The following is a 128708-nucleotide window of genomic DNA, read 5'->3' as shown; positions in this document are numbered from 1 at the left end:
TGAAGCAGCTGCTGTTATCACACCCCCATTTTACAGATGGGGAAGGTGTGGCACAGGGAAGTTAGATCTCTCTCTGGTAAAAAGGCCCGGCCAGGATTTAAACCCGGGCAACCTGAGTCCTCAACCAGTGCTCTTTCAACTCTGTAGCTTTAGATCCACATGATGGGGTTTAGGGAAGGATAAAATTAGGCAACGCATAAAGAGAGCTGTACCCAGAGTCTGTAACATAGGTTATGCCCTGTCAAGGGAGTTGCTGGGTACTTTTTTTTGCTATTTTATTCCATCTTGTACAAGCAAAGTATTTTTTCATTCATACATATTTTAGAAAGGTCATACATCCCCCTAATGCTGCCATCAGATACACAGAAGAGGTGGCTAGGACACAGAGGGGACTGGTGAACATTTGAGGGTCCCCCGGTGAATGGTAGGGTCTCGAAGAGTTTACATCCTCTAGCTTGTTGTGTGGGTGTCCACCCCATGCACCAGGCTAGACAGATCTCTCCAGAGCTTCTGAGCAGCTGATTACAGGTCTTCCATGCTAATGAGGCCAAGGGCATGGCCCAGCTCTCCCAGCAGACCACTGAGCTGACCCAGTGAACACAGTTGTCACCCTGCCAGCTGTCTTATCAATAATTGGCCCTATAGGAATTCCCTGGCAGTCCAGAGGTTAGGATTTCAAACTTTTGCTGCTGAGGGCCTGGGTTCCATCCCTGGTCAGGGAACTAAAATCCCATAAGCCACACGGTGTGGCCAAAGAAAAAAAAAGTTGGTCCTGCATCAGGGGGCCAGAGATGTCAGAAGGTGCCTCACTGTATGGTGTAGGGGAAAGAAACTGTGTGTTGGCTCCATGACCTCAGGCAAGCCTCTCTGAGCCTCAATTTCTTTGTCTGGAAAGTGGGAGGATGAGGGCTATGTATCAGTTACCTACTGCTGTATAACAAACCATCCCAAAATGTTAGTGGCTTAAAACAATATGTATTATTTAGGTGACCATTCTGGGGGCTGGATGGCTGTAGGTTTGTGCTTACATCTGTGGTCAGCTGGAAGGTTGGCTCATGGCTAGATGGTCTAGGATGTCCTCACTCATACGTCTGGTGGTTGGCAGCTTCTGGCTGGGATGTCTGGGCCTTGGGACTCTCACCGTCAAGCAGGCTAGCTGCTTCTTCCTGGGTGGCTGGGATCCAAGACAACAAGACAAGGCAAGCTCCACACAGTTTTCAAGCATCTCCATGTGTTGTGTTTGCTCATGTCCCATTGGCCAAGGCCAGTCACATGGTTAAAGCCAGAGCCAGAGTGGAGAGCAGCTCGCTCCACAGGGCATGGCTAGATGGAGGAGAATAATTTGCATTTTTACAATCTACCACAGTGGCCCTGACAGAGATATTGGAAAGAACAAATGAAAAATGATGGGATTTTGAACAGTAATTAAGATCATAGAAATCATTTATTGGCACATCTGGGCTCAAAGCATGTTGAGTGAACAATGCTCACTTTCCAGACGAGGGAACTGTGGTTCAGAGAGGTTGATAACTTACCTAGAGCCACACAGCTAATTAGAGTGAAAGAGCTGGACTCTGAGCCCAGGGCTGATTCCAAAGCTCACGTTCATAGCTTTCCCTTCTGCTGCTTTTCCCAACACAGAAGAAAATGTAGTTCAGTACAGACATGAATAGGGACTCATAGAAGCCTCTATGTGGGTTACAAACCCCATTTCTCCTGTCCCACCTTGGAGTTCTGGCCTCCTTTCAAAGAAGCGCTCGTCATCTGAAGTCCTAGACTGAACACAGTCGAGCCTGGCACAGAGTAGAAACCAGAAAGCATTTGCTTGAATAAAAGCTATTGCCACCCATTCCCTTAAGAATTTCAGCATCATGCAGACGCGGAGGAAGAGCTGCCTAGACTCCCATGTCGCACGGTTCCTTCCTGCTACTCGCAATTTTGGTGGCAAGAGTGTCTGTGTTTTGTTTCACAGCGTTCGTTCTCCCATCTCAGCCATTTATTCTCGCCTCTCAGAAAAGGAGGTGCGCTTCCTTGGGGAGAGAGATGATCTTACACCCAATTTTTCTGCTGGGAAAGGCAGCAGCTGATGGGGGCTACGATCAAAACCTGTAAATGGAAAGGGAACAAAATCCAAACCACTTGACAGAGGGGGTCCCGTGGCCCTGAGGACCCCAATCTGGTGTGATTTCTCTCTGTGTGTTCAGGGATTCCTGATTCTGTAGGAGAGCACGGTGTCCTTGAAATTCCAAGTGCAGCCCTGATGCTGGAGAGTGGGAGCATGGGGCCTTCCTGCAATTGGTTTCTTTTGTTTCCATCAAGTCAGAAACTCAACTTGATTCTTTTTTTTATTTTTGACCACGCTGTGCAGCTTGCGGGATCTTAGGATCTTGATTCTGCAAGATGGAGTCATAATCTCAAGTTCCCTCCTTTCCTGGAGCCTCAGTTTCCTCTTCTGTAAGATTGGCATGTAATAGGCCCTATCTCCTAGGATTGCTGTGAGGATTACACGAGATCTTTCCTATAAAGCCCCTAGCCCAGCTAGACTTAATAAGGCTCCATATATCTGAGCCCTGGGTTTCTCAGTCTCACCACTACCAACTCCTGGGACCTAAGATTTCTTTCTTGTGGGCTGGGATGGAGGCTGTCCTGTGCATTGCAGGATATCAAGCACTATTCCTGGCCTATACACACTAGACGCCAGTAGCACCCTCCTAGTTGTGACAACCAAAAATGTCTCCAGACATTGCCAAATGTCCCTGTGGAGGGATATTTGGAGGGGGAGGTGGGGAGCAAAACTGCCCCAGGTTGAGAACCTCTGGTCTAAGCCTTTATTGTTGTTACTAATGAACACTAATTCCCTTTTCGTGTGAGTCTGAGGCATCTGGTTTGGGAGGGGCAGCCAGGTTGAGCTTTGGCAGCTGCAGCTTATGCCGCTGCAGACAGTTGCAAGGTTTACTACCTCAATAATGAGATTTACGCGGATGAGTGAGCACTTTTTGTGCCAAGATTCATGTTTAAATTTTGAAAAATCTTCACAGGAGCATTGTCTGGAAATTCTTCCAGCTAGGTTCTGCTGAGGTTGTCAAAAGGTGACATTGGGCTTGGGGTCTTGATAGAACACCTTGAATTGATAGAATTCCTCCTCCCCCTTCAAAAAAGAGAACTTTTTTCCAATTTTATGCCGTTGAATGCAGTTTGCAAAAGAAGTAGGAAACACAGGACAGGAAATGGAAAAAGGAGACTCACCCATAACTGGAATCCTGTCACTCAGAGATAATTTCTGTTACAATCTGTGTAAAGAAAATTACAGGCCAATATCATTGATGAACAGACGCAAAAATACTATTTTTTTAAATTAAATTTATTTTTGGCTGCGTTGGGTCTTCGTTGCTGCACGCGGGCTTTCTCTAGTTGTGACGAGCGGGGGCTACTCTTCGTTGTGGTGCATGGGCTTCTCATTGTGGTGGCTTCATTGTTGCAGAGCACAGGCTCTAGTCATGCGGGCTTCAGTAGTTGTGGCACGTGGGCTCAGTAGTTGTGACACGTGGGCTTAGTTGCTCCATGGCATGTGGGATCTTCCCGGACCAGGGCTCGAACCTGTGTCCCCTGCATTGGCAGGCAGATTCTTAACCACTGCGCCACCAGGGAAGTCCTCCAAAATACTATTACAATACGTGTGTGTGTGTGTGTATGTGTGTGTGTGTTTTATAAAAATGGGACATACTGTTTTCCGGCCTGCCTTTTTCATCTAACAGCATCTGGAACATTTTTACATATCATTAAGCAACAAATATTCTTCCATGAAATTCTTTTATTTTTCCTGCTTAAGAACTTCCTGTGACTCCTGGAGGCCTGGAAATAGTCAGGATTCATAGGGGGAAAAGGATGAGGCCACACTCCCTGATTTGTGCTGTACAGGAGTTACGTGGAGACATGGAGGCAGAGACCATAGATCCCATGAAAGGAGAGGGCAGTGCTTGGGTTCTGGGAAGTCATTTTTGCCTCCGGGGAGAGGTACTGACGTTTTTGGCTGCTGTGCGTTCTCTCCTGTGCCTAGCCCCATCTGTCTTTTTGATTATATCCTTCATTTATAGCATCCTCTCCAGTCCCTGCCCTGGAATGCATCTCCTCTGGTTGTTTGTGTCAAGGGCTGTTTCCCTAGCAGACAGTGGTGTGATAAACATTCTTCCACATATACAGTTGATCCTCATTATTTGCAAATTCAACAACTCCTCATTAAAATTTGTGACCCCAAAAGCCATACTCGTGGTCCTTTTGTAGTCATTTGTGGGCATGTGCATGCACAGAGTGGAGGAAAATTTGTCACCCAGTGCACACATTGCCAGCTGAGGTTGAATGAGGCAAAGCTCTGTCTTGTTTCAGCTTGTACTGTAAACAAGTATCCTTTCCTGGTATATTTAGTGCCACATTTTTAGCCTTTGTGTGTTTTGGCATGATTTTGCTACTTAAAATGGCCCCTAAGCATAGTGATAAAGTGCTGTCTAGGGTTCCTAAGGACAAGAAGGCTGTGATGTGCCTTATGGAGGAAGTATATGTGTTAGATTAGCTTCATTCAGACGTGAGTTATGGTGCTATTGGCTGTGAGTTCAGTGTTAACAAACCAAATACATATATGTGTAAAATTCAGCAATGTACAGTACATATTAAATAAGGTGTCTTTAAACCAAAGCACACATAAAACCAGGTTATATATTGATTGGTTGGCAAAAATGTGGCCAGAAGCCTGTAGGAACCTAACCTTTTATTTCCCCTAGGAGCAATGATTCAATATTCACTTGCTCAGTGTTTCTGTTGACTTTATAGAATATAACTACATAGAATAATGAGAATTGATTGTATCTTTGCATGTCACCATGATTATTGCCTTAGGATAAATTTCTGACAGTGGAATTACTGAGCCCAAGTAGAATACCTGTTCTGAGGTCAAGTTTGTATCAGTTAGTTCCTGCTGTGTAACAAACCTCTGTTTCCACCTCTGTAAAATGCTGATTTAAAAAAGCCATATTAGGGCTTCCCTGGTGGCACAGCGGTTAAGAATCTGCCTGCCAATGCAATGGGTTCGAGGTTTGGTCCAGGAATATCCCACATGCCACGGAGCAACTAAGCCCATGCACCACAACTACTGAGCCCGCGCTCTAGAGCCTGCAAGCCACAACTACTGAAGCCTGTGCACCTAAAGCCCGTGCCCTGCAGCAAAAGAAGCTACCGCAAGCCCACGCACTGCAATGAACAGTAGCCCCTGCTCACTGCAACTAGAGAAAACCTGCACATAGCAACGAAGACCCAACACAGACAAAAGTAAATAAAATAAATAAAAAATTTAAAAAGCCATATTATTTCTCATCAGCTTAGTATGAGGATTCAAAGAGTTAGTGCCTAGCAAGTTAGTAACACTGGGCCTGGTGAGGACTAAGTGCTTAATAAATACAAGCTCCATCATAGTGTTTATTTGTATTAAAGATCTGTGGCAGGTATTCTCACAAACACAATCACAGGTTAGTATTATTTCTCCCCATTAAAGAGATGAGGAAACTGAAGCCCAGGGAGGTAACATAACTTGTCCAAGATGTCCGAGCCAGGAAGTGGCAGGGCCAGTCATTACATCAGGGCTTCTACCAGCAACTCAATTCAGCAGGGCTATTGTGCATGGACTTAGCCTCCAGCACATGCCAGGCCCTAAGCCACATGCAAGTTGCATTTTCTTCATAGATACATTTTCTCATGGATGCTCCCACAACACCAGTAGGACAAAAATTAATCCAACATGGATCACAGACTTAGATGTGAAATGTAAAATGATAAAACTTTTAGTGAAAGCATAAGAGAGGGACATCCCTAGTGGTCCAGTGCTTAAGACTCTGTGCTTCCACTGCAGGGAGCACTGGCTCAGTTCCTGGTCAGGGAAGTAAGATCCCACATGCCGTGTGGTGTGGCCAAAAAAAAAAAAAAAAGCCTTGGAGAAAATCTTTGGGATACATGCAAAGCATTCTTAGATCTAACACCGAAGCATGATTCCTAAAAGGAAAAATTGATAAATTGGTCTTCATCAAAATTGAAAACATTTTTTTCTGTGAAAGACTCCATTAAGAGGATGAAAAAACATAAAGCAAACTACAGACTGGGAGAAAATATTTGCAAACCACATATCCAGCAAAGGACTAGCATGTAGAATATATACATATATATAATGCTCAAAACTCAACAGTAAAAAACCAAACAGTCCCATTTAAAAATGGCAGAAGAGGGCTTCCCTGGTGTCACAGTGGTTAAGAATCCACGTGCCAATGCAGGAGACATGGGTTCAAGCCCTGGCCCAGGAAGATCCCACATGCTGCGGAGCAACTAAGTCTGTGTGCCACAACTACTGAGCCAGTGCTCTAGAGCCCACGAGCCACAACTACTGAGCCCACATGCCGCACCTACTGAAGCCTGCGCACCTAGAGCCTGTGCTTCTCAACAAGAGAAGCCACAGCAATAAGCCTGCGCACCGCAACGAAGAGTAGCCCCAGCTCGCCGCAACTAGAGAAAAGCCCGCATGCGGCAACAAAGACGCAATGCAGCCAAAAATAAATCAAATAAATAAATAAATTTATTTTAAAAAAATAAATAAAAAGTAAAAATGGCAGAAGACATGAAGAGATATACAGATGGCAATAGTACATGAAAAGATTTTCAACAGCATTAGCCATTAGGGAAATGCAAATTAAAACCACAACGAGGTATCACTATATACCTATCAGAAAGGCTAAAATAAAAAACAGCGACTACACCAAAGGCTGGTGAAGATGTGGAGAAACTGGATGCCTCGTAGATTGCAGGTGGGTGGGACTGTAATATGATACGGTCACTCTGGAGAAGAGTTTGGCAGCTTCTTAGAATACTAAACATACAATTACACCCATACCTCATTTTATTGTGCTTCACTTTATTGCATTTTTTACAAATTGAAGGTGCGTGGCAACCCTGCGATGAGCAAGTCTATAGTGCCATTTTGCCAATAGCATTTGTTCACTTCATGTCTCTGTGTCACATTTTGGTAATTCTTGCAATATTTCAAACTTCATTATTATTACTATATTTGTTACGGTGATCTGTGGTCAGTGATCTTTGATGTGACTATTGCAAAACGATTATAACTCGCTGAAGGCTCAGATGATGGTTAGCATATTTTAGCAATAAAGTGTTTTTAAATTAAGGTATGTACATTGTTTTTTAGACATAATGCTATTGCACACTTAATAGACTATAGTACAGTGTAAACATAACTTTTATATGTTCTGGGAAACCAAAAAGTTTGTGTGACTGGCTTTATTGTGATATTTTCTTCATTGTGGTGGTCTGGAACCAAACCCGCAATATCTCTGAGGTCTGCCTGTACCATACGACCCAGCAATAGTACTAGTACAAAGAAATGAAGACTTACGTTCACACAAAAACCTGTACATAAATGTGTATAATGTTCATAGCAGCTTTGTTCATAATAAACCGCCCCAAACTGGAAATGACCCAGATGTCCTTCAATGGGAGAAGGGTTAAACAAACTCTGCTCTATCTGTGGAATACTTCTCAGCAATAATAAGGAACAAAAGGGACTTCCCCTGTGGCTCAGTGGTTAAGAATCTGCCTGCCAATGCAGTGGGGATCCCTGGTACAGGAAGATCCCACATGCCGCAATTAAGCCCATGTGCCACAATTACTGAGCCTGCGCTCTAGAGCCTGTGAGCCACAACTATTGAAGCCCGTGCGCCTAGAGCCCCTGCTCTGCAACAAAAGAAGCCACCACAATGAGAAGCCCATGCACTGCAACAAAGAGTAGCCCCTGCTCGCTGCAACTAGAGAAAGCAGCAACGAAGACCCAACGCAGCCAAAAATAAATAAATAAATTTATTTAAAAAAAAAAGAACGAAAGAAAAATGAAAAGATAACAGCAACAAAAAATAATAAGGAACAAACATGTAACAACCTTGATGCATCTCCAGAGATTTACACTGAGAAAAACCAGTCCCCAAAGGTTGCACACTATATGACTTCATTTGTCATTCTTGAAATGACAAAATTATAGAAACTGAGAACAGATGAGCAGTTGCCAGAAGCTAAGGAGGGGATGGGGGCAGGAAGAAAGTGGGTGTGGCTATGGGTGTGGGTGTGAGAGGTCCTCCTGTTGATGGAAATGTTCTGTATATTGTATCAAGATATCAATATCCAGAGTGTGATATTATATACTATAGTGTTTTTTTAACCTCTTTATTGAAGTATAATTGCTTTACAATGGTGTGTTAGTTTCTGCTGTATAACAAAGTAAATCAGCTATACATATACATATATCCCCATATCTCCTCCCTCTTGCGTCTCCCTATACTATAGTTTTGCAAGATGTTAACCACTGGGGGAAACTCGTAAAGGGTACATGTGATCTCTTTGTATTATTTCTTATACTTGCATGTGAACCTACAATTATCTCAAAATCTAACATTTACTTAAAAAAAGGCATCCCAGGGAATTCCCTGGTGGTCCAGTGGTTAGGGCGCTGCACTTTCACCGCAGGGGGCCCAGGTTCGATCCCTGGTCAGGGAACTAAGATCCCACATGCCTCACCTTGTGGCATGGCCAAGAAAAAAAAAAAAAAAGGCATCCCATACTATTATATACAGAATGGATAAACAACAGGGTCCTACTGTATAGCACAGGGAACGATATTCAATATCCTGTGATAAACTCTAATGCAAAAGAATATGAAAAAGTATGTATATATATGTATAACTGAATCACTTTGCTGTACAGTAGAAATTAACACAATATATTTTTTTGAATTTTTGAATTTTATTTTATTTATTTTTTATACAGCAGGTTCTTATTAGTTATCCATTTTATACACATCAGATTACTCTAGTAATCTGAGATTACTTCCAGTCACTCATTTAATTAATAGTATTATTATTTGTAAATGCTTCCACAGGGCTAATCCACTCAGCTTCCATGTTGCCCTGGCAACCTAAGGCTAAGGTCTCCATTTGCTACTAAGAGAAACTAGAAAAATGATTTGCTTAGGAGCTTCCAAATGCAGGTCCCACAGTTCTTTCTTCTTCATATAAGACCTGGCCTGTGTATCATGTGGGGTATGGAATCATTCTTCTTTTTCCTGATCATTAAATTCATCTTCATCTAGCATCAATCTTTTAAGGCTACTTCAGAAATCAGGTTTTGAGAGCAGGAAAAGACTCTCAAATCCAGAGACCTGAATCTCTCCATTTAGGGCCAGTTTGGACAGAACCAAGGTTTCCTTTCGGGCCCACGAAGGAAAGGAATTCAAGAACAATGGGATGATGGGGGAGGAGGGGTTTGCAAAGAGTTATGCAATTTTCCAGCTGCTTCTGGGAGTAGCAGCTCTCCACTGACCACATTTGGGTCAGGTGTGGTGAGGTGGCATTGCTTCTGGCTTTAGATGCTTTCTGTGCAAGAATCACCTCCCCCACCTTAAGGATAAAACTGAAAGGCAAAGGCCTTGGGATCTTTCTCAGCGTATTCTATGGTTGCAGTATGGTGGTGTCATCCTGGGGGAATTGATGTCCTGGGAAGTTTTACTTCTAATTTTATCATTTATAGAACTGGAAGATGGGAATCCACATGTTTTAAATACCTACTGTATGCCAGGCACTATGCTGGATACTTCTCCATGATTTAATTCATTGAATCTAAACTCCTGAATCTTCAAAACCACTCTCTGAAGTAAGCATTTAGACGAATCCCACTATATAGACGAGGCGAGCAGGGCACGGAGAGGGGAAGTGATTTGCCTGAGGTCACACAACTGGTAAGAAGTGGAGCCTAGATTTAAAGCCGAGTCTGTCAGAATCTACAGTCCATGTTTTTCTCTTCTGTCATGCTGCCAGAGAGGCATCTTTAGTGTAATGACTAACTGACGGCTTATGCCGAGTCAGGCACCCTGCTAAGTGTATTACTAACCAGGAGCTCATGGAATCCTTCCCAAGGTGCATCTGCTATTATCCCTATTTTACTGATGAAGAAACTGAGGCTTAGAGAGGAGAAGTAATTTGCTGTGATAGCTGTTTTGGTGCAGGTGGGCCCTGATTTACATAACACATATTTCTGTGGCTGCTGCTTAACATGAAAAATTCCCCCGCTGTGAACTGCAAAAAGGCCTTGGTTTGGGAAGTAAACAGCCTACCCCATCAGCAGGTCTGCTTTGTTAATTCAGTTCATCCGTCCCAGTTTCCCCAAACCTTGGCATTTCAGAGCTCGGTATGTGAGAAAGGAACTCTGGCTATAAAGAGGACAACTTCACGCTACAGGTCAGGAGATTCAGGCCCACAGAGATGAAGGGAACTGCCTCAGGACACACAGTCTGACAGCAACAGAGATGGACTGGAATCCCGGTGCTCTGACTTTCACGCCTGGGCCGCCCAGTTATTAAGAGAGGGTCTTTGGCCAGGAAAAAGAAGGGAGGGACCCTGTATCCTTCATTTCCTCACCTGCGAAATTGGGTCAAGATAGGCCCTTCTGTGTAGTGGCGGGGGGATATGTGGGTGTGGTCCAGCCTAAGGGCCGCCACCTTGTGCTAGCAAAGTGACAAGGTCTAGTGGAAGGAGGATCATAGCGTCGCGAATCCCCAGAAGTGGTGGTGGGAGGGTGTGAGGGCAGCAGAAGCGGAACTTCGGGAGCCAGAGGCGGGGATTCGAGAATTCTGGGCGGGGCTTGGAGAATTAACGCTATTAGATGGGCAGTGGGCGGGACTTGCGATGCTGCGAATAGGGTTACCAGCCCGTGGGCGGGGCTTCTAGAAATTGGGGCGGGGTTTGTGACGCAGAAGGGCCAGTTCTGAAGGAATGAGAGGGGAGCTGGGCTTAGGGAGCCAGGAGGCTGGCAAGGGGTTTGGATGGGGCAATGGGCGGGGTTCAGAGGAGCTGATGTTACGGTTTTAAGGGACTCTGGGGGAATTTTTGAGGAGCTGGGGGATGTGGCCCTGCCGAGCCGAACAGGTCAGTGGGCGGGGCTCTAAGGTAACCGCTCCTGGTTCTTTGGGGTCAGTGGGCCTGGCCCTCCGGCCACTCAGAGGACTAGCGGGCGGTGCTTGCACTTGGGCACCGCCTTCCTCCGCGGCACTCCTGCATCCCTCGGCGCGACCAGAGGGGGCGCTAGAAAGAGTGAGGCGTGGAACGCCGGGTGGGAAGCGGGCTTCCCCTCCCGGAAGTGGGCGTGGTGCTCCGCAACCTGGCGGCCCTGGTTGGGCGCGGTGCGGCGCGGGGGCGGGGCCTGCGTGCAGCGGCGGGGGCGGGGACGGCTGTCCGCGCCCCTCCCCCGCGCGGCGCTCAGTGCCAGGCGGGAGGCGGTAGCGGTTGGAGGTTTCTCCGGGCTTTGCAGCGGGGACTTCGGCAGCGGCGCCTCAGGCACCTCAGCCCTGGTGAGCTGCGCGCGCCCGGCGGGGCGGATTGGGAGCGAGCCGGACGGGCGGACGGACCTGTCCTTTAAGCGTGTGCCGGCGCCGGCTGACAGGAGCGGGCGGGGCGTGGGACAGGGCCCGGTGGAGCGGACAGGGCTGGGTGGGCGCGCGCGGCGCGGATCCTTGGGCCGGGGGTCCGCCCTGGCCGGTGTACATGGGATAGGGGTAGGGGCTGCCGCGGGAGACTTGGGATCCGGTGGGGGAGGGAGTTGGGGACCGAACCGGTCGGCCTGGGGAGAGTGAGCCCAGGTTCCTGTGGGGAGGAGGCTGCCCTGAGGAGACTTTTAGGGATCCGGAACCCTGGCCGGGCGAGGAGCTGAGGGGGGACGAGGCTGCCCCGGGAAGAATTTTAGGGGTCAGGGCTCCGCCAGCTTGGGTGGGGTCTTGGGTGGGGAGGGGCTGCTAGAGGCTAGGGCGCAGAGCCCGGGGGGCGCCAGGCCTGGGAGGCGGGACTTGAGCCGCCCTGGGGAGCGAGTGGGTGGGGGGTGGCTAGGGGCCGGGCTCACGTGGCGCCGGGGGGAGCTGGTCCCTGCGTGGGAGGGGCGAGGGCGGTGGTCCGGCCTGGGGGTTGCCAGCTTTGGGGTGCGAGGCCGGCTCTGGGCCCTGAAGAGCTGGGTTGGGGGTCGGGAAGGGTGGGGCAGGGCTGAAGCTGGGGTGATGTGGGTGGGGGCGACTCGGGAGGAGGATGAGCCGGGCGTTGGGAGCGGAGGGCTGGGAGTGGCGGGGGAGGGGCGGGGGGGCGGGTTGGGAGAGGAAGAATGGGGCAGGAAGGCTGCAGGGTCGGGGGCCTGGAGCGTCCGCGTGAACTGGGTGATTCAGAGATACGCTCGCCTAAGAGCGGAGCAGCTGGCGAGGGACGCAGTAAGAAGGAGCGAGGTGCAGGTGGGGCTCCGCTGCGCCTAAATGACTGAGGATGAACTCAGACGTAGAGGTTGGAAATGCAGGGACCGAGCCCTCTCCCGCCTGTACACACAGGCGCGCGCACACAGCTCTGTGTCTCTCAAATGACTTGAATGTGTTGGGAAGTGGCAGGCTGCGGGGAGAGCCGAGAAGAAAGGGGCTTCCTCTTGCAGGGAGGCGCTGGCCCTGCCGTCCTTTTTTGGGAGTGTTCAAAGGGTTTTTGATTGCTGGAAAAGGAAACGTACGCTTTACTGCATCGCGGTTTAGAATCACATCCTATATTTGGCCTTAATGTAGGCTGTCCTTGTTTTGTGGTGTCTGAAGTCCTTGCTCTACATGTTGCAAACGTGGGATTCAGTGTGAGAAGCAAATTGCAAGTCGCTCATCTCCCCCAGGAGAGCAAGAGGCCTTTCTTTCCTATAATACATTAAAACAGAATTGAATATAGTGCGTGTTTTTAAACTGGTACTCGGTGGCGAATGTGTTTACTTTTGCAAATAGTTATCACAAAATATAATATTAGGCCGTCTCACTGCAGCCTTCCTGCCCGGGATTACATCCTCAAACAGTACTTGTAGGGCTCGTAGTCACTCTGTGTAATAATGCATTTCATTGTCCTTATCTGGCAGAGCTTTCCTGACACCAGGGCCTGCTAGAATAGACAGAAACATGATTAAGTATAAGCAGTTGCTTTGCACCGTCTGTTCAGTTGTGAAGGCAAATAGATATCTGTTTATATGACTGCACTCTCTTCATTCCCTATAAAACTGAAGAAATGGGAAAAATCTGTTTTGGACTTGATTCTGTATATTTCAGAAAACTAAGGAAACTAATTTTTTTTTTTTTTGGCTTGGAGGTACATTTCAGAGTCACAATGTTTGGATATGAAGCCTAATAGTAACTCTTGGGTCTGAGAGGTTGCATAAATAAATAGGGGGGGAAGTGAAATAAAAGTGGGAATTGTATATTAGGCCTTGAGCTGCCATGTTTTGTGGTAAATGTCGTGTGTACTGGGTATAAAGGTTGGGTACACACCTTTTTGACAAATCTGGAATGTGCCCTGTCCGTATTTGTTTTTCATTATTTGCGGAAGGTACATGAAAGCTTGATGGATTCTAATAGACGCATACCAATGAGAGATCACTGCACAAAGTATTGAATTTTTCATGATCATTTGTTACTTTACCTGTAGATTGTGCTAATCAGAAGTTATGTCTATTACTTTATATATAATTGGGGATTAGATTCAGGGTTGACAGGACTTACGGTGTGTGTGCTACTTCATTATTTTTTTTAAAAATTGAGGTATAATTGACATGTAACATTATGTTAGTTTCAGGTGTACAACATAATGATCTGATATTTGTATACACTGAAATGGTCACCACAATAAGCCTAGTTACGGTGTGTCACCATACAGAGTTACTTTTATTTATTTTGTGATGAGAACTTTTAAGATATATTCTCTTGGCAACTTTCAAATACGCACTGCATTATTATTGACTATAGTCACCGTGTTGTCCATTACATCCCATGACTTAATTCATTTTATAACTGGAAGTTTGTACTTCTTGACTTCCTTCACCCATGACATACAACACTTTTTAAATACTTGGATTTTTTTGATGTAAGTTTTATGCTTAACGCAGCTGTCACTTTTGAGATTCACTCCAACCATGAGGAGAGTCACTCAGATGCCTATGAAACAGAACGTTCAAAAGGATAAGTGATCAGTTCTTTGTTATGTCACTGGGGGTGTGGAAATTCTGTATGATGGCGAATTATTTCTTAATACTTTGATTTGTCACAAACGGTGCTTTAGAAACATTATATTAACCAGGTTGTTTTACCTTTGACTTCTTTTTTCAGAGGTGGAACAATAATAAATTTGAGTGCCACTTTCAGATTCAGGGTACAAATCCTGTTGTTTCCTTTTGGTGACTTCCCAGTGTCACCTTATTCCTGTCAGAGCTCTTTTCTGACACTTGTATGTCTTTTTAAACTTAAGATGCCTTTTCTTTATTAAAACATGGAAATACTCATGAATATTTCAGTATGACCTAGTACCTAGAATGTTAAGTAATAGAATCTCTCTGGGTTTTCATTGCCCTAGTTCAGATGCTTTAAAATGAGTGAACAAGATTCTACACTGCTTTTGAGAGCTTATTTTGTATTTCAGTGGCACATAATGGAATCTTCTTTGTTTTATAACCACTTTATTGAGATATAATTTACATACCATACAGTTCACCCATTTAAAGTGTACAATTCAGTGGTTTTTAGTATATTCACAGAGTTGTGCAGTCATCACCACAATTTTATTTTTTTTTATTTTTTAATTTTTAAAAATAAATTTATTTATTTTTGGCTACGTTGGGTCTTCATTGCTGTGTGCACGCTTTCTCTAGCTGCGGAGAGAGGGGGCTACTCTTCTTTGTAGTGCACGGGCTTCTCATTGTGGTGGCTTCTCTTGCTGCGGAGCACGGGCTCTAGGTGCGGGCTTCAGTAGTTGCGGCTCGCGGGCTCTAGAGTGCAGGTTCAATACTTGCGGCACACGGCTTAGTTGCTCCGTGGCATGTGGGATCTTCCCAGACCAGGCCTCGAATCTGTGTCCCATGTATTGGCAGGCAGATTCTTAACCACTGTGCCCCATGGGATGTCCCACACCACAATTTTAGAACATTTTCATTGCCTCCAAAAGAAACCCCATACCCATTAACGGTCCCCCGCCCCCCTCCCCCCAATTCTTCTCCCTCACCTGCCCTAGGCAACCACTTATCTATTTTCTGTCTCTATGGATTTCCCTTGTTTTGGACATTTCATATAAATGGAATCATGCAACATGTGGTCTTTTGTGTCTTTTATTAAGCATAGTGTATTCAAGGTTTATCTATGTTGTAGCATGTATAAGTACTTCATTCTTTTTCTAATGGTTGAAAAATATTCCATTGTATGGATATATACCACATTTTGTTTTTCCATTCATCAGTTGGTGGATGTTTGGGTGTTTCTCCATTTTGGCGATTATGAATAATGCTGCTGTGAACATTTGTGTCCAAGTTTATGCGTGGATATATGTTTTGCTTTCTCTTGGGACTTACTGGGTCATATTGGTTACTCTGTGTTTAACTGTTAGAGGCGCTGCCAGACTTTTCCAAAGCAGTTGCACCATTTTACAATCCCACTAGCAGTGTATGAAGGTTTCCGTTTCTCTACATCCTTGCCAACACTTGTTATTCCCTGACTCTTTGATGCTAGCCATCCTAGTGGGTGTGAAGTGGTATCTCATTGTGGTTTTGCTTTGCATTTCCCTAATGGCTAATGATGTCCAGCATCTTCTCAAGTCATTAGTGGACAATTGTATATTTTCTTTGGAGAAACCTCTGTTTAGATGCTTTTGCTCTTTTTAAAATTGGGTTATCTTTTTGTTGTTAAGTTATGAGTTATTTATATATTCTAGATACAAGTACCTTATCAGATATATGACTTGCAAACATTTTCTACAGTTTGTGAGTTATCTTTTTTTTTAAAATAAATTTATTTGTTTGTTTGTTTTTGGCTGTGCTGGGTCTTTGCTGCTGTGCACGGGCTTTCTCTAGTTGTGGAGAGCGGGGGCCACTCCTCGTTACGGTGTGTGGGCCTCTCATTGCGGTGGCTTGTCTTTGTTGCAGAGCACGGGCTCTAGGCGCGTGGGCTTCAGTAGTTGTGGCACATGGGCTCAGTAGTTGTGGCTCGCAGGGTCTAGAGCGCAGGCTCAGTAATTGTGGCGCACGGGCTTAGTGCTCCGTAGCGTGTGGGATCTTCCTGGATCAGGGCTCAAACCTGTGTCCCCTGCATTGACAGGCAGATTCTTAACCACTGCACCACCAGGGAAGTCCTGAGTTGTCTTTTCACTTTCTTTTCTTTTTTAATTTAATTTAATTTATTTTTGGCTGCACTGGGTCTTTGTTGCTGCGCGTGGGCTTTCTCTAGTTGCAGCGAGCGGGGGCTACTCTGCCTTGCGGTGCACGTGCTTCTCATTGCAATGGCTTCTCTTGTTGCAGAGCACGGGCTCAAGGTACCTGGGCTTTCAGTAGTTGTGGCTCGAGCGCTCTAGAGTGCAGGCTCAGTAGTTGTGGCGCATGGGCTTAGTTGCTTCGTGGCATGTGGGATCTTCCTGGACCAGGGATCAAACTCGTGTCCCCTGAATTGGCAGGCGGACACTTAACCACTGCACCACCAGGGAAGTGCCTCCTTTCACTTTCTTGATGGTGTCCTTTGAAGTAGAAAAGTTTTTAATTTTGGTGAAGTTTAATTTATGCATAATGGAGTCCAAACTGATAATGAGTTAGAAATTATTTAGACCTTAAATCACATCCTCACTGGTAGTTTGGTTATATAAATTAAAATCCAAATGTGAAAGGATTAGGGAAAGATTTGAGTTAGTTCTACATCAAAAAGGGTTCATCAGGGAACATATCATTACCTGTTTAAATCCTCTTGTGGTCTCCCACCCCATTGTCTGTGGTTAAAGTTCAGACTTAATGTGGTGGTGGATGAGAACAGCTCTGATTTCAGCCTGTCTCATCTCTCACTGCTCCCCTTCCTGTGTTTTCATCTCCATTGCCACTCCCTGAACTGTCCAGCCTTAAGATCTTGTGATGCGCTTACTACTCGGCTCCCCTTACACCTGGTGAATCCCTCTTGTCCTTTGGGCTTCTCCATGAAACCTTCCTTAGTCCTCACAGGCAGACATTGTCCCTGCTCTCATGCATCAGACATTCATCACTCCTGTCTGCTACGAGGAACTGGATTTGAACTTGAACCTACCATCTGAAAGGCGCCTTCCCATAGAAGGCAGAATGTGGGAGAGAAATTCACATGGAAAGCAGACCGAGAGTGGTCTCTAGTGCCTACTGGATATTTGCTGAATGAAAGATTATTTTTATTGAAGTTAACTGGAAAGATCCTGAGGTCAGTGGGTTTCTCTGGTTGTTATTTACACCTTTGTTGCCTATGTTAAAATAACGTGAAGTACAGGGGTAATTCCTCTCTGCCTTTCGGGCACCCAATTCCAGCTCTTACCAAAAAATTGCTCAGATGTAAACCGAGTGTTTGAAACATTTTCCTGAGGGCAGAATATTCTTGTCCAGGTTCTTTCCCCCTAATAAACAGTGATGACTGGCGCACAGCCTTCTCAGCAGGGCAGATGGCCAGGGAGCACATTTGGTTTGGGATGATTTACCAAGACCAAATGCAGCAGGCTTAGCCTGGTGGTGTTGAGGCAGTCAGTGCTGGAACTACCCCAGTGCACGCCTGATGGTGGGTGTAAATTGGGTTTTAGAGGTGCATACTTCCTTCCTTTTCAGTCTTTTGTTCGTGCTCTTGCTTCTCTCAGAGCATCTGGTTAATACTTTAATTAAAAATACTGCACTTAGTATCTTCTTGAGAATTAGGAGAAACCAGTTGGCCATTTGGGGTATGTTTTCTGTGTGTTCACTGAAGTGATTGGATTGTGGCAAGGCAGTAAAAAGAAAAATAAATTTCAAATTTGTTCTTTGTCTCCTTAGGCTCAATGAGCTATCTGTACTTACATAGTTTCTTGCTCTAAGAGTTCTGTCTAGAGAAATTGAGGCAATGAAGTGTGCAGACCTTCAGAGCCAGACTGAGGTGGGTTTCACTCTCTGCTATGATTTTGTCAATTAACCTACCTCCCTGAGCCTCTTCTGTAATATGGAGATGCTAACGGTACCTTGCTGGGTTTTGAGTAGACACCCAATAAATTTGTGTTCCCTTTGTCTTCACTCTTAAATGCCTGTTTTGGTTTTTTTTCTTAATTAATTTATTTTTGGCTGTGTTGGGTCTTCCTTGCTGCGCGTGGGCTTTTCTCTAGTTGCAGTGAGTGGGGGTTACTCTTTCTTGCAGTGTGTAGGCTTCTCATTGCGGTGGCTTCTCTTATTGTGGAGCACGGGCTCTAGACCCGCGGGCTTCAGTAGTTGTGGCATGCAGGCTCAGTAGTTGTGGCTCGCGGGTTCTAGAGCGCAGACTCAGTAGTTGTGGCGCACGGGCCTAGTTGTGTGTGGGATCTTCCCAGACCAGGGCTCGAACCCATGTCCTCTGCATTGGCAGGCAGATTCTTAACCACTGCGCCACCAGGGAAGTCCTTAAATGTCTGTTAATGAATGGAACTCGGGAGAATCAAGTAGGGTAAGTTTAATATATTTTATTTCTGATATTAAGCTATTGTTGTGTGGATTCCCCCTCCTGCCTCAGCATTTTAGACTTCAAATCAAACTTGAATCATTGGAGAGGAAAAAAGTGTCTAATTTTAGGATAGGAAGGTAGTGTTAAAAATGAGGCAGTTTTTGGCCATCTATCTGAATTGGAAATGTCTATTCAGACAGACTTCTCTTATTCAGGCCTTTTGCTTCTATTCAGTCTGTCTGTCTATTTTAAGGGAAAAGGTTTAGTTCCTGGCAAAAGATTGATCTTTTTAGGGTTTGGAAGGAGATTGCACTGCAGGGTGTGAGATGCTCATGGGGTTGAGTATGATGTGAATGGCAGCATTGTGATACAATGTAACATTCTGTGTGGGAAAAGAGCCTCCATAGTCTCATGGGATGTTAAATTAGGCCTGTAACTTGAATCTTACATTAATGACAAAAATTGTTCCTCCTGTTTGCCATGGTCAAGAAAAATCAAATTAATGCAAAGATCGGAGTGAGAGAAACTACTATAAATGGGAGTAGGAGGGCTTGTATTTTGTATGACTGAAGGTGGGTATTTCACAATACATATTTTTCCCCCTTCGGTCATGCAGTTATCTACATTAAAAAAAATTATGAATAATGGATCATATTTTTAGCCCCAGTATCTCACCACCTTTTGAAAAATATATCATATTGGGGGGTTGGGAGATTATTTCTCACGCCCAGAGGTCCTCAACTTGATGCCCGTGAGGATCAGCTCTAGACCTTGGTCAGTCCAGCTGCCTGGGCTCCAGCTCCCTGGTGACTCTGAATCACAGCCAGAGCGGAAGGTACCTTGCTGCCTTGTTCCTCATCTGATGGACGAGTGGACTGTGGTCACAGGTGCTTGAAAGACTTGCCCAAGATCAGGAACTTGACTGTTTCTCCCTTCTGCCCCCACCTCCTTCCATGGGTAGTGTGAATTCATTTTTGTAGTAGGTGGTGTGGATTTATACTATGGTGTGTATTTTTTTTTTTTAAACAGTGTGAACCCAGTGTTCTTACCCTGAGTTTTAGTCCTTGACCCAATGCAACAATTCCCTCTTAAGCTTCTGCCACAGTCTTTTGCCAGATTTACAAACTGAGCCTACTCACTGTTTATCGCTTCAGTTCATCATCACAATTGGTAATTAGTACCAATGGGTTCCCCCCCCCACCTCACATCTTCAGATCGTACATGTATTAAACTATGAAGCTTGGTCCAGATTTTCAGGGTTTCTTTTTAGATGCAGTTTGGGGAAACTTGAAAATACGTGGAATCTCTTGGAAAAGCCTTTGGTAGACTTCATTTCCTAGTTTACATGTAAAGTTCCTTGACAGTATTTTATTGATCCCTTTTTGTGTCCTCAATCATGCAATCTGACCATTAGTATGCAGTATGCCGTCTTGGTAAGGATTTATCTAGGGTGTTTCAAAGACCAATTAATATCACAAAGGTCATCCCCATTAAGCCATCCATATATGAAAAGGCTGATTTTGACAGGAACAACATCCAGCCAGTACTGGAACTACAGACAGGCATAATGAAAACCCCGTGGCATTGGCAGAAGTTGATCATTACTTCACAGCGTGGTCATTCTATCTCTGGGGAACCAAGGCAGCCTGGTAATCTGGGCACATGGCAGTTCGGTGTAAGAGCCTTTTTTGCCCCATTGTGGACTCATATGTGTGTCCCCACGTCCTGACAGTTGCTGAGGCCTTCATTCTGGATGAACAAAGCTGTAGTTTTTCAGTTTCGTGAACGGCCATAAACACACATGGGAAGGGAAGTGTTGGGAGTGTGAAGCCTTTGGGGGTGTATTTCCACTCTTGACATTGTCAGGGTTCTTGACAAAATTCACAAGCTCCCCCTCTGTAGGACGAATGTTTACTCACCATTATTTGCTTACTTCACATGAAAGATACTTAAATTCCTTTTCATAATGGTCAAGCATTCTTTTCTAGTTAAAGACTCTAATTCCTTTCATTCTTAGGAACTTAAAGAATTGAGGCTGGTTTATTAATGTAAGAACTCAAATGCTGCCTGAGCGGTGACTGAGAAACACACATAAACTTGAGCTATCATCTCTGTTAAGCAGAAGGATTTATTAGGAGACTGACTAGTCACTTTACAAGCTAGATGGTGAATTAATTTTGCGGTTAGTAGTGTCTTTAGCTTAACAATGTCATCCGAGTTTTTCTTGGCAAGCAAGAGAAAGGCCAGAGCCAACAAGTGCTGGCCACAGCTCTTTGGGGTGATATTTAATAAGATGCATGTTGTCTGTTTTAGAAATAGCGTAACCATCCCTTAGGCTCTCTCTCTTATGGGAACCGCTGTTGCTTTACAGTGTTACATAGGAAAAAGGAAATTGGAAGTATTTATTTATTTATTCATTCATTCATTCATACATACATACATACATACATACCCTGAAACGTCCCTGGTCTTCTTATGCAGTATAGAGCTATCGTACATGCACTGGGCTGAATTATTATACATCGTCAAGTGGAACAAATGATACATCTTACCTGCGAAGGATAGTTGTGAGTCATGTGGTTCTCCAACCATGAAAGGTTGAGAGCCCAGAGGCAGCTTCTGTTTTGGAGGCAACGTGTACATTCAGTCCCCAACCCAGGACTGGGTTGTGTTCCAAAGTCTAACTCAGTTATTTGGAACTGAGAAGGCATTTTTGGGTACAGATTCAGTGTTACAGTGGTGGGTAGGTTCCCAGCCTAGACTGAAGAAATCTGTTTAATTCACAGCACAGCTTTTTAAACTGTTAATGATGATAGCTGAATTCTGGATCTTGGAAGCTGGGAGTCATGTGACAAAGAAGTAAGGAACCCTGCTCCACCCCAGATGCCTGTCTGTGTAGGCTGTGTGGCATCCATGCCACAGCAGCCCTCCAAGTTCATCTTCCTTCTCTCTTAACTTGAAGCTTCCACTCCCCTGGTTAAGCTGATCTCCTTTAAATAGTAGTCGCCAGGCAGATGGTTCAAATTCATTTCTGCTAATGTGCTCCTGGATGGCTACAGTTCCTACTAGGCTAGCACTGTTATTCAGTGCTAGAAGGACTACGGGCTTTGTCTTATTTCACTCATATCTCAACCCTTTTAGAGCTACAGTGTTAATATTTTTACAAAGGAAGCTCCTTATTGATAAACATCATCTCTCTGAAATGTTGGCATGTAGTCAGTATAACAATGTTTCAAGGGGAAAATTGAAGGAAGGCGAGTGGGGTCAGACAGAGCCCATATAGAAGGCTAGCCCTGGTTGCTGGAATCGGGAAGAAGCCTTGCCTGCTTTAGAAAGGTTCCTCCTGTAACCTCAAAAACAGTGAATCTGCTCAGCTTTTTTCAAAATACACAGGATCCCTTTTTTTTTTTCTCTCTTTTCATTTGGGAAACACAGCTTGAAAGGGTCTTATGTTTTAGCAGTGACTGGTTTCCAGGACCTTTGAGAAGTAGATCAGGGCAGGGTAATGGTTGTGAGTTGGGGCAACTTGTGCTACCAGAGCTGTGTGCTGGTCCCCGACTATATCTCTGTCCCTTTATAAACTCTTACCACAAAGCCCCTTCTTTCCTCAGAGGGAAATAATTGATCTTTCCTTTTTGTTATTGCCTCTTTGAAGGGTTTGGATTGTCTGGTTTTTAAGAACGTCTTATTCAAGCATTTTATGATGCTAAGTGTGATAAGGATCAGGGACTTGATTTTTCTGGTGCAGTTAGAAAAAGTCTTGTTCACAAAGTGTTAATGGCAGGCTTAATAATTTGATTTACTTTTAAAAGATATAATAGTTTTAAAAATACATTACAAGCTTCTTCTAGCCCCCAAGTATGTAATTCTTGACGCTGAATTCTCTGTGTGGAGCCTGAGCTCTGCGGGGGGTTGAGAGGACAGGGTGGTGGGGAGTCAGTGTCTCTGGGACACTGGGTCGAGGCCCTGCCCGAGGGTTTGTGAAATAGCGCTGGGCTGACTCAGAGGAGGTGTAATTGGGGAAGAGTAGTGTCAAATGGATAAGGGAGATGGCCCAGATTGTCCAGGGTCATGAGAACAGAATACACATTTATACAGGTGTGTTTGTGTAAAAGGTAAGCATAGTTTAGATATAGAGCTATAAAGGTAGCTGGAAGTGTAATTTGTGGGTGTCCCTAACGTTATTGATTTCTGTGCTATTCCTAATTACATTTTGGGTTAAATGAGTAGAAATTTTAAGTAAACATAAGTGTGGAATTACTATTTTCCACTTCGTGAAAGTGAACACTAGCCACGTTCTGTGAAGGCAGAGAATGTCACAATGTTTTTGTGCCTCTGTTTCCAAGTGGGCTGTGTGACACATGGTAGGTGCTCAGTAAATGTTAGTCGAATAATTGAATTTCAGTTTTACATGGTACACTTGTGGTAGTGATTGTTAGTCTTCCCATTTTCCTAGAAGATGAAAGGAAAAGAGGAAATTTTCTGTGGTGTAGAAGGACTACTGATTGTAAACATTTGCCTAGTAAATTATCTTATGATAAGCTAGTCATGATTTTCATTTAAATAAGTGTGTTAGCATATACACACATTTATTTACTGAAACGTTTTATCTGTAAAGCAAATTTTGGAGTTCTGGTTATTTAAAGTGTGAATTCTGATGAAAAATAGGGTGGCATCACATATTGGTACTTTATTGCAAATTTACCTAACTAACTTCTTGAATAAATTGAAAGTACTGGTGGCATGGAGTTCTTAGGGCTTTGATTTGTGGTTTGGTTAGCAACTTCGACTTCAGAAAGAATCCATGAAGGAACGTCCTAGTGGAAGTGTGCCTTCAGCTGGAGAGTTTTGTCAAAACAGATATGGGAAGAACCCTAATTTGTATCAAGATGAGGATTTAAAGTTAAGGTAGCCCTCGAAAAAACTGAGTTTCCCTTTCTTGTCTTTCTCCTTTCCTCGAGTTTCTTATCTTTTAATTGACTGCCTGTAAAGTGTCTGCATTGGACGCTGAGGGGCCCCTAGGCCCAGCCCCAGGGGAATCACAGGGCAGGTCTCAGCTCATTTCAGTGGCTCCTGGATCTCCAAGGATTTAATGTGCTTGGGTTCATTTAACTTGAGAAATTGACAAGAACCAAGTACGTTAAGAAAGGGTGAATTGGGCACCCTTTCAGCTGTTGAATCATTTGGGAGTTCATTTGTGCAATATTAAAATTTGAAAATCTGTAGGCTTTGGTTTATATCTTTTTTTTTTTTTTTTCTTTTTTACGGTACGCGGGCCTCTCACTGCTGTGGCCTCTCCCGTTGCGGAGCACAGGCTCCGGACGCGCAGGCTCAGCGGCCATGGCTCACGGGCCCAGCCGCTCCACGGCATGTGGGATCTTCCCGGACCGGGGCACGAACCCGTGTCCCCTGCATTGGCAGGTGGACTCTCAACCACTGCGTCACCAGGGAAGCCCTGGTTATATCTTATTAGAACATGTGATCACAAAAAAAGAATCATTCTGTAGCTGCGTTTTTGTGTGTGTTATTTCTGGCCGTTTTTAGAGGTTACTACAAACCATACATGTAGTTTGTTTGTTGTAAATGTAGTTTTTTAGAAGAGTACTGTTAGGGGTGGGAAGCCCCTGATCTTTCTGCTAACCTTCTACTCAAAATGCTTAGAAAAGGATTCTTCCTGCTTTCATTTGAGGCGTATGGAATTTCTCTTTTAGTAGTTACTATTATGCAGTCCAATTAATTTAACATAAAGGATTAAGGACTATGATTTTCTTTTCAAATCTTTATCCAGTTTGGAGGGAAATTGGGATGGTTAAGGTTACAGTTTTACCAGCTAAGGCTGGTAAAAGCTTCTAGTAATAGAGAATTCACTCCCCACATACTTAGCCCAAGTGTTTCCTCCTTAAAGTGAGTTTTGTTTGTCTCCACTTCCCCGGAGGTATTTTCATTTTATTGGTAAAAGGAGATGTGTGGCGTTTTCCCCCTAAAGAACTGAGACCTTCGGAAGGTGTTGGGTGGTGGTAAAGTATTTATTTGGTAGTAACTACATTTCCCCCAGTTTCTTGTACTCTGTTGTAGACACTGATATTCTGAGTTTTTTGTTTTTCCCCTCTTTAGAAGAGAGGTGTGCTGATAAGGAAATAGTTTGTAATTTTACCAAAAAGGATCAGACAAAACAATTCGTCTGAAGGTGCAGTAAGATTTCAAGAGGTACAGGCACACCTCATTTTATTGCACTTCACAGATACTGTGTTTTTTACAAATGGAAAGTTTGTTAGCAACCCTGCATCCAGCAAGTCTATCAGTGTCATTTTTTCCAACGGCATGTGCTCACCTCATGTCTCTGTGTCACATTTTGGTAATTCTCGCAATATTTCAGACTTTTTCATTGTTATACTTGGTATGGTGCTCTGTGATCAGTGATCGTTGATGTTACCATTATAATGGTTTGGGGGCATCACAAATCACGCCCATAATAAGATGGTGAACTCAATAAATGTGTTTTCTAACTGCTCCGCTCTCTGGCCATTCCCCTGTCTCTCTCCCTCTCCTCAGGCCTCCATATTCCCTGAGACACAACAATGTTGAAATTAGGCCAGTTAATAACCCTACACTGGCTTCTAAGTGTTAAAGTGAAAGGAAGAGTATTATGTCTCTCACTTTAAATCAAAAGCTAGAAATTATTAAGCTTAGTGAGTGAGGCACGTCGAAAGCCAAGATAGGCTTACAGTTAAGCTTCTTGGGCCAGTTAGCCAAGTTGTGAATGCAGAGGAAAAGTTCTTGAAGGTCTCCAGTGAACCTGGAATGATAAGAAGCACAGCAGCCTTATTGCTGATATGGAGAAAGTTTTAGCGGTCTGGAGAGAAAATCAAACCAGCCACAACATTCCTTTAAGCCAAAGCCTAATCCAGATCAAGGCCCTAACTCTTTTCAATTCTGTGAAGGCTGAGAGAAGTGAAGAAGCTCCAGAAGAAAAGTTTGGAGCTAGCAGAGGTTAGTTCATGAGGTTTAAGGAAAGAAGCTGTCTCCATAACATCAAAGTGCAAGGTGAGGCAGCAAGTGCTGATGTAGAACCTGGAGCAAGTTATCCAGAAGATCTAGCTCAGATCATTAATGAAGGTGCTCACTAAATAACAGATTTTCCACATAGATGAAACAGTCTTCTACTGGAAGAAGATGCCACCTAGGGCTTTCATAGCTAGAGAGGAAAAGTCAATGCCTGGTTTCAAAGCTTCAAAGGACAGGCTGACTCTCTTGTTAGGGGCTCATGCAGCTGGTGACTTAAGTTAAAGCCAGTGCTCATTTACCATTCTGAAAATCCTAGGGCCCTTGAGAATTATGCTAAATCTACTCTGCCTGTGCTCTATAAATGGAACAACAAAGCCTGAATGACAGTACATCTGTTTACAACATGGTTTCCTGAATATTTTAAGCCTACTATTGAGACCGACTGCTCAGAAAAAGATTCCTTTCAAAATATTGCTGCTTGTTAACAACTCACCTGGTCACTCCAGAGCTCCGGTGGAGAGGTACCACGAGATGAATGTTGTTTTCATGCCTGCTAACACAGTATCCACTCTGCAGTCCATGGATCAAGAAGGAGTTTCGACTTTCAAGTCTTACTATTTAAGAAATACATTTTGTAAGGTTGTAGCTGACACAGATGGTGATTCCTCTGATGGATCTTAGCAAAGTCAATTGAAAACCTTCTGGAAAGGATTCACCTTTCTAGATGTCATTAAGATCATTCATGATTCATGGGAAGAGGTCAAAATACCAACATTAATAGGAGTTTGGAAGAAGTTAATTCTAGTCGTCATGGGTGACTTCAGTGGAGGAAGTAACTGCAGATGGGATGGAAATAGCAAGAGAAGTAGAATTAGAAGTGGGGCCTGAAGATGGGACTGGATTGCTGCCATCTCATGATAAAACTTGAACAGATGCGGAGTTGCTTCTCATGGATGAGCAAGGAAAGTGGTTTTTGAGGTGGACTCTACTGGTGAAAATGCTGTGAAGATTGTTGAAATGATAACAAAGGCTTTAGAATATGACATAAACTTAGTTGATAAAGCAGCAGCAGAGGATCGACCCCAATTTTGAAAAAAAGTTCTAGTGTGGGTAAAATGCTATCAAACAGCTTTTCATGCTACAGAGAAATCTTTCGTGAAAGGAAGAATCAATTGATGTGGCATACGTCATTGTTGTCTTATTTTAAGAAATTGCCGGGAATTTCCTGGTGGTCCAGTGGTTAGGACCCTGTGCTTTCACTGCCGAGGGCGCAGGTTCAATCCCTGGTCGGGGAACTAAGGTCCAGCAAGCCGCGCAGCGTGGCAAAAAACTAAGAAAAGAAAAGAAAAAAAAAAGGAAATTGCCACAGCTACCCAACCTTCAGTAACCACCACCCTGATCAGTCAGCAGCTATCAACAGAGAGGCAGGACCCCCAACCAGAAAAAAGATTATAACTCTCTGAAGGCTCAGATTAGATAGTTGGCTTTCAACAATAAAGTATTTTTAAATTAAGGTGTGTACATTTCTTGTAGGCATAATGCTATTGTATGCTTAATAGTGTATAGCTACAGTATAGTGTAAACATAACTTTTATATGCACTGGGGAACCAAAAACTTCTTGTGACTCGCTTTATTTTGAGATTTGCTTTATTGCGGTGGTCTGGAACCAAACCTGCAATATCGTTGAGCTGTGTATGCCTGTATACTGCTGCTTTTTCTATAGGATGGCTGAAAATTCATTTTTATTTTAAACAGTGTTAGTTTCATTTTCAAATAGCCTGTTCAATATGTTTTTTGTTTTATGGTTATTTTTTGGCTGCGTTGGGTCTTCATTGCTGCGTGCGGGCTTTTTCTAGTTGCGGCGAGCGGGGGCTACTCTTGGTTGCGGTGTGCGGGCTTCTCATTGCGGTGGCTTCTCTTGTTGCAGAGCAGGAGCTCTAGGCGCGCAGGCTTCAGTAGCTGTGGCAAGTGGGCTCAGTAGTTGTGGCTCACGGGCTCTAGAGCGCAGGCTCAGTAGTTGTGGCGCACAGGCTTAGTTGCTCTGCAGCATGTGGGATCTTCCCGGACCAGGGCTCAAACCCATGTCCCCTGCATTGGCAGGTGGATTCTTAACCACTGTGCCACCAGGGAAGCCCCTGTTAAATATGTTTATCTTTGAGCTCTGGGCACCTCTGTGGGCAAACTACCTTAATTTTGAAGCCACAGATCCAGTTATTAATCTGAAAAGGCACAATAAGTAATTTAAATATTTTCGCTATGTTTTTGCTCTTTTCAGACACCCTACTTGTAAAGAGAAGGCTCTTGGGAGCTGCTCCTAAGAAGTGGTTCTTTGTCCTGTATTGACTCCCTGCCCCCGTGAACTTCTGTGTCCCAGTGTTTGTCGCAGCAGCACAGTGACGTTGGTGTGAATAATTGATTGTGGTGTCTCCTCCTGGAGACTGTCAACTTCGTGAGAGCCGGGCCCATCTCCTTGCTCACCATTGCATCTGCAGCGTCTAGCATCACGCCAGGCGCACGGTCAGAGTTCAGTAAATAGTTGTTGAATAAATGCGTGATGAGTGACTGGGATTAAAGACCTCTTCAGCATTCACAGTCGATTGTATGTGTTTTGTGTAGAACCCTGTGGGTGCTGCTAACTCCGTTCTCCTTGAATTGTGTGTGTTTTGTTAGGGGATGTGAACTGGATCCCAGTGAAAGAAGCGTTCTCTATAGATTTGTAGGCTTTAGATTATAATAATTATATTAATAATAGGACCCTAGAAATAATTTATTTTAGTTCTCCTATTTTATAGATGAAGAAACAACCAACAATAGGACTAAAATGATTTAGTGGTTAGGTGACTGTGTCAGGATAAGCTAGTCTTGCATCCAGGCCAGAGTTATTCCTACTCTTACCTCCCCTTGAAATATGGTCAAGAGTATGTTTATTTAATCACTGCTTGCCGAGGGTATAGGGTATTAAAAAGGGAAGACAGGGCTTCCCTGGTGGCGCAGTGGTTGAGAATCCGCCTGCTGATGCAGGGGACACGGGTTCGTGCCCCAGTCCGGGAGGATCCCACATGCCGCGGAGCTGCTGGCCCCGTGAGTCATGGCCGCTGAGCCTGTGCTCCGCAACGGGAGAGGCCACAACAGTGAGACACCCACGTACCGGGAAAAAAAAAAAAAAAAAAAAAAAAAAGGGAAGACAGAAATTCTTCAGTTGAATGAGATTACTCTGTTTTTTTTGACATTGCTACTTTTGCTATGGCTAGCCTTATGAGGGTCTTCATAAAAATGCCTTAAAAAAAACCCACAAAAAGATCTTGGAGTCCAGTAATTTCATTTCCTGGTATAGGTATATTGCCAAAGAATTATGAAAATTTTATTCCAAGAGAAACTCCATCTGACTAAGTAGTGGAAACAGACTTAGCAAGTTTGAACAGTCGTACACAGTGTGCTTTCCCCCAGTTGTTGATAAGAAAAGTAGGTCATCAGTATAGAAAGAGTATTTTGAAACACATTCGTCATTAATTTTTAAGTGAGAGTGCTGGGCCAGTCATGGCGGTAAAAGTTCTTCAGTTGGGATGAGAGCTCTTGGGATTAATTTGGCTCTTTGAAGAGAGAGGCAGAGTCGAGCTTCCGAGCCTGATCTCCTGTGGGGCACTTTAGTGAGATGCTAGCAGCTCAGAGGATTCTACTCAGTTCCACCGCATTGTCTGGGCAGGCAACGCCTGCTGCTGTCTCTGATGGGGTTTCTTCAGCAGTCCTTTCTCAAAGCTCCAGGGAGGGGTATAGTGGGTGTGTTTATAAAGATGCTGGTGATAAGCAGAAAACTGGGAGATAGAGGGATTGTAAACATGTCATCCTGACACATTATGTTCTGAAAAATCTGCTCTTCCTTTGATAATGTAGTAAAAAAAAAAACTCTGTCACTGAAGAGCTAGAGATGACCCCTACAACCTTGTAATCTCATGTGTTAGTAACTGTAAAATTCATGTCGTGTCATTCTTCTTTATTTTAAGGGAGTTCCAGGCCCTTTTTGGGCATCTTTTAGTTGTAAAGGGTCTCTCTTTAATACAAGTGTGAGAGAGTGGATTTGAGGATTTGGGGTTTCTGTATTTAGGATCTTTCTCTGTTGTTATTTTGCTGTCCATGTCACGCTCATTTCTTTTTTTTTTAAATTTCAGCCTTACTGAGTGTAGTTGACACACCGAATTGTAAGATATTTAAAGTGGGCCTCGCGGTGATTTGATGTACGTACATAGCTCGTTTGGTCTCTTGTCAGACTGCGTTTTCAGCAGTCACTCTCAGAGCTGCACGTCTTACTCTGTCATCGGGGAGCGGGGAGTGCCTGTGTTGATGGCAGGCAGCCCCCACTTCTTTTTGTAACCAGTTCCTAAAATGAGTATAAAATTGTAAAGTGTGAAAGTCGAGTCCTTTTCTTAGAAAGCTTTAAAAAGAGTAAAAGCCTGTCCGTTGCACCTCACCTTTTAGAACTTGTTCTTGATGTGTTGATTCCAGCCTTTTAGGCATGTCGGTTCAGGCTCTTGGACAGTTGAGCACAGAGCCCTCTGGCCTAAGCCTGAGGGTTTTCAGTCAGAAGCAAAGATTGGTTTCCTTTGGCACAGCTAATGCTCTCTCTCGTTGGTCTCAGCATATTTGAATGCGAACAGCCAGTTTGTGTATTGTATAAAGTGTGAGCCAAGCGCAGTTTCCTATTTAAAAACGGCACCAACAGGCCAGGTGGAACTGTGAGCTGTGGAGGCAGCACCCCATGGAGCGGTTCTGAGAGGCATCACTGGCTGACGTGAGAAAGCCAAACTGTATGTGAGTGTGGAGTTTATCACTGAAAAAGTATGAAAGTTCAGGGGGTGAAAAGTTGAATTGCTCCATACTTTGTGGTTCGAGGTCATCGTGTCTCTCTCCAAAGTCCTTTATCTTTGGGCAAGTCACACAGTGTCTCTGGGCTGAAAATGAAAGTCCGGAACTGGTGACCCTTTTTACTCCAGGCTTCTGTGAGGACCCAGCCTGGATGTTTCTTGGTAAATCCGACTTGCATTTCTTTGTCTTTTCATTCCAAGAAACGTTTAAAAACCAAAATGATAATAGGTTCTTGAGTCGAAACAAAGTGCACTTAGAGTCGGTATGCCTCCTTCTTGGCATTTTAACCTAGTACCTGGGTGGATAATGGGATGAAAGCGTTTGGAAGGCTATAATGAGCGTGAATTTTCACCCTTTACTTTCGCCATTCTTGGTGTCATGATAAACTGAACCAACATAAGGGCTGTTCCATACTTGCAGTCAGTTGTCTTAAGTGGAGTGCAAACCTTTCAGCCTTAGCTGCTGTGTATGAGGAATGTTGTGTATCTATCTGACTTTCTGCTGTGCTTTATATAAAGCAAATTGTTGCATGCGGTCTTTTTTCTTCGTTCGTAAAACAACTTCTATTAAAGTAGGTAAATTAGGCGTATTTTTCTTGAGTATCTCATATATGAATCTGTTAACTAAGGAATTGGATGCAGTACAAATGATTTGTTAGGTGAACTCTTCAAGTGTCACTGATGAATTTTGTTTAAGGACATTCAAAAAAAAGCACAGCCGTCTCATATCCAGAAATGATGAACGTTGAATTTTTGTATTTAATCAGAGCACCTCCCGTATTTCCTTTCGGTGTCTGCTTTCTTGTGAATGTGTCTTCTACATAGGCTTACATATTACCTTTCTAACTTCTTACAAAGAATTTTTAACTGTTGGCATTGCCATTTAAATAGCTGATTTCGGGACATTTGTTTCCTCCTCTGCTGTCCTGCTTGCCACTTTCTATTAAATAACGTGTCCGATCTCTCCCACATTAAAAAGGGCCAGAAAAGCATCAACTTAGAGGGAATGTGTTCTTTCCCTATTGGGACATTCTGGAGTCTCCTGTGGTTGCTGCTGGCTAGGGGACGTGCTCAGCCTTCTGAGTCCTTGAGTAATTGACGCTCTGGAATGGTCTCAGCTAATGTGCCGAGCAGGATTTTGCTGCTAGTAGGGGTTTTCCTGTATGTGTTCCTAGCAGGATGTGTTTCCTTTCATACAAACCATAGAAGTGCATCTGCTGGAATCTTTAAACAGGAAAATGTCAAAATTGTCGTCATTTTTTACGAGATTGATGGAAGTAGACAGAGAGAATAGAGAAAAGGTAGTAACATTTATTCAGGTGTTTTGAGTATATTTTATTTGGTGCCATTACGGTATTGTAAACACCCTGTCTTGTCTACATTTTTCCCTCCCAACACCCAACACATTTCTTGTATGGCCTGTGCAATAAATTTTCTCTGTAACTTGACTAGGCAGTACCATAAGAAGCATGCCTTCACACTCCCCTGGAGGTTGAGGATGATCAACTGACTGTAAGATGGAAATTTTCTTCTGAGAATGATTTTTATCAAACTTTACTGTGATGCTTATAAAATAAGTCCTTAAACCATGGACCTTATTTTTACAGCTTGTTCTTGGTTAAGATGTTTACCCAACATGTAAAGAAAATTTTAATAATTTTTGTTTCCTTAGATGAGCTGCTAAGTATTGTGGATCTTGGTAGTCAGCTTTTAGATTTTCTTTATTTGGAGCAGAAAACAAGAATATATTATCTACTCATTAGAAATTTATGTGGGAATGTAAAATTGGTGCAGCCATGGAAAATGGTATGGAGGTTCCTCAAAAAATTAAAAATAGAGCTACCATATGATCCAGCAATTCCACTTCTGGGTATTTATCCAAAGGAAACTAAATCACTGTCTTGAAAAGATATCTGCACCCCTGTGTTCACTGCAGTATTATTTACAATAGCCAAGATAGTGGAAACAACCTAAGTGTCCATTAACAGATAAATGGATGGGAAAATGTGGTATGATGGAATATTATTCAGCCATTAAAAAGAAGGAAATCCCGCCATTTGTGACAACATGGGTGGATATTGAGGGCATTATCCTACGTGAAGTAAGTCAGATAGAGAAAGACAAATAACATTTCAATATATCAGGGGTCCACAGCCTGTTAGGAATCAGGCCACACAGCAGGAGGTGAGTGGTGGACGAGCGAGTGAAGCTTCATCTGCTGCTCCCCATGGCTCGCATTACCGCCTGAACCATCCCCGCCACGCCATCTCACCTCGGTCCATGGAAAAATTGTATTCCATGAAACCGGTTCCTGGTGCCAAAAAAGGTTGGGGACTGCTGCTCTATATCACTTAACATGTTGAATCTTAAAAATGAAAACAAAAACAAAACAAAACCCAAACTCATGGAGACAGCACATTTTGGTGGTTGCCAGAGGTGGTGGATTAGGGGGGTGGATGAAATGGGTGAAGGGGTCTAAAGGTACAAAATTCCAGTTATAAGATGTAATGTACAGCATGGTGACTATAAAAAAGATAGATAAACTAAAAAGAGGTTTACTACGATGGCTGCTGGACAATCAAGACTTAACTCTTGCTTGGCCTTCAGTATCATCTAGAAACTTGGGCAGAGGAGACATGTGTCTTTGTTTCTAAAACTGAGGTTTCAACCACATCTTAGAGCATTTCAGAGTTGGGCCTGTGCTCTCAACCTGCTCTCACATTGTCTTTCAAAGACACCTCAGTTTTTATTATAATGAAAACCATTCTAGAATAGTCCCAGTCTTATTGGAAATTTGGGCAGGCCTATTATAAGGCCTTGGGTAAGGTTTGTAATTCCCAACATTTTGTGGAAATTAAAAACCACGTTGCATTTTTTCTAAAATCAGTTTATTTTGAAATTTGTAAACATTTCTTTCATTTGCTTAATGAATGACTTATTGCTACATTGTCTCCCTCCTTATTACTACGAGGATCCTTTATTACTGTGATAATTGCTAAGAAAAGGCCCTATGCAGTTTGAAGAATTTGTACTTGAAAGACCTAATGAGCAGGCAACCTCTCCAAGGTTGAACTCTGACAAGACATTTAAAATTGAGAACTTCCCTGGTGGTCCAGTGGTTAAGACTCCGGGTTTCCACTGCAGGGGGCGTGAGTTCTATCCCTGGTGGGGGAAGTTATGCATGCCTTGGGGTGTGCCACCCCCCACCCCCACAAAATTGAATGTACTCTATCCTTGGACTTTGTGTCTATGTATTAGTTCAGGATTCTTTCACTTACTCCTTTTAATATAACTGAAAATTAGATTTCTTTATAAAATGCTTTAGTTTTGGGGACACTCTAGTTGTATAATTTGGAACAAGATATTTAATAAAAGAACGCCTAAGTTTGATGATATGACGTTTGGAAATTTATAGCCAAGCGTTTAAAAAATTGGTGAAACACTAATACCATTTGATAATGCAGACCTCTTTCTCGAGAAGAGGGTTTTTTTTTTTTGTAGTAAACAGCATACTGAGGTGGGAGAACATAAAATTTTGTAAAGGTTCCTTGATAACTGATACTAGTTCATTAACGTGAAAATCATACTTTTGGCTCATAATCAGTAGGAAATTGATTTGGGTTTTCTCCCTTTGGGTAGGGAAACCTATTAGCAGTCTCTTAAATAACAATTGTTGACATTTATGGGACAGTGCCTATTACTATGCTTCAGATTCTATGCTAGGTACTTTGCAGATTTTTAAAGAACAGCTTTATTGAGGTATAATTCACATATCATACAACTCACCCTACTTGAAGTGTACATCAGTGCTTTTTAATTTGTTCACAAATATGTGCAACTGTCACCACAAATTACAGAATATTTCCATCACTTCGGAAAGAAACCCTGTGCTCTTTAGCTGTAACCTGCTATTCCGCAGTACCGCTTCCTCCCCTCCAAGCAACTGCTAATTTACTTTCTGTGTCTCTAGGTTTGCCTATTCTGGGCTTTCGTGTGAATAGAAATCATAATATGTAGACTTTTGTAATTGGCTTCTTAGCGTAATATTTTCAAGGTTTATCCAAGTTGTAGCATGTATTAGTAAGTACTTTATTTTATTTTATTTTTTAAATATTTACTTATTTATTTAGGCTGCGCTGGGTCTTAGTTGCATCATGCAGTTTCTTTAGTTGCGGCATGCAGAATCTTTAGTTGTGGCGTGCGAACTCTTAGTTGCAGCATGCATGTGGGATCTAGTTCCCTGACCAGGGATCGAACCCGGGCCCCCTGCACTGGGAGCTCAGAGTCTTAGCCACTGGACCTCCAGGGAAGTCCCCAACTTTTTTTTTTTTTTTTAATTGCCAAATAACATCCCATTGTGTGCATATATCACATTTTGTCTTTCCGTTCATCCAGTGGATATCCAACATATGGGTTGTTTTCACCCTTTGGCTGTTGTGAATACGCTGCTATGAAAATTCCTGTACAAGTATTTGTGTGAATACCTGTTTTCATTTCTTTTGGGTATATTCTTAGTTGTGGAATTTCAGGGTCACATCATAACTCTGTTTAATCGTTTCAGAACTACCAGACTGCTTTCCAAAGCAGCTGCACCATTTTACATTCCCGCTACCAGTGTATGAGGGTTCTGATTTCTCTGCATCCTCATCCGTACTTGTTATTCTCTGGCCTGATATTAGCCATCCTAGTGGGTGTGAAGTGGTATTTCATTGTGGTTTTGATTTACCTTTCCCCAATGGCTAAAGATGTCCAGCACCTTTTCATGTGCTTATTGGATGTTTGTGTATCTTTTTTGGAAAGATACCTATTCAAGTACTTTGCTCATTTTTAAATTGGATTATTTGTCTTTTTATTATCGAGTTGTAGGAATTTTTTATATATTCTAGATACAAGTGCCTTATCAGATATATGATTTACAAAAATTTTCTCCCATTCTGTGGGTTGTCTTTTCACTTTCTTGATGGTGACTTTGAAGCACAGAGGTTTTTAATTTTGATGAGGTCCATTTTGTACACTTTTTATTTTGTTGCTTGTGCTTTTGCTGTCATATCTAAGAATCCTTTGCCAGATCCAAGGTCATGAAGATTTATTCCTATGTTTTCTCCCAAGAGTTTTAAAGTTTTAAGCCCTTATAGTTATATCTTTGATCAATTTTGAGTTAATTATTTTATATGATGTGAGGTCAGGGTCCAGCTTCTTCTGTATGTGGCTATTCAATGGTCCCAGCACCATTTGTTGAAAAGACTTATTTTTCCCCTCATTGAATGGTTTTGGTACCCTTGTCGAAATCGCTTGACCAAAGATGTATGAATTTATTTCTGCGCTTTCAGTTCTATTCCATTGGCCTATATGTCTGTCCTTGTTCTGATTTTGTCAGATTTCTGTGAGATGATCATGTGATTTTTGGTTTTTATCTGATTGATACATGTTACATTAATTGATTTTCAGATGTCACACCAACCTTGCATTGTGGGATAAGTCCCACTTGGTCATGGTGTATAATCCTTTTCATATGTTGCTAGATTTGGTCTGCTAGTATTTTGTTGGGGATTTTTGTGTCTATATTTATAAAAGATATTAGTCTAGTTTTCTTGTGATGTCTTTGTCTGATTTTGGTATCAGAGTAATACTGGCCTCATAAAATTTGTTTGGAAATTTGTTCCTGTCTATTCTTTGTAAAAATTGGTGAAGAACCGGTATTAATTCTTTAAATATTTGATAGACTTCAGCAGTGAAGCCATCTGGACCTGGGTTGTCAGATGTTGTTTTTAATTCTTATGATGGGTATCATCCCCTTCATTTTATAGATGAGGAAACGGAGGCTCGTAAAGGTTAGTGGCAGAGCTGGGATTTGAATCTGGATTACCTTATGTTAAGTACTAGGATGATAACAATAGCTGACATTTATTGTGTATTTAGTTATGTGTTTTTAACCAGACAGGGTACTTTAACGAAATCATCTCCTGCTATAGTCCCATTAGCAAGTGCTCATTTAATGATCACTTTAACTTTATATGTAATGTACCCATTTCCAGATAGAGAATCTGACACTTAAGGAGATTATGACTTTGCCCTACTGAACCACGGCCAGGAAGTAAATGGTACAGCTGTGCTTCTCACTCACAAGGTTGCCTGACTCTGGAGCCTGCCCTCTTAATTGCCTTTCTCTATTGTGCGCAGCAAAAGCAGCTGTGCCACATGTGGGCAGCTGAGCCCAGATCAGATTCGACCTTGGATGTGAATGGCCTGGCCCAGACAGCACAGCACTCCGGGAGCCCCGGCTTTTCTCACTCTCTCTGCTCTATAGCTAACTGTCCTCCATGGTTGTAGCAAAAGAACCTGTCTATCATTCTGACTTCGTGTAGTTAGATGAAAATTTGTGTAACATACGTCACTCTGTGTAATACAGAAATGACTTTTAAAGGTGTGTCAGCCAGCCGGCAGATTTGTGTGATGTCTTTCAGTGAAGACATTCAAAGCACTTTCCATATTTATGTTAATATTCATATTGTTGGTGAGATTAGATGGTATCTTGGCCTATTTGAGTGAAGAGGAAAGATTGTCTCCATTTTTCAGGTTGAAGGGCTTCCTCAAATGTCCGTTCACATTGATTAGTGGGCCCCAAAAAACTGACCCCAGTGCCTGTGTGGGTAGGGGGGCTGGGTGGGTGGTGGACCTCACAGAGGGTGGTGAGGGCTGACTTCCTGTGGGGCAGGGCGGGTGCTATCTCAGCCAGGCAGCCAGCCTTCTGGGAGCTTCCAGAACACAGAGCTGGAGGCTCCCCTGTACAGGACCAGGTCGTCTGTGTGGTACCTGCTGGTACCCGTGCTCACCTGTGCTGGTGTTGTTCTGTCCAGGGCCTGCCCTGTGGCTTCTGGGACGGGTGAGGGGTGGCCCCTGATGGTGCAGCACTCAGGAGCAGAGCTGGGTGTCTAGCTGCTCCTAATTAGGTTTTTGGTCAGTTTTCCCTGCAGCCCCTCTCCCACGTCTGTTTCCCTTCTGAGTGCTCGGCGGTTTCACAGTGGGCCTGGTGTCCTTCTGTGAGCCGCTCCTCCTGAGACCTCAGCTGAGTGGAGAACACTCACTTCTGTCAGTTACACTTGCCTGACAGCTTTCCTCTTCCACGGTTTTGTGGTCACATTTGCTCTCTTGTAGGCTCCTTTCCAGTGTCCTTTCGCTTTTCCTTTGGTGTTTATACCAGCTTTTATTCCTTTCCTGTCATTTTGTTAGGATTTCAGGAAGGAGTGGAGGTAAAATGCCATTTGTGTTTCTTTTGTAAATTACCTCTTCATGTACTTTGTGTAATTTCCTACTGGGATTTTCATGTTTGGAATCTATAAAAACTTTATATATGAAGGATATCAACTCTTTGGTATATGGTGTAATTCCCCCTTCTTCTTTGTTAACTTTACTTTTGAAACACTTGCTGGAAGGTAATGGCAGGGATTCCGGCTTCTGCTCACTTGTGCAGATGGTCGGGTAGGGAAATGGATCCTGAGACCAGCTGGCTGTACGTTGGCTTTTGTGTGGATGTGCTTTTCTTTTGGTTTTCACCACCTCATGGAAGCTGTCTTATCTCCTCCAGTTTGAGAAGTATTCATACTGTTTCACACATGGAGGACCCCGGCCAAGCGGAAGCAAGTCATTTGCCGTCTCCTCCACCAGGTGCTCTCAGCCTCTGGTCCTGGTGGTCAGCTGGGAAGGTCTGGCAGCAGCTGGGCTGAGGAACACGCCTGCTCACCAGCCTGCCAAGGCTTTGTCACCTCAGCCCAGGCACACGCCCTAGGCTTGGAGAGAGGCCGTTTCTGCACATGCCTTGAAAGGGTAGAAGGAGACTGGCAAAACTAACTTCTCTCCTTTTGTGCTTAGCAGTGGGCCCAGAGCCACGAGGAAGGGAATTCAAGGGGAGGAATTAGCAGCAGCCCCACATGTGTCCCATTTGGCATGAGTGGACAGGTGTTAGTTAGCCCTCCTGTCCTTGGGGATCAGGGGCACTTGTTTTCAGCTGAGCTGTGAAGGTTTGACTGTGTTCCATCTCCACTTGTGTTTTCTCGTGGCTCCTTCCTCCCTAGCCTGCGTGAACAGAATGTGCTGGCATTAGCAGACGGGAAAAGGACACTGTGGTGCAGCCCAGGAGACCTCAGGCAGGTGGGGCTGCTGATCCTAAAGCCTGAACGCTGTCAGTGCACGTGTCAGTTGGACAACCCAGTGGAAGTTGGGGTCCGAAATGACCCATGAGGAAGCCTGGGAATACCAGCTTGGTGTCACTTCCTGTCCCCTAGGCCCTCTGGTTTACTTGGGAAGTGGCTGTGGTGAGTGATCAGCTCTGACATCCTGGTTTCCGTTACGCTCCCTGAGTTTTTCTGTTCCTCTGTCTCACTGCCGCTGCCGGGATCACTACAGGCCTTTCTCAGGCCCAGTTCACCGTCACAGCCTCTTAGCCCATCCCCTTGCTTTTCGCTTCTTGCTGTCTTAAGAGGTCCAGTGTGCTAGCGTCAGACCACTTGTCATCCTCGTCTCTACTTTCCATTAAAATTTTTGCTACTCTTTTCCAAGACCTGGCTTTTGCCCCATGGTAGCAGTCAGACTTCTGGTAGCAGTCAGCACCAGGAGTTTGGTTCCGAGTTGCTCTGATTGTCCTGCCTGTGTTGGAAGCCTCTTGAAGGCAAGGGTGGTTTGCTTGTGCTGAATTCTCCACTGCATGTAGTTGGTCTTGTGGAAACACTCGTGAGCAGTCTCCGCTCTCAGACCAGAGTGCTGATGTCTGGAGAAAAAGCTGAAAAATGGAAAAATTGCCTTGGCAGACTGAGGAAAAAGCCACAATATCATAATTTGGGGGAGGAAGGATTCCTCAGTTTCAGATCTATCAGATAACTTCACTTTGGAGTTTCCTTATCTGTAAAAGGGGAGGGCGGGTTAGAGTGGATTGTCTTTCCATTCCCACCCAACTCTGAAAGGCTAATTTCCCTTCATTCTTTTTTTTTTTTTTTACATCTTTATTGGAGTATAATTGCTTTACAATGGTGTGTTAGTTTCTGCTTTATAACAAAGTGAATCAGTTATACATATACATATGTTCCCATATCTCTTCCCTCTTGCATCTCCCTCCCTCCCACTCTCCCCATCCCACCCCTCCAGGCGGTCACAAAGCACCGAGCTGATATCCCTGTGCTATGTGGCTGCTTCCCACTAGCTATCTACCCCAAGCTTGGCAGTGTATATATGTCCATGCCTCTCCCTCGCTTTGTCACAGCTCACCCCTCCCCCTCCCCATATCCTCAAGTCCGTTCTCCAGTAGGTCTGTGTCCTTATTCCTGTCTTACCCCTAGGTTCTTCATGACATTTTTTTCCCTTAAATTCCATATATATGTGTTAGCATACGGTATTTGTCTTTCTCCTTCTGCCTTACTTCACTCTGTATGACAGACTCTAGGTCTATCCACCTCATTACAAATAGCTCAATTTCATTTCTTTTTATGGCTGAGTAATATTCCATTGTATATATGTGCCACATCTTCTTTATCCATTCATCTGATGATGGGCACTTAGGTTGTCTCCATCTCCGGGCTATTGTAAATAGAGCTTCAGTGAACATTTTGGTACACTCTTTTTGAATTATGTTTTTCTCAGGGTATATGCCCAGTAGTGGGATTGCTGGGTCATATGGTAGTTCTATTTGTAGTTTTTTAAGGAACCTCCATACTGTTCTCCATAGTAGCTGTACCAATTCACATTCCCACCAGCAGTGCAGGAGTGTTCCCTTTTCTCCACACCCTCTCCAGCATTTATTGTTTGTAGATTTTTTGATGATGGCCATTCTGACTGGTGTGAGATGATATCTCATTGTAGTTTTGATTTGCATTTCTCTAATGATTAATGATGTTGAGCATTCTTTCATGTGTTTGTTGACAGTCTGTATGTCTTCTTTGGAGAAATGTCTATTTAGGTCTTCTGCCCATTTTTGGTTTGGGTTGTTTGTTTTTTTGTTATTGAGCTGCATGAGCTGCTTATAAATTTTGGAGATTAATCCTTCGTCAGTTGATTCATTTGCAAATATTTTCTCCCAGTCTGAGGGTTGTCTTTTGGTGGTGTTTATGGTTTCCTTTGCTGTGCAAAAGCTTTGAAGTTTCATTAGGTCCCATTTGTTTATTTTTGTTTTTATTTCCATTTCTCTAGGAGGTGGGTCAAAAAGGATCTTGCTGTGATTTATGTCATAGAGTGTTCTGCCTATGTTTTCCTCTAAGAGTTTGATAGTTTCTGGCCTTACATTTAGGTCTTTAATCCATTTTGAGCTTATTTTTGTGTATGGTGTTAGGGAGTGATCTAATCTCATACTTTTACATGTACCTGTCCAATTTTCCCAGCACCACTTATTGAAGAGGCTATCCTTTCTCCACTGTACATTCCTACCTCCTTTGTCAAAGATAAGGTGACCATATGTGCGTGGGTTTATCTCTGGGCTTTCTATCTTGTTCCATTGATCTATCTTTCTGTTTTTGTGCCAGTACCATACTGTCTTGATTACTGTAGCTTTGTAGTATAGTCTGAAGTCAGGGAGCCTGATTCCTCCAGCTCCGTTTTTCGTTCTCAAGATTGCTTTGGCTATTCGGGGTCTTTTGTGTTTCCATACAAATTGTGAAATTTTTTTGTTCTAGTTCTGTGAAAAATGCCAGTGGTAGTTTGATAGGGATTGCATTGAATCTGTAGATTGCTTTGGGTAGTACAGTCATTTTCACAATGTTGATTCTTCCAATCCAAGAACATGGTATATCTCTCCATCTATTTGTATCATCTTTAATTTCTTTCATCAGTGTCTTATAATTTTCTGCATACAGGTCTTTTGTCTCCTTAGGTAGGTTTATTCCTAGATATTTTATTCTTTTTGTTGCAATGGTAAATGGGAGTGTTTTCTTGATTTCACTTTCAGATTTTTCATCATTAGTGTATAGGAATGCCAGAGATTTCTGTGCATTAATTTTGTGTCCTGCTACTTCCCTTCATTCTTTACCTTGATCTTTCTCTTGAAATTAAAACTGTTGAGCTGTTTCTGGATCTTGAGTTAGGAATTTTTCATTTCTTTGTCATTCTTGCCCTGACACATTTTGCAGTTTTCTCTGGCTACGTGCTGCTAAAGGAAATTTGGATTTGCCATTTGGCTACATATTAGAAGAGCAGACAAAATGCCATACCATTCTGTTATTTTTCAGCTTTTCATTTGTAAAAGTAAAACTTTCACTCAGGGGCATGATTTTAATATACTTTTTGTTCTCCCACAGACACGATGAGGCGAGTGGTACGACAGAGCAAGTTTCGCCATGTATTTGGACAGGCGGTGAAAAATGACCAGTGTTACGATGATATCCGGGTTTCTCGAGTGACCTGGGATAGTTCCTTTTGTGCTGTCAATCCCAGATTCGTTGCCATAATCATAGAAGCGAGTGGGGGAGGAGCGTTCCTTGTACTCCCTTTGCACAAGGTAAGTCATCTGACTTTCCATCCTGTGAGACACCCTCCGGTAATCTCTGTTTAGTCTGTAATAGATTGATTTTGGAGATTGATAGTCACTAAGCATTGTGTGATTTCTAGGAACATTAGACTTGGATGTAATTGAGCTTAAGTTCCACACGCTTTACTAACCACATCAGTTTTTCTCTGACAGAGAATCATTAAACAGAATGGCAAATTCTGTTCCGGGTGTGCTCTCTGCGGATGAAAAAGATTCTTATAATGATGCTGTGAGCATGGACAGGCACAGGAATTTTATGATTTGGTTCATAATCGTCCACTTTTCATAAAAGTTTTTCCCAAAAGTGCAATTTTAGAAACAGTTATGTTTTTAAATGGGCAGAAATTGATAAGATTATAAGAGAATCTTTTTTGTGTGTGAGGTCATGAGGACTGAGACTTTTTGGTTTTGCTTTGTTTTTGGTTTTGAATGGTAAATGGGTTGAGGGCTCAAGAAAATGTCTGCAAACAATGCAGATTTCAAGTCTGGACAGTAGTAGGTTTCAGCATAGGATCTAAACAGCGTTAACAAGCGGTGGAAATAAAGGCTCTGTATTGAAAGTGGTTCTGTGTGAGTTTGAACCCGCTGGGCTTCCTAGTTCTCCCTTCTTCTGACTTTATCCTTCCAGAGAGCCCTCTCCAGTATAGGGGAGAAGATAGGAGATTTGTAATTTTCTGCCTGTTCTTGAAAATTGTAGATGAAAGTCTGTACTAGCTTTAACAGGAAATCCCAGAATTGCAAATAATGGGGGGTGGGAAACACCGTGGAGAGCTTGGAAAGAGTCATTTTCTGATTAGCTTTTAGGAGGAAAATAAGTTTGGTGAGTCCTGAGCCCTAATGATAAGGATGCAGATGTTGGGTCATGTTACAGCTGTTTCCACTCTGCTGGGAACAGTGGGTCTCCCTGAGTCTGAGCCATGCCTAGTAGAGGCATGTCTCATCATAATGGACCATGTGATTCTGAAAGTGGTTACAGTAACATGAGTTTCTGTCAAAGTATTGTATTTTGGTGTTTTTTCCTTAGGAAAACTCTTGCTGGGAAAACTTCCAATTCTCTTGTACTTTTCATTCTCTCAGATGCTCATGACTAACTTGTTTTATTTTAACATCTGATTTGTATCTCAGTGGCTGGATTGATGTGATATTACACAATAGAACCATCTCACTACAGAGGAGATGGATGCCTTTGGGGAAAAAATCTGACATATGTTTCCAAACGTACTTTCTTATTGGCGAAGTTGTTAATCATGTTTTGAAGGAGAATCTTTTCATTAAATTGAAATTAAATTTTCTACTCAGATACTTTTGCTTTTGTGGAGGAGATTGTTGTTTCAGTGATGAACAATACATTACACTATTGTAGCTGTACTTACCTGATTTGGGAGTGGGGGTTGGAGTTTAATGCCAGTCGCGTTTGATCTCCACGACTTTCTAGTCGATTTGTTCACCAAGAGCAAGGAGCATTTGGAAACTTGACTTTTCAGTTGTGGGTCTTATGGCAGCCAGCTGAGAAGACACCTCAGCTTGTCAAGCAAGGTCAGGCACTGAAGTACCATGATCTCTTTTGAGTTCAAGAGGGATAAATTTACGACTTTTTGCTTCAAAGAAGGAGAATAAGCCAATTAAGAAGCCCCAAATAAACTTTTGAACGGCTAATCTTCCTCCAAGTTCAGACAGTTCTCTTCAAGTCCCACATTCACAAAAGGCTCTGTGAGTCCACCTTTGCTTTCACAAACACATGCTTTAGAGTTACATTTATACTGTTTAAGGGGGCCCTGTGTGCAGGTCCTAAGCTAACTGGATCTTATGCTTTGGTTTTCAGTTGCATTAAGTGACCAATACCTAATAAATAGGTTTTATTATTTTGTTCTTCAACCAGCTGTTTAGGAATTGGGACAGAATAAGTTGCTTCAGAAATTATCATGTTTGAACGAAACATTGGTTTTTGGAGGAGCCTCGAGGGTCTGTCTTTTTCCCAGGCTTATAATACATTCTGTGTGGCTCTACTCCTTAAATATTAATTTGTGTTGGAAGAGGTGACATTGGCATAAACTAAGCACAGTGACACCCATTGGAAATAAGGTCAATACTTGGGGTTATCGACTTTTATAATCGACAGGTTCACACGTACTCTGGGATTTTTGTGTATTAAAGTGTGTGTATTGAGCCTTTAGGGTCAGTGTGGCATCGAGGAAGGAACATGGGTCTGGAGCCAGGGGTTCAATCCTGTCTTGGTCACCGACTTGTGGTGAGACATGGATATGTCACTCTGTCCTTATGCTCTCCCATATCTCTACCTGTAACGTGAGGTGCTCTATATAAAAGTGATTTTCTAAATGGTTCTGAAGAACTTAGGGGCAGGATAAAGATACAGACGTAGAGAATGGACTTGAGGACACGGGGAGGGGGAAGGGTAAGCTGGGACAAAGTGAGAGAGTGGCATGGACTTATATATACTACCAGATGTAAAATAGATAGCTAGTGGGAAGCAGCCGCATAGCACAGGGAGATCAGCTCAGTGCTTTGTGTCCACCTAGAGGGATGGGATAGGGAGGGTGGGAGGGAGACGCAAGAGGGCGGGGATATGGGGATATATGTATATGTATAGCTGATTCACTTTGTTATACAGCAGAAACTAACACACCATTGTAAAGCAATTATACTCCAATAAAGATGTTAAAAAAAAAAAAAAGTGGTTTGCTACCCAAAATTCAGCAAAGGAAACACTGTTGTTCCTTTTCTTTCCCTCCTTAGTGTCAACACGTAACTTTGGGAAGTAGATGCCTTTTTACTCGTGGCTGCTTTTCCTCCAAGGGCAAGGCTGAGCCCAGCAAAGAAAAGTGGTCTGTGGCTCCTGTAGACAGTTCTGTGTCTTGGGAGCTCTTAGAAGGATCCGCTGTGATGGCGGGGCCTAGCCCGGAGCCCCGAAGTGTCAGGTGACACCCACCTTTCTTTTCTTCCCAAGACCCTGTCCCTTGACTACTTACTACCTAGGCTTTTAGAAAATAGAACTATGCTCCACGTTGTCAGAAAACTTGCATTTCTGCCTGCGTTAAAGGGCTGATTGCCCTCTGGATATCTATTTCCTTATAATTTTAGTATAATAATGAAGATTTGAATACGGATCGTAAGTTTTACATTTTTACAGATATTTCGTTGTTCATATAGTACGAGGTCTTCACTGTTCTTTGACTATGCACGTGTAGTTTGCTTGTCTATAGACTGAGTGTCTGCTGGGTGCCATCTTTGCTCTCCAGGAGCACTGCATCTGCTTTTCATTGTGGTCAGTTTCCTGACCACCCCCCGGCCCCCAGGAGATTGCTGGTACTGCGGTGTTTGTCTCACCTTTAGAAGTGCAACCTTGAAGGACGAAAACATTGGGGACCTGAGTACATGGTGAACCCACTGATCCTAGTACAGGACTCTGCCCTGGAAAAGAGATCCTACAACTTCAGTGTCTTGGCAACTTTGAAATAGTTTTACAATGAGGTGCTGCTTTTGTTTAAAGGCAAAGAAAAACCAAATTCCCACATATAATAAGAAGTGATGCTTGAAATGAAGATTGTGGGAAATGATGCTCTGGGTGTGTATTGGGCTCCTGTACGTGTTGATGGCAGTCTAGGATTTCTCTAAACATGAACTTAAGGAGGTGGGTATGGTTTTTAATCACTATCTCAAGAGACTTCTGGCAGTGTGTATGTGTGTGTGAGTGTGTATGTGTGTGTGTGTGTCTGTCTGTCTGTCTGTCTGTGTCCCCCCGCTGCTTTTTTTTTTCCTGGTTACAGTCAGCCAGGTTGGTTTTAGTGATGCTTTGGGGGCTTTCTGTCCATGTTAATATTGAATATGTGTGTACTGATCTTAAGATGTATTGTGACTCTTTCTGAAAGGCTCCCATTTTAAAACATGGCCTTCCATGAATTCTTCTTCAAAGTTAGTTAGCGTCAGCAGTAAGTAGGACTTATTGCAACCTCATGAGGCTTATGATTAGATTCCAGGAGAATCATGGTCTCTGTCTTCCAGGACTTAAAATTAAAAATGGAGAGAGTGGTAGAGACAAATACATTGACACATACGCAACAAGAGGTAAGCTTAGGAATGCATATATGTTTATTTAAGTGTATGGTTTATGAGGTTTTTGTTCGAAAGGTTTTATTAGAGAAAGTAGGATTTTAAGAGATCACTGCTGGGGGAATACGGAAAGTGCTCAGCCCTGAGGTGGGGCGATTTAGATTAGCACACATGATTCAGGGTTTCTTTTGTCATGCTTCCCTCAAGCTGTGGCATGCTGTTCAGTCATGACTTCTCAAGGTGTGGCTTAGTACATTTTCTTATTCTTTGGTCTTTCATAGGATGAATAATATCAGTCTTGTTGAACAGAAGTTGGCTTTGTGGTTTTGGCCGTTGCGTTCTCCCCACAACTACACAAGCTGCCTTGTCAGGAGCACACAGGTTCCAGCCCCCTGTGCACTACCACGTGGGCACGAAGGGCGCGAACGAGCCTCTCCTTGTGCAGGAGCCACGCTCGTGATGTGAGACCAAGGCATTCCCATCCGTGTTGTGAGCCACGGTGGCTCCTACAAACAGCAATGTTAGATGTGTGTGGGCACAGGCGTGCACATACACACTAAAACTTCAGATCACAGTGAACCTGGAGCAAGGGTTGAGGGAGTTGGTTAGAATTCTATGCTCTTGATGTCTTGACATCCTCTTGGAGGGAGGATGCAAATTGGAGGGCTCCTGTCTTCCCTAATCGCTTTCTCCCTTCCTCCCTTGACTGTTCTTACTTTGGAGGATTGGAGTGATGGCTAATTTCATCTTCCCAGTAATTGCCTAGGAGAGCAGCTCTGCTCTGGGCCATGATGGGATGGGTGTGGCCAAGTCTTTGTCAGCCTTTTGGGTCACTGTCTCCTCTCTCTTCTTGCTCCTCTGGTGTAGCTGTGAGGTGCCTTCTTATACACAGTTATGTTTCTCCCATATATTTTAAGAACTGTGTGTGGGAATATTTGGGATCTTGCTTTATTTATGTCTGTGAACTATCTTTTCAACTCATTTTGTAGTCTTTCTCAACTAGAGTTTTGTGAAAGAATTCAGCCCCTACAGAAAATCATTTCAGTGAATATTTTCTTAGTTTTCTCAAGAAAGGGACATAGCTAAGCCTTATAGATGGATAGGAGAGAAATTAATCCATTACATAAAGTAGCTGCCTTAGGGCATTAGGACTTAATTCCTTCACAGAACCCAGGTTGACAAGGGCTGCTTTAGAGTATTTTTCTGTCATATTTATTGAAGAAGAAATTTATTGAGGAAGAAATCTTGATTCATTTCAGTCAGTATTCTAAGTGCTCCTTCTTAATGTTTAGTATCCAACTCAAATTTTATCTCCAATTTGCTGAGACAGTGGAAATCATCCTCTGGGATTCCTTAGCTGCTTGTCTCATGCCACTAGTACCACAGGCTGCATTATCACATTGTAATGTAATTATTTTCTTAGCCACATAACAGATAACGGGAGGGTGGTTGGAATTATATGCTCTTGATCTCTTGACCTTTGCTTGGATGGAGGATACAAAATGGATGGGTGTATGGTAGGGTTCTCCAGCATCTCACCTTACTCTCTTGTGGTAGCAGCCTCCAAGATGGGCTCCAATGGTTCTTGCCTCCTTGTGTCTTGCCGTTGTGTGGTTCCCTCCCACATTAAATAGGGCTGACCTGTGTAGCCACTAGGATATGGAAGAGTTGATGGAGTGTGACTTCTGAGACTCGGTCATAAAAGCATATTGGCTTCTTTATTTCTTTTGGAGCTTTCATGCTGTAAGGACACTCAAGCAGCTCTGTGGAGAGGTCCATAGGACCGCCCGCCAATAGCCAGCACTGACTTACCAACCACGTGAGTGTGTCATCTTGAAGGTGGATCCTGCAAACCTAGCTGACACCTTGACTCAGGAGAACCCTCAGCCAGAACCACCCAGATAAGCTGCTTTTGAACTCCTGACCCACAGAAACTGTGTGAGATGAGAAATGCTTATTGTTTTAAGTAGCTAAATCTTAGGGTAACTCATTAAGCAGCAGTGATAACTAAAACATGTACAGTTGACCCTTGAAAAACCTGCCACGGGGGTTAGGGGTACAGACCCCTTGGCAGTTGAAAATCTATATATAAGTTTACAGTTGGCCCTCTGTATCCATGGTTCTGCATCTGTGGATTCAACCAACCATGGATCTTGTAGTACGTATTTTTTGGAAAAAATTTGCATATAAGTGGACCTGCATAGTTTAAACCTGTGTTTAAAGGGTCAGCTGTATTGTCAGGATGTGGCACTTGACTCAATAATGTTAAGTCACACAATGCACAAATAAATGAGTAATTCAAAGCGGCCTAAAAGGCCTTTGGATAATTTTAAACACTCTTTCCACCTCTACTTTTTTTTTTTTTTTTTTTTTGCGGTACGCGGGCCTCTCACTGTTGTGGCCTCTCCCGCCGCGGAGCACAGGCTCCGGACGCGCAGACTCAGCGGCCATGGCTCACGGACCCAGCCGCTCCGCGGCATGTGGGATCTTCCCAGACCGGGGCACGAACCCGTGTGCCCTGAATTGGCAGGCGGACTCTCAACCACTGCGCCACCGGGGAAGCCCTCCACCTCTACTTTTAAAAAAAAATCTGTATAGATAGATACATACATATAGATATACAGCATTCTATAATAAATCTTAAATGAATAATTGAGGGATTCTGTAGTAGTAATATCAGAAATATTACCAAAGCTCTATGAAGAGCAAATTGTTGTTTAAGCTTAAGTGAAATCTAAAACAGTACTTTAAAAAAATTACATTAATTCATTCACATACTTATTTCTCAGACATTTGAGCACCTGCTCTGTGCCAGGACCTGTTTCGAATCTTGCTCTTAAAAAAGATTTGCTAACAGTTGACCTCGATCTCTCCAATGGGGAGGTTTGTCTGTGTCTAAAGGGCTCTGACACAGCGATGGGAGATGAGTTCTAAATTAGGCTCAAGGAAGATGTCACAGAGAAGGTTCTTTTGGAAGTTGGGTTTCTCCTGAGTGTAGGAGCCAGGGATGAAACAGAAGAGGAGCCCAACCAACTCACTAAACTGATGTGTTAGAAGAGGGGCTCTGTTCCCAGGAGGGCGAAGAACGGGGAGGGGGGCCCACATTCCTTCTTTCTGCGTTGGGATGGCCTTTTCTCGTATTGGAGAAATGGAATGCTTGATTGGAGGGGGATTGGGAGGAGCTGTAGGACAGCTTTTTGGTAGAAAAATTACACACTTCTTGGCTCTTTTTTTCCTTCACTTCCAGTGTAAATAGTACAAAACTAGTGTTTTCCTTCACTGTTATATGGAGAAGAACCAGGGTAAGCACTGGATCTACGTGGCATCTTTCCATTGTTGCAGCTTCAGGAAAAGGCAGTGACTTCATGTTATCTTCATAAAAATAAGGCTCCAGAGTGACATCAGAATGTGCTTGGAGGGCCCCCTGCATATATGATGTCTTAGTTTTTGCACACGGTGGGGTTGCTGTCACACCTCTGTTCTACAGTTGCAGAAATTGAAACTCAGGCTGAGTGACTGCCTGGAGCTGTGGGGTCTTCCGTGGATTAGAACCTAGGTCTCTGAATCTTTATTTGGTTTGTACATGTATATATATATATATATTTGTTTGTTTGTTTGTTTGTTTTGTTTTGTTTTGTTTTTTTGAGGTACGCGGACCTCTCACTGTTGTGGCCTCTCCCGTTGCGGAGCGCAGGCTCCGGACACGCAGGCTCAGCGGCCATGGCTCACGGGCCCAGCCGCTCCGCGGCACGTGGGATCTTCCCAGACCGGGGCACGAACCCGTGTTCCCTGCACTGGCAGGCGGACTCTCAACCACTGCGCCACCAGGGAAGTCCTGTACATGTATATTTTTGATTAACATTTTTTTCCCACTGAGTGTGAAAGATTTTTTAATAGAAACCGTGGTCTAATTGACACTTAATCCTTTGCATTCTTTCTCTGGGATTAGAAGACTTAATAACAAAAACACTAGCCTGTCAGGGCTCTGATTCTGGCAGCTCGGAGAATTGTCTCAAGGTTTGGAAAGTGCTTGGTCTCTACCATGCCTTGCGAGTAGACAGTGGCAGTGATGGAGTCACAGCAGCTCACATCATTGAGGGCTTCCTTTAAGTGCCAGGCACCGTGCTGATAAGTGCCTTCTTTCATGGACTAGTTCAAAAGAAATGGCAGTCTCCCGATGGTGCTTTTCTCTGTGACCCCCAGTTACTGCCAGCACCTGCTGGATTTGCATTGGCTGCGCCTCCCCCTTACTGTACGCTGCTGACAGGCAATTTCCATTCCCACAAATAGCGGTGCCCCATTTTGGACAAGGGTGGCGATGCTAGTAGCCCTTTGTACAGATGTGGACATCTGGCACAGGGTAGCTTTGGTGTGATGGGCAGGGGCTTTTATTCAGTGCCAGTGTCCTGATGTGTCCTGGGATGCCCATTCACCGCTTCCTGAAATAGATGCTGTCTGTCTGCTACCCTGAGCACCTTAACTGTCAATTGTGTGGGCTGTGAAAGGCTGGGAGGCAGGGCAGGGCCAGCAGTGGAGGATGCGGGGTGGAGGGCACCAGGTGCAGAACAATGACTTCCAAATTACTTCCGAGCTGCCAGCCCCACGAGCATTGCACGGCCTCATTACCACATGAAGTGCCACAGAAGGACCTTTTCATCTGCTCCCAGTGACTGTTTTCCACAGTCTTGTTGGGTGGGGGGGGGATGGGAGGGGGACACCCTACTCACCCCCAGTTAACAATGGAGCACAAAGTCCTGGCAGAAGGAATCTGACCATGTACCCTGGGGCTATTTTTGATTACAGTGAGTGGCTGTGACTCAGAGTGTGCCCTGGCAGATGACGGCTCCCCCCCCCCCTTCCTCCTACCCCCTCCCCTGGAGATGAGCAAGCAGCCTGTCCTTTGTGCGTTTCCTTGGCCGGCCTCTCACGCTGCTGCAGTTCACTGATATGTCCACAGCAGCCGGCCTGCAGGCCTGACAGGGCTCTGACAGTGGTTTTTACCATATATGGCCATCAGAGCGCTGGGGCTGTCAGCCGGCCAGGATCATTTCCTTCCTTTGCTTTGATTGGCTGCCTGGCTCGGAGAATGGTGGGATCTGGGAGTGTGTGGTGAGGGGAAGCCACTGAGTCAAGTGCAAAGAACATTTAACTCTTTCCTGGTTTTCTGGAGCGTGAGTCTGGGCTGAGCACATGGGCAAGTGCTGCTGCCAGAAGCCGCCTTGTATAAACGTGATGATGACCCAAGTCAGGGAAGCAGCGAAGAGCAGGTTTCTGAATACTGATTACTCTACTAAAATAGACTCCAGGTGCAATGGACAGATTTCTGCTGTCCCCGTTTGTCCAGAAGCCTCTTTATAACCATATGTAGTAAACGTTCTGCTCTCACCAAGTTGAATTCCATGCTAGTTGGGGGTGGGACCTGAGCTGAGTCCAGGGAAGGCTGAGCCTGGAGGGCAAGTGATGAGCACAGCACGTGTTGGCTTTCTCAGAGGAACGGGGACTTGGGTTTCCTTTCTGGCTGAGCTTTAAGTCGGGAGTAAATGATACAGGCTACTGAATTGGGTCTCTGCTCCAGTCCTCCTGCTGTTTACAACCACTGCAAGATGTGAGCTGCCTCGGCCATGCAGCCCAAGGCATTTGCCTAAAGAAAAAGAAAAAAGAGAGCTGTGATATTTTTCTGTTTTTCATCCCCTCTTCAAGAAGGGTGGGTTTTTGTTCTGAGGCTTGTGGGTAAACCAGTGCAGAGCTGGGATTGGAAGGGGTAGCTCTGGGGCTTTTCCTCATTCACCAAGGGTCCCATGGGAGGAATCTCCAGTGTCATTGGAGATGACACTCAGTACCAAGGGTTAGGCAACAAGTTACTCTCCTTTCTGCTTGGATATTAAATGCTTTGTTTTAATTTCCTATATTTACACTTAGTTCGATAGTTCTTTTGCTTTCCAGTTTTTCCTTTCGAGCTGAATTGTATTTTGACTAGGTTCTACCTCATCTTGGGCTCCTAGTTTTTCTTTGTTCTCAGACCAGAGGGATCGTATGGAATTACTTGTCTGCATTGATGAGGATTTTGCTTTATAAATTTTCTGCTAAGTCAGGAAGTTAAGAAATAGAGCTTCTCCATTTGCTGTTGTGTATTTAGGTGTGGTTGAGTAAGGAAATGCCAACTCTTCCACCTTTTTGCTTTGTGATAATAAAATATCCATAGTTTTATAGTAACTGCCCTCAAGTTCTTAATGGACTTTTAAAATGGTCTGTTCACTATTCAACGCAGTTTTTAAAGAGGACCTGTGATGCCAAAATGGTTTGCTTGGCATTTTCACTTGTGCCCGTAGAGACTGTTCCTTTTCACTCACAGGCAGGGGAGGGCTCTCAGCACCATGCTGCCTCTCCCTGGCAGCTGTGGCGGCTGGCTTACTTTCCAGGACCCGGTAACCCAATCTCTATGTGCTATTCCAGAGCACCTCCTCTCACCCTCAGGGTTGGCGTTTCTGGTTCCCTTAAAGTAAAACCTCCCCAGAATGTTTTATTCCTGGGCCACGAGCTGTCACTCTTGGTGACCAGCCTGTCAGCAGGCCCTGTATTGTGTGCATCGGTCTTCCTGGTAAGCTGCAGGGGTCCCTGTCTTGCTCTTCTGGCCAGTCTCTCCCCTGTGCCACGACCACTGTCACTGTAGCTCCTCCCTGTGAGGGAGCAGGGCCTGAAGAGATTGCAGTGGAACATGTATCCACATAAATAATACTGTTCCAAGAAAAAGGAAGTTGAAAAAAAAGGAAAACCCACTTCAATAGATATCCTTTTTTGACTCCTTTGAACTCTGCACAATATGAATGGAGGCCTTATGCCCAGGCTGCAAACTTTTCCTTTGCTTCCGAGCACATGTTTGACTTAACCGTTCTCCTTGTGGAGGGTTCAAGAATTCTCAGGGTATTACTCCAAGGCCAGTAATGAGGTATTATCTCTGCCTTTGAAAAGATCTTTTAATGTATGGACAATATGATAAAGTTACTGAACTTTGGACACATCAAGTGATTTTGATGAGCATTTTTTCCTAAAATGAAAACCTGTATGAATATAAAGTAGGGAATGAACAGTTTGAAAATCTCTGTTCCTTGAGTCAGGGTGGGGGGTGGAGTGGGGCCTGTTTGGGCCTTACATCTGAGGGTGGTGTAACCAGTTTGGATAAATAATAAGCTCAGATTATAGTAATGGATTATAAAGTGGCTGGATTATAAGAAGAATGCAGATGAGAAGTTTGGAGGGAGGTCCTGGGAGGGAGCTTCCTGCTCTGGACTAGCTGAGGGAGATGGCCTAGGAAGCGGTCACAACCCACCGCCCCAGACCAGCTTGCGTTTCTAGAACTGAATCCAGAGTGTAAACTAGAAGGACATTGTATGTCGAATACCCTGAGCATCTGAAAGGGGAATATTTGATTTGAGTGATAAAAGTAATGGGTGTCACTTTTTGGCACCATAGGAGTTTTTTTTTTTAACTTTGTGGAAATGTATGTTAGTTGTGAGAAAGAGTAAGCCTGCTGGGTAAAGTGTTATGTGGCTTTAACCAATGTTACTTTTGGAAGGAACCAGTAATTATTAGATTGAGCCTCGTTGGCACCAGTTTGGTAGTATCTTCAGTCTAATATTGAGTGAGCTAATGTGTGGATCGAAAACGATTACCATGTGAGGGGTCTGTCTTACACTAAGAAACAGTCATTCTGAATGATTAATGCAAAGGTCATATGGGAAGCATCCCAATGTTGTATTTTGAGACTTTGGGAGGGTGAAAATGTCTGCACCTGTAAAATACGCCATTAGCTTCCTTGAAAATACATCCTAGGGTGGAACTCCTTTATAGAAACATCTATGAGAAGATTTCTGTACGTGTCTGTTTGTATATATTAGAATTCTTTTGATTGAACGGTAGTGTCTTCGGCGTGTGGGATGAGTGCACTTCCTAAATATGGATGCCTTTTTGAAAGGAGATATGACAAATAAGTAAGATAGGACCTCCCTGGTGGTGCAGTGGTTAAGAATTTGCCTGCCAACGCAGGGGACACGGGTTCGAGCCCTGGTCTGGGAAGATCTCACATGCTGCAGAGCAACTAAGCCCATGTGCCACAACTACTGAGCCTGTGCTCTAGAACCCGCAGGCTACAACTACTGAGCCCACACGCCGCAACTACTGGAGCTGTGTGCCTAGAGCCTGTGCTCGGCAACCAGAGAAGCCACTGCAATGAGAAGGCTGCGCACTGCAACGAAGAGTAGCCCCCGCTCGCTGCAACTAGAGAAAGCCTGTGTGCAGGAGTGAAGACCCAACACAGCCAAAAATAAATAAGTAAAATAAAATTACTAAAAAAAAAAATAAGGTACACTATTTGATATAAATGGAAGCAGTTGTGGTTTCCTATTCAAACTAATGGGAAATACCTTTACAACTAGAAGTATCGTTTCATAAGAGTTACATTGAATTTTGTATGCCTAAGGAGGAAATGTTTTTGCCAACTTATTTAAAATTATAAACATTCCTTCTTAGAGCAGTTTTACAAAGATATGTATTTACTGATGCTTCAATTTTGATTTTTCACCCCTCCCCCCCCCAGAAAGAAAGAAAGCGAGCCTGTAGGAGGAGAGTATTGCCTAACTCTGTGAGCTTAGTTGAAGCATCAGTCCCCAGGAGCTCTGCTGAGGCTTTTGGCTGCTTTGAAATTTTTGAGGGCCTTCCCCATACCCAAAGTGAATGATAGTGCCGGTGTCTAGGTGGTTTTCTGCCACTGTAAGGGTTGCTAGCCAGAACATGTCAAAGCCATCAACCTCAGCTTGGGCCGCCACATGGAAATTGTGCTGTCACACCTCTCCCTCGTGCCAGCTGTACGCACACTTTGGAGGCTGCATTTTCCCTGGGGCTCATATTGCTGGGCCTCCTGCAGGCCACCGGATCTTTTAGATAATAATAGTCCTTAAGCCAGTGCCCTGACCTATTTCACCAGTGTCCCACAAGTGTATGAACTGGGGTCTGGGCCAGAGCCTTTGGGAACCTTGGTGTTGGTCATTTTCGCCACTTGAGTTGACTTGCTGGTAATTCTCATCACTTGGAGTTTTAGCTAGAGAGGTACAATAAAAGCTCTATGGCATGTGATCGGGATAACTAGTAAGTAATCAATACATTTGAATAATTATTTAAAGCAAGAAATCTGAATCTCCAACTGGCTAGTCTCAGCTAAACTTTCAATTCCATGCTAGCAAAGTAGTAATATTCTAGATGATGTAACTGAGGTGATGCATCCTTAATGAAACAGTGGACTGATTTGTTAGTAAATGAAATTATTCTATATGTAACCCTTGGGAAATTGATGAGTAGTTATTAAATCACTGTTCAGCCAAAAAAGATACTTTAAAAGGTGTTATTAAGTTCTTGTCAGTCTTTCTCCCAGCCTCAGCATTCATTTAAACTTGCTGCTTAGACGTGCAGGTAAGCCGTGTTGTCACCATGACTTGCAATGATGTCTTTCTGAATGGTCCTTCACAGTCTAGAATTAGACATGGATTCCTTGGTTTATTCACGGGATGATAAATGAGGATGTGTCATGATTATGAATGAGAAATGCATTCTCATTAGATCCCAGGGCAAAATGACTTTCAGAAGTGATGTGCCCTCATCTTTACCATATAAGGCCGTTACTGTATGGTTTCCTTCAGTTTCCATGGACTTGAGCTCTCAGCAGTTTATAATTGCCCAGCTCCGCCCTTTTAAAGATACATACTTATGGGTGAAATATGGTGTTATGCTTTAGGTTTGATTTTGTTATGGGTAAGAAGCTATTTGGAGGTGCAAGCCCTTGGAATCACAGCAGCTGATAACCTGACTGTGTGTGGAGCACACCCTGTGTGTAAAACCATCATTGCACATTTAAAACGGCATTTTTTTCTCATACTTCTTTTTGTTCCTCTATCACTGTCAGACATTTAGTCGATTCCCTTTCTGTTGTGCTGCAGGATGATGCTACTTTCCCTGTTTTATTTGTTGTAAGGATTTATGATGATGTTATAACCAGAGGAAGCAGCTGTTTGCAGGGTATCATTTTTTATTAACTTGTGTTTCTGATGACCAGCTGCCACTAATTTCAACATTACTCTTGTGCCTTTTTCACAAGCCCATGGCATGGTGGAAATTTTCTTTCTCTGTAGAAACCTAGTAGGATTGTCAGTGATATTTTAGATGTCTGCTTCTTGGTTTTCTCTGTTCCTATTTCTGTACTTAGAAAGTGGGAATAATAGGGTTGCTGTTTCATGAAGGTAGTTGTGATAATGCACATAAAAGATTGTCATACAGTTCTTAGCATGTAACGTAAGCACTCTGAAAGTGCTAGCGATTTTTATTACTAATTATTTGTTTTTGATAGAAAAGGGGGAAATAAGTGGCAGTTGTCTTTTGAATTACATTCAAGTTCCCGTGAAACTGTTGGGCTCTTTATTACTTTTATGCTATAGACTTGTCGGGGCTGAGTTGAGAATGGCAGAAATGCTTCTTACTATTCTCAGATATCTTACTTGATTGAAGAATACTGGTGAGTAGCTATTTACTTTTGGCCAGGGTTGTATAATTTTAACCTTAAAAAGAAAAGTCATTTAGTAAGCTTCTGAGTATAATTAAGAGCAACTAGTATTAATGTACTACCAGATTCCCCTCAAAATTGCTGTCTCTCTGAGCAAAAGCTCTTCCTAGCCCAGATTGAAAAAAATTGTTTGGTGTCCTTGGATGTTTAGAGTTCAGTGACTATACTCTGCCATCAAGGATGCCAGATGGGGTGTGCTGGGGTGAGCCTCCGAATGCAAAGACGCTGGGATACAGTAAAACATTTCAGGTAGAAAAACTCTTTTCCTTGGGATTAAAGGTTTTTTTTTTAGATTTTTAAAATAATTAATTAACTAATTAATTTATGGCTGCGTTGGGTCTTAGTTGCAGCACGTGGGATCTTTGTTGAGGCATGCAGGATCTTCACTGTGGTGCGTGGGCTTCTCTCTAGTTGTGGCTTGTGGGTTTTCTCTTCTCTAGTTGTGGCGCACAGGCTCCAGGGTGCGTGGGCTCTGCAGTTGCGGCACGTGGGTTCCAGAGCACGTGGGCTCTGTAGTTTGCGGCTCACGGGCTCTAGTTGAGGTGTGTGAGCTCAGTAGTTGTGGCATGCGGGCTTAGTTGCCCCACAGCATGTGGGATCTTAGTTCCCTGACCAGGAATCAAACCCACGTCCCCTGCATTGCAAGGCGGATTCTTTACCACTGGGCCACCAGGGAAGTCCCATAGATTTTTTTTTTAATGTAAATTAATAACAATATATTGGTGTGTTTCTCAACTTTATTATATTTTAATTATTTTTTAAAAATAGGAAACAAAATAATAGGACACTCATGTACTCACCTACAAGGTTAAACAGATGTTAATATTTTGCCATGTTTGTTTCATATCTCTCTTTTTTGAAAACAGTAAAGCATAACAGATGTAGCTAAACTACCATTCTGCTTTCCATCTTTTCTCCTTCCCCAGAGGTAATTGTCTCCTCAAAATTGGTATGTATCATATGTTTGTACTTTATTACATGTGTATGTACCTATAACATAGACTATTATTTGGTATGTTTTAAACTTTTATATAAGTGATATTTATTCTCATACCAAAGGACAGTTACATTGCTTCTGCTTTTTTCACTGTTTCCAACAGTGCTTCCATGAATACCCTTGTGCAAAATATGGGAGCGTTTCTCTCGCACAGACCATCGAGAAGTGGTATTGCTGAGGGGCGGGCAACTTCAGCTCCAGTTGTTTCCAAATTGCTCTCAAAAGGAATCGTAGCAGGATACTCTCCTGTGCGTAGTTTTTATGAGTTCCTCTTTCCAAACATGTTTGCCAGCACTTGTATTTAGACTTCTAAATTCTTGCCAATTTTAATAGGTGTCAAATATTACCTTATTGTTTTAATTTGCAGTTCCCTGATTACCAGTGAGATGGAGTACTTTCCATACATCTGTTGGCTTTTCAGGCTTCCTTCCCTGTGGATCCCTGTTCATATCATTTGCCCCTTATTCTATTAAGTTGTTTATTGATTTTGTCAGGTATATATTTTATGTATACATACATGTATATATGTATGTATATACACACACACATGTAGATACAAAATCTTCTCCCAATCTTCAACTTGTCTTTTCACTTTACTTGTGTTTTTTGAGAACAACCCACACTGCTGAATATGCATTACTTTTTTTCCCCCTCCTTTTTTGAGGGGAGTTTACATCAATATTTATAAGTCACATAAGCCTAAGTTTCTCTTCCTTACACTGTCCTTCATATCAAGGTGGTACATTCCTTATGTAGTGAGTTCAGCAGTGCGCCTTTATTTTTTATTCTCTGGGAACACTGGTTTGAGATGATTTCTTCCTTGAATGTTTGGGAAAACTCATCTGTAAAACCATCTGGGCCTATTATTTTTGGTATTTACTGATTGATTTTGGGTGGGCAGTGATGTATGGAGTTACAGTACTGGTTCTTTTTTTTTATTATTATTTTTGGCTGCGTTGGGTCTTCATTGCTGCATGCGGGCTTTCTCTAGTTGTGGCGAGCGGGGGCTACTCTTCGTTGCGGTGCGCAGGCTTCTCATTGCGGTGGCTTCTCTTGTTGCAGAGCATGGGCTCTAGGTGCGCGGGCTTCAGTAGTTGCAGTGTGTGGGCTTCAGTAGTTGTGGCTTGCGGGCTCTAGAGCGCAGGCTCAGTAGTTGTGGCACATGGGCTTAGTTGCTCCGCGGCATGTGGGATCTTGCTGGACCAGGGCTTGAACCCGTGTCCCCTGCGTTGGCAGGCGGATTCTTAACCACTGCACTGTGGGAAGCCCACAGTACTGGTTCTTTTATGATTCTGGGTCTCTTTAGGTTTTCTGTTTATTGAAGGAGTTTTGATACATCACACATTTTCTAGGAGCTTACTTATTTCATCTGGAATTTTAAGATTTGTTTTAGCTATATCCCACAAGTTTTGATATGGCATGTATTTACTGACCGATTTTAACCTTTTTCTGTTGGCTATTATGACTTTCTATGTGAATTATTTAGTAAATTAGAAATTTTTGGGGGACTTCCCTGGTGGTGCAGTGGTTAAGAATCCGCCTGCCAATGCAGGGGACACGGGTTCGAGGCCTGGTCCGGGAAGATCCCACATGCCGTGGAGCAACTAAGCCGGTGAGCCACAACTACTGAGCCTGTGCTGTAGAGCCTGCGAGCCACAACTACTGAGCCCGCATGCCACAACTACTGAAGCCTGTGCACCTAGAGCCCGTGCTCTGCAACAAGAAAAGCCACCGCAACGAAGAAGCCCCTGCTCACCACAACTAGAGAAAGCCCGCGCTCAGCAACGAAGACGCAACGCAGCCAAAAATAAATAAATAAATTCATTTTTTAAAAAAAGAAAAGAAGAAGAAGAAGCCTGATACCGTTTATGTTCCTGGTACGGTAGGAAGGGTAGGAGTGATGTCGAGGACTTGGATAGGTTGGCAAACACTTTAAAAAAAAAACAAACTTTTCAGATGCTTTGGAGATTTTTGGCTTGTACTTTTCTGTTAATTTTAATTGTATTGCGTTGTACTCAGAACATGTTCTGTACAATATTGATTCCTTGGTAGTTTTTGAGATTTGCTTTGTGATATTCTATTTGGTGATTTTTAAAAAAATGTTTATTAGTGTGCTTGCAAACAAAAAAAAAATGTGTGTTTTAAAATGTTGGCTATGGGCTTCCCTGGTGGCGCAGTGGTTGAGAGTCCGCCTGCCGATGCAGGGGTTGCGGGTTCGTGCCCCGGTCCGGGAAGGTCCCATGTGCTGCGGAGCGGCTGGGCCTGTGAGCCATGGCCGCTGAGCCTGCGCGTCCGAAGCCTGTGCTCCACAACGGGAGAGGCCACAGCAGTGAGAGGCCCGCGTACTGCAAAATAAATAAATAAAAATTAAAAATAAAATAAAATGTTGGCTACAAGTTGTATATATCCGTTAGATCAAGCTTGTTACTTTTGTTAAAGCCGTTTATATTCATACTGATTTTTGTCTGTTTGATCTCTTAAGTCTTTATTACAATCTCTTAAGATTATGGTTTTGTCATTTTCTCCTTGTACTTCTGTCAATTTCTGCTTTAATTATTTTGAAGCTTATGTAGTTAGATGAGTTAAAGTCCATAGTGACTATAGCTTTTCTCTGATTTGTTTCTTTAAATGTTAAAATGTAATCTTAAATAATGCATTTCACCTTAAAATCTATTTGTTCTAGTATAACCACCTGGTACATATTTTTATATCCCTTCCCCTCCTTTAGTTGCCTTTTTGTGTTATTATTTTGTAAATGTGTCTTATAGCTGGTTTTAATCTGATCTGAAACACCTCGTCTTTTAGCGGGTGAGTTTAAGTCATTCATATTTACCGCAGTTTGTGATTTATGGTTGGTTTTATTTCCACCATCTTATTTTGTGCTTTCTAGCTTTCATGCTTTTTCTTGCCTTTTTTTCTTTTTATTTCCTCTTTCTCTTATATTGAATGAGTTTTTAAAATTCCACTAACCTTCCTACCACTCCATACACTTTTTGGAAGTTATATATTCTCTTTTAGTGTTTACCCTTAATTTTAACGTACTTACATGACTTAAAGTCTAAAACTAGTCAAATTTTCTGCCTTTTTCTAGGGAAGGGCCCTGAAACCTTTGAATTCTGATCATATCTTTCTATCTTACATGTTATTGTTGTTTAGTGTTTTAGTTCTGCCTTGTCTTACCTGTACTACAGTTAGTCATAATTACTACTGTTCTATACAGTCAATGCCTATTTACATTGACCACATTTACCAATTTGTTTGCTCACTTCTTGTTTTGGTATCCCAGTTCTTTCTTCTGGTTCACTTTCTTTTCCTGAAATAAGTCCTTGAACTTAGTTCTTTGAAATTAATTTTGAAATTCTTTGAGATAAGTCCAAGAACTTAATTCTTTGAATAAGAGTCTTTAAATGGTAAATTTTCTGTATCTTTTTGTTTAAAAATGTTGGGGTTTTTGTTTGTTTGTTTGGTCATCACTTTTGAATGATAGCTTATCTGGGCATAGAATGCACAGGTGCTTGTTTTTCTTCCCATTTCTGAGATAGTTTCTGATGTCTTTGTTTCTGTACTTGCTTTTGAGAAGTCTGCTCACAGCTCGTCTAGTTATTCTCTCTGTAGGTAATCTGTCTTTTCTCTATGGCTGCTTTGGTTTGAGATTTTATCTTTGTTTTAGGTGTTCTGAATTGCACTAGGGTATTCTACTTGGGACCTGTGCTTCTTCAATCTGAAGACTTATGCCCTCAGTTAAACTTGGAAAATCCTCAGCCCTCATCTCTTCAGTTTTTTGTTTCTCTTGCATTCTCTCCTTCTGGAATGTCTGTTGCAATGCGTGTCAGACCTCAACCTGGCCTTTGTGTCTCAGAATGTTTTAAATTACTAAATATCACACATTCAAGAGAGTAACTATATCTACAGCTTAAATAATAATAATACATAATAAAACAGTAATAATATTAGAAAATAAAACACCTGTGAGTTCACCTCCAGCACCTTGAGTAGTAGACCATGACATGGGGTAGGAACTCCAGGGGAGGAGCACTCACAGGGGGAATTAGGTGAAACTACCTGGCTTGGGTGCTTAGTAGCAGCTCCTTCTTTAAGGAAGGATACGGTCAGGGGTGTTGGTAGAATGGATTCCGGCAGTTGTTAAATTTTGGGTAACGTTTTTTGAGCACTAGAGGTGCTGGGGCGGTACCAAGTGCTTTACCTTGATTGTCTCAGTTAATTCTCACATCAGCTCTTGAAGAAAGAATTCTAGCGTTCTCATTTTACAGGTGAGAAACTGAGGTCATTTGGCCAGAGCCTCGGGAGAAAATGGCAGCGCCACACCCCAGCCCTGGCAGCCTGGTCCCTGACCCTCACTGCTTCTCGGCCTATCAGTGAACCACGTGGCTTCTCATACAAGACCCAGGTTCTCTGTAATATTGTGTTTCTTCCTTGGCATTTTCGTTTATGAATTCCTGTTTTTGGTGATGCAATTCAGGAGACGGAAACTCTGGGTTGAATTAGTTTTGCAAGAGAAAGGGGGAGCGTGTGAAAAAACCCAGGCCTCAGGTCCGTAGGCTGGTGCACCTTCACACCTCAACTCAGAACTCACCTTTCTGCGCAGAAAACCTTCCCAAAGGCTGGAGCCCCCGCACAGCTGCTTGAATGTCCTTCTTCTGTGTTCCTGCCGCCTTGGGCCTGTCCTGGTGCTGCACGTCTTGTGCTGCGCTGTAACTGGAGCTTTAGATGGACTCCACGCTCGGCCAGGACGTGGAGGGCGCCCTGCTCACCTCTGTGTCAGCTCAGCTCAGTGTCTGGCCCGGAGTTCACGGATAACACACGCTTGTAATTCTTTAATGATTGAGTAAGTTAACATTATACAGGAAGAACTAATAGTAAGCGCCAGCTTTTTATTGAGTAGTTACTGTGCTCTGGGTACTCTAATTAATTTAGTTACTGTGCTCTGGGTACTCTAATTTTTTACACACCTTATACAGATGGTTGTAATGCTAGGTTATGATTTACCTCATTTCTCATTTACTCCTCACGGTAATCCTGGGAGGTAAGTATTACTGTTACTCATTTTACAGATGACAAGCTGAAGCTTAGAGAGATTACCTGTCTGAGATCACACACTGTTTAACCAAGAGAGCCTGGACTTCAATCCATATCTGTCTGACTCTGGAGCCTGTGGTCTTTGTGCTTTAGCACACTGCTTCTCTGGAGATTTCCACAGTCAAGTCAAAGTGGAGAAATCCAAATTTACTGATCTTGAAAATTTTCCAAGAAGCCTGCCCCCGTGTTGTGACAGCTGGCCATAACAGGAGAGTAGCACCAACCAAAAAATAGGTTCACTTTTGCATTGTGGTGATTCCTTTCTGTTCACCTGCGTTTAGCATATGTAGAAGAACGTCAGCAAGGACTGGCATTAACCTTTTTAAAAAGAAGCAGCCTTTGTACAGCTGTTGTTGTAATAGCATTTGTCTTGGTTAACACCAGACGAAATTGGTCCGATAAGCCAGATTGGCTGGTTAGGTTCAAGTGTGTAACATGAGCACGTTGTGATGGTTGCTATGACCAACATTAGAAGTTGTGTTCTTAATGAGATGTGGATCTGGGTAATGGCTGAGAGCTAAGCTGGTTAATTAGAAGGCCCAGCTGGCGTTTCTGTTGACGGAAGAGACCGAGACATTGAAACGTACTGTGTCCTTCGGTCGCTGAGCAGTGGTTAAAGCTTTTCTTTTCATTACCTTCACTTTGCTTGCTCACTGGAAGTGCCATCCACTTGCAGAACTGTTAATTTGTATATTCAAGGGCATTAGCTTATCATATTAAAGGTTATATTTTACATTTTGAATAATACCAGGTTTGGTTTTTTTTTTTAACAGTAAAAACACACCTATAATTTACAATAGGCTATTGTTAGAATTGTATTGTGATGAAAAGACTCTTGTATTCTCTTTTGCTGTGTCTATTAATGCCATTGATTAAATAAAATCTCTGTGGTTCTGGAAATGTAGATCCTTAATTTGATGGAGTATCCTTGGTAGTAACTGTTTTTAGAAATGCAAGTTGACATTTCTTAACAGTTGACGTTGGCTGATATGAACGTCATAATTTGTAGATTCTTGAGAGTTTGGGGTAGAAGTAATAAAGGAGAAGTGGGTCTGACAAAACATAAGAACTCTGTGGCATTGATGTTACATAATAGGTCTGTTTCTCTCTCCTTTCAGACTGGTCGAATTGACAAATCCTACCCCACAGTGTGTGGTCACACAGGACCAGTGCTGGACATAGACTGGTGCCCACATAACGATCAGGTCATTGCCAGCGGCTCAGAGGACTGCACGGTTATGGTAAGTTCCCTCGGTGTGGCGGGCACACAGGCCAGCGAGACTCACCTACTGCCTTCAAAGAGTGTGTGTGTGTAGGCTTGAAATGCAGAAAATCATAGAGCTTTGATTGTCCATTGGACTATACAAGAATTTAGTGACACTGAAGTTTAACTGCAGATAAGCCGTTTTACAAGTTTATATCAAGGAGTTGTACACTCTTGTCTTTTTTCTTCTTTTGCTTCTGTGTGTGCGCATACTTGTTAACAGTTGACACATCTGCTTGATGGGAAGATTTTAGGGAAAGTAAAATGACTTTCAAATAATTCTGTGAATGCCGTTACACCACATGACCTTCCTCCCCTCTAAAAAAGGAGAGATAAAATTGCTACCATGAATTGCATATTACAGTGAAATACGATGCCAAAGGTTATATAGATAGATGGAATGTGAAACAGATATTGAAAGATAATAAAGAGTTTTTGTAGGTGCTTATTTCCAAGCTAATGTCTAGTGGACCCTGGTTAACGAAGTCCTTTTTATGCAGATATGCAAATAACCAATTTGAAAGGTTGTTAAAGTAAGTTCTGTATGTTCCCCGGTTTAGATTCCAAAGGTAGGTTATGTATGAAACCAGGCTTTGGAGTACTTGTGAATGAAACCACGCTTTGGAGTACTTGTGAATGTGAAGCTTCTTGTTCTTAATTATGTTCTTCTTAGCCTTCAAATGTAATTATGAGTTTGGATCCATTTTTAATCCTAGCGCAACATCTGCTGCAAAGACTGGGCAAGAGCGCAGACAGGGAGCCCTGAAGTCATGCCTGGAGTGGATGCAGGTCGTCCCTCAGGCAGCCTCACACCTGGCAGGTGGAGAGCTGCAAGAGCTGCACTCTGGTTATCCCCCTCTTGGTTTTCTGTGCACTGAACCAGACTTAGAAACATTGTTTGGAAGGCTTTGTTAATTACAGTTATTTTACATAAAAGGAAATTAATTCCTGAACTGTGCCATTTAAACATTTACCCATTTTTCCTCATGGACTTTTGGCTAAGGATAACTCCTCCTGTGATCTCATGATTTTGGCAGCCAAAGTGTATTAAAGAAATATGCTGCTATTAAAAGGAGTTGTTCCATTTAACATGCCTTGCTAAATTGATCATTTGAATGGCTACAGACACATTTTGCTAAGGGGAAGGAACAGTATTTAGACCTGATGCCCAAATCTTAAACTGAGAGTCTTAACCTTTCTTGGAGAAGCGGGTTTGATCCATCCCTCCCCATCTCCAGCATTATTGGTCACATTGCCCTTTAAAAAAAAACCTTTGTATTATAAAACACACTAAACGAGCAGTTACGTGAGTTCAATTAAGTGAAAAAGTGAATTGAGGGACTTCCCTGGTGGCGCAGTGGTTGGGAATCTGCCTGCCAATGCAGGGGACATGGGTTTGATCCCTGGTCCAGGAAGATCCCACATGCTGCGGAGCAACTAAGCCTGTGCACCACAACTACTAAGCCTGCGCTCTAGAGCCCGCGAACCACAACTCCTGAGCCCACGCACCTAGAGCCCATGCTCCGCAACAAGAGAAGCCACTGCAATGAGAAGCCCGCACACCACAACAAAGAGTAGCCCCCGCTCGCCACAACTAGAGAAAGCCCACCCACAGCAACAAAGACCCAATGCAGCCAAAAATAAATAAATAAAAAATAAATAAATTCATTAAAAAAAAAAAGTGAACTGAGTTAGGAGGTTTATTACTGAGTGAACACCCTGTGACTGCCACCCAGGTCAAGAAATGGAACTTTCCCAGGCTTCTCAGTCTCTTCCCTGTGCCCCATCCCAGTCCCCATCCACCCCTCCCTCTCCAAGTAACCAGTAAAACTCACTTCCTTGCCTTTCTTTGTGGTTTTAATCACTCAAGTGTGCGTCTCTGGACGCTAGAGCTTAGTCTTCCAAGTTCTAAAAACTTGATATGCTTTTTAAGTCTTTCCTAATCTACAGGTTCCTCCTCCATCCTTTTCTTGTTGAAGAAGCCTGATCTTTGACCTGTTGCTTCCAGAAGTCCAGAGTTTGCTGATTGCACCCTCGTGGTCCAGTTCAACCTGCTACTCTGTCTTTCAGATTCCCTGCAAGTTGGCAGCTGGATGCTAGAGCATGATTAGATTCAGATTCCATCCCTTTGACAAGCCTAGAGCTCGTGCTCTGGTCTCCCCTCAGGAGGCACGAGGTGTCAAGATGCCTGGTTTTTTGCTGTTTTTTGATTTGTGCAGTTATTGATGCCCAGCACCTAGATCCAGCAACTCATTAGGGGGTCTCAAAATGGTGATATTAAATGCTGTGATTTTGTTTTCAGTTTTCAGCTGGTAAAATTTTTAAGGTGATGCTCTCTCTTATCTACTATTTAGTTACCCAGGAGTATAGTTCATATAGGAAAGCAGGATAAATGCTTGATTCTTTCCTTTTATTTACCCAGTTTTCAAAATAATGAATTGGTTCTTTATCTTCCTCAGAAGGTGACCAATTAGTTTTTCATTTGGAGGTTTTTTTCCCCCTTTCATTTCATTTTGAACTGAATGGGTTTCAATCTGTTACAATTCTTTTCTCAAAGCTCAGGGGATTCAGTCTATGTTAATGGGAACCTCTTCACAGTTCCTGAGTCCTTCTGAAGTGACCCTACTTGTTTCTGTTGCTTCCTTGCTCTTCTGTATGTCCAGGTGTCCCAGGCCCATCCCTGACCCCACACCTCAAATCCGCCACTTCTCTCAGAAGCTCTGGTTTGTTTTAATGGAAAATGGAGTTTCTAGATCACTCTCTGAGTGCTTAGGGATGCTCATTGTTACCGTAGCGATCATTGTTTTTAAGACTTTGCAGTAAATTTGGCTAGAATATACATATATATTTAAAGATATAATACCTTGTGACTTCATCTTAATCTTTCCAGTTCAAATTCAGGACTGTATAGTTTTTACCTAACTTCTTTAATAATACATCTCTGCTCCTTTCTTTCACACCAAGAATCCTGGTTCTCAGGAGTTCAGGATGAATTAGAATATCCTAATCTATCTCATTTGCTTTTTCACAGTATACATACAATAGTCTCACACTAAAAATACTAAGAGTATCACCACCATTATGATTACTGAAAGCAGTTTAAAAAAAAAAAGGCACTTGGATCATCTGAAGCTCCTTCTCTAGTAGATTCTAGACCCCAGTACTCTGGAAACCAACCAGAGAGGGCTCCCTTCCAGGACAGGCCCCACCCTGAGGAGCAGTTCCAAGGGATGGAATCAAATAGGAAAGGCTCGTGGGAACTGTATTCTCTAAGTTCTTCTATATTGACAATAGCTTGTTGTGACCTTTATACTTAAAGGTGAATTTTTCTGGATATAAAATTCTTGGCTTGCAGTATTTCCTTGAGTATCTAAATATTTCATTTTCTTTTGGCATAAAGTGTTGCTGTAAAAAGTCAGATGATCAGAAAAAATCTGATTTTCTTTTCCTTATAGACTATATGTTCTTTTTGCCTAGATGTTCATAAGATTTTTTTTTTCTTAAAATGTAGTAATTTTACTAGACTATTGTTGGTTATTCTGAGTTGGTATTTCTGTGTGTGATGTGCTCTTTCAATATATGGTTTCAGGTCTTCCCCGCGCCCCCCCCCCCCCCCCCCCCCCCCCCCCCCGCAGGGAAGTTTTATTGACTTAGAGTCTTCAGTATTTGTTCTGTTCCTTTGCTTTGGTTTTTCCCTTCAGGGACTCCTGTTATCCAAATGCTTTATCTTATTTACCTATCTTCGATATTTGTCAGTTTCTCTCCAAACCTTTTTTCTTACTCATTTCTTTTAGGCTAAAATTTTTCTGCTTTTTACCTTTTATTTCTTTGGGGACATTATTTATGTTTATTTGCTCTTAGCTTCTTTGTTAGTCTTCGTTTCTAAAGTACTTTTCCTTTTATTTCTATTTTTTTCTTGATTTCCGCCACCTTACTTTTGAGTTTTTCAAGTTCTGATTTATGTTTCCTGTCTTGTATTGTTTTCTTAATAATGTCTTTCGAAATGTGTGTGATAGTTTTTATCTTTCTTTGGAGCTGGACTTACTAGCATTCTTGTACTGTCTGCAGGGATGTATTCTCTTTTTTTCTCATAGTAATTTTGGAACCTTGATTTTTTTTTTTTTTTTCTCCCTCTCTTATTTTTATGTGAATTTAGTTTTCCCGAGCTTTCAGAAGCTGGCTTCCTTCATAAAGCTGTTCTGACTTCACAGAGCTCCCTCTTCTGTCCTTTTCAGGTAGTGTTCAGAAACATGGTGGCTTGCTGTCAGATTTCCTGACCTGCTTTTTTTTGGTCTTTCTGATTCCTTTGTCCATCTTATTTCTGTCCTGCTCAGATTTGATTCCATTTCTTGGAATTTCCACTCAGTGTGGGCCTGTCTCAGAAGGGAGTCCTCTCTGGTTGGTGTCTAGGGTATTGGGGTTGGGATTTCTCCAGCCCCTTCATACCTTTTTCGTTTCAGGTCCCTGTTCTCACCTGCTGTTGGAGAAGGCAAAGCCCCTTCCCGTTTCCGTTGTGGCCTCATATTGGCCTGCTCTTCTCAGATCTGTGGGGCACCCCATTGCTGCCCCATGATTTTTTTCGCACAGAGGCCGACAACACACGGATTGTGTGGCTGTTGGTGGTTTTCCTCCACACACTTGCATTTGGGTTATCACCTAGTTTTGTGTATATATTGTCCCTGTGTTTTTGTTTTGTTATCTGCCTGCTCTGTGTTTTTCTTGAGGGACTTGGGAAGATCCCAAAACTGTGCTGCCACTGACACCACCATTGTCCCAGAATCCTCTGACGTTGCCCCTTTATTGGTATTGCCAGAGTGAACATTTTGTAAATTAAATAATGCTTTGGGATAAATCTTCCTCCTAGCTTTTTTTCACTCCCTTAACTGTGGTGCTGATATTTTAATCACTTAATGTCTCCCAAATCATTTGTTATTATTATTGGGGTAATTACAAAATGCTTTAACAACTCAGCAGTTGAAATAAAATTTTAAGGAAGTATTTGATCTTCTACCCCACCTGCTTCTTTTTTTTATTTTTGAATTTTATTTTATTTATTTTTTATATAGCAGGTTCTTATTAGTTATCTATTTTATGCATATAAGTGTATATATGTCAATCCCAATCTCCCAATTCATATCACTACCACCCCCATCCCTGCCACTTTCCCCACTTGGTGTCCATACATTTGTTCTCTACATCTGTGTCTCTATTTCTGCCCTGCAAACCAGTTCATCTGTACCATTTTTCTAGGTTCCACATATATGCGTTAATATACGATATTTGTTTTTCTCTTTCTGACTTACTTCACTCTGCATGACAGTCTCTAGGTCCATCCACGTCTCTACAAATGACCCAATTTTCTTCCTTTTTATGGGTGAGTAATATTCTGTTGTATATACGTACCACATCTTCTTTATCCATTCATCTGTCGATGGGCATTTAGGTTGCTTCCATGTCCTGGCTATTGTAAATAGTGCTGCAATGAACATTGGGGTGCATGTGTCTTTTTGAATTATGGTTTTCTCTGGGTATATGCCCAGTAGTGGGATTGCTGGGTCATATGGTAGTTCTATTTTTAGTTTTTTAAGCAACCTCCATACTGTTCTCCATAGTGGCTATATCTATTTACATTCCCACCAATAGTGCAAGAGGGTTCCCTTTTCTCCACACCCTCTCCAGCATTTGTTGTTTGTAGATTTTCTGATGATGCCCATTCTAACTGGTGTGAGGTGATACCTCATTGTAGTTTTGATTTGCATTTCTCTAATAATTTGTGATGTTGACCAGCTTTTCATGTGCTTCTTGGCTATCTGTATGTCTTCTTTGGAGAAATGTCTATTTAGGTCTTCTGCCCATTTTCTGATTGGGTTGTTTCTTTTTTTAGTGTTGAGCTGCATGAGCTGTTTATATATTTTGGAGATTAATCCTTTGTCCGTTGATTCATTTGCAAATATTTTCTCCCATTCTGAGGGTTGTCTTTTTGTCTTGTTTGTAGTTTCCTTTGCTTTGCAAAAACTTTTAAGTTTTATTAGGTCCCATTTGTTTATTTTTATTTCCATTACTCTAGGAGGTGGATCAAAAAAGATCTTTCTGTGATTTATGTTAAAGAGTGTTCTTCCTATGTTTGCCTCTAACAGTTTTATAGTGTCCAGTCTTACATTTAGGTCTCTAATCCATTTTGAGTTTATTTTTGTGTATGGTGTTAGGGAGTGTTCTAATTTCATTCTTTTACATGTAACTGTCCAGTTTTCCCAGCACCACTTATTGAAGAGACTGTCTTTTCTCCATGGTATATCCTTGCCTCCTTTGTCATAGATTAGTTGACCATAGGTGCATGGGCTTATCTCTGGGCTTTCTATCCTGTTCCATTGATCTATGTTTCTGTTTTTGTGCCGGTACCATATTGTCTTGATGACTGTAGCTTTGTAGTATAGTCTGAAGTCAGGGAGACTGATTCCTCCAGCTCTGTTTTTTACCCCTCAAGACTGCTTTGGCTATTCAGGGTCTTTTGTGTCTCCATACAAATTTTAAGATTTTTTGTTCTAGTTCTGTAAAAAATACCACTGGTAATTTGATAGGGATTGCATTGAATCTGTAGATTGCTTTGGGTAGTATAGTCATTTTCACAATATTGATTCTTCCAATCCAAGAACATGGTATATCTCTCCATCTGTTTGTGTCATCTTTGATTTCTTTCATCAGTGTCTTATAGTTTTCTGATAATAGGTCTTTTACCTCCTTACGTAGGTTTATTCCTAGGTTTTTATTCTTTTTGTTGCAATGGTGAATGGATTGTTTCCTTCATTTCTCTTCCTGATCTTTCGTTGTTAGTGTATAGGAATGCAGGAGATTTCTGTGCATTAATTCTGTATCCTGCAACTTTACCAGATTCATTGATTAGCTCTAGTAGTTTTCTGGTGGCACCTTTAGGATTCTCTATGTGTAGTATCATGTCATTTGCAAACAGTGACAGTTTTAATTCTTCTTTTCCAATTTGGATTCCTTTTATTTCTTTTTCTTCTCTGATTGCCATGGCTAGGACTTCCAAAACTATGTTGAATAATAGTGGCGAGAGTGGACTTTCTTGTCTTGTTCCTGATCTTAGAGGAAATGCTTTCGGTTTTTCACCATTGAGAATGATGTTTGCTGTGGGTTTGTCATAAACAGCCTTTATTATGTTGAGGTAGGTTCCCTCTCTGCCCACTTTCTGGAGAGTTTTTTAAATTATTATTATTTTTTATTTTTTTTAACATTGTTATTAGAGTATAATTGCTTTACAATGGTGTGTTAGTTTCTGCTTTATAACAAAGTGAATCAGCTATACGTATACATATATCACCATATCTCCTCCCTCTTTTGTGTCTCCCTCCCACTCTCCCTATCCCACCCCTCTAGGTGGTAACAGAGCACTGAGCTGATCTCCCAGTGCTATGCGGCTGCTTCCCACTAGCTATCTGTTTAACATCTGGTAGTGTATATATGTCCATGCCACTCTTTCACTTCATCCCAGCTTACCCTTCCCACTCCCCGTGTCCTCAAGTCCATTCTCTACGTCTGCGTCTTTATTCCTGTCCTGCCCCTAGGTTCTTCAGGACTTTTTTTTTTTTTTTTTAAGATTCCATATATATGTGTTAGCATATGGTATTTGTTTTTCTCTTTCTGACTTACTTCACTCTGTATGACAGACTCTAGGTCCATCTACGTCACTACAAGTAACTCAATTTCATTTCTTTTTATGGCTGAGTAATATTCCATTGTATATACGTGCCACATCTTCTTTATCCATTCATCTGCTGATGGACACTTAGGTTGCTTCCATGTCCTGGCTATTGTAAATAGAGCTGCAGTGAACATTGTGGTATATGACTTTTTGAATTACAGTTTTCCCAGGGTATATGCCCAGTAGTGGGATTGCTGGGTCATATGGTAATTCTATGTTTAGTTTTTTAAGGAACCTCCGTACTGTTCTCCATAGTGGCTGTATCAATTTACATTCCCACCAACAGTGCAGGAGGGTTCCCTTTTCTTTGGAGAGTTTTTATCATAAATCGGTGTTGAATTTTGTCAAAAGCTTTTTCTGCATCTCTTGAGATGATCATATGGTTTTTCTTCTTCAGTTTGTTAATATGGTGTATCACTTTGGTTGATTTGCATATATTGAAGAATCCTTGCATCCCTGGGATAAATCCCACTTGATCATGGTGTATGATCCTTTTAATGTGTTGTTGGATTCTGTTTGATAGTATTTTGTTGAGGAGTTTTGCATCTATATTCATCAGTGATATTGATCTGTAATTTTCGTTTTTTGTACTATCTTTGTCTGGTTTTGGTATCAAGGTGATGGTGGCCTCATAGAATGAGTTTGTGAGTGTACCTTCCTCTGCAATTTTTTGGAAGAGCTTGAGAAGGATGGGTGTTAGCTCTTCTCTAAATGTTTGATAGAATTCACCTGTGAAGCCATCTGGTCCTGGACTTCTGTTTGTTGGAAGATTTTTTTTTTTTTTTTGCGTTATGTGGGCCTCTCACTGTTGTGGCCTCTCCCGTTGCGGAGCACAGGCTCCGGACGCGCAGGCTCAGCGGCTATGGCTCACAGGCCCAGCCGCTCCGCAGCATGTGGAATCTTCCCTGACTGGGGCACGAACCTGTGTCCCCTGCATCGGCAGGTGGACTCTCAACCACTGCGCCACCAGGGAAGCCCTGTTGGAAGATTTTTAATCACAGTTTCAATTTCATTCCTTGTGATTGGTCTGTTCATATTTTCTATTTCTTCCTGGTTCAGTCTTGGAAGGTTATACCTTTCTAAGAATTTGTCCATTTCTTCCAGGTTGTCCATTTTATTGGCATAGAGTTGCTTGTAGTAGTCTCTTACGATGCTTTGTATTTCCACGGTATCTGTTGTAACTTCTCCTTTTTCATTTCTAATTTTTTTGATAGGAGTCCTCTCCCTCTTTTTCTTGATGAGTCTGGCTAAAGTTTTATCAATTTTGTTTATCTTCTCAAAGAACCAGCTTTTAGTTTTATTGATCTTTGCTACTGTTTTCTTTGTTTGTATTTCATTTATTTCTGCTCTGATCTTTATGATTTCTTTCCTTCTGATAACTTTGGGTTTTGTTTGTTCTTCTTTCTGTAGCTCCTTTAGGTGTAAGGTTAGATTGAGATTTTTCTTGTTTCTTGAGGTAGGATTGTATTGCTGTAAACTTCCCTCTTAGAACTGCTTTTGCTGCATCCCATAGGTTTTGGATCATTGTGTTTTCCTTGTCATTTGTCTCTAGATATTTTTTGATTTCTTCAGTGATCTCTTGGTTATTTAGTAACGTATTGTTTAGCCTCCACATGTTTGTGTTTTTTACGTTTTTTTCCCTGTAATTGATTTCTAATCTCATAGTGTTGTGGTTGGAAAAGATGCTTGATATGATTTCAATTTTCTTAAATTTACTGAGGCTTGATTTGTGACCCAAGATGTGATCTTATCTATCCTGGAGAATGTTCGTGTGCACTTGAGAAGAAAGTGTAATCTGCTGTTTTTGGATGGAATGTCCTATAAATATCAATTAAATCTATTTGGCCTGTTGTGTCATTTAAAGCTTGTGTTTCCTTATTAATTTTCTGTCTGGATGATTTGTCCATTGGTGTAAGTGAAGTGTTAAAGTCTCCCACTATTATTGTGTTACTGTCGATTTCCTCTTTTATATCTGTTAGCATTTGCCTTATGTCTTGAGGTGCTCCTATGTTGGGTACGTATATATTTATAATTGTTATATCGTCTTCTTGGATTGATCCCTTGAGCATTATGTAGTGTCCTTTCTTGTCTCTTGTAACATTTTTTATTTTAAAGTCTATTTTATCTGATAATGAATATTGCTACTCCAGCTTTCTTTTGATTTCCATTTGCATGGAATATCTTTTTCCATCCCCTCACTTTCAGTCTGTATGTGTCCCTAGGTCTGAAGTAGGTCTGTTGTAGACAGCATATATATGGGTCTTGTGTTTGTATCCATTCAGTGAACCTGTGTCTTTTGGTTGGAGCATTTAATTCATTCACGTTTAAGGTAATTATCGATATGTATGTTCCTATTACCATTTTCTTAATTGTTATGGGTTTGTTTTTGTAGGTCCTTTTCTTCTCTTGTGTTTCCCACTTAGAGAAGTTCCTTTAGCATTTGTTGTAGAGCTGGTTTGGTGGTGCTGAATTCTCTTAGCTTTTGCTTGTCTGTAAAGCTTTTGATTTCTCTGTCAAATCTGAATGAGATCCTTGCCAGGTAGAGTAATCTTGGTTGTAGGTTCTTCCCTTTCATCACTTTAAATATATCATGCCGCTCCCTTCTGGCTTGTAGAGTTTCTGCTGAGAAATCAGCTGTTAACCTTATGAGAGTTCCCTTGTGTGTTATTTGTCATTTTTCCCTTGTTGCTTTCAATAATTTTTGTCTTCAATTTTTGTCAGTTTGATTACTGTGTGTCTCGGCGTGTTTCTCCTTGGGTTTATCCTGCCTGGGTCTCTGTGCTTCCTGGACTTGGGTGGTTATTTGCTTTCCCATGTTAGGGAAGTTTTCGACTATAATCTCTTCAAATATTTTCTCTGGTCCTTTCTCTCTCCTCCTTCTGAGACCCCTATAATGCGAATGTTGTTGCGTTTAATGTTGTCCCAGAGGTCTCTTAGGCTGTCTTCATTTCTTTTCATTCTTTTTTCTTTATTCTGTTCCATGGCAGTGAATTCCACCATTCTGTCTTCCAGGTCACTTGTCTATTCTTCTGTCTCAGTTATTCTGCTGTTGATTGCTTTTAGTGTAGTTTTCATTTCAGTTATTGGGTTGTTCATCTCTGTTTGTTTGTTCTTTAATTCTTCTAGATCTTTGTTAAACATTTCTTGCATCTTCTTGATCTTTACCTGCATCCTTTTTCCAAGGTCCTGGATCATCTTCGCTATCATTATTCTGAATTCTTTTTCTGGAAGGTTGCCTATCTCCACTTCATTCAGTTGTTTTTCTGGGGTTTTATCTTGTTCCTTCATCTGGTACGAAGTCCTCTGGCTTTTCATTTTGTCTGTCTTTTGTGAATGTGGTTTTTCCCTCCACAGGCTGCAGGATTGTAGTTCTTCTTGCTTTTGCTGTCTGCTCTCTCCCCACCTGTTTCTTAATACCTCATTTTCCCTTTTGTTCTCCTGAAGATGAAAGACCAGTGTACAACAAATCAAATGATTTCAAACAGCAACATTATTAATTTAAAAAAAAAAAGCAGAAAAGTTCTCTGTAGTTTCCCAAACGTAGCCTCCTGGTAATAATAGCCCAGGACCTGCAACTGTAGATGGATATCAAGGTCCAGCTCCAGTAGAGAAAGGATGCTGAGATAAGCCCAGGTCACTTAAATGTTCTCAGCCTCAGTTGCCTTACATGCTTAAAAAACTAAATTAAATTAAACAAGCCAATTGAGAGGATCCAGGAAGTATAATGAGTTACTGTTTTTTTACAGTGAGTTTTGATATATACTTATAGTGGATTCACGGTAGTAAGAATATCTTTAGCAAATAATTCAGTAGAAAAAAACAGAGTAGAACCAATTTACCAAATGATCTGTAAAATGATTAACTTAATTTAAAAAAATACTTTTTGTATTTATAGTATAATTCCATTATGTCCTCTGCATTTGAGCAGTGATTTATTCACTGTGTGAGAATTGATTCTGTGGCAGTCATGTTACATTGATTGCAGTTTTAGAGAGGGAATGCCAGCCTTATGGTACATTCCTCCATCTTTTAGAGATGGCTTCTTTAAGCAGCCAAAAAGTAAATTATATTGGCATGGTTTGCCTTTGGTGTACTACCTTTTCTTTTTCTTTTTTTTTTTTTTCTGTTTTTTGGCCGCATTGCTTGGCATGTAGTGTGGGATCTTAGTTCCCCAACCAGGGATCAGAACCTGTGCCCCCTGCAGTGGAAGCATGAAGTCTTAACCACTGGACCGCCAGGGGAATCCTGGTGTACTACTTTTTTTTTTTTTTTTTTTCCGGTACCCGGGCCTCTCACTGTTGTGGCCTCTCCCGTTGCGGAGCACAGGCTCTGGACGCGCAGGCTCAGCGGCCATGGCTCACGGGCCCAGCCGCTCCGCGGCATGTGGGATCTTCCCGGACCGGGGCACGAACCCTTGTCCCCTGCATCGGCAGGCAGACTCTCAACCACTGTGCCACCAGGGAAGCCCCATGGTGTACTACTTTTGAAGTGATGTTTTGTATGAGCAGATAGCAATGATATAAACCCCTCTTCCCAGAAACTATACTCTGCTCCTAAGTTTTCCAGATTTTTGGTACTGTGAGTTCTTTTTTCTAACTCTCCTCACAGAGAGTTTTAACGATTGTAGCTGTTAAGTATTTTACTTGGGAAAATTTTAGCTCTAAGAAAATAACAGTGTTTAAATAATACAAAGCGCAGCCAAGGGGAATCCCCTGGTGGACCAGTGGTTAGAACTCTGTACTTTCACTGCTGAGGGCCTGGGTTCAATCCCTGGTGAGGGAACTAAGATCCCACAAGCTGAGTGGTGCGGCCAAAAATAAATAAATAAATAAAAGAGCAGGCAAGGCAAGTTTAGTGAATGATGTTGATTCAACACTGTCCCTTATCTGCAAACACAGATGCAAAAACTGGCGAATTCAGACAGTGGCGCTGCCTGACTGGTTCTTCCAGAGTCTGGGAGAGGGAAAGATCTTGCAGGAGGAGCATCTTATTTGCCTTTACCTAGATGTTCTGATTGGTCCCAAATGATGAAGTTTAAATGGACACTTTTCCCTTTTCTCAAATCAGTCTTAAACTCCTGTGGAAATCAACAAAAATAAACTCCCTTTTTTTGTGTGTGTGGTACACGGGCCTCTCAGCACCGTGGCCTCTCCCGTTGCGGAGCACAGGCTCCGGACGTGCAGGCTCAGCAGCCATGGCTCGCGGGCCCAGCCACTCCGTGGCACGTGGGACCCTCCCAGACCTGGGCACGAACCCGCGTCCCCTGCATCGGCAGGCGGACTCTCAACCACTGCGCCACCAGGGAAGCCCTAAACTCCCTATTTTACCCATTTTTGCTTCTGTTGTAAATTTTCCTATTGCAGTTTTTGCCTTGAAATAAAGGTAGAAGTGATGTGGTTGGTGATGGGAGCGCATTCCCCAGGACTCTGGTCCTACTCAGTCATTCAGCAGGACTTCTTGTTATTTCCATTCTGTACAGATTGCGTCTGGGCCATTGGCCAAGTGGGTATTATAACCTTGGCACATCGGAACCCAACTCTCACTTCTTGATTTTCTCAAAACCAATGTTGTTCTCAGTGTCATGGTTCATTTAGGGATGTCCTGACTCTCTGCATCCTGCCCCTTGGGGTGTTTTGGATCAGTGGCTTCTGCAGGGGGTTTGCTGCTCTGCAGCTGCTGCAGAATCTCAGACTCTCCCTGTCTCTTTAGATCAGCTCTTTCCTTAATTCTGCCTTTGGAATTGGTTTCCTCTACATTTTAAAAATGCGGCGTTTGGGGGGAATAGCCGTTTTTATTGCTGTAACTCTAGTGCCTAACCTGGTAGCAAGTTCACGATGGGTGATTAAAACAGGGAGGCAGTGTCTGGAAGCACTTTGTGTTTGCATTAAATTTGCGCTGTGTGTGAGAAATAAAACCATCAAATAAATGTACTTTTAAATGACTACTTGAGAGAAACCCACTCTTAACTTTCCTTGCTTTATTTCTTGTTAGAACTGTTCTCTTGAGCTGTCCTTTTTCCATATTTAGAAATTCACATGGGAAAAGGATGCCAGTGATATAGTCATTCCTGAATGGATGCTTAAAGTTGTTTTTTCCAGAACCATGTTGGGTTTTCACCGATTGATTCACTTTTTCATCTGGAAGCCCTAGAGACTAATTGTGGTTTTTTTCCTTTCTTTCAAAACAAAACAAGACAAAACATTGCCATAGTAATGTGTTGTCCACACAGAAAATTCCAGGAATACACAGTATTATTTTTAAAAAAAGAAAAAAAATCAGGAGGAGAGGGGATAGCTTGTAGTAGCTGCCGTGCTGAGATGCCCACTCAGGGCACAGCAGAGGGTATTTGATGCCACTTTTCCTCTCTACTCACCGCATACGTTTTTGGAAGAGCCGAGTGGTATGAGAGTCCTAGCCGCAGCCACGGAACAGAGAGAAGCTGACGGACCAGCCTGGAAATCAGAGCCGATCTCATTTGTGCTAATTGGCCCCGGGCATGAACTGGAGCTTTCACACATATGATATCTTGGATATAAACAGCCCTGCAGTTGGGTACAGGGCTGAATTAATTTGAAGACAAATTAATTTCATTCCATAGAATCCTGCTGTCCAGACTTGAAATTACATGTTGGGGTCATAGGGGTCACAGTTCCAGCAAGAAAAATAATCATGAACATATAGTAGATCCTTTTTCTGCCAAGTGCTGTTTTAAGCGTTTATGTGGTGATTATATTTAACCATTGTTAACAGCACAGTGAGGCAGGAGTGTGTCCCATTTTACCACTCAGGAAACGCAGGCCCAGGGGGTGACAGTTTTGTCAAAGGTCACCCCGTTTGCAGTAGTTCACATTCGGGTAGTGCTTGGGGGTGCAGACTGTATCAGCTCATTTGACCTTTGCATTTACTCCTGAGGAGGCAGAGCTGCTGCTGTCCTCCGTATGGAACAAGGAAATCAAGGCTCCCGGAAGTGAGGCCCCTTCTTAATGCTGACACATCCAGTTAGTGTCCCAGCTCTGGTGGAGACCGTGTCTTCTGATGCTCCAGGCCAGCATCCTTTCCACCACACCAGGCTGCATCCCAGGTTATACACAGGAAAACTAAACAGGGACCGAATGGGACTTCTGCAACCTCTCCAGTCCAAACTGGAAGGCCGTTGCCGGCTGCAGCAGAGAGCCCTACAGAGGGCAGAGAGCCGCGTACTGACAGGCCTGTGAGCAGGGCCAGCAGGCCTGAAGCAGGGCTGTGTCCGCTTCGTGTGGAAGGACTTACAGATGTGCCGGCCCTTCCCCACAGGCCGCCTTTCTCCCCACAGAGGCCGGAGTGCCACTGTCTTTGCATTTCATCGTACAGGCTTTTCTGGTCACTCTCCCCTGCCTCTGGGAATCCTCATGCCGGTGTTACCTTTCTTACTCTGGTGACTTTTTCCTGTCAGCCCCTCAGCCAGCCTCTTTGGAGCATCAGCTCTTTAGAAAATTGCTCTCTGCATCTGTGTTTTTTATTTTGAAACTGGATTGTTGATTTCCTTCCTTCCTTCTCCCTTTCCATCTCTTTTTTTTCTTTATAAATTTATTTATTTATTTTTGGCTGTTATGGGTCTTCGTTGCTGCACGCAGGCTTTCTCCAGTTGCGGCGAGCGGGGGCTACTCTTCGTTGTGGTTTGCGGGCTTCTCATTACGGTGGCTTCTCTTGTTGCAGAGCACAGACTCTAGGCACACAGGCTTCAGTAGTTGTGGCTCGCGGGCTCCAGAGCACAGGCTCAGTAGTTGTGGTGCATGGGCTTAGCTGCTCCGCGGCATGTGGGATCTTCCCGGACCAGGGCTTGAACCCGTGTCCCCTGCATTGGCAGGTGGATTCTTAATCACTGCACCACCACGGAAGTCCCATCTAAGTGCTTTAGATTCATGTTACCACATCGGTCTCCAGACAACCCCAGTGAGGGCAGGTTCATTATTACTCCCATTTTATTGGCGAGGAAACTCAAGGCCCAGATAGGTTAGGTGAATGTCCCCAAGGTCATACAGCTGATACGTAGCAGAATCAGGATATTCTTCACCCCTGCACCGTACTGGGGGCACAGACTGTGTGCCAGGCACTATTCCAGGACTTTCTTAACTCAGTCCTCACAGCAGCCCTAGGAAGCACAAGTACTGATGCTTCCCTGTGCAGTGATGTTGAACTGTTTGCCGAGGACCATCACAGTAAAAGGCCCGGGCAGGATTTGAACCAGGGTCTCTTTGGCTCCAGAGCCCATGCTCCATCCAACTGCTTGTCTTTGCTGTCTTTTTGACTTTCGGCCTCATAGACAGCTCTGCTTTGTTAGACCGTAAACCCTTTGAGAGCGGGACCTGGGTTTAGTTGTCCTTCCCCACTTGCCTGGTAATGGGCCTGCGTTACAGTGGCCACTCAAGAAAAGTGCTGCACAAGTGAGTAACCGAGGTAGTGAGATGGGTTAGGTGCCTGGATGAAATACATAAGCCTCATTGAGGGAACCATGGAACCTGCCAAAAGTGAGATAAGGAAAGGGACAGAGAGTTTCCTCATTTTTAAAATTATATAATAAACGTTTTGTTCCATCATTAACATCTCCTCGCCATCCAAGGAAAAGATGTATGAAGAAGCTAGAGAAAGGAAAAGATTAAGTGCCATTATGAGCTCTCATGTTTAAGACAGGAAATGCTGCTTATATCCAAAGCCTCCCATCACTCCACGCCTCATTAGGGATTTAGAAAACACGCTGCTTAATCTCGGTCATTCCGGCAGTGAAGGTTTTACTATCCTTGTGGGAAAACCCAGCAGCCCGTGGTCACAGTGCCCCCTGGAGACGGCAGGTGGAATTACCACGCTTTCCGTCCTAAGCGTGAGTCGGAATTCATATTGCAAAATGCATTTCCTGTTGAGTCTCTGAAGTCTCGTTTCATAATTGTTTCTCTGCCGACTTCGTGCTTTGATTAAACCAGTAGTTGTTTTCTGTTCCTTCTATTCACAGTTTCAGTCCTGCTTTACATTCAACTAGCCAAGTTCAATGTGGAGCAGTTTTACTGTTCATAAACCCTTGAATAAAAATAGGTGAAAGCAAACAGATAGCTCTGGAGGGTAACAGATGCCCACGCTCGGAGTCTGTTATGTTTGGTGGAGAGAGGCAGTGGTCTGGGTGAGGGGTTGGGAGAGGCAAGGTAGGTTCCCTTTGCCTTCCATGCTTGTTCATATCTGCCGTGTTTAAAATCTGCTGAAAGATGAGCGTGCAGGGGAAATTGGGTGACGTCCTAAACTTATGCCCTCAGAAGGCAGGTTTATGAACGATCGCTTAATTCACAACTTTCCTGCAGTCCTCAGACTGGCAACATTTTTGTTCTGATTTTTTTCAGGACGACAGAACCGAGCTGAACCTTAACCACTCCTAATTCAGACTCTGCCTTTCCACCAAGCAGTCAAAAACAGACAGTTGTTTGTCTCCTCCTTAAAAATCCCCAACAAGGGAAAATTCTGTTTCTCACTTGTTCCACTGTTGAGTATGATTTTTTCCCCCTGGCAAGTTCTAAATTTGTTATGAACTAGTTCCATAAGATCTTTTTTGGTAGAAGATTTACTCATTTTAATCTTCATACAGAAGAAGATAATTGTTTTAAACTTTAGCCTGTTCACAAACTTAAATGTTAACTTAATATCTGGTTTTAACAGCTTTATTGAGGTATAATTCACATACAGCTTACCCATTTAAAGTGTACAATTCAGTGGTCTTTAGTATATTCATAGATATGTACCACCATCACCACAGACAATTTTAGAATGTTTTCACCACCTCAAAAAGAACCCCCCCAAAAACAGAAACCCCGTATTCTTTACCTATTGCACCCCTCCCCCACCCCCAGCACTAAGCAACCACTAATCTATTCTCTGTCTCTATAGATTTTCCTTTCTGGACATCTCATATACATGAATCCTACAATATGCGGACTGTCATCACTGGCTTCTTTACTTAACCTAACATTATCAAGCTTCATCCATGTTGTAGTGTGTGTCAGTACTTAATCCCTTTCTGTGGTCATATATTCCTTCATGTATCACATTTTGTGTATCCATTTATCAGTTGCTGGACATTTGGGTTGTTTACACCTTTTGGCTGTTATGAATAATGCTGCTATAAAATTTGTGTACAGGTTTTAGTGTGGACATATATTTTCATTTCTCTTGGGTAGGTACCTAGGAGTAGAATTGCTGGGTCATAGGTAACTCTGTGTTTGATCATTTGAGGAACTTCCAAACTGTTGCCCAAAGTGGCTGCACTATTTTTCATTCCCACCAGCAGTGTATGAGGGCTCTGAATTCTCTATACCCTCGCCAGTGCTTGTTGCTATCTGTCTTTTTGATTCCAAACTCCTAGTGGATATGAAGTGATGTTTTATTGTGGTTTTGATGTGCACTTCCCTGATGGCTAATAATGTTGAGCAGCTCTTCATGTGTTTTTTGCTCTTCATATATCTTCCTTGAAGAAACATCTAGATTCCTTGCTCATTTAAAAAATTTGGTTATTTTCCTTTTATTGTTGAGTTGTAAGAGTTCTTTAAATATTCGAGATAAAAGTCCCTTTTCGGGGGCTTCCCTGGTGGCGCAGTGGTTGAGAGTCCGCCTGCCGATGCAGGGGACACGGGTTCGTGCCCTGGTCCGGGAAGATCCCACATGCCGCGGAGCGGCTGGGCCCATGAGCCATGGCCGCTGGGCCTGCGCGTCCGGATCCTGTGCTCCGCAACGGAAGAGGCCACGACAGTGAGAGGCCCGCGTACCTCAAAAAAAAAAAAAAAAAGTCCCTTTTCAGATAGATATATGACTTGCAAATTATTTTCTCTCATTCTGTGGTTGTCTTGTCACTTTCTTGACAGTGTTCTCTGAAGCACAAAAGTTTTAAATTTTGATGAAGTCCAATTAATGTTTTTCTTTTGTAAGAAGATTTCTTTAGTACATGTTACAAAGCTATTAGCTATCTTTTCATTTTCTCAATGTAGAATTATAGAAAATATGATGTTTGAAAAACTGCACCACCCCCCAAGAAGGTTTGGTGGATGGAGTTTGCTTTCCCCTCAAGAATCATGGACTTAGCTAGGGGTTTTCACTCCAATGCGTCTCTTCATGGGTGCTTCAGTCATTTTGTATTTTTCTTTCAATTTTTTGGTATGCTTCTAACTGGAGAGTTTTGAACTTAACAGGGAATTTATTTTATTTTATTTTTTAATTTTTTTTTTGCGGTACGTGGGCCTCTCACTCTCGTGGCCTCTCCCGTTGCGGAGCACAGGCTCTGGACGCGAAGGCTCAGCAGCCCTGGCTCACAGACCCAGCTGCTCCGCGGCATATGGGATCTTCCCGGACTGGGGCACGAACCAGTGTCCCCTGCATCGGCAGGTGGACTCTCAACCACTGCGCCACCAGGGAAGCCCCATTAACAGGGAATTTAAAATAAAATCTCTACTAATAGTAAATAAAAGCAGAGAGGTCTAACATTTTTAGACCTTATGGATATTCTGCTCTTTGCTCTCCTACTGCATTTGAAAAACAGCTGTACGTGTTTCACCACATTCTGCCTTTCATCCAAAGACCACTGTATGTTCTGTTTATGCAGAGCAAGGCTTCACACTGGATGGTCACAGTAAATGTGATAACGAAAGCCGACCGCTTTCATGTGGATGACCTTTCTTCCTTTGCCAACAGGTATGGCAGATCCCAGAAAACGGACTCACCCTTTCCCTGACTGAGCCCGTGGTCATTTTAGAAGGCCACTCAAAGAGAGTCGGCATCGTGGCCTGGCACCCGACGGCCCGCAACGTGCTTCTCAGTGCAGGTAGGAGCCGAGCTGACCTCTGCTTTCTCCTTGCCCTCACTTCTCGTGGCCTCTGTGTGGAGGGAACAGCAGACGCATGCTGACTGTGCTGGCAGTTGTGAAGCAGATCATTGGAACCCACGACAGGGTGCCTAAATGTGGGAGTTCCCCAACACCCGTGTGCATGTGTGTGTGTCGAGGCCACTTGGGCAAAGCCAATGGAAGCTGTGGACTTCCTGCCTAGAATTAGGAACAGACACATGCTTACTTATATAATCACATTTCAGCAGAGTCGTGGTTCCTGCTGGGGCCCTCCATGCCTCCATGGCCCTCAGTTGTAGTTATTCCTGATGTAGTAGAAGGAGCCCGAGTAGGAGCCAGGAACCCTGGGTTCCAGCTTTGGTGTTGCTGCCAACTTTGGGGTGATCCTGTTAGTCAGATACCCTCCTTCCTTTTAAAAAATACTTTCATCTTTCTCCTTATACTTGTAGTCCACGTGTACTATGGAGAATATATATAAACAAAAGGGAGAAAAGAAAAATCATTTACAATCCCACCACCCGGAGGAAACATCATTATTACCCTTCTGATGTTTCTTTCCAGAGATATTTCTGTGCCCATAAACAATTTTACATACAAAGATGGGTTCAGACACTTTACATGTGACCTGCTTTCTGCACTTGCTGGTACACTGTGGTCCTTTTCAGGTGCCATTACATGTTGTATGATATTTTTAATGACTCCATTAATAGTCCATTGTCTGGATACCTGTTTATTTAGTCAGTCCCCTATTTTTGGACACTGAGGTTGTTTCCGATTTTTCACTGTTAAACAGCACTGCAGTGAACCCTTGTGACCAAGTCCTAGTGTTCCTATTGGTTTCCCACTTGTGTAGTTTCCAAGTTTCATCTTAAAGAAATCTTTTTGTCTAAAATCTGAGATTTTATCTGCTTTTATAGAAGCAATACAAAGGACAGGAAGGAGCTTTGTGGGGTGATGGAAATGTTGATCTTGACTCTGATGATGGCTACATGAATATGTACATGTATCAAAACTTAACCAATGTATACTTAAAATAGGTGCATTGTATTTCATGCAAACTATACCTTAATAAGATTGGCTTAGTAAAAAAGCAGTGCTAATGTTAGCGGTAGAATTTTAAAGATCTTTCTCCTCACCAGTAAAAAGGAGAGGAGCAGTTCAGTTTTTAACTGGGTATGAAAGGTATTTGTGACGTAGTGAGTTAAGTTAAAAATCTAATGCCTGGTACCTATTGAAACCAAGAACTACTTTAAAAAAAAAAGTAAGACTCTCTTTTTTTAAATCACAATTGACTATAACTGGGAAGCCTTCCAGTGTTCTACTCAGAACCTCAGTCTGATAAGGAGAGAAAACAAATCCAAAGGTGGAATTCCCTCATGGAAAATACCCTATTGGCCGCCTCATCGAGGTCAAATCTAGGGTATCGTCAGCAGACTGAGCCCAGTCTCCCTTGTACACGCAGAGGAGAATGGTTGATTGCAGCGTTGTGCATAGTTTTGCATAGTTTAAGACTATGTGATCCATCCACAGTGGCTGAAGTTACTCATTTGCCTATGATGAACGAGGCAGAGGATGGGTCAAATCTCCATCGCAGAGTTTAGCTCCAACTTTTCATACTGTCTGTCGTACAGTTTTTTTCACCCTTTTCCTACTTCTGACCCTAGGTAACGTAGGTGTCCTGGTTATTAGTGGCTCATTTTTCTAAGTGCTTGCAGAATTGGCTTATTGACAAGAATCCATCTTGAGGATGTCCGTCCCTTATTTTGCTTCATCCTTGAGTTAATGTCCTGGAAGCAGCAAATGGTGCCTCTTTTTAAAGGGGCCTCGGGGACTTGGGGCCAGCCCTGGAGGGAAGGGAGGATGGAGCTGAAGAGCTGAGGGGCTGTGGCTCAGTGGACCTGTGGCCTCTTTGGGGATCAGGTTCTGAATTCACGTGCCTGTTTGACGACAGTTGACGACAGTTTGTGCTTCTCAAATCAGGCCAGTCTTGGCCTATTTTTCTCTCCTTTTAAAGATAAAGATCTGCTGTGAGCAGATGGCTAGGCATTTCCCTTCACTTGTAATTTCCATGCTTTTGTGCAAGACCGTGTCGTAACAGCGTGGTTGATGGGAGTAACCTGCTATCCAGTCTTTGTCTTGAGCCTCCTAAACCACCATTTAAACCCTTTATTTTTAGTTCCTCTGGAAAAAAAAGAAGCTGTATTTGTTCTGATGCTTGTTTTACTAGAAAAGGAAACTTAAGATCACTCAGGGTCCACCAGCCCAGTTAACTCTTAAAAAAAACCATAGGGTTCTATTTTTCTGTTGTTCTTTGTTTGGTTGGTGTTTTTGTTTGTTTCACATGAGCCCAAACTTCACAAGCTGTATTTTTCCTTTAATGTGTTTCTTTTACACAAATTTCTTTTTTTCTTGGTCACATCAGTTTTTGACTGCCAGTAAGTAAGCCTTCTTATAATTAGCATCTCCATTTCAATACATAGGTGTGTTTATCCTCCCTGTATTTGTATCGATAGTTTTCACAAACGTGTTGTTGTGCAGGCGTTTCTTATCCCTGCTTGCTTTCAGGCTGTGATAACACCATCATCATCTGGAACGTGGGGACGGGGGAAGCCCTTTTAAACCTGGACGATATACATTCGGACATGATTTACAATGTGAGCTGGAACCGGAACGGCAGTCTGATCTGCACAGCCTCCAAAGACAAGAAAGTGAGAGTAATCGATCCTAGGAAACAGGAGATTGTTGCTGTAAGTATTCTTAGGACAAAAGCCCCAGTATGTGTAGCGCTTTAGGGAGTGAGAACTTTCTGCGTTTTAAGGCAGACCACAGGGGCTGGGACAGCCAGTCCGTGGACCTTTGCTGTGTGCAGACGCCGAACTGTGAATCAGAAGAGTCTCGCCAGGCTTCTGTCTCCCAGTTGCCCTTCTCTCCAGAGCTGTGCATTTCTAGCTTTTGCCCAGCCTTCCCTCTCACTTGGCGACCATTTCTCACAAAGAAACAAAGTTTTTTTTTATCAGTTTGCTTAAGAATGTGCACGTCTAGAGCAGCTAACCCACAGCGTTTACTGCATGCTGGCTTAGGACTGCAGGTGGATCTGTTGATTCCCTCCGCTGCTCCCCAGTCGGTCTTTAAAGGGCCTGACAGGATGCCATGGGTTCTCTCCACAGCTCAGCGTCCCCGTTTCTGCCACCTGAGCTAGGCCTCCACAGAATCACACATCACAGCAAAAGATGGACACTCGGGCCTTTGGTCAGGTTGATACTGCAAGTGTCGAATCCAGAGGTGCCTCACTTCCACCCCACTCTGCCTCGTCACGGCCCTTCTCTGAGAAGGTGGCTCTTGGCCGGTGATAATTCCCAAGAGTCGGGTGACAGGCATGGCTGGTGCTTATCAAGGCCCCACACCCCGCGCTTTCTCCACTAGAACCTTCCAAGGGGTGGGGCTGGTGGGCTCCCGCTGAAGAGTGAGGCTAAGGAACGGGTTAGCCAGACTCCACTTTCTGTCCTGTGAAATTGCGAGATGCTGTAGCGACCGTCCACCTTCAGGTTATCATCATACTCTTGAGAAACAAAGGCTTGGCAGAGCTCTTTCGTGTGTTTTGTGTTTGCAGAGCCTGGACTTGGGTGGTGGCAGGGGCTGGTGGAAGGACTGAGGCCTTTCAGTCCAGACCTGGCGCGATTGCTCGCTCACCAGCCAAGGGGCCTTGGCCAGATCCCTTGGTGTCGCTTTGTTTCCTCCTCCTTCAGGGAGGGGAGGTGGCCAGTACTGACACGCTCGTGCACGTACGTGCACACGCACACACACACACCTTTGACGTGAGTGCCACGTGGGGTGGCGGGGTTCACTGTCTGAGCCCCCACTCTCCCCCACTTTTCCTTCCTGCAGTCTGACTGTGTAAGCTGCCTCTTTGCTCTCTCGCCCAGGAGAAGGAGAAAGCACATGAAGGAGCCCGACCCATGAGGGCCATCTTTCTGGCTGACGGCAACGTCTTTACCACTGGTTTCAGCCGCATGAGCGAGCGGCAGCTGGCCCTCTGGAACCCGGTACGCCCCTTCCCAGCCCTGCCACCCCTTCCCCAGCCTCGAGTTTTCTCTTTTCTGAGCGGGCCTTTGGGTTGGTCAGTAGATGATAGGGTTCTCAGTGTCGTTTGCTGAACTCCTGCTTGTCTTAAGTTGGATGTGAAGTTCTCATCCTCACTGGAGACTTACTGCGAAATGTATTTTAAAAATGCATTCTTGATACTCCCAAGGAGTCTCTGTTGACTGTAGATTTTAGAAAGAATGCGTGAAGAATCCAGTGTTTTAGACTTGGGAAATAAGTTCTAAACTTAGTTAAAATATTTCCTAAAGAACATGATCAAATGTCTAAATCAAAATAGTCATGCTTGGGAAAATGTTCATGACAGCACAAGTGGGAAAAACGTACTGAACTGCATATATGGTATGATCCCAATCTGTGTGTGCTTCTATGTTGGAAGGAAATAGGCCAAAATGGTAATTGTTTCTACCCCCCACTGGACCGTGGGATTACGGAATATGGGATGATTTTTATGTTCTTCCTTGTACCTTCTGATTTTCAAAAGAACATGAGTTTATTTTTGTAATAAGAAAAAAGTACTTTTAAAAAAGAAAGCAGTCACAAAGGAGATGGGCTCTCATCTCTGTCATGGGATCACACTGATGTGTGCGTTATGTTGCCAAATCAACACAATTTTCAGTGAGTTGGATCTCATCTAGTATTCCTGTTGGTAATTACATGTATGAATATCATATGTGCATTGTTTAAACTTTCATTATTTTAGGGAAATGGCTAACTTAATTAGGGATGAAAAATGTATCATCTTATAAAAATTCACCTTTTAAAAATGTGTGTGCGTGTGTGTGTATTTTTTTTTCCCAGAAAAATATGGAGGAACCAATTGCTCTTCATGAAATGGACACTAGCAATGGGGTGTTGCTACCTTTCTATGACCCCGACACCAGTATCATTTACTTATGTGGAAAGGTAAACAGTAATCTTGCTGTTTGATCTTAAATTTAATCCTGTAAGAAGAAAAGTTTATCCTTCAGAGATTTAGCAGATGAGCAATTGTATAGAGAATAGTGCTCCATGGGTATAAGCTTTTGAGGGCCTCAGAGACTCTCCAGAGGGTTCTCGCTCCTGGAGTTCAGTGTTAAGGCCCAGGCCTTGCAATTACATGGCCTGACTCAAGTGTCAGGAGGTGACAGTCGTTACAAGAAGACCCCACACTGAACTCAGGACACCTTCCTGCTGCCTGATGCTTTCTGCCTAACTAAAGTGTTGGTAGCTTTATTATCATTACTGTTACTTCATTTTAGAAGGTAAAGACCTCAGTATTCCTCATTCTTCTGTAGGCTCAATTTCCCTTAGAATTTTTGTAGTTGAAATAAATGAATTAATACAAATGGAGCTGTTGATATGTTCCCTTCCCCAAACCTGTCAGATAGTCCCTTGCTGGGGATGAAGCTGGGGGTGTTTTACTTCTGTTCACAGTTGATGGAGTGGGCTGCAGACCTGCTTGACATTTTTATACCTCAGTTATTTAGAAACTGAGATCTTGTCTGTTTCCTTGAAAGTCATTTTACTTGAGACGTTAACAGCTGCCATAGACTGCATTGTTACCCAGATGTTACTAACACTGGGTGGAAAGTTACTGTGAGTATGTAGAAAACAAATAGTGTATGATTAGCTTGTCTTCCATTGCTTTAGATAGTTACATCCTTGAAACAAATGGAAATATGAGAAAGGAGAGGGTTGTTAGGGCAGAGTACCGCCTAGCCATTCATCACTTCTTCTTACACACACATCTCTCCCCTCAGGCAGGATTGCCTTCATTGTTCAGGTTCATGTAACTGTGCAGACAGTTATTTACACTGAGAGAGGCTAGCACGTTCTTCAGGTCTTCAAAAAAATCTGACCATTCTAAGTCAAATTATCACAGAACTTGATGCATTGTAATGGGATAGCATTCTCCTCTGAAGTTAAAGGTTACTCACTAAAACTAATGTCTCTTCATTAGAAAAATCTTACTTCTTATTATCCGATTGTCTGGTGTTAGCGCCCTCAGGTCTGTGCCCGTGGAGGTATGCTGAAAAGTCAGTAATTGCCTGCTAGCCCCTCTTGGTCTGCTGTTTGTTGTGGCGCAGTTGTTGGGCGGAGGTGTTAACCTCTCTGCTCCGACTCTGCCTTGGCGCCAGACTCAGTGCAGGAAAGTCAGAACCTTCAGGAGGAGGCAGAGGAGGCTGTTTAAAGGGCGAGCTAGCCTTGCACAAGCGAGGGCTTGCTCTGCCAGGAAGAGAAACCATCATGTGCTCGAGGCAAGCCTCCTAAGGGGAGGAAAGGTCAGCCAGCGTAGCGGAGTCCCAGTCAGTGCTGGGTGTATAGAGGAGAGAGACACCCACCTAAATCAGATATTTCGGCTAACGTGAAACGCAAACCTGTCTCCGATTCCTTGTAGGGTGACAGCAGTATCCGCTATTTTGAGATCACGAACGAATCCCCGTATGTCCACTACCTCAACACATTCAGCAGCAAGGAGCCTCAGAGGGGGATGGGCTACATGCCCAAGAGGGGACTCGATGTCAACAAATGTGAGATTGCCAGGTAAAGAATCGGTATCGGAAAGTGTTCAGCCTGCTTACGCCATTCGTGTCCACGCCTGAGTCTTTCTACCTGTGTGTGTGCAGTAGAATCGTAGAATTAGTATCTTGTTTCCTGCCCGTTCTTAGAAACGTGGAGTTTGAAAGCAAGAAGAAACTCTTCAAAATCATTTCATCCAGCTGTGCCCTCCCCATCCTTCAGATGATAAACTTGAAATGCAGCGGTTAAGAGGCTTCACTGGGGCGTATCACACCCTGATTTAAGTAGTGAAACCATCGTTGCTTGTCTTCAGGCTGCGACTGTGGCCAGTGTCCCCTGGGAGGCAACCAGGAAGAGCCTGTCCCTGGGATGGAAATGAGGGATGGTTTTTCTGCCCTGCAGAGGGACCAGCCAGGTTCCAAACCGGGTTGTGGAGCCCGCAGATCCGAAACTAGAGAAACAAAGTTCTACAGCGGGTGTTAGGTTAGCTTGGCTTAGGAAGCTTGGCTGTGTGTTGTAACTTCTGCCTCTCTGGACTACTCTGTGGAGTTTTTATAACGCTGCGTTTATATGGACATTTTTCTAAAGCGTGCTGACCTGGTCACGCAAATAATTGACACTTACGTCTTTAAAAATATAAGAAATCTTTATGAGCCCTTTTTTTAATATTAATCACTGCACGGTTGTTTTTGTTTTTGTTTTTTTTATAATACCTTCAACTCTATAGCTAGAATAATGAAGGAAAGCTGTCACAGATAATTCTAAATTGTGGTTTAAATCAAACTAATCAAGATGTGGTTCAAAACAGATTGAATCTGAATTTCAAAATTACATTCAGGATTTGGGAACACATTTATTTTACTGTCATCTAAAAGTTTAAAAGACGTAGTCGGCCCTTTGTATTTGCGAGTTCCAAATCCAAGGATTGAGCATATTTGGAAACAAAAGTTCCAGAAAGTTCCAAAAAGCAAAACGAATTTGTGGCGCATGGGAAACCATTTACGTAGCATTTACTTTGTGTTTACAACTGTTCACGTAGCATTTACGTTGTACTGGGTATTGTAAGTAATCTAGAATGACTTGGAATATAAAATGCTATGCCATGTTATGTAAGGGACTTGAGCATCCACAGATTTTGGTGTCCGCAGCACCTCCTGGAACCCACCCCCCGCAGATACCGAGGGATGACTGTATAAGGAAGTCATTCAGGACGCCTCCTGTTTACTCAGTATTTCTGGGGCGTTGGTTACGTGTTGGGCGCTGTGCTAATCACACGGCCCGGATCCCCTTTCTCTTTGTACCCGTGCTGTGAGGCGGGTGCTGGTTTACCCCCCATGTGGATGAGGAGCTCGAGGCTGGGTCAGGTGGGCACATGCCCAGGTGTGGGGGGTGGAGCTGGCCACCCAGCCCGGGCCAGCCTTCCCACCACTGGGCCGACCGCACAGGTTTTGGGCTTGGTCTTCCTACTCTTCCCACACCCTGGATAATTCCAGATTTTTCTTGAGTGTTATGCATGATGTGGTTTGCTCGGATGCCAACATTTAATTCCTAGGATTGTTTTCGTTGCCTTTTTAAAAATCCTATTTACACTTAACGAAAGTTCAGCCACTTCACGTTGGCAGAAGACGTGGCATCGAGGTCATAGGTACTCTCTGAGACATGGGTGTTCACTGTCTTCTGGCTTGGTAATTTTCTCATAAGCGGCTCATTGTCGGTGGTGTTAATCATTTCCCCACAGTTGATTTGCCCCCAGGTAATTGGAACTTGACTGTCACCATGATGCATAGGCCTCTGTTCGTGTCTCCTATCCGCTGTTCCCTAGCATAGCTCCTCTCAGCTTCTGTTTTCTCCTCTGTGAAATGGGAACGCTGAATTCTACCTGCTCCCCACGATGCGTCAGATGAGGTGATGGGCAAACACAGAATGTACAAGTGAATTATTAAGCCTGTTACTTGGCCTCCTGTTTATTAATGCAACTTTGCCTTTATTTCTTCTTTGAAGATTCTTCAAACTTCACGAGAGAAAGTGTGAGCCTATTATCATGACTGTCCCCAGGAAGGTAAGTGCCCAGTTGTCTAGGCAATCCATGTTTTTAAAAGGTTTTAAAAATCCCAGAGCTCCCTTCCTTACCTGTGGATTTCTCCACTGTGTCTCGTGTAGTCTGACCTTTTCCAGGATGATCTGTACCCTGACACGGCGGGGCCCGAAGCGGCGCTGGAGGCGGAAGAGTGGTTCGAGGGGAGGAATGCAGATCCACTCCTCATCTCCCTGAAGCACGGATACATTCCCGGCAAAAACAGGGACCTCAAGGTGGTCAAGAAGAACATTCTGGACAGCAAGCCCACGGCAAACAAGAAGTGCGACCTGATCAGCGTCCCCAAGAAGACCGCAGACACGGCCAGCGTGGTAAGGACTGCAGGGCCTGGGGCGTGCCGGGCCAGCTCAGCCTGGCCCTCCCGAACACGCCTGCCAGCCTGGGCGTCTGCGGGCACTGTCCCCGCTGGACGGATGGGGTTCAGTAATGGTAACAGGCACTGTTTGTAGGAACCACCTTGATCACGTGACATTTATAGAGTTTGACTCCTTTAGCTCTCTTTTTTATGATGACCAGGATAGAAGTCAGTCTGTTACCGATGCCGGGAAGATGAGGTCCCAGGAAGGAGGGAGTGGTGAGAGATTTTAGAAGTTGCTAAGTGTTTGAGTGGCAGAAGGATCTGGGGTGAGTGGGACTTAGAGGCAGAGATGATCCTGGGCATCTTGGCAAGAATTGTTTCAGGGGAGTGATGGAGACCAGAGGCTGACAGTGAAGACGCCTGTGGCCACGGGAGAGCAGGGTCGAGCCAGGGAGGAGAGGGGGCTGGTGTCGGCAGGCTGTAGAATGGAGTTCTGGGGGCCAGGAGGGGCTGGGAATTGTCCATGTGGAGGTGGCAGAGACAAGAGGCAAAGTGCCCTCAGGAGCTAGTGTTTTGACTGTGACCGAGCAAGCCACATGAGGCACCACAGCTTTGGGGACTGCAGGGTTTCCTGCAGAAGAATCAGCTCCACGAGGGAGAAGCTCAGGCTCTTTAGAGGAGCAGGCAGGGCAAGGGATGTAGTTCCCAAGGACCTTTCTAGGAGCTGATGGGAGCTCAGTAGCCTCTGGAGGGTCAGCCGTCACCCTCTATGGTCACATAGAAGATGCTCCTGCTGGAGTTGGCTGATCGGGGTGGTTGGGATGTGGGGCAGCCTTGCAGGGATCAGTCTCTTCCTGCAGTTTAGTTGTGTCCCAGGAGTCTCCATCCAGGTAGGCGCACAGGTGGGGCCAGGAGCCGTGATACACTGTTGCTTTGCTGTGGGTGCCAGTTGGCCCAGCCAGCATTCCTGGCGTTCCTACAAGGCTCAGCCGGGCTGCTGCAGCCTGCCACTTCCAAAATGGGAGGTCACAGTTATACCCCGTGCATTCCACCTGTGCTGAACATTGCTGCTTTTTAGTCATCCTCTTCCCTCCCCTCTTTTTTTGTTTCCTTAGCAAAATGAAGCCAAATTGGATGAGATTTTGAAAGAGATCAAATCTATAAAAGACACAATCTGCAATCAAGATGAGCGTATTTCCAAGTTAGAACAGCAGATGGCAAAGATAGCAGCCTGAAGGCCCACCCCCACCCCGCAGACGGAGCAGGAACGCGCTCGTGGCTGGTAGTTGGTGTGGTCCCAGGGAGGGCGAGAGGGAGACACTGCCCCTTGGAGACATTTCAGATCTGTCGACCAGCGATAGGCCACATTCCAGTAAGGACTCAACTCGTCTCCCAAATTTGCAGAAACAAAATGTGGTTTAAAAGCTGAGCTTTTTACCAGAAAGCTTTTTTTGATGTTTTAAGTGTTATGTGACTTGTGAACTTCTAAAAGACAAAAGTGCTACTTTGATAATCCCAGATATTCTGAATTTTAGAAAACCAACCAATTCTGATTCAGTGTCCTGCCCAAGTACCTTTGTTTTTTTTTTGTTTTTGGTTTTTTTTTACAAACAGGGACCAATGCCACATTGCTTTTTATATTTCTTTTTTTTTTTTTAATGTTGCCAAAACCAAAAGTAGCTTTTTTTCCTTTGTATTTTGCTACTTTGCAGTATTTGTGTGTGGGGTTTTTTTTTCTCCTTAATTTGAAAGGGACAGCACTGTGTATGTTTATAAACTAAATGAAGATATTATTTTGTATAAACATTCATCTGAGAACAATCAGAGCAGTAGCCACTCTGTGCTGGCTTCTTTGCAGCACAAACCTGGTCATCTTAATGACTGTACAAAAGGAAGACTTGAAAAATCACGTGGATTCATATTCCCACCCCTCCCTTTCCATCGAGTCTTCTGATCAAAAAAAAGCTCATATCGAATCGTTTCCTTTCTCTTTTCTAGAAATTGGGTGGTTGTACCAGAATGGAACTTTGCTTCTTGGTTATCCTGTGCTTCAGATGATTATAATCGAACCTAAACTAGCATGTGTTTCTGCGGTTTTGTTACACACATAGAATCTATTACCTTCATCACTTTAACGTCATGTTCCAGATTTTGGTCAGTACTTGACAAGGGTGTCCAGGACGAGGAGCCACACGTGCCGTGAGGTGTTCCTTCTTGTCCCTTTCAGCAGCTGGCCTGGCTCCCGAGTACCCTGGGATGGGGTGAGACAGACTAGGGAACCTGGAGGGAAGCGTTCACCCCACGTGATCCTCTGCTTTCCCGCGTGTCCCGTGCTGCCCCCTCGCTGTGCTAGACAGGTCCCCCACACCCCTGGAGCTCCTGCCCTTTCTTCTCCCTCCTGTATGCAGCCCCCTCTCTCAGGGCTCCCTCGGCCATCCTCCCTCCTCCTGCCTTTCGGTGCTAACTGCATTCTGCTAAGCTGAGGCCAGAGGGTGCTGTTGAATATTGATATTGAGACTGGGGAGGAGGGTCGAGAAGGAAGCAGAAGTCTGCTGTAGCTTTGATGGTGCAACTGGTCCCTGCGCACCCTCTTCACGAACTCCCCCGCACCCTGCAGCTGCACTGTGGCTGGATCTGAGCACAGAGACTACCCAGCCCCCGGCCAGACACTGATCTCCCATGGCCTGCCCCACTCCCGGGTTAGCTGGGACTTCTCTCCATTTCCATTTTCTCAGAGTGCGTGCTTGAGGAACAAGATTTAAAGAGCCTCTGCTTTGGAAGGGCTGAGGGCCTGTGGTGGAACGGGAATCGTGTCAAGCATTAGGACCACGGCGGGGACGCTTGCACGTGCTCTTGCTGGCGTGGGGACGGTTTGGGACTGGCTGGAAGCGTCTGTGCGCAGGGACCCAGGCTGAGGCAGAGCGTGGCGTCGGTGGGTTGGGCTGCATGGTCAAGCTGTCCTCGTGTCTGAATAGAGAAGAAGGTACCGTGTTCTTTACCAGTCGTGGGATTGCCGTCTCCATGGTTTCAGGGCATCTGAATGTTTGGTGTGGTTTTGTGCGTGCGTGCGTGTGTGTTTTAAATATTAAAGTGGATAATGAGGTGTTAAGAAAACAATAATAGTGATTTATATTCAAACCTGTATGTGTTTCTTTATCAACATAATCTGTTGAGGACCTTCATTTTTAAGATTCAGAAGTGTTCTAAGGTTCAGACACCCAATTAATTAAGTGAACAAAATTGTTGATGGCAGTGAAACACCGTAGGGAATGCGGTTCGGAGAGAAGAGGAGGGTGAGGGCGAGTTATCCTGATCTTAGTGTGTAGTGTAGGCTTATTTAATGGACGGGCTCCCTGCCAGTCTCAGTGGGCGCCTCAAGCTCTGTGGATTATTTTTCCTGTTTTGCCTTTTTTTTTTTTTAAATCCGTGCTATCCCAGAGGAAAACCAGTGAATTACTCCTAGATCGGCTCTTATAGAGCGGCCATCGTATTCTGTCAAAACACTTGCTTCCATTTTCAAAGATAAAAAAAAAAAAATCATTGGTTACCAAACGGTGTCCGTGTTTATTTCGCACGCCACTGTCTGTGAGGCAGCACGCGGCTTGCTGCCTGACCCAGCGTCTCTGACTCGGTGGAACCACCCTCTCAGGGGGTAAGTACGGGGCACATGTGGGTGGGCCCCAGGTTCCGCAGATGGAGTGGGGTCTATCCTGCCTCCAGCCTCTGCCAGGGGCGGATCTGGGGCAGATAGCCTAGTCTGGATGAGCCCCGAATTGTGAAGGAGGGACGAGACTTGCGTAGAGTTCAAGTGAGAGGAATAGCCACGTCTGGCCACCCAAGGAGCCCACTGCACGGCCACCAAGGGTCCCACGACAAGCTGATTCCCTGGGAATGGGGGCCTTGGAAAGCAGCTCTTTCTTCAGTAGGAAGCCCAGTACTCCTGGCTTAGCTGTGCTTTTTATTCCAGCAGAAGGTTTTCAAGGTCACTTGAATTTCTTGGCCCTCTCTCCTCTTCCCTTTTTGCACCGAAACATTGTCCCATGACATCTCAGTGATGGTAGCAAAGAATTTCCCTCCATTTGGTTTTTCTAAATGTCACTATGATGACTACTTGGCACAAAGCCTCCCGTCCTCAAACACCCTCTTCCTGAAGTTGCTGTAGTCTGTGAGGAGAACGGCGGCCAGGGTCGTTGTCAGCCCTTCTGTGGTTGCAGGAAGTGGAAGTCGGCTGCTTCCGTCTGCAGCCCCTTGGTGCCCCCAGTCAGGGGGCAGATGCGTGGTGTGGGGCATTTACGACCGACTGGTTTCTCACCTTGGCCGCCTTGCTCCTTTGCCAGAAGACCCAGGGTTACCACGTTAGCCCCAGACAGCCAGCCAGGCCCCGTCGAGGGAGAACTTCCGTTTTTTAAAGCCTACTTCCCTTGCTGTACTTGGTGTTCTGTGTCCAGAAGAATTTTGGTTGGCTCTTCAGAATCAGTTAACTCGAAGCAGCCCTTCCCTTTCTGCTGATAGCACATTCCCACGTCCTAAAGCCATCATTGGGTCACAGACCCGAGACGGTCAAGGACACACACCTCTCCTTCTGCAGGTGGGCAGCTGCACGGTGCCCTTTGTTCCTTTTTCACATGAAAAATGTTTTTTCCTCCACTGCTGGAGGGAGCGTGTGTAAATTGGTACTCTTGCCGAGGGCAGGTTGACAGGGTAGATCAGGAGTTTTCGACGTTCTTACCTGTTAGCCCAGGATTTTCACCTCTGGGAATTTTGTCCCAAGGACAGTAACGGGAGGCATGTTTGGGAACTGGAAGAGTGAAAATTAGTCCAGCAGACGGTGGCTCAGTTATTAACCACCCCGGAATAGATTGTTTTTGACAAACCCTTTGAGGGATATGTGCCTATATTGATAATAATGAATATTTCTGTGTAGGGTAAAGACCACAAATGTTGCTATGTAGGGTAGCAGTTGTGGGTAATTTTTCATTAATTGGATTTTTTCTGAATTTCTAAATTTCCTATAAATGTCTTTATTCCCAGAAAGAAGTTATTAAAAGTAATGTGTGGGGCTTCCCTGGTGGCGCAGTGGTTGAGAGTCCGCCTGCCGATGCAGGGGACGCGGGTTCGTGCCCCGGTCTGGGAAGATCCCACATGCCGCGGAGCGGCTGGGCCCGTGAGCCATGGCCGCTGAGCCTGCGCATCCGGAGCCTGTGCTCCGCAACGGGAGAGGCCATAACAGTGAGAGGCCTGCGTACCACAAAAAAAAAAAAAAAAAAGTAATGTATGAGTGAGAAATTAATAGTACCTTAAAGCAGGCATCGTAAGTCAGTGGTGGGGAAGGAAGTGGTGGGACATTAAAGTCGCTCTGGGGGCAGGGACTCCTTAGCGCCTCCCAGCAACACCAGTGTCCGTGCTTAATGGGGTCAGTAGTTTTGTTTTCAAATTTAGAAGTAAAAATAAGTCCCTTTTTATCTAGACTTCAGACTGGCAATAGAATAAATCACAAGGGAAAAGATAGGTTGGCTGCGTAAAAATCGAATTACATATTCAATATGTCCAAAAAGCAAAGGCCACAGAAACCGGGAAATATGTCTCCAACCAATACAATATGGGATAATATATTTTAGTATGCTTAATCCGAGTCCCAGCTGCCGCCTCTGTTTGAATGGGATGGTTTCACCTCCCTGGTGGAGTGTGTCCAGTTTTAAGTCCGAGAGGGTCTTGACGTGCAGATGGCAGTGTTCTTTGTCCCACCCCCAGGAATTTAGTCCACCAGCGACTGGTTTAACACAAACTTAGAAGTGGAAGGAGTTTGCTAGGAGACGCTAGTCATAGTGTGCTTGGGGCAAGTTCCTGGAATGGAAAAGTGGAGGGAGAGAAATTACTCCAGGTCCAAAGATCCTCAGGGGTCAGGTGGCTGCCAAGTTCGGTAGATGGGTTGCAACCTTGAGGAAGGTGAGTTGAGAGGCTGGTGGACTCTTTGAGATTCAGTGTAGTTTCACGTTACTGCATGGAAATGAAACTGGATGAGAAAGCTGATTTTCAGAGCCTGAGTTCATGAATGGGGGGCGGGGAGTGTTGCGGGGAGGAACCCAGCTCCCGTGAGGGGAGAGCAGTGCCGGTCCAGTTTCCCGGGGAGCCGGGTCAGACCGGAAGTTAATCCACTGAAGCACTCAGCTCAGGAGGTTGGGAAGCAGTTGAAAAGCAAGTGGACGGATCTCTTCTGCTACCAAAATCACTAGGTGCTGAGTTTTTTGTTGTTGTTGTTTTAATGGAGGCTTCCTCATGCTGATCCGAAAGACTCAATGAATATTTTTGGAAAGGATGATGTGGTGGGTTTGGAGCAGCCCTGGAGAGAAACGATTCAGACAAAGGCCCGGCAGATAGTTGTGGGTATAGGGAAAGCTTTGGGTTGAAAGAAACGGACAGTCATCAGTGTCTGAAAGGGGAAGAGCAAGGAGCTGGCCTGGTGTCGGGTGCTCTGCTTGAGGGCTTCAAACACAAAGTTAGTACCTTCCCCACCTTCACGGCCAACTAGTCCAGGTGATGCAGACCGATCACAGTGTGAACGGGTCACACACAGAGTCCCGGGGCCCCTGAGGTGCTACAGCAGCTGAGGGGGCGGGGCAGCCTTCACCTTCTTCACAGCCCTGCTATCTTCTCATTACTCATTTCTAAACCACCTCTCCCCACCATGGTTCCATTCATCTTGGCATTCACTGAGGAAATACGAGATTTTAAGGGGCCTGCAGAAAATTGGAGTGGAGCCAGTGACCAAGTGGCCCAGCCAGGATACATAGTTTGGACTGAAGCTCAGTTCCCTGAAGGTCGAGAAATCAACCTTCAGGGTTTCAGCAACAAAATCCAAGCTTTGGAGCTCTAAGCGACAAGGTCTGAGAACTGGGAAGTTGCCCCATACATAATAGGAAGTTGTTGCAGGTTCATTTCTGTGCCAAGATGCTATTTGGATTGTAGAAGGTAGACAGAGCACCTCCTGGTTAACGTACTGCCGTTCTCAACCGCAGTTCCCAACGTGACAAGCGCGTTCTTACTGTCCTGGCCAGTTTCTACCAGGGCAGTGGATTAAAATGTCACAAAAGACGGCAAGGTGGAGATTCCCATATGGGCATCTGGGCACCTGCCAGAAACCCCCCCTTGTAGAGTGACCAGACTATTGTTTGAACAGCCTTGTAACTGGTTCCTCTACCTCTGCCCGCCTGTTCCCTTTTTTGCTTCCAGAGTGATGTTTTCTGGAACAGAATCTGTCAAGATCTCTGAGAGAGACACAAGTGGTTCCCCTCTTATCTCCAGCTCTTCAGCTTCCCCTAGGAGAGCCCCCTTGACTTGCCCCTTCCTCCCTCCCACCTGGTTCCTGTCTCCTCTCAGCCACTCGTGTTGGCTCCAGCTTCAAAATACATCCATATTCCAGCTACTTCTCACACCGCTGCTGTAACCCTGCTAGTTCATGCCCCCATCATCTCTGAAATGAGCTGAGCTTCTTCTGTACTGTGTTCTCCAGAGAAACGGAACTAATAAGATGTGTCCATATACATAGTGAGAGATTCATTATAAGAATGGGCTTGCATGATTATGGAGGCCAAGTTCCCATATCTCCAGTCAGCCAACTGGAGACCCAGTGTTTCAGTTTGAGTCCAAAGGCAGCAAAAAACCAAGCTCAGAGGCAGTCAGGCAAGGAGTTCCTGCTTACTGAGCCTTTCTGTTCCAGTCTGGTCTTCCACTGATTGGATGAGGCCTACCCACTCACACTGGGTAGGGCAGTCTGCTTTCCTCAGTCCACCAATTCAAATGTTCATCTCACCCAGAAACATCTTCACAGACACACCCAGAATAGCACTTGACCAAATTTCTAGGTACTCTGGCCCAGTCAAGTTGACACGTAAAACTTAACCATCTTCCAAACCAAGCTTCCTGTTGTCCTCTGCTTTAGTCTGTTCTCCACACAGCAGCCAGGGTAACCTCTTAAGGTATGAAGGCAGGGTTGGGTAAGCAAAGGCCCACAGGCCAAATCCAGCCCACTGAAAGTTTCTGTACAGCCTACAAGCTAAGAAGAGCTTTTTCACATTTTGAAATGGCTGGAAAAAACCCAGTGACAAATAAAAATTACATCAAATTCAAGTTTTAGTGTCCATAAATTTTATTGGAACATAGCCACGCCCATTTGTTTGAGCAGCATCTATGGCTGCTTTCACTCTGCACCCTCAGAGTTGAGTAGTTAGAATGAAACCCAATGGTCACAAAGCCTGAAATATTTACAATCTGGCCCTTTAGGAAAAAGTTGGCTGACTCGTGTTTTAGGCCCCAAACCCTCCATTGGCTTTTCATCCCACTCAATAAGGGCTGTAAGATCCTCACAGTAAGTTGAGGCTGGCCCTCGACCTCCTGACCTCGTCTCCTGATGTCCCCTTGCCACAAGGCCTCCTACCTCTGACCTTTCACATGTGCTGTTCTCTCTGGACCACCCATCCTTCCCCCCACCCCCAGTGTCTGCAGGGCTCATAACACCTATCACCACCAGCTCTATCAACTCATTGAGTTTCTGTCTCTCCCAAATTGAATGAGAACAGGACGGGAACTTGACTATGGTATCCCTAGATCCTGGCATATGGTGTGAATAAATACTTGTTGAATGAGTGAATTGAAAATATAGACATTATTATCTGAGATGGGGATACCTATGGGATTATCTGGGCAACAGTGCTTTGCTTCCAGATTATGACCCTCCCCTGACCACAGTCCACCCCAGGCTGGACCAGCGAGCCCGCCACCTTCCGTGCCGGCAAATCTGAGTTCTCCTTTACGAAGGCCTGGGATTTGGGGGTGCAGGGAGCTAGCAGGCAGGACAGGTACACAGTGATGGAGAAAGCGCTCTGGGTCCCTTCTGCTCCCTAAGTCCATGCCCGAGATCCTGCTGCACGAGTTACCCCAGGAATCCTACTGCCACCTAAGCCGGTTTGAGTTGAGTTTGTCTGCAACCAAAACTCCTGCCTCATGCAGCTCTGTCTCCCTCATCAGAGCCCCTTGAGTTCCGAGGTCCAGAGTTCTTCATCTTTGTACCTTTAGGGCCAAGCCCAGGCTTGGGGTGGCTCCTTGGAGACATTGATTTCTTCAGCTGCTGTGCTCCTTGGAAAACTCATGGAGTCTGGAGCACTTTAGATTTGACTGCCATCTGGCCTTCTAGGCCTGGGACCAGCCCCTGCGCTGGCCACTGTCCACCCTAAGCTGACCCAGTGAGCCCTGGAGAGTCCCTGTCCACTCTGGAGGACTGGCTTACTTTGCAGGCTCGCATCCCAGCCGCCAGCTCCTGAGAGGCAGCCAGAATCGGGCTGAACGTGAACTCCTCAAAGTTCTGTTCCCATTTGAGAGGGGAATTGTTGCAGGAAGGGGGACCCCTTCCAGGGCCCAAGAGTGGACTCTTGTCTAACAGTCAGAAATGAACTGTCCGAGGAGGCACACGTGCTGACAGAGCAAGAGACTTTATTGGGAAGGGACGCCCAGGTGGAGAGCAGCAGGGTGAGGGAACCCAGGAGAACTGCTCTGCCACGTGGCTCGCGGTCTCGGGTTTAATGGTGATGGGGTTAGTTTCCGGGTTGTCTCTGGCCAATCATTCTGACTCATGGTCCTACCCGGTGGCACACGCGTCACTCAGCCAAGATAGATTCCAGCGAGAAGGATTCTGGGAGGTTGGTAGGGACATATGGACCGGCGTCTCCTGACCTTTCCCGAATTATTCTGGTTGGTGGTAGCTTGTCAGTTCTGCATTCCTCACCAGGAGGTCCTGTTGCCAGGCAACTCATGCAAGTGGTTACTATTGGGCCTTGCCAGGGAGGGCAGTTTGGGTCATTGGTTCCCCTAACAGAATGACGTCCTGGCTGTGGTGGTGCCCAAAGCGGCCGTTTCCCCTTCGGACATTCAAATCAACCAATGGCAGCCTGTGAGCCCTCCCTTGGGTCAAAGAGGGTGTGTGGGGAGGAAGAAGGGAAGGGCAGGCATTTGGGTTTGGTTCCCCTCTGCCTCTCCAGGGCTGGGCCTTTTATTAGAATATCCCTGTTCTCTGTTTCATGAGACCTTTGCTTTCACTTGAACAAAGTGTCCTGTGGGTAAATTTGAAAACTGCTGCGCTGCCAGCTGGACTCCTGTTTGTCTGAGAGGAAGCCACAGGTTTTGCAGTCTGGCCCACCTGGGCCCTTCCCTGAGCCCCAGCTTCCTAGGAGGCATGATGGCCACTTAGGAAGGCAGGCATGATTCTATGGGACGCCACCTCCGTTTTCCTGCAGTTTTTTCCATTTTCAGGGAAATGGGCATAGGGTCCTACAGGAAGTGGACATCTTGTGAGGGAGGGGCCCTGCGGGTCCCCAGCAAATTACAAAGATGATTGGATCTCAGCTACTCCTGGCCTGTCCTTGCCTATCCACATATTTCCAGAAGTCCACAAGTGTTTTTTTGTTTGTATGTTTTTTCTCGTTTTCCTCAATAACTGACCGGCTTATGTCTGGTGAATACGACGATGGAGCCAAGCTCTGCTGGCTTTGGCCACCTAATGCTTGCTCTCTTTGTCTCTATGGTATTAAGTTTCACAAGGACGGTTTCCCACCGCACTCCACAACCAGAAACGACTAAGGAGCGACAACCAGATAGGCCTCTGCACAAGCAGAGCTGTACAGGCAGTGGTGAGGCCGTTGGGACTGGGTGCCCACCGTGAGGCTGTGACCGTCACCATGTGGCAGCTGCAGCACTTTCGCCCATCAGCTGACGGAAGCACGACCGCATTTAGCGCACAAATGATCATCTAGGAGGGTCCGAGTATAAGGAGGTTGTGGACTGTTTGGATATCAAATCCTTCGTCGTCCAGTTGGCGGCCCAAGGAGCCACGCCGTTCCCTTTAAGATGGGGCTGCTCCAGCAGTAACAGGCTTTAGTTAATGCCCAGGACCACGTTTTCCCAAAAGGCCCATAAATGGGCCTTTGTTCCCAGGCTAGCCCACCACTGGACTCTGGTAGAGAAAGGAACTTCACACCCATTGGCTTTGCTGATTGTAATTCCTGCTCCACACCCCAGCTGCTCACTTCAGGTTAGAGGGTGGTGGGGAGCATTGCATCCCCTTGGACCAGTCATCGCAGGCAGGCCCAGCCAGGAAAAGCTGGAATTACTTGCATATTTATTCAACAACCTTTTATCTGATTGAATGCAGGCTCTGTAATCAGACAGCCTGGGTTCAAACCCTGATTCTGCCACTAACTAGCTGTGTGACCTTAGGCAAATTACTTAATCTCTCTGGGCCTTGGTTTTTCTCATCTATAAAATGGGAATACTAATAGTACCTACCTCGTGGGGCAATTGTGACGATGAAACAAATTAGCATATATCAAGAGTCTAGGACACTCTCTGGCACAGAGAAGCACCTGATAAATGTTAGCAGTTTTTATTTCTATGTGCCAGGCTCTGTGCTTGGCCCAGGAGATGCCACAGTGAACAAAACAGACATGGTTTTCTCCTGGGGCTTCCGGGGAAATAGACATTTATTAGATAATCCCATGTACCTTGGAGAGGGGCACAGGGTTCTGAGATTGCAGAATGGGGCAGGGTGGGCAGGACAGGCTTTTTCTGAGGAGGGGGCACATGAACTGGGTCTGAAGAGTGGGGAGGGGTTACCCAGGTGATGACCAGTAAAGACTGCTCCAGGCAGAAGGAACTGCGCATGCAAAGACCCTGTGTCAGGGGAAACATAAAAGGAGCTAGAAAAGAGCAGGAGCAGAGAACAAGGGGGCATGTAAATGAGATGAGGCCAGGGGTGAGGGGGGTGGTTAAACATTGCCAGCCATGCTGGTGATTTGAGTCTTTATTCTAAAAACAATGGGGAGCCATTGAAACCTGCATAGGGAGAGAGTTCCTGCACTTGGAGCAAAGAAGGGGCTTCTGCTCTTATTCATTGAGGAATGGCATCCTGAAACCTATGGCAGGTTTTGCTCTTGAGTTTTAGGGTAAATGGACTCAGGGAGTCGAAGAGGTGAGGCAGCTGGCCTCTGCGTTTATTGGCAGCCCTACCTGTTTACTCTCAGGCCTTAACTGAGTCCTTCCATTGTTTTGCACTAAGCATTCAAATCTCCATTTTCCAGATGAGCCAACCTCAGAGAGCTCAAGTGAATTCCCTAAAGCCACACACAGAAAATGTGAAGCAAGGACCCAATTCTCCTGATTCTTAGGGCTGTGTTTTCTACCTGGCTGCATTCAGTGGCCCTACCTGGTAGCTTTGGGCCTGACCACTAACCTGAAGGCCCCAAGAGGACAAGGACAGTGTGTGTCCTGCTTGTGGCTTATCCCAGTGCCCGGCGCTTGTCAGGGCTCAATAAATGTGCCCTGCACTGAGAAAGCCAGCAGTGTAGTCTTAAGGGGACCAGTGTTTCTTTCTGCCCATCAGTGGGGACCAGGTGGGTCCCTTTTCCAATCTGGTTCTCCTCATAGCCAGTGACTCCCATTTTTCTAGGCCAGGGGTCAGCAAACTGCAGCCTGTGGGACAAATTCACCTGTTTTTGTAAATGAATTCCACCTGTTTTTGTAAATAAAATTTTGTTGGGACACAGCCATGCTCATTCATTTACATATGGACCACGGCTGTTTCCATGTTACAACTGCAGACTTGAATAGTTATTGATAGAGCCACAAAACTGAAAAGATTTGCTCTCTGGCCCTTTACAGGAAAAGCTCCCTGATTCTATTCTAGGGAATGCATTGTTCTCTTGAGAGTTTAGTCTGTGATATGAGCAGGTTCCTAAACCCCTCCAGAGGATCTTCCACGGAGATCTTCCGTAGTCAGGCTGAGGAGCATTTGGAGAAGTGATATCGTTGGTCCCATCGCTGTGGCCGGGGGCCATTGGGAAACCATGGCTGGCAGCCCCGAAAAACACAAGCTTAGGGGGTGGGAGGAGCTGTCCCCCAAAGACCCCATAAGGATAGAAACAGACAAAAGCAGCAGATTGTCTAGCCATCCTGAAATGTAGGGTGTCTGTAAAGTCCTTGTAGAATTTAAAATGTTTCCTGATGATAAAGCTGACATATACATCATTATATACATTTTTCTATTTAAAATTACAGAAAAGGAAAATAGAAAGGGCGGCTGTCATGCTTACAGGGCACTGTAAGCTTTTTTTCAGTCTATCCTCTGAGCAGCCACACCCCTGAAAGTATGCTGTTTATACATTCTTATACCCCTGCTTTTACACCCAACAAGGGGTGAGTGCTTTACAGGCATTCAGCATAAAGGGGACTTTAACACCTGCGTCTTATCCCATTAGGGGGACAGGTTTCCATTGCATGGGACGTGAATGTTTCTTCCCAGTGTTTCTTAGGTGAAATACCATTGCTTCAATCTTTGAGGGCATTCTGGAGTACTTTTCTGGGTTCCGTTTGTGGAAGTGGAAACCTGCTCACTTTGAATGCTTGCATCTTACAGGTGTTTATGTGCCACGAGGTGTGCTGTACTTTTATGGTCTTCGCACAGGCACCAAGAACCAGTATCCTCTTAGCAATATTTCCTCCTCTGCAAGGCAGATTTAGCGGCACAAGTCTTCCCTTGACATAGCTTTACCTGCTGCTAAGTTATTGCCTTCCCCCTTACATAGAGCACTTGCTGGTATAGAGAAGATTCACCAGCACTCAAATACTCAGCCAGCACGGTCCCAGGCCAGGGGTGGAGGTTGGGGGCTTTTTTCTGTCTCCCTGGACTCTGCCGCTGACTCTCTGTGACCTTGAGAAAGGCACAGCCTTGCTCTGAGTCTCAGCATCCCCACCTCCAAAGGCTGCTGTGAGCCTACGAGAGGATAGATGCACAGCGTCTGGCGCATAGCAGAGGCCAAGGAAATGTTAAGCGTTTGTATTACGAGGCTTTGCAGGTGAGGAAACTGAGGCTCCAGAGAAGTGACTTGCCTAGGTCACGCAGCTTGTAAAAGGCCAGTTACGAGGCCCCTGATCTTGAGAGTGGTCCCTTCCAGGGCACTGCTCCTGGCTGGTTCTCAAAGCTCACAGGGGCATAAGGGACTGGGGGCTGGACAGTGGCAGAATTAACTTTTCCCCAGGCTGTGCCCAGATCTTCTGAGAAGCAGCTTGTAGCTGCATGGGGGTCAGGGAGGAAAGGAGGCGTCTGGGAGATGCGGGGCTCTGCATCTGCTTGCTCTAGACCCCCTGGCCAGTACCCCACCCCAGTGCCGCAGGTGAAGCTAACAGCCTCTGATACCCCATTCAGAAAAGAACAGATGATCAGGTCCCCTGGCCCTGTGGCCTGGGAGGGGCTGGTCCCTGCTCTAGGACAACCAACTCATCCCACTTTGCCTGGAGCTGACCTAGTTTTAGTACTGGAAGTTCCGTATCCCAGGAGCCCACTCAGTCCCGGGCAGGCCGGGATGGTCAGTCACGCTCTGTGTAGACTGTCAGCCCAGACAGTCTGGGTCTTGCCTGCTGCAAAGTCATGGATGTTCCCCTCTCCACCCTGACAGGTGGGCGATTGGCCCGCTGGAAGTTCCTGTCAGAGCCACCCTCGTGCCCCTCTGACTTGGCCATCAGCATCCTCCCCACTTCTTGGAGGACCTTCCATCTTTGGAGGTTTCCTATTTTATAGATAGAGAACTGGGACCTGGATGGGGGGAAGTCACCCCAGGGTCACACAGGTCCCTGACTCCTGGTTCGCTCACTCTCCTTGACAGCTGCATCTTAGGGATCTTGCCATCGGCTTCACACCTGTGGGTCTGGTGATGGGCTGTTGTTCAGGATGCGCTGGGATTCGGGGTGGACATCCGGGGCAGATCCTAGCAGAGAGACTGTCCCGCCCCCAAAGTGCTTGTGAACCCAGGCTAGAAGAGACGTACCTGGAATGCTTATGGTCGGGGAGTGGCCTTCCTCTCCTGGGTAAGGCTTTCAGAGTTTCTCAGCCCCTGCCCCGGAGGGCTGGCTACTCCCCCACCTGCTGGGGAGGAGCGGGAAGCTCTGAGTGTCTCCCTTCCTCTTTGGGGACTTCAGTTTCCCTGTCTGTACAGACTGAGTTTTGGGCCCCTTCCAACTGTAGCTTCCTAAAGTGATCAAGGTTCTGTCATGTGAACAACCCACTGGGGCTCTGATTTTCAGTTTAAAACAACCTGTGTGCAAGGCAGGATGTGAACCTCTCTCTGCATGTGTCCTGAGCCCCACCTTGTACAAAGCCACTGGCCAGACCCTGGGAGACAGCCCTTCCTCCTTGGCTTCCTTGAGAGTCTGTGCGTTCTCAGGCCTCCCAGCCATGGCTCCTGCTCTACGCTCTCCTTGGGCTGCTGCTTTCCCCCTGGGCTGCCTGCCCAGCCCACCCCTACTTGTCATCTCAAGGGCCACTTCTCCTTGGAAGAGTCTCCTGACAACTCCCCCCCGACCCAGGGTGGGTTAGGGGCCCCTCCCTGGCTCACCCCGGGGTGACGTGACCACACTGTGTCCTAACAGTCTGTTTACCTGTTTACTTGCTGGCTTCCCCACCATCCTCCTTTGCATCTGGTCACTCCCTCCCTTCCAGGATGGGTGCCCTCTCACCTCCACACTCCATCCCCGTGGAGTAGTGCTGTGGCATTTCTTGCTGTGGCATTTCTCAGCTTGGGCCGCCCCCCTCCCCCACCAACTACCCCTCCCCCGCAAGTTTCCATGTGGTTCTAGGTGTTTTCATGGTTACAGGAACCCAAGAGTGGCCTCGGGCTCAGCAGGGCCCTTTCTCCTACTACACACCCAAGCTTGATCAACGTCCCCAAAGCTGCAACAAACAAGGAGGTGTGGGCCGTCACGTGGCCTTGAGTAACCACACTTTTGCTTCCTTCTTTTACACACGGCCGTTGGGGGTTGGAGCGGTCTGAGACCACAGCAGAGGTGCCACAGCCGTGCTTGGCAGCACAGGCTGGGTCCTTGTTACTAAAGCAGAGAAGCCGCTTCTCCTGGGCCCACGAGGCAGCCGTCTCATGCTCTGCTGAGCACGGTAAGTACCAGCTTGCAAAAACCACAGGGAGTGGCTGGGTGGCAGGGTCTCCAGGGACCAGCAGGCCTGCCTGACAGCCAAGGGCAGGCTGGGGGGCAGCCCTGGGCAGAGCCTGAGCTGCAGCCCCTGGAAAGGACACCCCAAAGCCCTGGGCACTCGGGATTGAGGTCTGCCTGGAGTTGGTAGCCTTATTCTGCTGTCTCTTCCGGATCCTGCTCTGCCTTTCCTGTCAGGTTTGCCAGCAGCTGCCAGTTTAGGGGCTACTCTGAATTCAAAAAACTGGAGAAATCAGGAGCATTTCCCTAAAAATCATCCTACTCCTTCTTTCATGGTTGGGAAGCCAAAGCCCAGAGAGGTGAAGGGATTTGCTCAGGCTGTGGGTCCATAAAAACAGTGTTTCCAAACTGTGTTCTTCACATTCTTATAGGATTGAGAAAATGGTGCTTGTCCACAGCAAATTATTAAAATATTAGTTTTAAGATACTACTGCTAGCAAAGGAGAAAATAATAATGATTAGGATACTCTTATTACTTTTGTATCTGGGGTGCTTTAGGAGCATAAAAGAGAATGGTGGGGGGCTGGTAGCTAAAGCAGTGTCCCCTTACACACACACACACACACACACACACACACACACACATGCCCATAGACAAGGATCAGGGCAGGCAGGCTCTGGTCTCCTAGAATTCTTTTTTCCTCAGGAGGTGGCTCCCCGGCCCCCAGGCAGGCCACACCCTACGTGGTAGATGCCTCCCTCACTGGGCGTGGCCGGCAGACAGGGGAGATTGAAACTCAATGGAATGGGCTGGGATGCCAGGCTGAGAATTCCCTGGGAACCTAGGCCTTCAGAGGGGCCAGGGAATCATCTGAGAACCCTGCCCCCTTTTTACAAATGAGAAAACCAAGACTCAGAGGGGGGAAGCAGCAGCCCATGGCAGCATGGCTGGGACGTGGCCGAGCTTGGACTTGTGGTGGCCCCATCTGGCTGCAGGACCCTCGTGAAGCCCACAAAGACCCAACGCCTCTGTCTCTCAGTCTCCTTTGCTGAGCTGGAGCAGGAAGACAGTGGGGGTGGCCTCTGGCTAGAAGGAAATACGATTGTTACCTGTTGTACTTCTTGCTGCAGGACAGGCCACTAAATCAAGAGACAAGGTGTTGGGGCAAGGAATAGTGACTTTATTTGGAAAGCCAGCAGACTGAGAAGATGGCCCACTAGTGTCCCAAAGAACCTTCTTACCTGAGTTAGAATTCAGGCTTCTTGTATACTAAAAGGGGACGGGGTGTGGCTGGTTGTTGCAAACTTCTTGGTGCTGGAATCCTTTGTTCTTGCAGCTGTCCACATAGTTCTGGTTGCGATGTTCCTGTAAACCTCCAACAAGACAATTGTTATATTCTGTTCTGCAACTTTTTAATCTCTATATGAATGGAAAAGTGTTATACCTTTAAAGGTCAAGCCCGGGAATATTTCAAGCTATAGATGACATTCTTTTACAAAGGTGGAGAGCCAGTAGGACTAAGCAGAGGCAACAGAGCACAAAGGTTAGAGCTAAAGGAATAGATCCAACATGGAGTCAGGCTTGTTCTTCTCTGTTACAATTCCCTACTGTCAATGTCCATTCCACAATCTTGCAGGATAAGGGGCGACGACCACTCTGGCTACTTCCTGCTGAACGGGGGCAAGGAGGGGGTGATGGTGGAATGGAATTTATCAACTTGGAACTGGTAGTATTCCCGAGTCCTAGGCTGGGTATAAGCAGTTTGCATTATGAGGACACTGCTCCCCCTTTTTATGGCCCTGTCACAACACTTAGACAAGCACTTGAACATATATATAAACTCCAGCACTTGGGATGAGGGCACCTAGGCTGCTCTGCCCTGAGCTGTCTTTGCATATTTCCCCTGTTGGCCACACAGATAGCTTTATTAAAGCATTTCCTTTCCAACAAGTAAAAGTGAAATGGGAGAGTAAAGTCATTGTTACTTATCTGGTAGGAGGCTGGTAGGATCTTAACAGCAACTTAAGATCTTCTGATGGCTTGCAAGTCCAAGTCTGCAGACCTATTGGCTACAGATTCTCCTGCCTGGACAGACACCTATAATGGCCTACCATCCAATATTTCAAAAGGGCTTAATTTAAGCTTGCTTCTGGGAGCCGCTCTAATCTGTCGCAGGGCAACTGGCAAGGCCTTATCTCAAGATAAATGAGTAGTTTCCAATCAATATGATACCTGTCGGGTTATACTTGTAGACAAAAGCAAGCCCATTGTCACTTTGGTGTTAGGCAATCCAAACTGAGGAATAATTTGCCTTTCCTGGGGCACCGTCAGCCCACACTTCTCATCTTACCTTTCTGTAGACCTCAGGGGGATCAAGTTCTGTCTGTTTTTCTGAATTTTCTAGGAGAACCCTCTGTAGGTATTAAAGCATGTTCTGGTGGGACTCTGATATCAAGTTGTCCTGGTGAAAAAGTCACTTGAGCATTCAGTTTACAGAGGCAATCTTGGCCCAGGTGGGGGATAGGGCATTCAGGCATGTATAAGAAACTACGTTTTAATATCAGATCTCCTAATTGACACTCCAATGGTTTGAAATAAATTGTCAGCTCTGTACTTCCCCTGATACCCCAGTGACTGGGGTAGACTGGGATGTTCTCTGTGCCAACTTAGTGTTTAGCATGGAATACGTTGCCCCTGTGTCTACCAGAAAGTCAATCAGTTTTCTTCCCACTGTCAGTTTTACCTGGAGCTCCTGTGGGGATATTTGAATTGAGTGTCATAAATCCAGAGGAGCCCCTGGGTCTCTTCATTCATCATCTAAACATTCTTCCCTCTCTACATCTGAAAGGCCCCACTCCTTTCCTTTTTTAGCCCTCCTTTTTAAAAAAAAATTTTTTTAATTGAAGTGTAGTTGATTTACAACGTTGTGTTAGTTTCAGGTATACAACACAGTGATTCAGTTATACATATATTTATATCTATTCTTTTTCAGATTCTTTTCCCTTATATGTTATTACAAAATAGTGAGTATAGTTCCCTGTGCTATACAATAGGTTCTTGTTGTTTATTTTATTTATAGTAGTGTGAATATGTTAATCCCAAACTCTTAATTTATCCCTCCCCCACCCCTTTCCCCTTTGGTAACCACAAATTTGTTTTCTATGTCTGTGGGTCTATTTCTGTTTTGTAAATAAGGTATTTTGTATCTTGTTTTTGAGATTCCACAAATAAATGATATCATGTGATATTTGTCTTTCTCCGGCTTACTTCACTTCATATGATAATCTATAGTTCCATCCGTGTTGCTGCAAATGGTATTATTTGGTTCTTTTAGGCCTGAGTAGTATTCCATTATATATATATATATATATATATATATATATATATACATATATACCACATCTTCTTTATCTATTCATCTGTTGTTGGACATGTACGTTGCTTCCACGTCTTTAGCCCTCTTGTTCTTTAATTGCAGGCATTCTCTCTCTCAGTGTCCTTTCTCTTTACAATAAGTGCATCGTTCTTTACCTAGTGCTGGCTTATCTTTCTCAGAGCCTCCTGTCTTCCAGGGATCCAATGCAACAATTAGAAAAGTACATTTCACCTTGTGCCTTCTTTTTCTGTTTGTGTTCTCTGCTGTTGAATACCTTAAAAGCAAAGTCTACCAACTGAGAAAGAGTCATTCCAAATGCACCATCTAATTTTTGTAACTTTCTCCTGATATCTGGGGCACTTTGCCCGATACAGTTCATGTTTACCTTTCTAGTATTTTTAGGGCCCTTGGGATTGGCATCAGTATAATGTCTGTAGGTCTGATAAATCCTTTCCAAAAATTCAGAGTGGTCTTCATTTGATTTGTGCTGAATTTCTTGAATATTTTCAGACTCTTTTGTTTTGGGACCCCTTTTCGAAGCCCTACCAGGATGCACTTAGGGCAGTGCTCTGAAAAGGGCATTGCTGGGCTTCCCTGGTGGCGCAGTGGTTGAGAGTCCGCCTGCCGATGCAGGGGACACGGGTTCGTGCCCTGGTCCGGGAAGATCCCACATGCCACGGAGCGGCTGGGCCCATGAGCCATGGCCGCTAAGCCTGCGCGTCCGGAGCCTGTGCTCCGCAACGGGAGAGGCCACAGCAGTGAGAGGCCTGCATACCGCAAAAATAATAATAATAATAATAAAAAGGGCATTGCTGCCTCACTGAGGATCCCAATTTGGTTCAACTGTGGGTGCTGCCAGGTGGGCTTTGGGTGTACCATTTGGGTCCATTAGGTGGAGCTGGTACGCTTCTTCCCTGGCCTTATCAGTGACCATCCTCCTTTCATCTCCTGTAAGGATCATGTTGAGAAGAATGTGTATGTCTGTCCAGGAAGGGTGATGGGTGGCAAAAATGGAAGCAAACAATTCTGTCGTTCGGAAAGGATTCTCCCTATAAGGAGGATTGTCCAATTAAACAAGTCCAAGGTTGACAAGGGACTGTGCATCCACAGAAACCCAGCCAGGTGGCCATTTTCATTCATGCACCCTACGGGATAATTGCCCTGCTCTGGGATGGCTCCCAGTCCAAACTGGGTGCCCTGTTGGGTCTTAGATGGTGATACCAGATAAGGCCCCTGGGCCCAGGAAAATAATTGATCCCTATAAGGAGAGGGAGCCAGTCTGACCACTCCCTGAGCCCCAGGGTTGGGAACTGGGGCTGGAGCAAGAAGAATGGGAGGCAGTGGAAGAGGTGGAGGTACTGGCATAGTGGCTGGAGTGGCTGGGACCCAGCTCAGCCAGGGGAGCGTTTAAGGTTTGGAGCAATGTATCCTCATTCTTGTTCCCTTCCTTTCCTTCCTGTGTGACAGCTCTTGCCTCGGGTTTCTTTTCAAGCCTTTATACCGTAAGGCGACAACTCTCTGACTTTTTCTCATCCTGATGTAATAGCACAAATGCTTGCATGTAGGGGATTTTATCATTCTTCCCTGCTTCTTCACAGAATAGCTCTAATTTCAGGATTGTATTGTAATTTAGAGAACCATTCAAAGGCCACCATTCCTTAGATCCTAACAGGTACTGTGGCCACACACTGTTAAAATAAAATATCATCTTCTTCTTACTCATGGGTTCATAGCTGTAATCAGACCACTTATCCAACATGCACCCCAGAGGACTTTCTTTAGGGATAGTTGAAATATTCCCCATCTTTTAAAGACAGAAATACAAGATGGAGTCGGGCTTATTCTTCTCTGTTACAGATGGCTGGTGTGTGTCTGTGTGTTGGTCCATCTGTCTACAGACAGACAGATATCCCCTGAAAATTGTCAGTGTTAAACTAAAACCAGGTGTAAGTCTCAGTGAATTCATTTGTGAAAGGACCTCACTTCCTCCGTACCAGGCTAGCAAATTTAGGTACGACAGTTGAGAGTTGGGTTTTTTGGAGGGTGGGAGGGAAGGCAAAAGAAATCTTAGCTATCACTATGGTTTGTGTCCCTGTAAAGGGTCACAGAACATTCAGCAGATTTATCGGCAGTATTAAAATTTCATGGGGGCAGGTGGTAATTAGGAAAAGCAATGTCTGGAAAGGCTCCTTGATAGGGCTGGGGTAATTGATTAGAAAAGGTTGGGAAGTGCAGGATGACAAATGTGAGGCCAAAATCCTGCAGGTGGCACGTCCTGTGCAACTGTATGCCTGTTGCCCAGCCTCACTCCTGTGTCCACTCCTGCAACACGCCTTTAATGAGCCCCCAGGATGCCAGGCCTGTGGGGGCCAGGGATCCTGTGGAGACTTGTGGTCTGGTGGGGGCAATAGGGTAGCCACAGTGCCTGTGCTCCAGTGGGCCAGTGTCACAGCGCCCACCAAGCACCTGCCCATCTGCTAAGCCCTGGGCGTGTAGCGTGAGCCGTAAGATGTCTGTGGTTCCTGTCCTCTTAGTGTTTATGAGCTGATGGGAATGAATGTTTTGAAAGTAAACAAACATTTTTTAAAAATGGTTTAAACAACCGGACTAATGATGCCTGGGCAATCTGGGAAGGCTTCTTGGAGGAGGCAGCATTTGCTTCAGCTCCGGAGAATGGCCAGGTCATGTTCACAGGTGGTACAGAGCTGTGACTATGAGGTGGGCTCTGGAGCAAGACCAACCAGGTTTAAGTTCCTGCTCCTTCTCTTACTGGCCATGTGACTGTAAGCACCAAGTGGGCCTCAGTTTCCCCATCTTTCATGTGGGGTTAATACGAGGAGGCTGTGGGGCCCAAGTGAGCTAATAGTTCATGCATAGCTCTTAGAACAGTGTCCAGCACATTGTCTACACTTGATACACAAACCAGAGGAGACCAAGGCTGTGTATGGCACCCAGGACTTACTGTGGAGACAGGTTTCTGGGGCTCCTGGCCCCAGCTCTCTCTGACTGACAAGGTCAGAAGTGTGTCAAAGCTGTCCCAGGGTTGTAGATTTTTCAGGGATGTGGACCTACATGCAGAATGACAATGACAACACCTGGCCTTTATTGAGCACTTACTTTGTGCTAAACGCTCAACCTGGATCAGCTCACTTTAACACATAACAACCCCACAAAGTGTAGGCGCTACTGGTATCTTGTGTTCCAAGTGAAGAACCTGTGGCTCAGAGAGGTGTGTTCAGTTGCCCAAGATCACACAGCTTGTAAGCAACAGAGCTGGGACTGGATCTGGTTTGTTACTGGATTTGATCCTGAGCTGGGCCAGGTCCTGTCTGTTACCAAAGCAAAACTGGGGTCTGCTCGCTTGTGTGCAGTAAAGCCAATCTACTGACACCATGTTGTGGTGAAGGAAAGTGCAGCGTTTGTTGCAGGGCGCCAGACAAGGAGTCTAGGACAGCTAGTGCTCAAAAAGCCCAAACTCTCCGATGAGTTTTAGCAAAGCAGTTTTAAACGCCAGGTGAGGGAGGGGAGTTCCAGGGACTGTGGTCAGCTCGTGCACAATTCTCTGATTGGTTGATGGTGAGGGTGGCATCACAGGGGTTAACATTATCAATCCTCATGCGCCAGGTCTGGGGTCATCAAGTAGTTAATTTCTTCCATCGGGGTGGGGCTGTGTTTATCATCTGTAAAACAACTCAGGAAATGTGCATCAGATACTGTTACCTAGGTACTTCAGGGAGGAGCTAAAGCAGAGGCTATGGGGGAGGGTGTCCTGGGAAGGCCCCACAGGGTCCTGCTGGGGTTACATGTCCAGTGCAGCAGGAGTCAGACCTGTGCTGCGATCTGGGAGGACACTTGGGCCCCCGCTGGATCCCCTCTCTCGAGGCTGCTCAACCCACACGCTGAGACGCTCAGTCTTTTGGATCCTGAGATTTCAAGCTCTTGAACGCTGGGACTCCTGGGATTCAGGATTCCAAACGGGAGGTCCCAAGCTTCTTGAGTCCTACAAGCACCTTTCCTGAGTGGTCCAGGACAGCCATGTGGTGCGGTCTCCGGAGCTGGGGTGTGGCCCCTGGCAGCTCGCTCCTCCACACAGCCTGGGTGGGGCTTGGGGCAGAAGCACCCTGGTTTCGGGTGAAGACGAAATGGGCAGTGTCTGACCTCCTCTGTTAAGCAAGCAACAAGCAAAATAGGATGTGGCATCTCCTTGCGCCTATCTCTGAGCCCTGCCCATCCCACTCCTGTGGTAAGTGGCTGTTTTCCTGCCATCAGAGGAGAGAAGAGGTGAAAGGTGGGGCCTGAAGGAAGTGACCTCACTGCCCTGAGCCTTGCTTCCCTAATCTGTGTAACGGGAACCACAGCAGCCAGTGCTGGAGTGAAGATGAATGAGGCCCCCAGATGATGAGATACTGAAATGATCCATCCGCAGTGGGGGTTTTATAATGCATCATAAGTGTGTTTTAGCACAGATTAAAGTTATTATCCTACCTGCCATACACAGTGCTTACGCTCTGCTCCTCTCCTTGTTAACTGCGTGCCTCTTTGGAGCCACAGAGCCTCTGGAAGCCATGTGGGTTTCAGTCACATGGGCTGAAGCCTGCCCAGCCACGGCCTGGCTAGAGGCTGCTGTATCCCTGGTCCCTTCCCCTTGAAGCCCACAGTATGGCAGGTACTAGGCACCTGGATTGCCTGAGACTGACTGAGACGAGGAATTTTCAGTGCTAACACTGCGGATGTCTGGGATAAGCTGGTCGCCCTAGACAGGCCCAGGCAGGGAGATGCTGGTTTCCCCAGTGCTCACGGTTGCATCCCAAAGAGGCGGGGAGGTCTCTGCTCTCACACAGGTCTTTGCAGCTTCCCTAACTGCTTCCCTAATGTAGGGAGGTAGGGAGGTTGCCATCTCTGTACTCTCCCTGAGTTGGAGGCCCCCCTCTCCTTTGCTCCTCTGTCCACAGCACCCCTGCTGGATGCCAGCATCAGGGGATCTTCCCTACAGCATCTCATTCCATTCTCATCTTTGAGACAGTATCGCCCATTTTACAGATGAGGAAACTGAGGCTCACACTTGGTGAAGCGATCTGCTCAGGTTACACAGCTAAGTGGTCTCTCCTCCACCCCACGCTGCCTCTGTGTGCAGGGGACTGTGGGGATGGGTGCAGGGGGAGAGCCCACATTGGGGAACACAACCTGGTCCCTTCCATAGTACCCTCCCAGCCTCCCTGACTCACCCAGTTACCTCCCTGACCCAGGAACTGTTGGGTTGCATCTTCTGTTTTTGTTTCTCCCTCTGCTTCCAGGAAGTGACTGAGGGCTCTGCCTTCCAGGAACCGAGAACTGCCCAAGTGGGGGTGGTGGGTGTGAGTCTTCAAGTTATGAAATATGTCCCAGAGCTGGTGGCTTATTCCTAAAGTCCCCCACCTGCCGGAAAGTGGGGCCAAGGTTAGGCCATATTCTCTTCCCCCAAGAAGGAACTCGACCCCCTGTGCAAAGCAGTCTGCCTCCCAAAGGCAAGTTCAGAGGCAAAGAGTGTGTGTGCGTGAGTGTGTGTGTGTGTGTGTGTGTGTGTGTGTGTGTGTGTGTATAACACACTTATTAAGCACCTACTGTGAGCCTAGAACCTTTGAATCCCTCATCTCATTGCATTCTCCCAACAGCCCTGTGAGATGGGTAGTGTTTGTTGTTCCCATTTTACAGATAAAACTGAGGCTGAGAAAGGCAAAGATCTGGGTCAAAGTCATTCCTCTTGTAATGGACAGAGCTGGGACTTGAACATCATTTTGTTAGACCCCAAAATCTGTGCCCTCAATCTTGTGCCCTTCATAGCACCCAGTACAGAGGGGGCTGACCTTTCTGGGTGATACGGCCTTCAAGGTCCTCCTTATTCTTACTTTGCCCTCCATTCCCCAGCTGGGTCCCCAACAGCAGCCACAAACCCATCAAGCTAAGCTGTCTTCCAAGCCTTTGCTCCTTCTGCCCGTCCAACTAGATCGGGTCTCTCCACAAAGCCTTCCTGAGTCCTCACTGGCTTCGAATCTGATCTCTGGCACTCGGCAGCTGTGTGGCTTTGGGCAAGTTGCTCTACCTCTCTGAGTCTCATCCCTCCTCAGTAAAGTGAGGACAACTGTGAGAGCCAGATGTGTCTGGTGCAAATATCATCAAGTTTGGTTTAAGAAATTATTTTAAGGTAAAATCAGGCTGGCATTTTAGAAACCATCATAATTCTAACTAACATGTGAGAGGTTGGATTGAGCCTAGAAGCTGAGGGATCCATGAGTGAGTTACAGTCACTCAAAGAATGATGAACAATTGCTCTCTGCCCCGAATTACATGAAGTGCAAGGAACGCTATTGAATAAATGGAAAAGAATTTGAAAAAGAATAGATATATGTATCAATATATGTATACTTGAATCACCTTGCTGTATCACCTGAAACTAACACAACATTTAAATCAACTATACTCCAGTTAAAAAAACAAACAAGGAAAGGTACTGGAACTTATCCAGGCTCTGCCCCAGACACTGTGCCTGGGACTGCGTATTGCTGAAGGGTGCTAATGTCAGGGCATCGAGTGATATGTGAATCCTGCCCCAGAACACAGCTGTTCGTCACCACAGGAGTCCCAGCTGCAAGATTTTGAATCCCACAGATACCAGCCAGTGCCAGGGGGAGCGTAAGGGGAGAGAGGGAAATCCAGAGGGCGTGAGCGTTCACAAGGCCAAGTAGAAAGATCAATGACATGTCCAAAGGGAAAGGCACTGCCCTTCCTGGCTACCTGTTCGGGAGCTGAGGGGTGATACCAGGATGGACAGTGGCCCTCCCTACTCACAGGCAAATGAGATGACTGTCAACTTGCTGAGGACAGCCTCTTCAGAAAAGATTTGAGTTTATCTCCTGGCCCCAGATAGAGCAGTTGATGGCTCTGGGCCCTTGAGGACTTATGGGATAGATTTACTGAAAGAACTCAAGTAGCTGCCCTTTGTGGGAGCTGGAGATGGGAGCAAAGTGCTAAGGGCTTTGCAGGTATCACCTCATGTTATCCTCACAATAGTCTCCAGATAGGTGCTGTCATCCCCATCATGTAAGTGAGGACCCGGCCAAAGGGAACTGGGCCAATCCAAGACACCAATAAAGGATGAGAAAACCGAGAATCTGAGGGACAGGACAGGGCTGTGTGGGATGGGAGCCAAGATAAGGAAAAGTGGAACAGAATGATGTGGAGAGAAGAGTCAGGATCGGACTCTGAGAAGCCTCAAAGGGCCAAATGAACAGCTTTATCCTGCAAACCTGCAGCCACCAAACTTGCTCATGGACCCCATCAGTGGACGATATAGGAACATTGGCCTGTTTATCAATTGTATACAAGTACCACTGCACTCATATTATAAATGTATACAAAGATAGAAATTAAGAAGTGACATAAAAGTTAATATAACTAGAAGATCTAATATTATCTTCCCGCACCCCAGTAGATTGTCTTGCCCACAAATCAAAAGTTTTAATAAAAAAGAATAAGGAGGCAAACACATTTCTATGCACCATGTAGAGGGAGTTGAAGGGCTACCCCCCAGGCGGAGTCATTGATGTTGATAAGTAATAATAGCTGCTATTTGCGGAGGGTCTTCTGTGCACCAGGCATGTGCTGGATCACAAGGACGCCCCAGGCCAGATGAGCTCCCAGCTGTGGCCATCGAGGGCGCTTGGCAGGTCCAGGGGTACAGCTATCCTGACATCCCTCTGTCCGTATCCCCCTCCAGGTGCCATGTTTCTGAAACTCCTATTGCTCCTGGCCCTGCTGGGCCCTGGAAGCAGCCTCCAGCTGTGGGAGACCTGGGAGGATGGAGCCAAGGAGGCCCCAGGCCCCCTGCTTGTCCGTGGCCGGAGAGAAGTGGATGAGGACGACTCCGACATATATGACTATGACGTACAGACGGACCCTCCAGAAATGCTTAACTATAGCACCGAGGCCCCCAAGCTTCTGCCTGTGATGGGAACATTGGAGCAGAGAGAGTCTGCAGGGCCTTTAACACCTGAGCCAACCACTCTGGAGGTGGCCACAAGGGACCCTGCTGTCCTGGATGCAGGAGGGGCAGCCACTGGGAATGTGAGCATGGAACCGGTCATACTGGTCACTCTGACCAAAGAACCAGTCACTGTAATCCCTCCCATCATGGAGGGTCCATCCACAGAATCAGCTGCAGTGGAGGCCCTGTCCACAGGGCCAGCAGGCAGAGCGGCACTGGCCACAGAACCTGCAGCCACAGAGGCTCTGTCCACAGAGACCCTGCCCACGGAGCCAGCAAGCACAATGGCCCCGGCCACAGAACGCACAGCCACGGAGGCCCTGTCCACAGGGGCCCTGACTACAGAATCCACAGCCACAGAGGCCCTGTCCACAGAACCCACTGCCACGGAGGCCCTGTCCACAGGGGCCCTGACTACAGAATCCACAGCCACAGAGGCCCTGTCCACAGAACCCACTGCCACAGAGGCCCTGTTCATGGGACCCACAGTCATAGAGGCTCTGTCCACGGAACTGGCCACCACAGCAGTTCTTTCCATGGAGCCCACTACCACAGGGGCCCTGCCCACAGATCCAGCCACTGTGAAGACCCTGCCCACAAGACCTGCTACCACAAGGGGCCTAACCACAGCCCTCGCTGTGCCCTCTGACCTTCCCAAGAGCACCATTGTGGCAGTTGGCAATTCATCTGATAACTTGATCTACAAATGGAAAAATAGTCAGAGTCTTTTCCCCCGGAGCTCTGTGACCCCAAGCTCCACAGAGGGCCTGCTTGACCCCAGCTCGGTGAAGCAGTGTCTGCTGGCCATCCTCATCCTGGCCCTGGTGGCCACCATCTTCCTCGTATGCACCGTGGTGCTGGCCATCCGCCTGTCCCGCAAGAACCATCTGTACCCCGTGCGCAATTACTCCCCCACCGAGATGGTCTGCATCTCGTCCCTGCTGCCCGAGGGGGGTGAGGGGCCAGCTGCCATGGCCAACGGGGGCCTGCCCAAGGCCAAGAGCCAGGGCCTGAAGGCGGGGTCTGGGGAGGACCGCGAGGGGGATGACCTCACCCTGCACAGCTTCCTCCCTTAGCTCCCGGCCGGCCGGGCTGCCTGAGCAGGACCAGCCCCCAGGCGGCCTCGCTGGGCCTCCACCCATACCCAGGCTCTATGCCACGGGTCCGGGCTTCCTTGGAGCCGCCTGGGGATGGGAATGTTTAGGGTGGGAACCCTGGCTGCCCTACACGGGACTGAGAGCAGTCAAGGTCCAGGCACCAAAGCAGGCCTGGCAAACGGAGCCTCCAGTGGAGGCTGGAGAGGCCGCCTCCACCTCCCTGCCTCTCATGTGTTCTTTTTTTTTTTTTCCTCCCATGTGTTCTTGACCCCCTCTAATGCCTCCCACGGCTGCTGGAATCTCATCCCCATGTGCCCAGGAGGACTCAGCGTTCCCTGCCCACACCCCCACTGCCACTTTCTTCTGGTGGCCATGGTCACTGCACAGGAAGGGGGCACTTTTGGGGGGGGTTTACACCATTCCTGAGTTCATTTCCTGTCACTCCCGGTTTGGGGTATCTCTCCCAGGAGCCCAGGGTGAGGGCTGGGCATGTGACGGCTGGGCAGGCTGGGAAAGCCCAAGGCTACAGGCTTCTCTGGGACTTTGTGGACCAATGAGCTTCCATCTGGTGACAGAGTGACCCCCGTCCCGCCCTCCCTCGCCTCCCCCTGTGGCCTTGTTTTAGGGTGGGCTCTGCCTTCTTCCCCGAAGTCTCCCAGGGCCCAGCTCGGGGGCCCGGGAGAGCACAGACACTCAGTAAATGTTTGGTAAACAAGCGATGGCTGAACGAACTCTTCAAGGTACCAAGGTGCCTCCTTCAGGTGGGGAGTTGGTCCTTTGCTGTTCACGCCCGGCCCCAGGCCCCTCAGGAAGACCCCAGCACGGGCTGTTGCGGTTACTTCAGGGGGCATCTTGCTGTACCCTTGGGCAGCTGGGAGGCGGGGTTCAGGCTGTTGGAGGACAGAGGGTGCTGGCCTCAGGAACCACTTTATTCAGCACCTCCCGTGACCCAGTTCAAGCCTACGGAATTTGGTTCCCCCGCCAAATCTCAGCCAGATACCCCTCTACACATCAACGCCATCCTCCCCAGAAGCCCACCCTGCCCCCTCTGTTCCACATGGGGCCCATCTCCCGTTAACACCCAGCGGCCCCTCCTCACAGGGGGAGCCTGGCTACATCCTACAAGGCCTTCCTACAACTGACCACCTGTCACGTAGAGTTGGGGGCCAGTAAACTTTTTCTTAAAGGGCCAGACCATAAATATCTCGGGTTTGGCAGGCTTCTCGACTCTGTCATCATGGCGTGAATGCAGCGATTGACTCTGTGTCATAAATGAATGCGTTTGGCTGAATTCTATTGAAACTTTGTTTACAAACAGGCAGCAGGCTGGGTTAGGCTCTAAAAGTTAGCTTGTCCCCGACTTAAGTGTAGAGTGACCAGATGTCCCGGTTTGTTTGAGACTGCCCTGATTTTAGCACTGAAAGTCCTATATCATGGGATATAAGACTTTCAGCTCCAGCAATCAGGACAGTGGGTGGCCCTATTTAAGCACTGAAACCCACGTGGACCCTGAGGGTCCAGAAAGCCAAAGGCTTAAGAGAAGTGAAGAGCCTGGCTTACTTCCTGACCGTGGTTGAGCTGGGATTCAAACTCTTGATTTTTGCTTCCCAGTGCCTTTTAGTCATTTTTGTACAGGGAGAAGGACAATACACACACACACACACACACACACACACACACACACACACACACACACACACACACATTTCTACCTTCTAAAACATTCATCTCAGGGGACTTTTTCTCTTCTAGAAAAATACCTCCAGGGGCCTCTTTGGGAATGCAGGACTCCTCCACTCCAGGGCATAACCTGTAGAGAGAGAGTTCAGAGAAAATGTTGAATCTGAGGGGTATTGGCTGCAGCTTGGAGAGACGGGTTGGGGGAACAGGAGAGACTGTTCCCTTGGAAAGGCAGGAGGAACACGAAAGGCAGCAGGGCCGTGGGGGACAGAATCAGGGATAAGCAGAGAATTGTCTGCTTCTACCCTCCCCCACCCCACCCCTGAACCTCTAGAACAAGTGTGATGCACAGGAAGTTGTGTTCAAGGTGCTTCGGCAGGGGCGCTGGTGGAGAGGGTTATCTGCCATGGGCGGGAACAGCTGACCCTGCAGAAGGCCGGTTCCTAAGGGAACAACAGGAGTTCACTTCGCCTTTGGCAGTGATCAGAAAAGTCAGGGGGGGAGCTCCACATCACGGCGGTGGGGACCCAGAGGCTGAAGGACTTGAGGGCACATTTGGGCAGTCCCTCTGGGGTCTTGCTTCCCCGTCCATCTGGGCAGGGAGCAGGTCTCTGCGTTCCCCTGAGGGCTCCCGGACCGCCTCTGCTCCAGGACGTTGGTTCTCTATCTCTACTGGAAGAGGACCACCCCTCCGCCGCCTTCTCTTCAAGGTGCAGGATTTGTCAGCAGCAGGGATGGTGGGTGCCTGAAGCAGCCACCAGGGGGCGCCCGCCACCAGCTCTTGGAGCCAGTGGCAGCCTGGAGCTCCCTTGGTCCAGTCTCTGAGGATGAAGGAGGGATGGTTCAAACAGGACCCAGCTCCAAACCCAGTGGGGTGCTGGTATATATTTAACAACTGGCTCGTTGGGTGGATTGGTACCCAAGGTACGATTTGCAGTGCTTGCTAATTTCCTTGCTGTAAATGTTCCCATGGCTGATTTTGAGAAACCAACCATTTATATGGTAGATGATACAAAAAGGTAAATAATGCCAACAGGGTAGGTAATAGTAGGATGTAGTAAAATCATGAGGCAGTGATGAGTTTTGAGTATCGACGACCTTGGTTTTTAATATAATGTAATTTAACTGTGAAACAACTGACTCACAAAATTCTGAAAATTTGACAGCTGGCTCTCAGAAACTGGTACAGGCTGGCTCCTGCATCTCAGTGTGTCCTTTCCCTTGTCCAGACCTCCCCTTGCCCTTGAACATCACCCCCTGAATCTCCCCATCCGTCCACTGAGCATGAGAATCTGCCTCATCTCCATGGATCCCCTCAAACAGCCTAGGAAGGAGGAACTAGGATTCTCCCCATTTTACAGAAGAGGAAACTGAGGCTCAGAGAGGTGAAGTCACCTGTCCCAGGTCTTACATGAGGATCTGAGATTGGAACCCAGACCTGGATTAGAAAGCCACGTTCTTACCACTAAGTTACGCTATCCTTGAGATCACAGCGGGGTTCTGGGGGAATCTCATGCCCCAAACTCCCACCCCTGAAGACCTGTCCTGGCATCTGGAAGTCCCCCGTCAGTCACCCTTTGTGGCTTCTGGTAGCTGAGGGAAGGCATTGGGACTTGGGAGAGTGACAAGGCTGAACCCAGCTTGCAGAGAGCAATGACACAGCAGAGCTGGAACCCAGGACAGAGAGAGATGGCTGGGACAGGAGCTGGAATTTACTGGGCACTCAGTCCATGCCCAGCCCCACGCCAAATGCTTTATCTGCCTGATCGTATTCAGGCCTCACGACAACCTGTGACGTTGGGACAATTATTATCCCACTTTACTGCTATGGAAGCTGAGGTCCAGAAAGCTGGACCGCTGGCTCTAGCAGGTCGCACTGCTAAGAAACCAGACTCTGCTGACTTCAGCTCTGGCGCAGGGAAGGAAGGAGGGTAGACAGGAAATGGGGGTCAGGAGGTGGCATGCTAAGTTTACTCCAGTCCCTTGTCCCTTTGGAGGGGGGGCTGCCAGCCCTGCGGGTGGTTCCTCTGGCAGCTGATCTGGGCAAAGGCTCCCCAAACCCTCCCTCCATGTCCCACCCCCACCCGCCACTGAGCCAAGCCTTCCCCGATGCCTGGGATGGGGTAAGTGGTCCGTAAGCCATAGCTGTTAGGATCATAAAATGCAGAAAAAAGACTGGAAGGAAGTGCACCAAGTTATTGAGAGATTAGCCATCGAGTGTGGGATTGTAGGTGAATTTTATTTGCTTCTTTCGAATTTTCTGTGTTTCCCTAATATTTTTCAATGTACGGAACAAAACCGTAAGTGTTTAGGAAGTCTGGGGGTCCCAGGTCTCCCCAGCTAGTGAGTAAAACCATTGTTCTTTAGCTATTAGTGCCCACACAGGAAGGCTCTGAGCTTGTGGTCCTCCCCTGGGGGCGACGTTGCCACCCCAGGGGACATCTGGCGATGTCTGGGGATACTTTTGATTGTCGCTACTTGGAGGACCATTACTGGCATCTAGCAGGTGGTCAGGGACCCTGCTAAACATCCTGCAGTGCACAGGATGGCCCCACACAGCAAAGAAGTGTCTTGTCCGAATGTCAGTGGTGCTGAGGTAGAGAAACCTTGCTTTTCCCACTCGGCAGTGAGAGCCCCACGGAGCTCCCCTTCTCAGAAGTTTTTGGAAACCCAGAGGGGCCTCTGTGTGGCCATGAACTTAGTTGTTCCTTTTGGTGGCTGGAAGGCTGTAGCCCTAGCTACCCAGGCTCTTGCCACTTGGGGGGCCCGCAGATCCAGTGCCCCATGCCTGAGGCTGGCAAAATAAGGATGCTGTCGTTGAGCCTGGCAGGGGGACAGCCTTGGAACTGTTTTCCTAGGAAAGAAGGAGAGAGGAACAGGCCCAGGGCAGGAGACTAGAGAACCAAAGGGGCAAAGACTAGTCACTTCCCCGGGCACATGAACCCTGCGGGGGGGGCGGGGCATGGGCAGATGAATCAAGGTCCTCTCCTGTCTCAGCACGGCTTCTGGGCTGCCCCCTCCCTTGGGGAAGTCCTTCCAGGAGACCCTGTTGTTCTGCCTTGTATCCGGCCTCCAGGCCCCCTAGAGGGACAGGCTTCAAGAGATCTCCCCCAGAGTTTCAGTGGCCCCTCAGCAAATCACTGGATACAAATGAATCTGTAGGACAGTGGGGTACCTAATTCCACCAGCTGAAGCTTCTGGAACACGACTCCTGCCCTGCTTGGACCCCCATATCACCTATTGACAAACGTGTTGGCTGGATGAGTGCAGGAAAGCTGTCACTTCTCATTCTCACTCCGCTCCAGCCCCCATGAGACTTCTTGTTCTTTCTTCCTCACATGCTCCTGCCCCAGGACCTTTGCACCTGCTATTCCTCTGCCTGGTATCCTCTTCCCAGATGTCTGCGTGACTGGCATCTTCTCATCCTTTATGTCTCAGCTTGAATGTCACCTCTTCAGAGGGGCCCTCTCTGCATCCCTGCCCCCAACTTTTCTTGAGGACAGCCCCATTTTCCCCTTCCAGATACAGATGACCATCTGGACAGACGTTATTGATATATGGATTTTTGCTGTGCAAGGGCGGGGCCCTCTGTCCCTCACGTTCACTCTCTCCTTTTCACTGCACAGTGCCTGGCACACAGCAGGGGTTCAGGAAACATTTACTGAATGGACAAATGGGCAAGGAAGGTTGGCGAGGGTGTGAGGATGGAAGCAAGGCCACGTGACTGGCAGAAATCAAGGGAAGCTTAGGTTTGAGGCTCAGAGTCAGGCAGACTGGGCTCGGATGCCCGCTCTGCTGTTTACAAGTTGCTGGACATTGGGCAACTCTAACCTCTTGGAGACTTCGCTTCCACACCTGAGAAATGGGGAGAACGGTCCTTGCTATTCGTACGGCTCTGACATGGCTGGCACACTGCAGGGGCCCAGCTGGGGCCACCCTGGAGGGATAGTCCCTGGCTATGGGGCAGTCGTGGACCCTCTGAGGGGAACCGTGAGGGCTCCGCGTCCCCCCAGGCCTGTCCCCCCAGCCCCTGTGGTTTGCCTAGCAACCCCCGCCCTGCTGAGCTCGCCGTCTTTTGGCCTAAAATTAGCTCACAAATTCCTTAACTGCCTGGTTGGTGCTTCCAACTGACAATTCAAACCAGATGTTTCCAGCTGTCGGGGGCCCTTCCCCCATGGCCAGCGCCTGCGTGTGCCCCGGGGAGGTCGGACCCTACCCAGGAGAGATCAATCCGCTACACGCACTCAGGGCCCCGGCAGCAGGGCAGGTGCAGGAGCCAGCCAGGGCCTCTGGGCTCACCCCTCCGAGGATGGGGGCCTCCTCGCCGGCTGGCCTGCTGGTGGGTGAGGGCTGCGGTGAGTAATTGCTCTGCTCTTTTCCGTCCAGGAAACTTATGGGGCGCCTGCTGTATGCCAGGCCTCTGTATTTGCTGCTGTCCAATGCTGTGAGAAAGACCGTCAGTCCGAGGTGCCACCTGTGTTGCTGTTGTTATTATTAGTGTATGTATTTAGTGCCAGGTACCAAGGCTCATTGCATTCTCACAATAACCCAAGGAAGTGAGTGTTACCATTACCCCCATTTTACAGATGAAGGAACTGAGGCCCAGAGTGGTGGGATGACTTAGCCCAAGGTCACCCAGCTCTGAAGCAGCAGAACCCAGAGGTCCCTGAAGGGCAGGTGGTTTCGGCTCACCCTGGGTGTGTTTTGCCTCCTTGCTGTCACCCCCACGTGGCCCTGTCCCTCCTGGTGGATGGATCTGGGGGTTGTGGAAGACCCTCTCTGTCAGACTGTCCCTGGGCTCAGGTGCAGAAGGCTGACTCATGCAGCTGCCAGGAGAGCTGGTTCATTAGGGAGCCCCGGGAGCCATGTTTCTGGTCCCAGCTGAGTCAGAAGCCCGTGGCCAGGGGAGAGCTGGGGATCTGCATGGGCTTCGCAGGGGCTTTATGTGGAGTCCCTTCCCCTCCCCAGAGGTGGGACCCAGAGCCCTCTCTTGGTGAGGGTCCTCAAGAGAAAGGGCACGTGTGTGTGTGGCATCGGGGATAAAGAGGAGAGGGGATGGATGCAGGGGGAGGAGGGGGTCTCACACACATGGGGAACCATGGTTGGCCCTCACTCATAGAGTCAAAGCCCCTGCCAATGCCCACAGAGGCCCGATCTGGCCCTGGTGCCCTCCGACTTCACTTCCTCCTACTCTCCCGCTCACTCACTCTGCTCCAGCTTCATTGGACGCTTCTTTTCCACGCCTTGAAAATTCCAGGCTCCCCCTACCTCAGGACCCTTGCACTCGCTCTTCCCTCTGCCTGGACTGCTCTTCCTCTGATCATCTCCCTGACTCACTCTCTCACATCTTTCAGGTCTCTGCTTGAACATTACCCTTTCCCTGCTTTATTTTCCTCCATACCCCTTACCACCATCTTCCATACTGTATATAATTACCAAGTTATCTTTTCAATCGTTTTCCAGTCCCACTAGAATGCAAGTTCTGTGAGGACAGGGATTTTCATCTGTGTTCTCTGCTGTAGCCCCAGTGATTGGCACATAGTACGTGCTCAATAAGGATTTGCTGAGAGAGAGAGAGAGAGAGAGAGAGAGAGAGAAGGAAGAAAGAGAAGGGAAGGACAGGAAAGAAGAAAGGAAGGAGGGGAGAAGAGGAAAGATGGGAGAGAGGGAAGACGGGACAGACGATCTCAGTGTAAAGTGAGGGGACACAGAGCAGGAGACACATGAGACGATGTACTGAGTGTTTGGGTGACTTAGGGGCCCTGAAGCCCAGCTCCAAGCCCTCCCCACTTTGCCCCTCTGCTCCAAGACAGGCAGCCCCCCCAACCCAGTTCCAACAGTGCTGCAAAGGCAGTTCAAAAGAATCATCTCAATTCCTGCTCATGATGGACGGTGGGGATGGGCAGCGAGGGCTCCTGGGGAGTGCCCGCCCGAGGGCACCCTGTGGGCAGCTGGCAGAGCAGGAGAGCAAGGCCAGGTCTGCAGCCGGTGGTGCGTGTTTACATTCCTGCCCTCCAAGAT

The 128708-nt window shown here is 45.4% G+C and overlaps 2 protein-coding genes across 3 annotated transcripts; both read left to right on the top strand.

Annotated features, from left to right (window-relative positions):
- Positions 1-10981: 10981 nt before the first annotated feature.
- CORO1C (coronin 1C) lies at positions 10982-94882 on the top strand. Of its 2 annotated transcripts, none has more exons than XM_082852948.1 (11): positions 10982-11018; positions 41704-41903; positions 63820-63942; positions 83386-83515; positions 86102-86283; positions 87460-87579; positions 88436-88540; positions 90015-90160; positions 92138-92195; positions 92297-92542; positions 93645-94882. In XM_082852948.1, the coding sequence occupies exons 2-11, from the start codon at positions 41709-41711 to the stop codon at positions 93762-93764; spliced, it is 1425 nt and encodes a 474-aa protein (XP_082709074.1). In that variant the 5' UTR covers positions 10982-11018; positions 41704-41708; the 3' UTR covers positions 93765-94882. The 2 variants fall into 2 exon arrangements, with proteins under 2 accessions (XP_082709074.1, XP_082709075.1); XM_082852949.1 differs by lacking the exon at positions 10982-11018 and adding an exon at positions 11363-11440.
- Positions 94883-108472: 13590 nt separating this feature from the next.
- On the top strand, positions 108473-120986 carry SELPLG (selectin P ligand; the record flags this gene model as incomplete). Its single annotated transcript, XM_082852993.1, has 2 exons — positions 108473-108517; positions 119644-120986. The coding sequence occupies exon 2, from the start codon at positions 119649-119651 to the stop codon at positions 120984-120986; it is 1338 nt and encodes a 445-aa protein (XP_082709119.1). The 5' UTR covers positions 108473-108517; positions 119644-119648.
- Positions 120987-128708: the final 7722 nt, after the last annotated feature.

The sequence above is a fragment of the Leucopleurus acutus genome, assembly GCF_964270905.1.
Source record: "Leucopleurus acutus genome assembly, chromosome: 13".
NCBI lineage: Eukaryota > Metazoa > Chordata > Mammalia > Artiodactyla > Delphinidae > Leucopleurus > Leucopleurus acutus.
Note: the sequence above shows the minus strand (reverse complement) of the source record. Positions and strands in the feature narration are given on the sequence as shown.

Bases quoted from the DNA above. Each gene is read 5' to 3' on its own strand.
- CORO1C (XM_082852948.1), top strand. From the start codon at position 41,709: ATGAGGCGAGTGGTACGACAGAGCAAGTTTCGCCATGTATTTGGACAG. The intron at 90,161-92,137 runs GTAAAGAATCGG...TCTTCTTTGAAG, and splicing joins AACAAATGTGAGATTGCCAG to ATTCTTCAAACTTCACGAGA. The intron at 92,196-92,296 runs GTAAGTGCCCAG...TGTCTCGTGTAG, and splicing joins TCATGACTGTCCCCAGGAAG to TCTGACCTTTTCCAGGATGA.